General features: G+C 44.1%; 4 protein-coding genes, 3 long non-coding RNA genes, 1 other non-coding gene and 1 pseudogene across 15 annotated transcripts in view; 6 read left to right on the top strand and 3 right to left on the bottom strand.

Moving 5' to 3' along the window:
• The window catches only part of PAQR5 (progestin and adipoQ receptor family member 5), a 70,161-nt gene extending 14,811 nt beyond the window's left edge, over positions 1-55,350 (top strand). Inside the window, exons 2-8 of one of the 2 annotated variants that reach the window (XM_036437623.2) lie at positions 17,078-17,242; positions 35,914-36,041; positions 38,107-38,312; positions 39,494-39,620; positions 46,936-47,032; positions 48,930-49,066; positions 52,293-55,350. In XM_036437623.2, coding sequence (XP_036293516.1) covers positions 17,192-17,242; positions 35,914-36,041; positions 38,107-38,312; positions 39,494-39,620; positions 46,936-47,032; positions 48,930-49,066; positions 52,293-52,539 — 993 coding nt within the window. In that variant the 5' untranslated portion in view covers positions 17,078-17,191 and the 3' untranslated portion in view covers positions 52,540-55,350. Of the gene's footprint in view, positions 1-17,077; positions 17,243-35,913; positions 36,042-38,106; positions 38,313-39,493; positions 39,621-46,935; positions 47,033-48,929; positions 49,072-52,292 lie in introns of both variants that reach the window. The other variant, XM_036437609.2, reaches the window with a different exon arrangement.
• A 6,075-nt stretch (positions 55,351-61,425) lies between these two features.
• KIF23 (kinesin family member 23) lies at positions 61,426-101,124 on the top strand. Of its 5 annotated transcripts, XM_036437569.2 has the most exons (24): positions 61,426-61,580; positions 66,841-66,910; positions 67,784-67,912; positions 71,749-71,854; positions 72,268-72,404; positions 74,197-74,306; positions 74,735-74,902; positions 76,688-76,729; positions 77,467-77,579; positions 77,921-78,042; positions 80,673-80,775; positions 88,158-88,237; positions 88,325-88,444; positions 88,690-88,816; positions 89,136-89,294; positions 90,365-90,522; positions 92,123-92,296; positions 92,570-92,749; positions 93,009-93,320; positions 97,139-97,369; positions 98,218-98,300; positions 98,491-98,569; positions 99,400-99,470; positions 100,616-101,124. In XM_036437569.2, exons 1-24 carry the CDS (start codon positions 61,570-61,572, stop codon positions 100,629-100,631), a joined length of 2,901 nt encoding a protein of 966 aa, XP_036293462.1. In that variant the 5' UTR covers positions 61,426-61,569; the 3' UTR covers positions 100,632-101,124. The 5 variants fall into 5 exon arrangements, with proteins under 5 accessions (XP_036293462.1, XP_036293469.1, XP_036293482.1 ...); XM_036437576.2 differs by lacking the exon at positions 76,688-76,729; XM_036437589.2 differs by lacking the exon at positions 93,009-93,320.
• LOC118730452 lies at positions 69,443-71,638 on the bottom strand (annotated as a pseudogene).
• Positions 89,491-90,060, top strand: LOC123652267. The gene is made up of 2 exons (XR_006741498.1): positions 89,491-89,717; positions 89,978-90,060. It is a non-coding gene; the product is annotated as an uncharacterized LOC123652267 (long non-coding RNA).
• LOC118718745 lies at positions 91,984-99,667 on the bottom strand. 2 transcript variants are annotated; one of them, XR_004987913.1, is made up of 3 exons: positions 99,580-99,667; positions 97,085-97,178; positions 91,984-93,273 (listed from the first exon to the last, which is right to left on the bottom strand). It is a non-coding gene; the product is annotated as an uncharacterized LOC118718745 (long non-coding RNA). The 2 variants fall into 2 exon arrangements; XR_004987914.1 differs by lacking the exon at positions 97,085-97,178.
• A 3,681-nt stretch (positions 101,125-104,805) lies between the features above and the next one.
• On the top strand, positions 104,806-114,983 carry LOC123652269. The gene is made up of 3 exons (XR_006741500.1): positions 104,806-105,236; positions 111,879-111,883; positions 114,973-114,983. It is a non-coding gene; the product is annotated as an uncharacterized LOC123652269 (long non-coding RNA).
• A 1,059-nt stretch (positions 114,984-116,042) lies between these two features.
• On the bottom strand, positions 116,043-116,149 carry LOC118709819. The gene has a single exon (XR_004985147.1). It is a non-coding gene; the product is annotated as a U6 spliceosomal RNA (small nuclear RNA).
• A 960-nt stretch (positions 116,150-117,109) lies between these two features.
• RPLP1 (ribosomal protein lateral stalk subunit P1) lies at positions 117,110-119,549 on the top strand. Its single transcript, XM_036437591.2, has 4 exons — positions 117,110-117,329; positions 117,984-118,058; positions 119,139-119,256; positions 119,427-119,549. The coding sequence occupies exons 1-4, from the start codon at positions 117,258-117,260 to the stop codon at positions 119,504-119,506; spliced, it is 345 nt and encodes a 114-aa protein (XP_036293484.1). The 5' UTR covers positions 117,110-117,257; the 3' UTR covers positions 119,507-119,549.
• Positions 119,550-127,874: 8,325 nt separating this feature from the next.
• ARF6 (ADP ribosylation factor 6) lies at positions 127,875-130,000 on the top strand. 2 transcript variants are annotated; one of them, XM_045581019.1, is made up of 2 exons: positions 127,875-128,132; positions 128,524-129,028. In XM_045581019.1, the coding sequence occupies exons 1-2, from the start codon at positions 127,890-127,892 to the stop codon at positions 128,764-128,766; spliced, it is 486 nt and encodes a 161-aa protein (XP_045436975.1). In that variant the 5' UTR covers positions 127,875-127,889; the 3' UTR covers positions 128,767-129,028. The 2 variants fall into 2 exon arrangements, with proteins under 2 accessions (XP_045436975.1, XP_036293483.1); XM_036437590.2 differs by lacking the exon at positions 127,875-128,132 and adding an exon at positions 128,267-128,430 and having other exon boundaries at positions 128,524-130,000.
• The last annotated feature ends 12,854 nt before the right edge of the window (positions 130,001-142,854 follow it).

Here is a 142,854-nt window from a genome sequence, read left to right as displayed (position 1 = left end):
TCCTGATTGACTGGTGGGCATTGCAAAAGTACGGTCCATTTGCACCTTACTCTTTTATTAGTCTAGATATTTTTAGAACACATCCTCTCTAGAACCTGACCAAAGGTTTTTAAAAATGTAAGCAATAAAAAAAGGAAATTGTGAGAAGGAGGATGGAACATTTGGTTTAATCATGAGGCTGAGGGAGGAAGGGAAAGTGGCTGACTCCACTGCCTCCTCCCTCCCCCATCCCTTTTCCCTCCTTCGTGGTCTGGTTTGGCTTAATCCTCAACATCCTCTTAGGGACCATTCCTCCAAGTCCCACTGATGCCCAGCTAATGGAATGCTGCTTTTCAAGACTGGAGGCTTTGGGACTGACCCTGCGCCAAGCTTGCTGTGTGACCCTGAGCAAACCACCCGACGTCTCTGGGCCTGGGTTTCACACTTGGCTTCTCTTCTGGAAGCATCCGTTTTGTCTTTCAGGTGCCTTTTAGGCTCCTCCTCACAATCAAATCTTTGCTCCTCATCCTCAAGATTTCTTCAGGGCCTGGAAAGAGCAGCAGAGGAGTCTGAGGAAGTTGGCTCCAGTGCTTCAGCTCCCGCGGGCCTGGGCGAGGGAGGGATACAGCCTCTGGCCACCGCCCAGCCGACCTGGGTGTGCGGTGAACACCCTCCTTGACTGAAAGCCTCAGATTTGACTGTCAAAGGGAAGCGTCTCTCCCGATAAAGTGGGTCTCGTTCCATTAAAGTCAGCTTTGTTCGGGCTCCCACTTTTAGTGCCAGTGTCCACCTGGAGTGAGGAGGTATCTGGGGTGTTAAATGATTCCTGCTCCGGGTGCCCGGCCATGCCTTCAGCATTGTTTATTGAGAGCCTGTGGGTGCTGGGAAGGTATTGCCATCTCCATTGTCTCATACTAGTATAGGGAAACAAGCATGGGCAGGTCAGCTTACGCCCTCGCTTGGACTGCCCAGTCAGACCTGAACCAGGTCTTGGGGCGCCTGCCCAGTGTTCTCCTCCCACAAACTGTGGCCAACACAGCTGGGCTCTGCCCCTCGGTCCACGCCTCCTACTCTGATTTACTCCCGACAGACCACCAACGGCCGCCAAGTCTTGTGGAAATTAATCCACTTGCTCAGGTAGGAAGATCTGGGCCTCTGTGTGAAAAATGAGAGAAATTTCCTCTGATCATTTCAGCAAATCACCATGGCACCTGCCTTCTCCCCAAAGTGCCAGTAGGCTCCCAAGGCCCTTCTTTAAGGCCCAAAGAAGTGAATGGGAAATGGTGACATTTCCAGCCTCAGGCTGAGGGAGAGGCCCTTGGTTCATACTGCTGAGGCGACCACTTTTCCACCTCCATGTACAGATGCCAAGCCCTGTATGACATTTCTGGGCCAAGAAATACAGAGACCCACCCAGCGGTGTGGCTCAGTGGATTGAACGTCACCCTGTGCTGGCTCAGCGTCGCCAAGAGGTCGCTGGTTCGATTCTGGTCAGGGCACACGCCCGGGTTGCGGGCTGATCCTCGCAGGAGGCAGCAGACCTAGCTCTTGTCAATATTTCTAGCTCTCTCCCTCTCCCTTCCTCTCTCTAAAGTCCGTAAAGACTTTAAAAAAGAGAGAAAGAAAGAAATGCAGAGATCCATCTTCGTGCTTCCTACTTCACGGCGCTCTGTGGCCCACTGCAGGGACACGTGTTCGGGAGGCGTTTGAAGCATGAAAGTGGATTTTCCTTTCATTCTCACTTCTCATAGAGAGGCCTGGCTTTCCCTCCGCGGGCAAAGTGAATTATTTTCCACAATAACCAGGGGCTGTTGGAACTTTGGGGGCCACGAAGGGAGGACCAGGACAGCCTAGGCCAGAATCCCCACCCCCACCCCCACCCCCACCCAAGCTGCTGCCTCTAGGGCCAGCCCTCCGGGGCCTGGGTGAGCTCCAGGCAGGGGCACAAGGCCGGCCTGGAGCCTGGTGTGGGGGGGCGGGTAGCAGTGGGGGCACATGGGAGGCAGGCAGGGGTTACCGTGGCCACCTTCCCGAGTGCTGGCTGCATGTTCTTGGAGGCTGATGCGGAAGGACCCATTATTCCATTCTTCATGGCTTTTGAATAATGCATCTGCCTCAGCCCTTTTAAAGAGCCTGTGCTTAATAATGCTGGAGTAATGACCTTGTGTCACATTGCAGCCACTGGGGCTCTTAATCCACCGCCGCATTCAAATGTGAAATGTGGTTCTTGTGCCATTAGGTGAGCAGGGAAAACACCAGCCTCGCCAGGAGGAAGGAGAGCCGGTTTCGGTCTGCCCTGTAGCCTGCGGCGGGTTTGAGGGGGGCCCTCGCCTCAACAACAGCGTGAGGGCACAGCCCTTTGGAACACAGACCGTGCCCCCAGCCCTGACCCATGGGCTCTTGTTAATGCCAGACACAGACCCAAGAGGTCGTCACTCTGGGGATTATAAACACGCTCTCCCAGAGGCACATTGTGAAAACCCAGTGGGGTGTAAAATGCCCGTCCAGGGCTTGGCACAGACTGAGGCTCCACAGGAGATTTCAGATCAGCGCCATCAGCCCCATGTTACAGGGAGGGAAGCGAGGCCTGGGCAGACCTCAGGACTCCAACCCGGGTCGCCCTGACTCCAGGGCCACCCCCACGCCTCACCCACGGGAAGCATTGTCTGGGAGCGAGGCTCCCGCCCGTCTGAGCTCCTTATTGGCTGAGGGGCCATTTCCCACCCACACCTGTTCCCACCTGGGCCCTGTGTCCTTCTGTGACCCCCAGTGTCCTCTCAGCTAAAGGTCCGGGCACATGCGGGTCCCCTGCCTGGTCCACGTGACCTGCTCCCTCTGCTGGTTTGAACCACCCTGGCTGCCCTGACCGTTTCCCCCTTCCCTGCCGGGTGTGCTTTTGGATAATAATTGTGTGAAATGGCTCACTCAACAGTTTGATCAGTTAACAACACGCACACAGACACACACACACACACACACACACACCTGTCCTGCTGGCCGGGTCCTGCCTGTGCAGCTCAAGGTTAATGATTGCCAAGGAGAGCTGGTCAGAAGGGCGGCTGCTCTGAGCACCCTGGCCTAAGGGAGAGACGCCCCTCCCCTGCTGGCCTCCCACCTCTCTCCCTCTCACCCTCTGCTAGCTGCTTCCCTTCTCTGGGCCCCGAGTGCTGCCTCCTCCAGAAGCCTTCCCTGACTGCCCCAACATCCTGGCTCTCCGTCCCTTCTCTGAACTCCTCCACGCCACTGGGCACTCCCCAGCATGACGGGCACTGTGCTCGGTCCCTGGACCCGCCCTGAGCAGGGTGCCAGCCTGTAGCCCAGGAGGGACAGGCGTGCTCCAGGGCACCTGGGCAGCCTGAGGCGAGGCAGGGGTGCAGAGGAGCTCCCCGTGGCCTGGAGGCTGATGGGAGTGAGGCGCACTGGAGCCTGATGAGCGGTCTTGGGGGGACCCTGAAGGGTGAGTGGGATTTTCCAGGCAGACAAGGAATGAGGGTCCGAGCATCTCGAAGCAGAGGGGGCAGCGTGTGCGAGGGCAGGATTCGGGGTCACACGAGCACCCAGCTGTGGTGTGTGGGGTGTGAGGCACCTGAGAAACACCCAGGTTTGGCTGTCCCAAAGGCGGGCGGGCAGGCGGGCAGGCGGCCTCTCCAAGAAGTCTGTCTCCTTCCTCTCCGCCGATCGCTCACAGTTTTATTACCGAGTCTGTCTCCTCAGCGGGAAGGCATTCCTTTTGAGGACAGCCATGGTCTCTTACACGCTCACGAGGGACCTGGGCATGGAGCCGGGAGGGTGTGGGACTGCATCTAAAACTCTCCTCCTTCAGCGCCCCTTCTACACGCCCTGCTGCCCACCCTGCACCTGCACCCGCACCCGCTGGCTCAGGCCCCAGCTCCGTACTGCTGTGACTGCGGGCCCCGAGTGCTTCCTCCTGAGAGAATTCTAGGCCACATGAAGGTGCACAGTCACAGATGCTCATGCATGGGAATCGCCATTAGAGCTCACTAACCAGGCTGCCCGCTGGGGATTCTGACTCTGAGAGCTGGGGATGGGCTCTCTGGCGAGCTCTCTGCGCTGTTGGGTTTGGGACTTACTGCTAGAGAGCTTTTCCAGGCCCCTGTCCCTCCCCCTAACTTCTTCCCCCTCCCAAGGGTAGGAACCCGGACTCCACTGGGCGTTTTCTGGGTGGGGATCTCAGTGCCGACGGGAGACAGGGCCTCTGTGGCTTGAGCTGAAGCCTACCTCCCCCAAACTCCCATCTGGGGGTCCTGGCTCTGCCCTCAGAGACTGCCTGGCCTCCTCCAGGTGTCCACTCCTGCGTCCCCAGGATGTGGGAAGGTGTCTGTGCCCCATCCTCACTGGGTCTCCCTCTCTTTCCTCCCCCTGTGGTCTGGGCTCTCCCAGGCTGACAGCTTTATCTCAGGTGTTAAGTCTTGATCAGGTTAGAAGCTTGGGAGGGGGTGGAGATAAGATTGCGCCTACCCTCAGCAGCCTGACATCTCCCTGTTGGGGGAGGGGAACCCCAGCATTCACCTTCCATCAACCTGTTCCAGCCTGGGGGGAGGGACCTGCTTACTGTACCCGCCCTGGAGGCCACGGGTCACAGCATAGGCTCTGGGTGGGTCCTCACTGTTCAGGGCTCGGTGGCTGATCCGCTCTGGGTAGGTCTGCTCTCACCGTGGCCGAGACTCCCGGGGTCTCAACACTGGCTGCGACCTGGGAGAACGTAACTGGCCTGGGCTGCAGTGGGCCTGGGGAAGCAGCATGTGTTAAAGTTCCGGGTGTCACGTCAGAGTTGAGGACGCTGGGCTAGTTGCTCAGTGCCCTCCTGTCCAGCTCTGACAATGGGTAAGAATAGTTATACTGGAGTAAATGAACCTGTATACCACAAAGCACTAGAGTAAATCCTTGTAATTTATAGAAAGGCGTTTGATTCAACATTTGAGCTAGTAAAACCAAATATTTCATAATTTTTTAAATACAAAAATGTATAGCAGTTTAGAATATCAAATAAAAATGAATTTATAAAAAGAAACATTGTCATTCTGATCTATATTAGCAGGTAAACAAAAAAGGAAGCATTCAAAACATTAAAATCTGCATACTTCAGAAACGCAAATTTAGTCATGAAAAATGGAAGATGAAATATTTTTTGATCCTTTTTAAAGCAGAATCTTAAATCCAAAGGACATTGGCAGTATCATATGTCACAAGTATGTTTTCTCCTATAAATTTCCTAGAAATTTTCCTGTCTCTCCCCTAGCTGGGGAATGGTGAGAAGATATATTTGTCAGATATCTTTGAATATTTTCCGCTGACAAGGCCTTTTTGGCTTTTTTTTTTTTCCTCCTGATACTGCTGTCTTTTATCAGGAGCCATAGTTTTTGTTTCTCAAGCATTTCCCATTTGTCCTTAAGTTCCTTATCTTGTTTTATCTTGTTCAGACGGGGGTTCTTATGTCAGTTTCAAAACTGTGATGTTGATATTTCATATGTTAGGAAAGTGGGGATACAGTGATAATTGTTCCTACAAGATGCTTTTACTTTATCTTCGGTTATGCAGTGTCTGAGAAGAAGGCAAGACATAGTTCACATTCCAGGGGTATTTTTTGACACCAATTGTCTCCTTTTAACAACATATAAAAAAAACTGAGAGGTTGGTATAGTGAACGTCCATGCCTGGCCTCCACACTCATCAGCTCATGGCCAGACTCTCTCACATCCACCCTTACCCATCACCCCTGCTCCCAAGCAGACTCTGTGGAAGCAGGTCCAAGACCTCATATCATTTCGTTTGTAACTAACTACGTCAGTACATCTCTCAGTGAAAGGGCCCTTTAAAAACATAACCATAGTCCTAGAGAAGGCACAATCTTATCTCCACCGGCTCCTAAGCTTCTAACCCGATCAAGACTAAGAACTGACCATTTCTCATGGTCATGAAATATCCAATGGTCAGGTTTCCCCAATTGCCTCTTCCTTCCTTCCTTCCTTCCTTCCTTCCTTCCTTCCTTCCTTCCTTCCTTCCTTCCTTCCTTTTTTATTTATTTTAAGTATTCTTATTGATTTCAGGGAGAGGGAGAGAGAAAAACATCAATGTGAGAGAGAAACATTGATCGGTTGCCTCCCATATTCACCCCCACCATGGATCAAACCCACAGTCCAGGCATATGCCCTGACCAGGAATTGAACCAGCACTCTATTGGTACAAGGGACAACTCTCAACCAACTGAGCCACACCGGCCAGGGCTCTCACACATTTTTTTAATGGTTTGAGATTTCAGATCTTAAAAATTCTGAAATAATGTTTGAACCAAGCATACTCCACTTGGGCCCTGAAGTACAGGATTCATGACTAAAGCATAACAACTACTGGGTAGAAGGTTCTAGAGAAATTGCCAGACCTGCCACTAGGGTTCAGACTGTGGTAGGCGGCGGAAGTCCTTCAGCTGCTCCGCAAACGGGCATTCATTCAGCAGCAACACGCTGCCCCGTCCTGGGCTGAGCACCTCGCACCCAGCAGGCAACCAGAAAGACTCGGCCAGTATTTTTAATATATTTTATTGATTTTTTTTTTTACAGAGAGGAAGGGAGAGGGATAGAGAGCTAGAAACATCAATGAGAAAGAAACATCGATCAGCTGCCTCCTGCACACCCCCTACTGGGTATATGCTCTTGACCTGAATCAAACCTGGGACCCTTCAGTCCTCAGGCCAACGCTCTGTCCACTGAACCAAACCGGTCAGGGCAGACTTGGCCAGTCTTTTTTTTTTTTTTTTTTTTTTTTTTAATATATTTTATTGATTTTTTTACAGAGAGGAAGAGAGAGGGATAGAGAGTTAGAAACGTCAATGAGGGAGAATCATCGATCAGCTGCCTCTTGCACACCCGCTACTGGGGATGTGCCTGCAACCAAGGTACATGCCCTTGACCAGAATCGAACCCGGGACCTTTCAGTCCGCAGGCCGACGCTTTATCCACTGAGCCAAACCGGTTTTGGCAGACTTGGCCAGTCTTGACCTGCAGGAGCCAGGGCACTGGTATGTCACTGTGAAGTTTGCAGATGGGATGATGAGGACCCTTTCAAGTAATACTGGAATTTAGACTTGAACGGATAGAATTTTGTCAAGAAGAGAAATGGAGGAAGGGGGGGGTCTCACCGGAGTAAACGGCAAGTACGGGAAGCCTGGAGGCGTGACAGCCATCATGTTAAAGGGCAGAGACAGGGATGGTGTGTGCGGCATATGGCAAGGCTGGTGGCAGGCGGGACTGGGGCTGGGTGGGCTGTGGAAAGCTGGGGGATATGCTAAGGAGCCAGGTCTTCAGGGACCTTCTGGCGGGGACCCAATGATTTTGTTGTAGGAGCATAAAGTGTGGGCCTGAGTCAGGGGAGCAGGGCCTTGCAGGAACTCAGAGGAGTTCCGATTTCCAAGCCCTTCCTGGAGCCCCATAGCTCTGAGGCCAGGAGTCCTGGGCGCAGGCCTCTATATGCCCCATTTCCCTTTATCTCCAAGGCTGGCATACAGGAAGTGCTCAGTGTGTGACTAGTGACTGATGACCTAGGCCTCCCAATGCAGGGCTCTCCTGCCCACCCACCTCTGCCTTCACCATGGTGATGACAGAGGAGTCCCCTTCCGCCTCTGACTTGGGAAAGGTGGTTGTTTCTCCAAAGTACCTGAGCTATCTGGCTTTAGGACCTGGGACCCAGTCACTCTGATGGAGGACTGCCAGGCCATTGTTGCCCCTGGCAGGGCCCAGGCAGACAGGCTTCTCAGGTAGGTGTGTGAAGACATGCCACTGTTGGCAATGGATTTGCAAATATTTGCAGTATCATCGTGCCATGGTTTGGCTCACATAGCTAATTTCTTTAAGACCGGCTAAGGGTTAGAGGACTCATTCATGTATTTCCGCTTAGTGGTATTGTTGCTTTGCTAATCCTCCTATATAATAAAAGTGTAGTATGCAAATTGTCCCTTCAACCAGGAGTTACCTGGGAGTTCCACCAGGGGGCGGCACTGGCCAGGGAAGGGAGGGAATACCCAGCCAGCAGCCACTAGGGGACCCTACCAGTGCACAATTTTGTGCACTGGACCTCTAGTCTATATATATATATATATATATATATATATATATATATATATATACTGAACATGCAAAGTGTCCCCTTGGGAGTCCAACTGACTGGGAGTTCAGTTACTCGCTATGACATGTGCTGACCACCAGGGAGTAGCATGGAACGAAGGAAGGCCCTGGCCAGCAGCTAGCAGCTGGCAGCTGCTAGGGACCCTAAGCTGTGCATGAATTTCGTGCACTGGGCAATAATAGCACACATGCTCATTTAGACAAACTGTGTTTTAGAAAAGTGTAAAGAAGAAAGTAAAGCAACTCCCCAGAGCTGACCTCTACTGCATAGAGAGAACCACTATGCACACTTTGAGGAACATCCTTCCATACACTTTTCTGTCCATAAATACACGCTGTTAAACGTAACACAATTTTATATATAGGTGGTATTACAAGATTTATGTTGTTCCATAACCTGCTGGTTTCATTCAACAAGTTGTGACACTGTTTCCTGTCAGTAACCACAGATCTGTAACATTTTTTAATAGCCGCACAGTCCAATTTTGCATGGGTGTACCATAACTTAACCAGCCAGCTCTCTCTTGCCAGAAGTTTGGATCATTTCCAACGTTTCTCAACAATGTGCTAAAGAATATCCTGCAGGCTTTTTCAAATGTGCACAAGTCGCCTAGTGGCAAATATCTAGAATAGCTGGGATAGCTGGAACAAAGGAAAGGTTCAGGTCACTCACAGAGTCCAAAAGCCAAGCTGGAAGGTCGCCATGGCAACCCCTTCTTGCAGCACATGGAGCGCCCATTAGTCACAGCTCCTGCCTGGGAGGGGGGTCAGAGCCAGAGGGAAGCAGTCTGTTTTCGTGCAGAATTACAAACCAAGGACAGAGGGAGTATGAGGGAGCATTAATGCGGAATTCAGGTGGTTTGGGGTGCAACGGTGATAATAGCAGCCATGTATTGAGTGCTTGTTTTCCGATAGATCCCATGGTCTTTCATCCTCACAGGAGCCATTGATACGTTCATTATCCTCTTTTAATGGATAAGAATATTCAAGTTGAAGAGATTAGGTCATCTGCCAGAGGTGTGCAGTAAATGATAGAGCCAGGATTTGAAATGGACTAATATCCACTCAGAATTCTCCTTATCTGACCTAGGGTCACCATCCTCTCTCCCATCATCATCCCTGAGACACCCCACATTCCTCCCCCCCACCCAGTTCTAACTCACCAGCCCCCTCGCCACTCATTCCCACCACATTCAGATGGGGTGCACTGGTCTTCATCTGGCTCTTCTCCAGGGCCACCCTGGCTGCCTATGACTCCACACCCTCCACCACTCCGGTGCTGAACATCGGCCAGCTCCCAGAACTGTGTGCTCTTTCCACCTCCTTCCTTTGGCTCCTGCTGCACCCTCAGCTTGGAATGCCCTCTCCCCTCTGTGGCTGCTGTGCTCCTGTTTTCAAGACTCTGCCTAAACAGTCAGTTGGAGGGCGTCCTAGATTGGAGAGGGTGCAGGCTGGGTTGAGGGACAACCTCCCACCCTGTGCACACATTTTGTGCACTGAGCCTCTAGTCTCTATATAAAAACCTAAGCGACCATGAGGACCAGAAGACTGGCCAGCTCAACGCAGGAGCTGCCCCTGGTGGTCAGTGTGCTCCCACAGCCAGCCTTCTGTGGCCAACCCACCTCCCACGGTCCCTCCCACGGCTGGCCCAGATGGCCCCAATCTCCCACCAGGCCCAGGGGCAACACCTGTGCACAAATTCTTGCACCAGGCCTCTCATGTTAACTCCACTGTTTACACCAGGGTTCACTCTGTGTGCCTTTGTGCATGCTGTGCCCTCTGCACACTGACATGTTTCTGACCTCTTTGCTCACAACAAATGTTCACAATGGGTGGGATTTGACCAATGATAATGTCACGTATCCCCCATGACAGTGTGATCCTGTTATTTTTAAAAGTATGTTAGAAGCCAAAACTGGTTTGGCTCAGTGGATAGAGTGTCAGCCTGCGGACTGAAAAGTTCCAGGTTCGATTCCGGTCAAGGGCATGTTCCTTGGTTGTGGGCATATCCCCAGCTGATCAATGTTTCTCTCTCATCGATGTTTCTAACTCTCTGTCACTCTCTCTTCCTCAAAAAAACAAAAAAACAAAACAAAACAAAACAAAAAACCATGTTAGAAGCCCAAAGTCCCTGCTTTTTGCACTTTCATCCCACTCTGCCCCTCCTTTTCCTTGTCTCGCCCACACTCTGTGTTCAGCCCTTCTCACCTCTCTGTGCTCCTTGAAGTTTCCATCCCTGCACCAGGACAGTTTCTGGTCCGTCTCATCTCTCTGCCCAACGGGAGCTCCTGGAGGCGCTCAGAGAGACCTCAGAAGTCTGGAGTCTGCGTGTCCTCAGCGCCCGGGACAGGGCTGGGGTGCTTTGGAGACTCACTGTGTGCGGAGTGAATGCCCGCACAGCTGCTGGGTGCCATCGACAACAGGGAGAGAGTCTGTGGCAAGAGACAGAGATCTGGGCAAATCTCAGTCTCAGAAGCTGCTGGGAGAAGTGAGCGGGTATCCCAACAAGTACAGTTTAGAGGAGGGGGAGGGAGGGCAGACACAGCTTTGGTGGCAGGATGCTGGAATCCTCAGCAGGAGCGAGCGGAGGTCTTCAGGGCAGTGAGGAAGAGCCGCCCCATGGAATGCCCCCCTGTACCAGCTTTCCCTCCCCTCCTGCCCGCAGGCAGCCTCCTGCCAGAAGGGGGGTGAGCAGGCAGGCGTGGGAAAACATCTGAGAACGAAAATGTTCCCCCTAAAAAAGATCAAAACTATCTCCCTTGTGGGGCTGCCCCCACCCTCATGGCAACCCTGGGCTCCCTCCTGCCACCTCCTACACACACACACACACACACACACACACACACTCACACACACACACACACACACACACACACACACTCACACACACACTCACTCACTCCCAATTAGCCAGAAGAAGTCACATACTCCCACTGGCTAAAGGAGCCCACGGGTGACTTGCTGTCCTCTAGCATTGCTGTGTGCCCTCTGCAAACTGACAGATTTTTCTGATCTCAACGCTCACAACAAATGGCACCATCTCTCTAAAGCTGTAGCCCTCCCCTGCTTCTTCCCCCGAAATCTGACCCAGTCCTCACCACAGGCTTCCGTAGAATTTTGTTTTCATCGCCCACCAGCATCTGACCTGCCAGGCACTGGGCTGCATGGCTCTCTTTTTCGGCAGGAGCTCCCTAAGGCTCGGCTGTGGACACAGCACTGCGTCCCCCGCTCTCTGGCCGAGCCGGGCACATAGACTTGCTATGTGATGGGTGGATGAAGGAATGGGCAAATCAACAAATGGGCCCGCCTTTGAGTAAAACAGTCAGTAAGTTTTTATTGTCTCTTCTTTGATATAAAAGCAGATCTAGCCCCATCTTCAAGAAACCTGAATTGCAGGCACGGAAACAACCACACCTAGAAGAATCTGAAACCGTGTAACCAAGGTCATGGCAGCTGCCATCTGCTGAGGTGCTGCGGGCGGCGCTGTGCAGAGAGCCCCGTGTGCACCGTCTCACTCACTCCCGAGCTTATGAGGGAGGTGGCTCAGCAGTGTGCTCCAGGGTTGTACCTGTGCTTAGAGAAGCCTGGGCTGGAACCCCGATCTGCCTGACCCAGAGCCTGTGATTGCCACCCTCTCACGGGTCAGGGGTTGCTCAGGGGAAGGAGAAGGCAGGGAAGGCTCCTGGGCAGGCTGGGCTGGAAGGCAGCCAGAGAGTGGACAGGGAGAAGGTGCTCACAGCTGGAGGACAGGCTGGAGCCTGGCGGGAGTGGGGAGATTCCAGGAGTTTCAGGGAAGGTTGGGACGGTTCCCCACTGGCTCACTCTGGGTGGCCCATAGTGGTAAATGGTGCCGGCAGTGCCCTAACTCGGTAGCGGGCTGACAGTGCCTGACCAGACACCCTGGCGCACTTTCCCAGCTCAGCCCTGGGGAGAGCAGGGTCTGCAGTGAGAACCACTCCCCGGGCCCATGGGTGGGGCCAGGCTGGTTGCTGGGGTGTAGGCACGCCTGTGAGAGGCAAGGCCAGTGCAGCCTGCAGATTACAGTCTCTGGAGCTCACCTGCTGAGGGGAGGGTATGCCTTCCAGACTGAGGGCCAGTGTCTGGGTGCAGGAGCAGCTTTCTGCAAAGGAACACTCTGCTCATTCACCCACGGGTAGACACGACTCAGAGAGTCCTCCTGTTTCCCACCGCCGGAGCCGGCCCGGCGACTCCTTGCCTGCAGAGGGGCTAAGGGTCTTGAACTTTTCCGGCTCACTGGACAACACTGAAGCCATGGCCCTGTCCCCCATGACACAAATTTACATGTTTACTGGTATGTACTCACATGTGCCCACACATGCACACACACGATTTTACCTATAATTTTATTAACCTTGGGTTACAAACCCCCCATCCTAAGACTACGGATGGGCCCCTCTCCCTGAGTGTGTCGTGATTTATGTAATAGTAGCAGTACCACGACTAGGAGGAGAGTAACACTACTGGTACTTACTTAGAATCTGTGTAATAACTTTGTCTGTTGTTTCATTTTAACACCCCACAGCTCTGACTGGGTAAGTATCAATATCCTCATTTCACCAATGACAACAACGAGTCAGGGAGAGTCACTCAGCCCCGCCAAGGTCCTATCTAGGAGACGGCACAGGGAGACCTGACCTTGGCTCCCCTGAGTCCCCAGCCCATGAGCCCCCCTCCTGTTGCACCTCATCAGAAGGCTTCTGAGGAGCTGGGTCCCACCATGAGAGCCTTCTCCAAGCTCAGGTGGCCAGGGTGCTTGTTACAACGTTCCACGGACTATTAGGAGGGGCTTCTTGCCCAGCCCTTGCTTTGTCCAGATATCTGGAAGAATTGGTCCCCCAAACTCCACGGACATATCATGGTGTGTGTGACTCCAGAGGACATTTTTAAAAGCCATGGCTCCTTACAATGGCATTCGCACATTTTCTCAAACTTTTTTTTGAGTGTGACCTTCCGTAAGAAATACTTTTTTTCCTGTACACAAATATTGGCAAGAATAGCATAACAAACATACACTGAGTGGCCAGATTATTATGATCTCTGAACGCATAATAATCTGGTCACTCAATGTATATCCTATATAATAAAAGGCTAATACACAAATTGTCCATGTCCCCTCCCCCTGGCCAGGCTGACCAAACCCCACCCATGCACGAATTCATGCACCGGGCCTCTAATTACACACACACACACACACACACACACACACACACACACACACTGAGTGGCCAGATTATTATGCGTTCAGGGATCATAATAATCTGGCCACTTGGTGTATATTACTTAACATACATAACCAACAGGAATGTCACAGAGCAATACTTACATTTACTCTAGGCAATACACTGATATTTTGTTCTATTATTTTTCATACTATCCTATTTTTAAGTGCTAGTCATGACCCACTAAATCGATTTTATGATCTACTGGCAGGTTGTGACCTGCAGTTTGGAGAACGCTGCATTACGGACACGTTGACAATGGTTTTAATGAACAGGGAGCTGTTTGAGAGTCGTCTGTAATTTAGCTGAGGTGGGCACTTGGCCCTGGCTGAGCCAGGCTGGAGTTCAGATGCAAGTCAAGTGTCATCTAGGGCAAGCCCCCTTACCTTTTGATACCTCAGTTTTCCTGCCTGTAAAATATACAAGTAATTTTCTCTGTGGAAATTAATAATAATATCAAGCATTTGTTGGAAGCTTACTTGATAGCGGGCCCTTTACTTGGCTTCTCTCTCTTTGATCGTCTAACAGCAACCCTGTGAAGAAAGTACTGCTGCTGTGTCCATTTTACAGATGAGAACACTGATGCAGGTGGAGTTGTTCCTTGCCCAGGGTCACAAAGGAAATGGCAAACCGGTCTTTGAACCCATGTGGCTTGAATCTAGTCCTGGGTCCTCACCTGCTCTGCCAGCTTCCTGAGATGGCATAGTGAAGGTGAGCGAGAGCGAGCAGGCGGCAGGGGGACCTCATGGGCTTGGTGCAGACTGGGTGAGGGTCTCCCCCATTCTCAGGGTGACTTGTGCTAGTTGGTCGGTGCGTAGCTGTCTCATCTCTTTATCCATTTCTTGGGAACAGGGACAGCCCTATCCATCTTTTTTCCTTTGTAACAAAAAACAGAATGGTACGGAGGGTAACCACTCCCCTCTATCCTGTGTGTCACAGACTCTACCACGTTGATGTCCATTAAATTCTCACCTTTTCCTTCAAGCTGCAGCAGCGCACCGAGGGCGATCAGCTGCACCTCAGCCCTCCCGTCCTCATCAGCTGGTAAAAATGCAGTGAGCAGCGGCTAGATGGAGCAGGGGGTGAACCGTGTGCCACTCGCATGACCTCTCACGTTTTTATTATCTTATTTTATTTTCTCAGTGACAGTGGGCATTCGGCCCGTTGGTTACAGGAGCCTGTTCACACATAACCAACTTAACACACATAACCAACAGGAATGTCACAGAGCAATACTTACATTTACTCTAGGCAATACACTGATACTTTGTTCTATTGTGTCTTCAGGTGGTTCTTGGAGTGACGGGGCTGTAATGTGGATGTGGTCACGGGGGGAGGCGAGCACAGCGTGTGCCTGATCTGCCCTCTGACCAGGAGCCCTGTCACCCTCCCTTTTGATGTTCCATGTGGTCGCCCTCCCTGGGTAGTGTGCGCTGTGAGAGTAGGACCATCTCTTTTCTTTTTGCTGCCCATGACACTGGGGGGACCCGGGGAGAACCAGAGGACCAAGGTGGGCCGGTCTATAGAGACGCAGCGTGGAGTGGGCTTTCTGGTGCAGCTGAGATGCCCCCAGCACTGGGCCTCCACCTCGTGTCCTGCCCCTGGTGAGCCCGTGGTGCTGCCGACGTGGCGACCGAGCCCGGGAGAGCCAAGCCACCCAAGGTGCACAGTGTCCCACTCACATCAGCGGTGTTTGTTTGCAAAGCGTTAACTTCCGCTTTTTAACCTGGGCAAAGTGTACATGTGCTTTAAAAAATTATTCTCTTTATTATTCTGTAATTTGGAAATACTACCTAACTTGTTTAATGTGGTAAAACATGTGCAACATAACGTTTACCATTTTAACCACTTTTAAGTGTACAATTCAGTGAATATTCACATTGTTGTTGTGCAACCATTGCTACTACCCATTTCCAGAACTTTCTATCATCCCAACAGAAACTCTGTGCCCATTAAAAAACTTCCCAGTCTTCCCTCCACCCACCCTCTAGTCTACTTTTCGTCTCTGTGAATTTGCCTGTTCGAGGTACCTCACTAAGCGGAACCATACATTTGTCCTTCTGTGACTAGCTTATTTCACTTAACGTAATGTGTTCGAGTTCCACCCATGTTGTAGCATGCATCAGAACTTTTTTTTTTTAATGGAATAATTCTCCATTGTACACCCACATTTTGTTTACTTGTTAGCTTATGGATTTTATGGATAGCTTCTGCTGCTGGATTTGTGTGTTGTTTCCACCTTTTAACTTTTGTAAATAATACATCAGTGTTGTTAAGAAAGCACATTTATGACAATGAAACAAATACAACTGATTGTGCTACAGAATTCCAGGTGACACATAGACATAAAGAACTATAAAAAGTAAAAGTATAAACAAACCACACACACACACACACACACACACACACACAAAAACAACACACAAACCCACACTTTAAGTTCAGAGGAGGAACAGCATTGCTTAAATTAACAGAATTAAATACACGTTTTCTGAAGGCCCAGGATGAGCCAGGCACACAACTGAGTTTCCAAGTATCCGGAGCAAGAACTAGGCCCAGGCAGGTAGCTTTCCTTGCAGGCAGATGTGGCTCAGGCAGGGGTACAGGCAGGGTCCTAGGGCTTCAGAGACGGGGACCCAACCCTCTGGGGGGTTCTAAGAGGTGGCAGGTTTGGGCAGTGGTCGGCAAACTCATTAGTCAACAGAGCGGCAAACCGCGGCTCGCGAGCCACCTGTGCTGACCACAAGCCGCAGTTTGCCGACCACTGGGGTAGAGGAAGCGTTGACGATGGTACATTCCGAGCTCTGCTCTTCCTTTGCTAAGCCAGCTTGTATTTTCCTGCTTCTTGGGCCTGTCCCGAGGACCTGAGTTTCTCTAGTTCACATTAGTCACAGCTGCTAAGCAATCTTAATCCTGCATGTAAACAAGCTTGTTAGTCCGACCGAGTTGCTCTGTCTCCGGCAAGTGCGATGGATTGTCCCGGTCTGGTGTTGTGTGTTGGGGCTCCGGTTTTGCTAAGCCAGCTTAGCAAACACGCTCTGGTTTGCCGTCCGGAAGAGCTGCTTCTCTTCGGGTGATTGGGAGCATGGCTCTCGGTCCTCTTCCGCCCGCTGGTGGGGTCACACCATCTGTCCAGGGGCAGCACGTGGTGCAGTGGGAAGTGAGCGGTCCTGCCCTCCCCTAGCTGTGCATCCTGGGGAAGTTATCCACCCTCTGACCCGCATATGCAATGGGAGGGGCTCCGGTGCCCTCGCTGCCCTTTCCAGCTCTACAATTCAGTGGTTGCCCGTGTTCTGATTTCATACCTTCCCTCCACTGCTCTTGGAGTGACTCCGTGGCTTGATAGTTTGGCTGTTGGTTTTAAGAAAGCCTGGTTGCCGAAACCGGTTTGGCTCAATGGATAGAGCGTCGGCTTGGGGACCAAAGGGTCCCGGGTTCGATTCCGGTCAAGGGCATGTACCTTGGTTGCGGGCAGATCCCCAGTAGGGGGTGTGCAAAAGGCAGCTGATCGATGACTCTCTCTCATCGAAGTTTCTAACTCTCTATCTCTCTCCCTTCCTCTCTGTACAAAATCAATAAAATATATTTTAAAAAAAAAGAAAGCCTGGTTATGTTGCCATCGTGAGCAAGGTCTGATCCATAAACGACCTGACAGTCTTGATCCAGCTGGATCCAGTCTTGGGCTGAAACTGATGGGGTTTCTCCATGCTCCTCTTTCAGGGAAGCAGCCTGGGCACCCGCTGGCCAGGCTCCCCAGGCCATGTGAGCGCTCCGAGGGAGACCTGGTGACAAAGAGCAGCGACCACCCACTGGCCTTCCCGACCCGGCCTCAGGATGCTGAGCCTGAAGCTCCCCAGGCTGCTCAGCATAGACCAGATGCCCCAGGTAGGTGCCCTCCTTCGCATGGCTGAGCTCCACGTGGCGGCGAGGATGGGGCCCCTGCCACGGGGGAGGGCTCTGTCCTCAGTCAGCTCTGCGCGGGCCAAACCGTTCCTCCCAGACTCCTCAGGGAGGAGAGCTTCCTGTTCCTTCACTTACTGCAAACCTGAACATGGAAATGCTCCCGAAACTGTTTGTGACATACCCCTCCCCTGTGACATCTGTATTTTATCCTGAAGTGACGTCGTTGAGACTATGGATTTGAGTGGAGGAGGTGAAGCCAATATCATCTTGCAGGGCGGAGGGTTTTTTAGATCCTCCCAGGGGAGCTTGAACTCAGGCCAGGTGTGAAGGCCCCCCCAGCAAGGGCTGTGCTGTTGTCCCCATCACTGACAGGAGGCCCAGGCCGGGCAGGGGTCAAGGTGATGAGAAGGGTGTTGGTGGGCCTTCGGCCTGCCCTGGCCCATTACCGGGGAACTCTATGGCAGTCATCCCAGAACCCCGGAACTCCGGGCAGCTGCATTCCTAAGAAAGCCTTCCAGGAGGCCGGCCTTCTTGTGAGCTGTGCTCTGGCCAACCGGTGCAAGCCCTCCTTCCCTTGCACAGAAAACACCGTCTCAGGATACCCTTGTTTCGGCATCCAATTTCTTTGCTCTTTGAGTGGAGAAGTGTTAGCTCAAGGAGGGTGTCCCAGAGGGAGGGGAGAGCTCAGTGGCACATGGTTGACCACCGAGCACAGACTGCACTCCACAGCAGCATGAATGGGAGGGTGAGAGCAGGTACCCTGCCAGATGCTCTCCCTGATAGCGGGTGAAGCTAGGTCTGTGGTCAGCACACTGCAGCGCATGAGCCACATGCTGCTCTTTGGCCCCCTTGAGTGTGGCTCTTCCACAAAATACCATGGCCTGGGCCAGTCTATTTTGAAGAAGTGGCATTAGAAAAAGTTTAAGTTTAAAAAACTTGGCTCTCAAAAGAAATTTCAATCGTTGTACTGTTGATATTTGGCTCTGTTGACTAATGAGTTTGCCGACCACTGAGCTAGGTGATTCCAGCAAGATGACATTGAGGGGAAATCAAAGATGACGCAGGGCTGTTTTGGTGGGAAGACATGAGGAATGTAACAGGTAACAGGCCAATTCAGAAGAAAACTGGGTTCCCTGGCTGTCGAGCAGAGTGCCTGCCTCAGGTCCCTCAGGGCCATCAACTCGCCTTCCTGGTGCGAATGTTTAGGTGGTTGATTCTACCCACAGAGTACTAGCGGCTGTGATTAGTGGGGTCACAAGGTGACTCTTCGTCCCATTCACTTGTTAAGTTTTTATTAACTGCCTGCTATGTACAAGGCATTACTCTGGAATAATCACATACCAATCCTGCCCTGGCATGAGCACCTATGTTGCAGAGTGGGTTAGGGTGTGCCCCGAGAGGGGCAGATAGGGTCCGAAGAGTGATTGGCACTGACAGCAGGTTAGAGGAAGGGATGCGGGGCGGCCCAGGGAAGGGGCCAGCTCAGATGTGTTGTGAGGGTTGTGGGAAGAGCATTCCAGGTGGAAGGAACAGTGTGAGCAAAGACCTGGAGATGGGAAACCTCAGGGCAGGTGTGGGACTCGGGATGGTGATCACCGGACATCCCCCGGGGTGTTCTGGTCAAGGTCGGGTGCAGAGTTTGTGCAGGAGAGAAGTGGAGGATGGTCTCAATGGGTACTTTGGGTAACCCGCTAGAATTCCAAAGATGAGGGCCGGGCAACTTCAGAGAGCTAAAACGATGAACATGTCTTCTCTGTCCAGTTTCTGTAAGCGATGGAGATGACAGTGTCCTTTTCAGTAAAATGGCACTGATCAGAGGTGGAGAACCCACATCAAAACCTTCCTTGGGCTCCCACACCCTGTACTGGGGCTTCCCAGCATCCTGCCCACCATTCCTGCCCGATGAGAACACAGAGTGGCTCCGCCCACCTGAAAGATAGTGTTACAGGAGGATTTGGTGAGAGAAGGGAAAGGCAATTTTTAAAAATATATTTTTATTGATATTTCACAGAGAGGAAGGGAGAAGGATAGAGAGCCAGAAAAATCTATGAGAGAGAAACATTGATCATCTGCTTCCTGTACACTCCCCACTGGGGATGTGCCCGAAACCAGGGTACATGCTCTTGACTGGAATCAAACTTGGGACCTTTCGGTCTGCAGGCTGATGCTCTATCCACTGATCTAAACTGATCAGGGCAGGAAAGACAATTTTTTACATTAAAACAGGTGCAAGTATATTAAGGAGGGGAAAAAATGCATAATTTGCATAAAAATTGAAATAGGAGACTTCATGCAAATGTTAAGCTTACTTTTGGTGGATACTGTGGGTCCCAAGACAGTCTGCAGAGTGACCTTGGACAAAATACTTATCTGCCTACCTCAATTACCCCTTCTGTAAAACTGGGGAATAATAGTATCTGCTTCCTAGGATTACCGTGAGGGTTATATGAGATAACTCATGTGAAATGCCTGGCATACGGTGAACTAACACTGGCTGTCATCATTATGATTGACTTTCCTAAGTCCTCCAGGTGACTTGGATCGGTAGAGCGCGTGGGTGGGAGACTTTGAACAGCCCCTCACGCAGACTCGAACCCAGGCTCCCAGGCCTGACTCCTACCCACCTCCTGCTCAGTTTCCCATCCATGCACCGCTTTCTCTAGCGCCAGTGGTCTCTTTAGTCTCCCCGCCAGCTTGGGCATTCTCCTGATCCCTGTTTGAAGAAGGCTTTCTTTTTTTTTTTTAATATATATTTTATTGATTTTGTACAGAGAGGAAGGGAGAGAGATAGAGAGTCAGAAACATCGATGAGAGAGAGTCATCGATCAGTTGCCTCTTGCACACCCCCCACTGGGGATATGCCCGCAACCAAGGTACATGCCCTTGACCGGAATCGAACCCGGGTCTCGTAAGTCCCCAAGCCGACGCTCTATCCATTGAGCTAAACCGGTCATGGCTGAAGAAGGCTTTCTTAACCCACTACGCTCTGTTCCCCTTTCTGGCTTCCTTCTTCATCCAGCTGCACATGTCCTCCCCCTTCCCCGAGGCCCTCCAGCTGCTGTTGGTTAGGACCTCTGCCCTGAATGTTAACCAGCTGTGTGGCCTGAGGCACTTCCCCACCCTTTCTGAGCCTCACCCATGGGGCCCTGGACAGCAGGACACCCACCACCTCTCAGCATTGTCGGAGTTACAATTCTCGCACTTTCCTGGCTGAGAGATTACGCACAGGAAAGGGCAGTTTCTCCCTTTCCTCACAAGGTGGGACTTGGGTACATGCCTCCTCATTTCTAGTCTCCTTTGTAGCTAAAAACAGGTCTGGGTATGTTCTCCAGTTATTAGAGATTTGAACAAATACCTAAGGGATGAAAGAAGTATCTAGGCATTGATTCCCACTCAGACCCAATTTAGAGACAACAGAGATGTCTAGATAGGACGTTCATATAGATATAGAGTGACACTTTGACATGAAACAAGGGCATTTTGTGTCAAACTGAGGATCTTTTATTAACGACAGCCTCGGCCTGCAGGTTACAGGTAGGCACATGACCGTCCCAGATGCCTCGGTTAAGGGGCACAAGGCAGGAGGATGCCCTGAGGTGCTTTGCAAAGAGGATTTCCCGCCTTGCACTGCGGCTCTGCCCCTGACCGTGGGAATTCTAACAAGACTGGAAACTCTAAGCCTCGGTTTTCTTATCTGTAAAATGGAGGTAGTACCTGGTAGGCCAGTCTCACAGGGCTATTGTGAAGATCCGAGAAAAATTAAATAGAAAAGCCTGGAAGGTGTGGCTCGCTCAGCTGGCTGAGCACTGTAGCAGACGCCAGGAGGTTGCTGGTTTGATTCTCCTTAGTGCACATGCCTGGGTTTCAGGCTCGATCCTCAGTAGGAGGTGTGCAGGAGGCAGCTGGTTGATGTTTCTCTCTCATCGGTGTTTCTATGTCTCCCTCTTCCTTCCTCTGTCTCTAAAATTAAAAAAATAATAATAATTAAAAAAAAAAAATATATATATATATATATATATATTTTTTTTTTAAGTTAAATAAAGCAGTGGGATTATTATGAAAGAAAGGAAGCATAGGCCAGCAAATGGCTGGGAGTGGTGTTGGGTAAGTGGCCTTGGGCACCCAGGAGCAAGGAGCCATCTCAACAGGCAAATGGTTTCCCTGGCGCAGGGTTTCTGAAAGTGGGAGTGTGGCTCACCACCATCAGAATCCCCTGGGAGCTTATTAAAATGCAGTAGCTGTCTTGATTGCAGGCACTTCGGTATCCTCTTTATTGTCAGCAAAAAAAATGCTTTCAACATTTCATCATTTAAGAAAATGTTAGGGGTGTGAGTGTGTGTGTGTTTGTGTGTGTGAATAATCTTTATTGGGTTAAGGATAGTCTTCTTTATTCCTACTTTCCTAGGAACTTTTTTCTCTAATTAGGAATGAATTCTACAGGACCTTTTCCCTCCCTCTCTATATATCTTTTGAGGTGGTCGTATAGGACTTGTTAAGTTGTTAGTGTGGTGAATTACATTGATTGATTACTAATGTTAAACTAACCTTGCATTTAAATACAATTTGGTCATGGTGTGATATTCTATTAATCTATTGCTAGAATCCATAAACTAATATTTTGTTTAGGATCCTTAAATCTATTGAATGAGCTGGCCTATAATGTTTCCTTCTTATACTACCCGTGCCTGGATTTGGAATTGAGATTATGCCAACCACAAACAAGTTGGGGAATGTTGCCTATTTATCCTATGGAAAAATTTATAGGATTAGAATTACACATTTCTGAGTGTGTGGTAGGATTTATCTGTAAAATGTCTGAGCAGGGCCACTGTGTAGCCTACTCCGAGGGAGCACCACTCACCTTCTTGTCTACATGAATGGCAGCCTGCAAAATTGTTCAGGGAACAACTCAATTCTATAGCTGAATTTTATTTGTGGAGAAAATTTTTATGTAATAGCTTTGTTGAAACATGTCACATACCATAAAATTCACCCTTTAAAATTATACAGTTCAGCCCTGGCTGGCTTGGCTCAGTGGATAGAGTGTCGGCCTGGGGACTGAAGGGTCCCAGTTCGATTCCAGTCAAAGGCATGTACCTTGGTTGCGGGCACATCCCCAGTAGGAGGTGTGCAGGTGTGCAGGAGGCAGCAGATTGATGTTTCTCTCTCATCAGTGTTTCTAACTCTCTACCCCTCTCCCTTCCTCTCTGTAAAAAAATCAATAAAATATATATATTTTTTTAAATAAAAAATAAAATTACACAGTTCAGTGGTATTTAGTATGTTTACATATACAAAGTATGTTGCACATAACCATCACCACAGTAAATTTTAGAACATTTTCATCACCTTTGAAAGAAACTATCAATTAGCGAAATTCTTCCCCCGCTTCCCCCCGCCCCCCGGCCTATGGCAGCCATTAATTTACCTTTTCTCTCTGTGGATTTGCCTATTTGGGATATTTTCCTATAAATGGGCTCATACCATAGGTGGCCTTTGGTAGATGCCTCTTAGCAAAATGTTTTCAAGATTCAGCTGTGCTGTCGCATGTGTTAGCACTTCGTTTATTTTCTATGGCTGAATAATATTCCATTGTATAGATGCACCGTAGTTTTTTATTCACTCATCAGTTGATGGACACATGAGTTAATTCACCTTATTGGCTATTATGAGTAATGTTGCTGTGAATATTTGTGTACTAGTTGCTATATAGACATAGTCTCAGTTCTGTCAGGTGCACGCCTACAAGTGGAATTATTGGGTCATGTGGTAACTCTGTGCTTAAGTTTTTTATTGTAGTGAAATATACTTAGCATAAAATTTACCACCTTAGAATTTTTAAGTGCATAGTTCAGTGGTATTAAATATATTCACGTTATTGTCCAACTGCCCCCACCATTCATCTACATAATTTTTTTTTTTTTTATCTTGGAACACTGAAACTCTATATCCATTAAACAATAACTCCCCATTTTCCCTCCCCACCGCCTCAGACAACTACCGTTATACTTTCTGTCTTTATGAGTTTGGCTACTGTAGTTCCTCATATAAGTGAAATCAGACAGTATTTGTCCTTTCATAGCTGGTTTATTCATTTCACTTAACATAATGCCCTCAAGGTTCATTCATGTTGTAACATATGTCCGAATTTACTTCTCTTTTAGGGCTGAATAATATTCCATTGTTTGCATATACCACATTTTATCTATTCCTTCATCTATCCATGAACACTGGCTTGCCTCTATGTTTTAGCTGTGGTGAATACTTTGAGACCCTCCTTTCAATTATTTTGGGTATATACCCAGAAGTGGAATTGCTGGGTCATTTGGTAATTGTTACATTTTTTAGGAACCACCATTCTGTTTTCCACAGTGGCTGTGCCTTTTTACATTCCCATTGACAAGCACAAGAGTCCCAATTTGTCCACATCCTCACTGACACTGTTTATTTCTGTTTTGTTTTGTTTTTAATATATAGTAACCATCCTAAGGAGCATGAGATGGTATCTCATAGTTTAAAAAATATATATATATAGATAGATAGATAGATATAGATATATTTTAATTCAGAGAGGAAAGGAGAGGGGGAGAGAGATACAAACATCAGTGATAGAGAGAATCCTTGATTGGCTGTCTCCTGGATGCTCCACACTGGAGATGGAGCCTGCAGTCCAGGCATGTGCCCTGAGCAGGAATTGAAACGTGACCTCCTGGTTTATAGGTAGAAGCCCAACTACTGAGCCACATTGTCCAGGCTCTCATTGTAGTTTTGATTTGCTTTTCCCTTATTATTAGTGACATTGAACACCTTTTCATGTGTTTATTGGCTATTGTATATCTTTGGAGAAATGTCTACTCAAGTCATTTGCCCTTTTTTAAATTGGGCCAATTTGTGTTTTTATTGTTGAGTTGTAAAAGATATTTATATTTTCTGGATAAAAGTCCTTTATCAGCTTACGATTTGCAAGCATTTTCTCCCATTCTATGTGTTATTCCCCCCCTCCCCCCCACTTTATTGATGGTATCCTCTGAAGCACAAAAGTTTTAAATTTTGACATTATCTCTTTTATTGGTGTTGTTCCTTGTGTTTTTGGTGTCATATCTAAGAAACCTTTGGCTAATCCAAAGTCATGAAGATTTTTTGTTTGTTTGTTTTTAATTGTCTGAAGTATTACAACTAGTATTACATATGTTTCCTTTTTCCCCCATTGACCTCCCCCCCACTCATCCCCACTTCTCTTCCTGCCACCCCAGCACATGCCCTCACCCCTCTAGTGTCTGTGTCCATTGGTTATACTTATATGCATGTATACAAGTCCTTTGGTTGATCTCTAACCACCCCCCACATTCCCACTGAAGTTGGACAGTCTGTTCAGTGCTTCTCTGTCTATATCTATTTTTGTTCATCAGTTTATGTTGTTCATTATATTTTCCAAATAAGTGAGATCATGTGATATTTATCTTTCTCTGACTGGCTTATTTCACTTAGCATACTACTCTCCAGTTCTATCCATGCTGTTGTGAATGGTCAGAGTTCTATCTTTTTTACAGCAGCATAGTATTCTATTGTGTAGATGTACCACAGCTTTTTAATCCACTCATCTGCTGATGGGCACTTAGGCTGTTTCCAAATCATAGCTATTGTAAATTGTGCTGCTATGAACATAGGGATGCATATGACCTTTCTGGTTGGTGTTTCTGGTTTCTAGAAGTGGGATTACTGGGTCAAAAGGGAGTTCCATTTTTAATTTTTTGAGGCAACTCCATACTGTTTCCCATAGTGGCTGCACCAGTCTGTATTCCCACCAGCAGTGCGCAAAGGTTCCTCGCCAGCACTTGTCATTTGTTGACGATAGCAAGGTCATGAGGATTTACGCATATTTTCTTCTAAGAGTTTTATCTCTTTTGTGATCCATTTTTTAGTTAATTATTCTTTTCTTTTATGTATGAGTATCAAGTGGTTCCAGGACCATATGTTAGAAGGACTCTTCTTCATTAAATTGCCTTGGTACCTTTATTGAAAATCAATTGACTGTAAATACAAGGACTCTTTCTGTAATCTAAGTTCTATTCCATTGATCTATTTGTCTATTCTTGCCAATATCACATTGTCTTGATTATGTGGCTTTGCAATAAGTTTTGGGAAATGTGAGAATTTCAACTTTGTTCTTCTTTTTCAAGATTGTTTTGGCTGTTCAGGGTTCCTTGCATTTTCCATATGAATTTAAGGATCAGCTTGTCAGTTTACACACACACACACACACACACAAAGACAGCTAGAATTCTGATAGGGATTACATTGAATTTGTTGATCGATTTGGGAAGCATTATCATTCTAATAATATTAACTCTTTTAATCCATGAACACAGGTTGTCTTTGCATTTCTTTAGGTCTTCTTTAATTCTTTTAGCGATGCTTTGTAGTTCTAAGTGTGCAGGTCTTATACCATTAACATAATTTGCTAAAATTTATTTCTAAATATTTTATTGTTTCTGATGCTGTTATAAATGAAATTGTTCCCTTAAGTTGATTTTCAGATTGTTCGCTGCTTGTAAATAGAAATAAAACTGAGTTTTGAAGATTAGTCTTATATCCTGCAACCTTGCTGAACTCATTTGTTAGTTCCGACCATTTTTTAGTGAATCCTTTAAAATTTCCTATATGTAAGATCATGTCTTCTGCAAATACTTCTGCTTCCTCCTTCCCAGTTTAGATGCTTTTTATTTCTTTTCCTTGTCAAGTTGACCTAGCTAGACCCTCCACTATGATATTGAATAGAAGTGGTGAGAGCAGACATCCTTGATTTGTTCCTAATCTTAAGGAGAAAGCTTTTCATTTTCTATCAGGAAGTATGTATGTTAGCAGGTGGTCGGGGGTCTGGGTGAAAAAGTGAAGGGGGTTAAGTAGAAAAACCCCTTCATAGACACTCACACAAAAGAAGTATATTACCTGCAGGCTTTTCATAGATGGGCTTTATTGGGTTGAGCAAGTTCTATTTCTATTTTCCTGAGTACTTTCTTATTATGAAAGGGTATTGGATCTTTTTTAAAAAATATATATTTTATCGATTTTTTTACAGAGAGGAAGGGAGTCGATGAGAGAGAAACATCGACCGGCTGCCTCTTGCACAACCCCCACCGGGGATGTGCCCGCAACCAACATACATGCCCTTGACCGGAATCGAACCCGGGACCTTTCAGTCCTCAGGCCGACGCTCTACCACTGAGCCAAACCGGTTTTGGCAGGGTATTGGATCTTATTAAATGCTTTCTCTGCATCTACTGGCATAATCATGTATTTTTTGTTTTTCTCTCTTCTGAATTAATCTTGTCAGTTTGTTATCTTTTTAATATTTGGAAAAAGGCAAATTTGGACTCAGTGGAGCTTCTATTATGTATTTTATATCTCCAATTCCATTGGGTTTTTATTTTGTTTTGTTTGGGTTAATCTCATCTGAGGATATTTTTTCCCCCTTGATTTTTAGAGAAAGTGGAAGGGAGGGGGAGAGATAGAGAGAGAGAAAGAGAAAGAGAAAGAGAGAAAGAGAGAGAGAGAGAGGTGAAACAAACACGTTGATTGGTTGCCTCCCACATGCACCCTTACTGGGGCCTGGAATCAATCCTGCAACCGAAGTACATGCCCTTGACTGGAATTGAATTCGGGACCCTTCAGTCCGTGGGCTTATGCTCCAACCACTGAGCCAAACTGGCTAGGGTTCTATTGTGATGGTTAATTTCTTTCTACTTTGGGTTTATTTTATTTGCTGTTCCTCCTCTTAACTTCTTAAGTTAATCACTGCCTTATATCTATTTCTGTATTGCTTTAACTTCAGCCTATATGTGCTATTCTAATTAATTTCTAGTGTCCATTTTGATTTCTTATGTGACTTATGATTGCTTAGACATGTTTATTTTTTAATTCCCAAGTGTCAAATGGAGTCTTAATGTTATCAATTTAACTTAATTGATTGTTGTCTGAGAATGCCCTCTGTACTACGCCAGGCCTTGAAATTTCTTCAGATCAGCTATATGATCTAACACATGATCAATTCTCATAAGTCTTCTAAGTGTACCTGAAAACACTGCATAATCTCCAACAGCTGGGGGCAGCATTCCATGTATGTCCCATAAGGTCAAATAATTTTATATTATTACTAATTTTGTTCAGCTTGATCTACCATAATTGAGATGTATTAAAATGTTCCACTATGATAGCAGATTTGTGAATTATTCCTTGTGGATAAGTAAGTTTTTACCTTATGTGTTTTGAACCTGCATTTTTTTAGGTATATCCAAGTTTATAATTGTTATATCTTCCTGGGGAAGTAAATTCCTTATTTTTTCATAGGATTCTCTTTGAGTCTAGTAATGCTTTTTGTCTTAGAATCTGACAGTCATACAGACACTCCAGCTTTGTGTTTCTTGTTATTTGTCTGGCTTCTTTCTTTCCTTCCTTGGACTTTCAATCCCTCACTGTCCTTATATTCTAACTGTGTCTCATGCAAATGACACATAGTTGGATTTTATCTAGTTTGACAGAATTTGGTGTTAACTGGACAGTTTGGTCTGATTATATCTATAATAACTATTGACATATTTGCATTTATTTCGGTCACCTTAAGTGCTTTCCATTTGTCCTGTTTTCTCTGCTTAGTTATCCTTTCCTTTTTTGCCTTCTTTGAATTGAGTTTTATATTCTTGTTCTCTATTTTCCTTTTAACATTCTATTTTCCCCTTTACTTCTTTTATAACTCTATTTAGAAATATGCTCCATATTTATTAGTTTTGTGGCTACTCCACCTATTTTAATATGAATAACTGTACTAGGCAGAAAGGGCTAAACTATGCTGACTTTCAGAATTTCTCCAGATAAATTGATAAGTGGCCAATTGACTAATAGATACTTCTCCAAAGAGGACATACAGTTGGCCAAGAGATATATGAAAAACAAAACAAAACACCTCAATATCACTAATCATCAGAGAGATGTAAATTCAAACCACAGTGAGGTATCACCTCACACTTGCCAAAATGGCTATGATCAACAAATCAACAAACAACAAGTTCTGATAAGAATGTGGAGAAAAAGGAGCCCTCTTGCACTGCTGGTGGGAATGCAGACTGGTGCAGCCACTGTGGAAGACAGTATGGAGTTTTCTCAAAAAACTAAAAATGGAACTCCCGTTTGACTCAGGGATCCCACTTTTGGGAATATATCCTAAGAATCCCAAAACACCCATCAGAAGTAATATATGTATCCCCATGTTCACAGCAGCATTATTTATAATCTGGAAACAGTCCAAGAGCCCACCGTAGATGAGTGGAAAAGCAGTTGTGGTACGTGTACACAATGGAATACCATGCTGCTGTAAAGAAGAAGGATCTCTTACATTTTGTGACAGCCTGGATGGACCTGCAGGGTATTATATAATACTAAGTATTATATTAAGCCAGTCAGAGAAAAACAAATATCAGACGACCACACTTATCTGTGTTATCTAGTGGACAAAATACACTGATGAACAAAATAGGTCCAGAGACATGGATGCATGGAACAGACTGACAGATTTCAGAGGAAAGGCAGGAAGAGATTAACCAAGGAATTCCTCCAGACAGCTCAATGATTCGACATGGCGAAGCTTTGTTTCATAACGAAGTGTCCAGTGGGGAAGTGGGAGATGGAACATCTACGATGTTGTGGTCGCACAGTCTGGAACACGTGGCCTCCGTTGGCCACAGAAGGGGAAGAAAGGGTGGTGTTGAAGTTGGGCTGCCCAGAAACAAAGATTTGTGTGCAGGAAGTTTATCGGGGCGAGTTCTCAGAAACACCACCTGGAGGAATTGAGGGAAGCAGGATTGGGTAGAAGGAGAAGTTGCATCAGAGCCTCAGCTGATCACACGGGTGCTCTGGAGTGGGCTTCACCAGTCAGACTTGTCCCAAATGAGCAAAGGAGACCAAGGCTTTGTCTGTATTATCAGTGGATGTGTGCTGCCCCTGGGCAAGGAGTATGACATGGTTAAGGGAGCACTTTGGCCAAAAACTATTCCCGTAGAGGGATGAGTGGCTCAGTTCTGAAGGGGTGGGGGGGGGGGGGGGAATAGGGGAAGAGTCCCCTCTAAGTACACCGTGGTTTCTACTACAAAAAGGCATTAATCCCCTAGCTGGTTTGGCTCGGTGGATAGAGCTTCGGCCTGTGGACTGAAGGGTCCCAGGTTTGATCCCCAGTGTGGGGCATGCAGGAGGCAACAGATTGATGATTCTCTCTCATCATTGATGTTTCTCTCTCTCCCTCTCCCTTATTCTCTGAAATCAATATATATATATATATGGCATACTGCTTTTAACTGCCCTGAACTAGAAGTAATAGTAACCAGAAATAAACATATGGCCCCAACCAAACTGCAAGAAAGTCTGAAAAATGTGGGAAAGTGCATGGAATATTTGGTGAGCAGCAACTGTCTCTACCTAACTTAACTTCTTGGCCCTGAGGCCTGGGACTTCCCATAATTCTAGAACTTTACCAGTTATCTCTTCAAATATCACCAAGAAGGCCGTTGTATTTTCTTCCTCTGGAGAAATATCCTGCATGCCTCTTACTTGCTCTTTCATATTTTCCATCTCTTAATCTCTCTGGATTTCTGTATACTTTTGGGGGAATCTCCGTTAAGTTGATTAATTTTCTCTTCAGCTAGGTCTAGTCTGCTGTTTATTCTTCAATGACTTTTATTTTAATTATTTTAATTTCTAAAAGCTATATTAGGTTCATTTAAAATCTATTCGTTTCTTGTCCATATTTTAAAGCTTTTTCTTTAAACATGTTGGGCATAGTTATTTTATATTTCAGTATCTGGTCTTTGAGCTCTCTGTCATCTACTGTTTTTGCTGTTTCTCGTCCACGGAGTTTTGTTTCCAGGTATGTGCATGCTTGGATTAAAGTAGAAATCCTTCAGCGAGCATTCTCATTTGCTTTTGTTACTTGCCTGAGGGAGCTACAAAATGCTGACTTCTATTTGTAGCCACTTTCATTTTTCCACTCTAAATTTCTTAGACCACAGAGGTCGTATGAATCTGGATCAGAAACCTACATGAAAATGAGCTTATGGTTCTGAATTCTTGGGAGAGATTTTTTCCCCCCCCCCCGAGAGACAACTTTCCTGACTGTCTCCTTCTGCCTAGTGAGATTTATTTTGCATCCAGTTATCTTTAGAGTCCTAGCCTTCCTTCTTGGTGAGGTCTCCTATTAGAGTCTCTGCCTTTGATGGGCTTCGGGCTTCACCTCTTACTTACAAAGTCTGACAGCAGAGTCTCTGGTGGCGAGAGCAGCTTACCAGACAGCGGTCCTGGGCTTTGTGACCTCCTGGCTGTCGTGCTGTCTTGCTGAGGCATTCGTCCAGCCTCCGACGCACACTTCACCCAGCATCTGAATTGTTTTAGTCAGAAGGATCCTTTATGACATCTAATCGATTAACATTTTGCCAGAACCGGAAGTTCCCCAGCCATCCTTCTAGGTCCTTCTTTCATCACTCTGGTTCCAGTGACCTGTTCCTTCTGAAAACTTTGGGAACGCTTAGCATTTCCATGAGATGTTTGTAGCAATCCCTAGTTCCAACTGGGCTGGAGGCAGTGAGGCAAGCATAGACTTTACAACCTAACAGACTGCAGTTGCACCTTGGTTCTGCTATAATTGTGCGCTGGGACATTTTTTTCTTCTTTGAGCTGGAGGGTGGGGGTGACTGCAGCAAGCATGGCATGAGTTAAACTCTACCTGGGAATGGAACCTGGGCTGCAGTGGTGAGAGCACCAAATCCTAACCACTGCACCACCACGCCGTAATTAGGTCCTTACTCACTAAGTTTTAGTTTCCTTGTCTATAAAATGAGTTTGACAGTCCCTGCCTTGCAGGACACTTCTGAGGAAAATCAAATGAAATAGAGTCTGCCCCTAACGTGCTGGGGCTGAATCAGAAGACCATCAGTCTAAATACACAAAACTTACAAATGACGCTAGCAAAACAAATGAAGTTAGCAAATGGTTAATTGGAAATGGTTCCAGGGGATTAATAAGAGAAAAAAAAGGAGACACGTGGGTGTAATACTTTCAGTAATAAAGATTTAAATAAAAAATGAAAAATTAAATAGAAAATGGTTCCATTTCTGCCTTGACACTATCCCTTCATAATGACAAAAACAGTATGTAAAGCTCTGATTTTTTATATAGCTGAAGTCAGCAAAATATCAAAGACAATTAAATTCAGTTATTGTTGAGCATCTGGATGTTATAATGATGGATTAATGATGTTTGGAAGAGTAATAAAATAAAAACATACATAATTTGTAAATTATTACATGTTTATTCCATAATTTCTTTTTCTTGCTTTCATTTCAGCAGAATTATGAGTAGTATTGTTGTAATGAACATTATCACAAAATTTGTATTCTATTAGCAGTGATGCCAAATTACACCACTATTCTTGAGTCATTGAGTCTTAGTTTGTTTTTTTAATTAATTTCATTTGGAAGAAATTTCTGCCAAGTTTCTGCTCAGTTCTGTTACATATTCTTAAAGTCATGTTTAGAATCAGAAATGAACTATAAATTTTACATGTTAACTTTAAACATTGTAATGAAGTTGCATAATTATAATTTAGAAGAAATTAAATATTTTAATTTAATATGGATCACCAGGTTTTATATTGCTGTTTTTATTCTCTCTTTATGGCATTTATTTGGCATTCCCATTGTGTGACTAAGAATAGTTTATGGTCAGATTTGTTATGAATTTCAACAAGAAGTCCCATCTTGGAGAAGACTCAGAGAATGTCCTCCATAGTCTTTGAATTGTCCCAAAGGAAGCCATCGATTCTCCTAGTAAGAAATTGCAACCATGTGCTGCCATTTCTGGCTCTAAGATTGCTTTTGGATTTTTTTGGTCACATTCTGACATTGTATTTATTTTCTATTGTTGTCATAAGAAATTACCACAAACTTGGTGGCTTAAAAAAGAAAATTAGCTTATTATCTTACAGTTCTGTAGGATAGAAGTCTGGCATGGGTCTCAGACTAAAATCAAGACAGTAGTCCTAGTTGGTTTGGCTCAGTGGATAGAGTGTCTGCCTGTGGACTGAAGGGTCCCAGGTTCGATTCTGGCCAAGGGCACATGCCTGGGTTGCGGGCTTGATCCCCAGTGGGGACATGCAGGAGGCAGCCGATCAATGATTCTCTCTCATCTTTGATGTTTCTATCTCTCTCTCCCTCTCCCTTCCTCTCTGAAATAAGTAAAAATATTTTTAAAATAAAATGAAGGCAGTAGAGGCTCAAGGAGAGAATGTTTCCTTGCCTTTTCCAGCTCCCACAGACCACTGGTAGCATTCCTTGGCTCCTGGCCCCTTCCTCCATCTGCAAAGCCAGCAATGTTGGGTCTCCCGACTGTCCTTCCCCTGCCTCTCTTCTTCTGCCTTCCTCTTCCACTTGTGAGGACCCTTGTGGTTACCTGGGCCCACCTGAGAAGCCCAGATGAGATTCCCATTTTAATGTTATCTGATTGGCCACTTGAATTCCACCTGAGACCCTCATTCCCCTGCGCTGTGCAACCTACGGTAATATCGTCACAGGTCCTGGCGATTAGGCCGTGGACATCTTTGGGGGCCGTTTTCCTGCCTGCCTCAGACTTTCTAGTCATGTTATACCGTTACCACAGGCTTGCCCACGGCAGGTTTTTAAATCAATGCCTATAATTGAAAACCGTTTTCCCTAGTTCTTAACTCAAAGACTGCATTTTTATAACAAATGGGAAACCGATGGGACGCGCCACTGTTTCAGCTTCCTCATGTTCACCTTCTGTGGTCGCAGCCCGGCATGAGGCCAGCCATTCAACAGGACCTTGGCCGAGGGGCCCCTACTTGAACAGAGTCAGAGTTACCTTTTAAAGGCATTTTATGTCTCCTTTGTTCACTTTATTGTTCACTGAATTACGAATCCCCTTTAGATCCTCCATCCTAGATAGTAATAATTTGTTTCATTGCTTGTTATCCTTCTTAGGTGTTTGGCCAGCAGACACATAAATAAATACTGTGTTGCATGTACAACACGCATCCTTATTGGATATTGGGCAGTTATGTTTTAAAGAACATCACACCAGTGTTCTAAATTGCCGTAGCACTTACCAATAATTGCTTGATACCGACAATGGTTGTCTATTAGAGTTCAAGTAATTGCGTGTGGGTTGTGGCCAGTGATGTGAAATTGAGAACCTAAGCAGGCTCCTGCATGAGACAGTGCTTAGTGTCCCGCAGCCCCATCCCACCTCCTCCCTCCGTGCCACCCCCAGCATGCCCGGTGCCCTGGGCACAAGATCTCCTGCTGCACGGGATCTGCTGAACTCGTTCATGGCAAGGAGTGAACCATAACAGCTGCTCCTTTCCAGGGTCTTTGCATTTTAATAAATGGCCAATGTCATAATTTAAAGGAAAAAATAATTTAAGGAAAAAGAGAAAATGTAAGAGACAGAATGAATGACCCTACAAGAGGACCTTCTTAATTTTTAATCCTCACTGGAGGATATTTTTCTGTTGATTTTTTAAGAGAAAGTGAAAGAGAGAGGGAAAGATAGAGAGACATATCGAGGTGAGAGAAACACATCGATTGGTTGCCTCCTACAAGCACAGATCAGGGCCTGGGTCAAGGAGGAGCCTGCAACCGAGGTACATGCCCTTAACTGGAATTGAACCCAGGACTCTCTGGCCCACAATCCAATGCTCTATCCACTGAGCCAAACCAGCTAAGACTTCAAGAGGGCCTTCTGAGTGTGTGCCAAGCCCACACCATCCTCCTCACATGGATCAAAAGCTGAAGGCCGTCCCATTTTCCCTGCCTGCAGCCCTGTAGGGGTCGGGGGAGGGGGGGTTGGGTAGCTGTAAGCCAAGATCCCTGCTGCCCATTAGAGAGGCCTCTCCACTGCAAACCAGGATGTCAGCAGAACTGAACGGCGAATCTATAACTGGAACAAATCGCTTTAATTAGCTAAGACCCAAATCTAATCCAAACAGTATTTCTCCACTGAACCATGAACCAACCTCTCTATCCTCCCCCCCCCAGCTGACCAGTTTAACCCAGAACTGAACTAAGAAAGGAGCGTACTGGCCACCCAGCTAGCTAATGCCTCCCATTTCACAGGTGAGAACACTGAGGCCCGGGAAGGATGACCCAGCTCAAGGTCATGTGGCACCTGGCACCTCAGTGGCTCACATCTGACTCCAACGGCCCCTTCCTTCCTCCACTACTTAAAGTGACCTCTTGACTCAGAGCCTCCAGAGAGAGTACAGGTTATGTTCCATATTATGTATCTCTGAATCGGGATCCTCTCTCACACTAAGAAGTTGGTAATGCAAGTGAGAGACATATGTTCTCCCAGCCTCCCCTTCCCCCCTCAGCCCTAGAAAACCAAAGAGAAGGATTTAAAGCTTATTGTGGCCTGATTTGTGGTATGATCACTGATATTATCTTTATCATTTGCCTCAATTATCTACTCATATTAAATTGACTTCCTAATGGTTATAACAACATTCATGTAAACCAGTGGTTCTTAACTGGGGAAGATTTTACCCCCCAAGGGACAATGGCAATCCCTTGAGACATTTCTGATTGTCACAACTTGATAGGGGACATGGCGTGTGCTACTCGGCATCTTTTCGGGAGAGTCGTGGACTCTGCTACGCCATGCCTAGGACAGCCCCCACAACAAGGACTATCCGGCCCAGAACGTCAAAAGTGGCGAGATTGGGAAACTGATCTAAACCCACACAGAGGGCAAAAAATATCCCACAAACCCTGCTACCCCAACCAGCGAGACTCTACCTTTCTGCTTCCTCCCAGCCTCTGCCCCGGTGCACGGACAGGAATGTCTGTGGGTCCTACCATCACGGCGGGAATACGGCTGACGGTCTTCTTTTTCCCACTTAACTTTGCAGCCCGAGCGTTGTCCCTCTTGCCTCGTCCTCTTCCCCAGGACCCTCTCTAATGTGTGCTGTAGTCCTCAGGCGGCTGAGAGCCACGTGTCTCATGGGCACTTGGTACCTGAGAGACTTGCCCAGTGGGCTGCGGGGGGTGGGGATGCCGTGTGGGGGCCTGCAGTGGCCAGCCTTGTCCTCCTCCTCAACTGATGCCATCACAGTTGTCATCATCAAAAGGCCTTTGTGAAGCGCCTTGGTGAGTAGATGCGAGAGGGATCCCGGCAGAGACCTTCCTGCCAGCCCCAGACGCCTGGGGCATGTCGGCTCCGGCAGACAGCACATATGTCTGCCAGCTGCCAAGGCATCCGAGGACCAGGCCGTAGGCCCCAGGCAGCCGCTGCCAGGGAGAGGGTGCCAAACCGGGTTCTTAAGGAATGTTCATGACGAGTGTAAGTGTGTCTGAGAAGGGAAGACAGGCTGCAATCCTGGAGGGAGCCAGGGCCCTGCATTCTCTCCTCCAGCTGGCTGTGGGCTTCTTAGAGGACATGGGATGTTAGACTCCGGGGGCGGGCGGGGGGAGGGGCACTTTGACAAGTGTTCAAGCGCACAGCCTGGGAGAACACCAGATGCCGCCAGAGATGATCCTCCTGAGACCTGCCTGCCACCCTCTCTTCTCACCTGGGTGCCCCTCCCTCTCCCCCTACAGGTGTTCCATGAGCAGGGCATCCTCTTTGGCTACCGACATCCGCAGAGTTCTGCCACTGCCTGCATCCTCAGCCTTTTCCAAATGACCAATGAGACCCTCAACATCTGGACTCACTTGCTGCCTTTCTGGTACGGCCCAGCCCCTAGGCCAGCCGCCTCATTCCATTCGGGAACCCTGGGAGCCAGGGCTTCTTTAAACACAATGGGGGCAGGGAGGGCTGAGATGCTGCGCGGGGACATGGGGGACTCCGCCTGGTGTGTGGGTGAGGAGCTGAGAGGAGCTTCAGACCACGGATGCTGGTAGGATTTGTGGGGCTCCTGGATCGGTCTTCTCCCCTGCCCCCTGCCCCCTGTCCCCGGGCCTGGTTTGATCTGATCCCCCTTCAGGCTCGGAGGCTGTCTGGGTCTCACAGGAGCCCATTGCTAAAACATCGTGAGCTTGAGCAAGTCCTTTGACTCCCTCGGGCTCTGGCGTCTGTTTTATGGATGAACCCCAGGTGATCTGGGCTGTTGTGAAGTCTGTGCGGCTACAAAGAGTGCTGGCCTGACCATCCCTGTTTGCGGGGCCCGAGCCCCGGGTGCAGATCCTGGGGACGACTTCTTAGCGGTTTGCCACTGAGCCCGGTGGCTGGGGCGCCCCACCGCGGGCTCCCCCCATCACTGCCAGGCCCGGCTGAGCAGCACAGAGTGGCAGGAGGGCCTGGGAGAGCCGGGAGTAAGATGCCCTAAGAGAGGGGGACGAGGGAATAATCTCAAGGCGACTAAAGGATGTGTTTAGAGAAACAGCAGGTAGCTTAAGCTTTATTCCTGCTGGGACAGGCGGGAAACGGTCCCACGTACAGCCGGAGGGTTCAGCACAGCCGGAGGGTTCAGCACAGCCGGAGCGTTCAGCGATGCTCCTTGGGTCCCTGCGCGGAAGGCTCTCAGTCTCCTTCCCTGGGAGGGTGCGAGGGGGGGGGGGGGCTGCTCTTCGCAGTGCGTGGAGGTGAGCAGCTTGGAGGCAGGCCCCCCTCATGTGGGTTACAGGTCAGGCAGGTCTGACACGGAGTGTGCACTATCGCTGTCGAGATGGAGCCAGAGACCCAGGCTCGGCTGAGACCCGGCGTGGGCCTCGGCCACTCAGAAAAGTGACTGCAATGTTCGCGGAGGAACCTTGCGGGAGAGAGCACGCCCAGTTGTCTCTAGACTGGGGACGCCCTGTGGTTGGGGAGCCTCCCTGTAAGGGGGGTGGAGACGAGCCACAGGGACGGTGCCCAGGTCAAATGTGGGTCCTAAGAGGGATGGTTGAATGCACAGGGTGTTTAGGGTGACTTTAAAAGAGGTGAGGAGGGTTATGCCTTAAGCCTGTGGTCAGCAAACTTCGGCTTGCGAGCCACATGCGGCTCTTTGGCCCCTTGAGTATGGCTCTCCCACAAGACACCACATGCGGGCGCGCACGTACAGTGCGACTGAAACTTCGTGGCCCGTGCGGTTTTCGGCCTGGGCGAGTCTATTTTGAAGAAGTAGTGTTAGAACACTCAAGGGTAGGGGTGTCGAACTCAATCAGAGAAGGGGCCAGAATCTAAAATCCAGCCTAAATCGCGGGCCGAATGGTTTACTGAACAGTCATAAACTGTCATTGTGATGGAAACGCAGCGGAGTGCAGTGATGACAGCGTGGTGCGGGCCACATTGCAAGGCCTGGCGGGACGGATTTGGCCCGCGGGCCTTGTGTTTGACACATGTGCTCAAGGGGCTAAGGAGCCGCGTGTGGCTCGCGAGCCGCGGTTTGCCGACCATTGCCTTAAGCTATTGACGGGCTTGTTCTCGATGCTCCCGTTGGGGAGCACTCGGGCCGATGGAACGGAGATGGATTCCAAAGAGACAGACAGCAGCTCAGTGAGGAGCTTCCTAGCTCTCAGAGCTGCCTGGGTAGGTGGCGAGCTCTCTGTCCCTGGAAGCAGGCAAGTTGAGGCTGGAGCATCACTTGGGCAAGATGTCACCACCAGCAGGGAGAGGGGACTGGACTAGATAAAGGCTCTCTTCTTGCCTCTCCTGCTCATTTCCACCCAGAAAAGGATCCCACTCACCCTCCCTTGCTCACGGCACTTCACCAAAGCGAAAAGGGGTAGGGACTGGCCATCCCGGGAGAGCGGGAGGCAGAGGGCAGAAGGAGCTCCAGCTACAGGGATGGAGCGGGCCTTGCTGTGTTGCAGGTTCTTCGTGTGGAGGTTTGTGACGGCACTGTATGGGATAGATGTCCAGAACGACAGCTACTCCTGGCCTCTGCTCGTGTACATGAGCACCAGCTGCGTGTACCCCTTAGCCTCCAGCTGCGCACACACCTTCAGCTCCATGTCCAAGAACGCCCGGCACATCTGCTACTTCCTGGACTATGGCGCTGTCAACCTCTTCAGCCTGGGTAGGTGAGGCCTTGCTCTCGGCGTCCCTCGGCTGGCACTGAGCGACCTGCCCTCCCCTGGGAGCTGGGGCCACCCACGGCTCTGATGGGCTTGCAGATGAGTTGAGGGAATGCAGTGCCCCGTCCAGGTTCCCGATGAGTGTTTGATAAGCACTCAGGTGTGCTGGCAATACCGAACAATGGCTCCTCCGCAGCAAGGCCCTGGTCTGTGGTGTCTGCTGGTCTGTGGTATAAATATTCCACATGTGAGACCTCAGGCCATGCCATCGCTGAACACGGTGGGGAGAGATACACAGTAGCTCACCATTACACAGTAATTCCTGTGTACTAACACAGTAGGTAGATTAATTGAATAGTTATTACTTTTGTTATTGAGTCATTTAATTGTAACTTTTTAAAAAATATACTTTATTGATTTTTTACAGAGAGGAAGGGAGAGGGATAGTTAGAAACATCGATGAGAGAGAAACATCGATCAGCTGCCTCCTGCACACCTCCTACTGGGGATGTGCCTGCAACCAAGGTACATGCCCTTGACCGGAATTGAACCTGGGACCCTTCAGTCCACAAGCCAATGCTCTATCCACTGAGCCAGACCAGCCAGGGCTAACTGTAACTTTATGATATTTAATTTTTAATACTGGCTGTGTCTAAGAACTGGCTCACAAGTTCTCTGAAACGATCTGCTCTGGCAGGCCAGGATGAGCCAGCCACACATCAGTGCTGGTCTCTGTCGTGCCTGGCAGGGAAGTGGGTGGGTCATAAGCCTCATTCCTCCAGGGGCTTGGAGGAGTTAGCGAATTCTCAACCTTCTTGTGTTTTTGAGGCTTGGCTTTGCTGCTTTCTAGGTGTGTGCCCCTGGGTGGGTTCCTAAACCACTCTGTGCCTTTGTTTTGCCATTTGTAAAATGAGGATGAGTGCAGGTCTGGGTAGGCAGAGTGTGTGTGTGTGTGTGTGTGTGTGTGTGTGTGTGTGTTGGGTGGGTGTGGGGGGAGATTGGGGATGGCACAGGTGGGCGTGTAGCAGCAGGACTAGCCCGGGTCAGTGGGGCCGTCACTTTTACAAAGAGCTAAATAAATGAGAGTAGTTATCCTGCAAACAATGCCTCTAGCTCTCGTTCCCAGTGAGGGCAGACAGTGCCGAGTCGTGGCTCCTCACCCAGGCTGCTGTTCCTTCCCCAGGCTCGGCCATCGCCTACTGCGCCTATTCGTTCCCGGACACGCTGGTGTGCACCCGCTTCCAGGACTACTACATGACCCTGGCCGTGCTCAACACCATCATCAGCACCGGCCTCTCCTGCTACTCCAGGTACCCGGCCGCCCCTCTCAGGTGGGACGGGGAGGGGGCCTCGCGGGCATCTTCATGAACTGCGGGAGGGGGCATCGGGAGAGGCATTTGGGAGCCTGGGACCCAGGCAAGACCCGCTTCTCGGGCACACAGATCGAGAGAGCTCCGCCCATGGTTCAGTGCTCTGCTGCAGCCGTCCAGAAACCTTAATGATGTTTGAACAGGGAGAGCCTGCACTTGCACTTTGCACTGAGCTTTGCAAGTGATGTAGCTGGTCTTGTTGCTGGGCAGTCACTTATCTTCCTTGACCCTCGGTTTGCTCATCTGTAAAATGGGGCCAACATCTCCCTGGCGAGATGGATGTAAGGATTCCAGGGACATATATATGTGCCCAGAACACCGGTTACAGGTCTGGCCCAGAGCAGCGCCCCACCAAGGGCAGTCTGCCACTCAGGACTAAGTGGCCTGCCTCTAGATATGTGTGACGTGACAGGTGACGTTAGAGGTGGACACATCCCGGGGGAAGCCCCAGGCCACGAGTCACACTCCACTCTAATTCCCTCGATCCCCCCCACCCCCACCCCTTCCGTTTCACTCACGAAAGCTTATTGGAACGAGAGCTAGAGGCATTGTTTGGAGGATAACTACTCTCATTTATTTAGCTCTTTATAAAAGGGACGGCCCCAAAGCTCCAGTTCCCTAAATTGCACAGGAAACCTCTCAGATGGCAGCGTCGGGGCAACAGCCCTTCTAGGTGGTGTCGGGGTGCTGGCTGCTTCCTGGGCTGATGCTGATAGGTCGCACCTACCGTTAGTCCCCTCGATGGCAATTCCAGGAGCCGGTTGAGGCCCCTGTGAGACTGCAGGCCTCAGAGTCACTGGTACCTGCAGCTGGCACTCCCCTGCATGGGAGGAAACGGGTGGTGGGTGGGGGGTACGCTTCTGTAGCTCACGGTGACTTTGGCTCTAGCTTTCTTTTTTTTAAATATATTTTTATTGATTTTTTACAGAGAGGAAGGGAGAGGGATAGAGAGCTAGAAACGTCGATGAGAGAGAAGCATCAACCAGCTGCCTCCTGCACACCCCCTACTGGGGATGTGCCCACAACCAATGTGCATGCCCTTGACCGGAATCGAACCTGGGACCTTTCAGTCCACAGATCGGCGCTCTATCCACTGAGCCAAACCGGTTTCGGCTGGCTCCAGCTTTCTTTGGGTGACACTTGGGTTTTCTGGGACCCAGAGGTAGGCAAGTTGCTCAAACTTGACAAACTGGTTTTCTCTAAAAATGGCAAGGTAGACTCTTAAACAGCATCCGGAACACCTGCCCCTACTTGCCCTCCGCGGACCTGTTCTCGGACAGGTGGGCATGTGCGATGGCTTCCTGTGGGCATGAGTCTCAGCTCTGGGCTCAGATTCAACACTGGGTTTTGGGTTACTCTGTCCCATGGAAAGGCCTGGGCGTAGGAGTGGGGGTGAATTTTCTCTTCCCTCTCCCTGAAAATCACAGAGCTCTCAATGCTGTGAGGAGACAGAGACTCCCACAGCGTAAGAAATGGAATCAGATGTCAGGGGTGGTTATTTCCCTCCTTCTCCCCATTCTTCAAGGACACGGGGTTAAGAGCTCTTACTGAAGTGCAACCCAGTGCCCAGCCGGAGCTGGGGGGCTGCGGAGACGGTGGAGAGGGAGAAGGTGGGCCCTGCCGTGGGTGAGACCAGGAGTAACAGGCATAGGCAGTAACAAGGATGCTGGAAACCGCTAAGAGAGGCGAAGCACGCCCATGAGGATGTGAGGGCTCACGGCCAGCCTGGCCAGGGACCCACACACCCGGATCTGGTCCTGGGACCCGTCCCTGTCCTGTCTGGTTGGCTCCGGCAGGGCCATCAGCTCTGATGTTTGGAACTAGGACCAGAGGGCAGCAAGCTGTGGGCTGAAGGGTGGGAAGGCTGTGGGTGTGGGAGGAACAGTCCAGAGTCCATGAGCCAGGATGCCTTCCCATGAACTCCCAATGCAAATTCTTAGAACACTGCTGCTTTTTTTTTTTTTTTTTTTTTAGCTTCCCAAATTACCCGGGTAGACTGTTTCCTTCCAGCCAGGAGTCTCCCCTGATTGTTCAAATACAGTGAATGGGTCTCGTGCATGTGGCAAGCCTGGTACCATTGGACAACTTGTTTGGCAGGGCAGGTCAGCCAGGAATATCTTGAATGCCCACATGAAGGGGCTTTTCCCTTATCAATGAAATGGATTGCTTCTGTTTATTTATGGGGCACACCGGAGGTTATTCCATCCATCCATCCATCCATCCATCCATCCATCCATCCATTCAACCATCTATAGATATATTCATTTATGTATCCAATCATCCATCCATCCATCCATCCATCCATCCATCCATCTATCCACCTACCTACCCACCCATCTGTCTTTCTGTCCATCCATCCACATATCCATCCATCCAACCAACCAAACTCCCAACACGCCTAAATGCCTGCCCTGCTCTAGGCATCATGTTAAGATCTGGGACCCCAGGGGGAGTGAGGCACAGTCCTGGCCCTCAGAACGCCCAGTGCATCAGGAGAGGCAAATTGGAGCTCCCCTCAAAGTCTAGGGGACATTAGAGTGGAGCAGGACTGAATGTAACATAAACAAATAATGACAGTACAAACTGACACCTGCGTGGATGGGTACCAGGGTTCTGCGGAGTGGCGTTCAGACTGAGGACTGAGAGGTTAAACACTTCAGCTGGAGAGGAGAGAAGGACAGAGCAGACAGCCTGGACAAGGCTGGGACCGGAGAGGATGGGGCTGCCTTGGAGGCAGCAGGGAGGGTCCCTGAGCCCATGTGGCTGGCAGGGAGAGAGCACCTAGAGAGGGGCCCTAAGCTGGCTGGGGATTTGAATGCCTCGTGTATCTGACTGGGGACTGCCCTGTGCTCGGTCACATTCCCAGGGAGACAGTTCCCTGGGCTTAGCTTCCAGGCCCGGGGGGGGGGGGGGGGGGGGGGGCGGGGCGGGGGGCGCGTCCAGGTGTGTTAACACCACTAGCGGGTGGCTGTACCGGAACCGAGGGGAGAAAAGGGCAAATGCCACCCTCTCTGAGCCAGACATACAGTGGGGTGTCCGAAGTGAGGGCCCTTCCTTTTCCTCCTCACCTTGTCCTTCCTTTCCACGTCAGTGGCTTCTCTGATCTTACGAGGTCTCTCCTCTTTGTTTCCATTCCCTGTCTTCCCGGTTGTCAGTGTCTGGGGAGTGAGAAAGGTGATGTGGGCAGGAGCGACTCTGGCCGATTAACTGCAGGAGGAGCAGGAGGAGGGGAGGGCAGGGCCATCTCCCGGTCTCAGAGACTCGCCGTGTGGCCCTCACTGCCCCCTCTGGGATTCAGTGTCCACATCATAACCAAGGGTCTCTGGAAGATGGGCTTTCTGGTTCGGGCATTCCTCACTGCCACTTTCTTACTTTCTTTCTTTTTAATATATATTTTTGTTGATTTCAGAGAGAGGAAGGGAGATGGAGAGAGAGATAGAAACATCAGTGATGAGAGAGTGTCATTGACCAGCTGCCTCCTGAACGCCTTACAGTGGGGATCGAGCCCACAATCCGGGCATGTGCCCTTTGACCAGAATCGAACCCAGGACCCCTCAGTCCACAGGCTGACGCTCTATCCATTGAGCCAAACTGGTGAGGGGCCACTTTCTTTTCCAAGATTCTCTCCTGCCTCTCCCTCCTGGCCCCTCAGCCCAAGGTATGGCCAGGAGCTGAAAGACCACCTTCTCCCTCCCTGAGCACCGCAGGGGACCATGAGCCTCATTGAAAGCTCCTCGCCTGTGCACGTGCTTCCCAGAACATCACGGTCCCCATGGCATTCCCTCCGTTCCGGTGCCCGCCTGAAGGGGAAGCCCGCACATGCACACAGGGCCGTGGGCTCCCGGCTGGAGATGCGGTCCTTAGTGTCATGGAATTGAGTTCAGATGAACATGTTGCAGAAAGCTGCCGTTTTGTTCTGTACCATTGGAGAGGGGACGGGAGGGACTGCGAGGCCTCTCTGCGATTCCCCAGCGGGTGGAATGACGGAGACCCTGCTCATGGCCGCCGACCACCCACGGCCCAGGAGGCACCACTCCCTTAGGAGTGGAGTTACAGTGTTTGCTGTGCATCACAGGTCACTGTAGGGACTTTTTTGTTTCTCCATCCCAAGCCACCAGCCGTTGGTTTTTTGTTTGTTTGTTTTTGACAAATACTTGCTTTACTGTCAATGCTGTAGGGACAGAAAGGCGCTGGCTGTCACCCCCGGTGGGAAGTGAGCTGCCGCGGGTCCGCAGTGTGGACTCCTGGTAGCGGGTTTGGGGGTCAGAGCTGGAGACCAGAGGTTCCGCAGGCAGTGGCTTCTGCGTGCATTGGAGGTCAGAGGACTTGGTCAGATGACAAAGTGCTGCCAGCACACGGAAATGTCCACCTCCCTGCAATGTCACCCAGGCAACAACAAAACAGCCATAACCACACACACACTCACACACACACACACACACACTCACACACACACACACACACACACACACACACACACCCACTTGGCATTAGAATGACGGCTCCAAAGGCCTGCTAATTCAGGAATTCGCTGGCAAATCCTCCCAGCTCTATTGCAGAAAGATTGATCAGGTTTTTAAATAGATAAGTATTGCACCGACCCTCTTCCTGATGGAGGCTTCTCCTGAAATCTGGCGTTTCCTGTCAACATGGTTCTAGGCAGAGGAGGCCTGACTCCCTGTAAATGGGCCCTTCAATCCTGGAGTGCAGGGACTGCTCTACCACGGCGGGTTTTAGGTGTGGGGTGCTTCACGGGGTTGGGTGGCTCCAGCCCTTCCCTCTCAAAACCTCTGGCGGTGGCGACACCTTATGGCCTGGCCTGGAATTGCACCTTGGGAGTGGAAGGCCCCTCTCGGTCGCTGCTGGCCTTTTTTCTGCCTTTTATTCTCTGTTGCTGTCTCTCTTCTGTTCTGCTTTTTCTCCCTTTTCCCCTCTATAGACTCAGCTTTGCTGTCGGAGAGGCTGATCCGTTTGCCCCTGGGAAAGCACTTTGTCGGGCTGGGCGAAATGTTGTCTCGAGTCGCAGGAAATCCATGCTTTGGGGGATGGCCCTCGCCAGCCAGCCAGAGCCGGCTTTCTTCCTGTGTAAGTGGCCACAGAAAGAGGGCGTTTCCACAGGGAGCCTCCCTGAGCCCGGAGGTGACAGGTGGTGGCAGTGCGTGGGGGAGGAGGGAGCAGGCTTGCTGGGGTCGGCTGGCCGTGCCAGGAGGGGCCGAGGCTGTTGAGACCGGCCCTGGTTCCTGGGGCCCAGGGGCCCAGGTAAGGACAGACAAAGGCTGACTGGTGGTCTGAGGCCTTCTCAGCCTGCTGGAGGGTGGGGGTGTGCAATGGAAGCCAGACAGCCGTGGATTTAAATCCTAGTTTTGCCTCTTATTAGTCACCTGACCTTAGACCTATCACCCAGCACCTGCCGGTTCCCTCCCACTCCTATTTCCTGGTGCAACATGGCTACAGATTGGGGAGGGGGAGAGAACGGGTCCCCTCACACATTTTGTGGTAAAGCTACCACTTAGTGAGTGTTACTCTGTGAGTTAAATATTCATCAGACATTTGCAAGCCTGTGAGGGGGCAGGTTGCTGTCTCCGTGTTAACGTGAGGATTCTGAGACACACAAAGCGTACGTGACCTGCAGGCTCACACGGTCCTGAGGGGCAGAGGCAGGGTCTGAGCCAGGCTGTCCAGGTCAGACACTGCCTGCGAGATCGAGATCGTGGCACTGCGCTGCCTCCCCTGTCCCGGGGGGCGGGGGTGGTTTATGCCAAGCCTGGGGTCCTTGTTTCCGAGGTCCCATTTCCCCTCCCCTTTCTCCTGGAGCTTCTGTTTCTTCTCTGCCCCAGGCCTGCCAGGTGCGTCTCTGAGCTACGCGCAGGGTCAGAAAAGGAGAGGCGTGCTGGCGGACTTGAGTGGGGCTGGAGCTAGTCTCTGGAGGCTGCGGGGCTTCTCCGGGGCCATTGGGCTGCTTCGTACCTCAGGCTCAGCCCTGAGGGCTGTGTGTTCCGCCCAGCTTCCGAGCTGGGTGTGGGGGACCCAGCCCTGAGCAGACTCAGCTCGTCCTTGGGAAGGTTGCCCACCACACAGGAGGCAAAGGTGGGGGTCTCTGCCGTGTCCCCGCCTGAGGATATAGGGTTTCCAGACAGGTGCCTGCACTAGCTCATAGCGGGCATGACCAGGGAAAATAGGCCTGGGCTGGGGGAGCAGCAGACCGAGTTTGGGGGAGAAGTTGCAGGCTTGTGGGCTGGGATAAGGAGTCTGGGGAGCAGATGTGAGGTGTGGTGGTGGGACACAGGCCCCACAGCCTCCAGAGAGCATGATGAGGGGCAGAACCACGGGGAAGGCTGAGAGGGCCCGAGAGCCTCCACTGTCCTTCAGAGCAGCCGCCCCGTGAGCCCTGTAGCCATCGAGGGGGGACCCAGCCCCCCACAACACACTGCAGGTTGGGGCGGCTGCCTGTCCCTCACCTACCCCAGGCTCGGGAGCCTTCCTCTACCTGAGCCTCAGTTTAGGGCTGCATGTTAGTGGGCATTCTCCCGGCCCCGCCCCTGTCCTCTGCCACCTGTCCTGTCTCTGCCCCACACCCTCTGCTGCTGCCCCTCCCCTGTCACTTCATCTCGGGGGACCTGCCTGTGGTGACCATCAGCACCACTGGGGTTCATGTTGATTCCACTTGTCCTTGGACTGGAGGCGCGTGGGGATAGGAGAAGGAGTACGAGGAAGGCCACGTCCACAGTGTCCCCGTGCCAGGAGAATCCTGTGTGTGCTGGTGCATGTTCCAGAAGTCCATCAGAGCAAACACACGGGCTTCTGCTCGGTAATCACCAGGGAGGCTCTGACCAGCGAGGCAGCTCGGCCTCCACAGACCTGCTCCCCCGGGGCCTGGGCCACCGCAGACGCCCCCACCACCCCCACCCGTCTCCGTCCGGGCAGCCACTGCTCCTCCAAAAGGCCCTCTGGCGGTCAGATAACCTGGAGCTTGCAGGGCTTCTGAGCACACCCCCTGGTTCCGCCTGGATACCGTAGCTTCTCAGATGCCAGGAGATGGATTCCCCGGAGGTCTCCTCACTTCTGAGGTCCAGGGGAAAGGGGGAGGCGGGAAGGGGAGGAAGCTGGCAGAGAAGCTGCTGGAGGAAGTTATGCAACGTGCTTGTCCCCTCTACCACCACCATTGATGTCTTACCCTTGGGTATTTTGAGTGTGTGTGTGTGTGTGTGTGTGTAATTTACTGACACCCTTTAATTTCCTTTCTTCCCTCATTTAGGTTTCTGGAGCTCCACAAGCCCGGCCTCTGTAAGATGCTCCGTGTCCTCGCATTTGCTTATCCCTACACCTGGGACTCTCTCCCCATCTTCTACCGGGTAAGGGCCCCGCCCGCTGCCTCTGGCTGTTGGCACCACTAGGAAGTCAGCTGTTCCCTGAGCCCCTGGGGGTCAGAGCACACTGGCACCACAGGACACCCAGGAGTGGGGACCGGGTGCTTCCTTACTGGCACTCGCAGCACAGAGTTGGGAGCAGCATGACACAGAAAATGTGCTCACTGGGCTTAGCAGCAGTCCCCAGGGCTGGGCAGGGGAAGCAGCGTGGGGTTTAGTGGCGTGACCGGGAGAGCAGGCTCTAAGGCAGATCTCAAATATTTACTCACTGGGAGCCTTTGGACAAGTTATCTATCATCTCTGTGCCTTGATTTCTCATCTTTAAATGGGCATGGTAATAACACCTCCTTTCATCAGGCTGTGGGAGGATTACATGAAATGGTGGCAGAAGTCCAAAAAAAGCATTATTATACACTGAGTGGCCAGATTACTATGCATTCAGAGATCATAATAATCTGGCCACTCAGTGTGTATTATCATCAGTTAATGTATTATCAGGAGGTGATGGGAAAAGTATGAATGAAGGTCTGAGAGAGAGGAATTAGATGGAGAACAAGAAAGAAGAGGGTGTAAGAAGAAAGACAGGAAGGAAGTCCATGCAACTCTCAAAACAGGCGGGCCTGAGTTCAAGTCCCAGTCCCGCTGCTCACGGGCTGTGTGGCTTAGACACACCTCTCTGAGCTTCGGTTTCCTCACCTGGGCCTGGGACTAGCGTCCCCTCCTTCACAGGGGGTTAGAGGGAATAAAAATTAAAAAAAAAGACCTGCCATGCTCAGTAATGCCTGGCACATGGTCAGCGCCCAGTGAGTGGCATGCCCCGCCCAGTGCCAGCTGGGGTCTGATGCCTGCCAACGAGGTGGCAGGGCTAGGGAGCAAAGGGGAGGGGCCGAGCTGGCTCCCCCAGCCGGAGCACTGACCACGTGCTCTGTGCTTGGCCTCTGTGGGCCTGTTGGGAGACCTAGAATTAGGGGTGCAACCCATTCTCCCACTCCTTCGTTGGGGTCACAGATCACACACATGAAATTAGAGCAGAGGGACCACCCCACTTCCACATGCCACCAAATCATACGCAGCACAGGTTCTGTGTGCTTCTGGCACACTGTGGCAGTGGGCAGGGGGATGGGAGGTCTAACCTACATGGTGACATTGACGGGTGCACGGATTCTGGGATCAGCCTGCCTGGATCCAGACCACTTCTAACTAGTGGTTTGCAAGTCATCCTCCAGCCCAGCTTCCTCACCTGCAAAACAGCGAAGTAGAGTCTGCCTACGGCAGTTGTTGTGGTGCCCGTGGAATGATGCAAAAGCCTGGCCTCGAGCCCTCTGAAGGTGGTGGCTGCTGTCTTTATTCAGAACAATAACAGAAACTGCTCTTAACTCTGAAACAGTATCGTGGCCGTCATGAATACTTTTTGATGACTCAGAAGGCCTTCGAGGGGTTACTAGGCCTTTAAGTCTTAATAAGGAGCATCAGTTCAGAGGACGTGCTGTGAGAAATGAGTTCGAGTGTGGAATGATCACTTTTTACTAGGCTTACATGTTACCTCCGTCCGGGAAAAAGAGCAGAAATGTATCTAATAGGGTTTTTCTTTTCCTTTCCTAACTACCTTTTTTCTTTTTCTTTTTCTTTTTCTGAGTTAAATAACCCTCATGGCTCGCATAAACATTTGGGGGATTAAGATACAATCACCTTGGGTCTCAGCTGAGCCCTCTCAGAATAGGAATTCCGCTCACACAGCCCCTAAGCGGTCCCTTTCCCAGCCGCAGCCCGAGGAGGTGAGGGCCCTGGCCCAAGTCCCCACGTGTGCGCCCAGATGTCTGCAGGCGATGACCGGGAGAAGGGCCTCCTCTCAGAAACTGATGTTTCTTTTAAATCCCTGCAGGTATTCCTGTTCCCAGGGGAGAGTCCACAGAACGAGGTTACCTTGTACCACCAGAAGCACGTGGCCATGACTCTCCTGGCCACTTTCTTATACTCCGCGCACCTGCCGGAGCGCCTGGCCCCAGGATGCTTCGACTACATCGGTGAGTGTGCGTGCGGTGGCTCTCCTGCCCCTGCCCTCCAGCCGGGGAGGGCTCCATACCTGACTCCTGTGATGCAGCCGGAGCGGGGAGGCCAGGGCGGGGAGAGAAGCACCTCTCAGGAAGTTCTCCAGGTGCTGGCCGAGGTGTGTGAAACGGTGAGTTAACAGGAGCCAGGATGTACATACGTAGCCAGTGAATGGCCAGGGAGGATGGGAGAGCAGGTGGGTCTAAGATTCTAATGCATTCCTATGGGGTCTGGGGCCAGGGTAGTCCTAGTATCACCCAGAACACGAAATCCCACTATTAAATGGCCACTGAGGGCATCCTTGGAGAGGACGAAGGAAGACTGGGTGCACATGGCTCCGAGGGACCAGATGCTGAGCAGGGCTGAGCCCAGGAGGGGAATGTGTCTGCCTTTGTCTTGTTCAGCTGGGTGCGATGGGACCAGAGACAGGGTAGAGGGACGGCTCTTAGGTTTGGTGCCCAGACCAACGGTCTCAGCATCACCTGGGAACATGCAGATTCTCGGGCACTACACCAGAAACTTGGGGGGGGGGGGCTCAGAATTCACTCGGAGGCTGTGTGATTCTCTAGGTGAGCCTGAGCTCACTAAAGTTAGAGAAGTGTCGTGGCCAGGAGGTGTCGGAGCCACGGGTTTACACGTGCTGGTAGAAGTGGGCAGGCACTGCAGAAGGCCACCCCCACCCTGGCTCTGGGACTGGCTGGAGGCCCCTGATCACTTCTGGCGAGGCTGTTGTGTGCTGGGAGGACAGCTCCTCAGATAAGCTGTTATGGGGACCAAGGGGTCATCCTTGTCTCCCTGTGGTGAGAGGAACCCGTTTGTTGCCAAGCGCATTTTATCTATAATTTTCCATCTCTTACCATCTATGTCACATGGCCAGATTTACTTTGTTCGTTCTCATTAGAGTTTCATCTCCTTATTCTGCCCTGATAGAGCCGTGGTCGGCAAACTGTGGTTTGCAAGTCACATGCAGCTCTTTGGCCCCAGCTTAGGAGTACCCTAATTAAGCTAATAACAACATACCTACCTACCTAGTTTAAGTTTAAAAAATTTGGCTCTCAAAAGAAATTTCAATCGTTGTACTGTTGATATTTGGCTCTGTTGACTAATTAGAGTTTGCCGACCATGGTGCAAGAGGAATTACAAGCAAAAAAAAATGCTTAAAGGGCAGATTTCAAAAAAGGAGGGAGACCAAAGGGCCAGGGGGTACCTGCCTTCGGGAACCCACCAACCACATTCACTTCCCAGCCCCAGCTGGATGAAGTAGAGGGAATTGTTCATGAAGTCTGGGCGCTGCAGGAAAAATAGCCCTGGCCCTTATTTTGTCAACTCCCTGGCTTCTTTAATAATATTTAATTTTTTCATCTCTGTCCCGTTCAGAGCAGAAAGACACGCCTATGGGGGGGAAATTTGCCAGACAGCAGTTAATGACAGATCATTAAATCTCTGCTGGGTATGGTACCCCCTATCTAACCGCCCGAGTGGGAAGGGCTGGGCAGGCTTGGTTAGCGTTTGCCCACAGGAAGCTCCTTCCTGTTCCCGTCTGGTGGGATTGCTGAAACCACTCTTCCTGCTGTAGCCACATTCTACATATGTACAGGGCTCTTGCGTCTTTTTATGTCCTGTCCTCATGGAGACAGGTTTGAGCCTCTGTTGTTGAGCACATCGCCCACAGATTTTGGGAACTGTACACAGCCCATTAGTATAACGGAGTGAGGCAGGAGCGGTACCTTGAAACACACCATCTTCCGAGGGGCTGCCATCTTTCAGTCTCCTGTCATGTGGTCTTCCCTCTGTGTGTGTGCATGTCCACGTCCTATTCTCCTCGTCTCATATAAGGACACCGATTATACTGGGGCCACCCCGGTGACTTCAGCTTAACTTCATTGTCTCTAAAAGACCCCATCTCCAAATATGACCCCATTCTGAGGTACTGGGCTTAAGAATGCAACATATGAATTTGGAAGAGGAGACACATCAGCCATGACACATGTGGTCTTCTCATCTTACTTTTGGTTTCTGAAAGTTGTCCCCCAAAGCAGGACCCAGCCCTGGGCAATGGACTCCTTTTCTCACCAACCAAAAAATGTGAATGTCCTTACCCACTCTACTGAGCACCCCTGCCCTGCTCCCCACATGTGGATGCATTCTGGTGAGCTGGGGTCCTGCAGGTCATGGGGAGGAAGAACTCCTGGTCATGTCTGGGATTGACCAGCAATAGGAAGTGGACCACCTTATAAATGGCCAACAGAGACTTTGGCTGGCTTCACCTCTGGCACTGAAGTTGGAATCTGAGCTCATCAGCACTGGATCGTAAGAGATTACCTCAAGCCCAGCTGGTGTGGCTCAGTGTGACCTCATACCAGGAGGTCACAGTTCAATTCCCAGTCAGGGCACACGCCTGGGTTGTAGGCTCGATCCCCAGTAGGCGACATGCAGGAGGCAGACATGCAGGGGGGGAGAAACATCTCATCACTGATGTTTCTCTCCCCCACCCCTCTCTCTTCCTTTCTCTGAAATCAATAAAAATATATTTTAAAAAGAGAAAAAGAGATGACCTCTGGCAGAACATGATGCCTTTTCATGTGAAAACCTAGATTGGTGAATTTGGTTTACTCTGATGGCCTTTTTCTTTTTCTCACTTTACATTTTATTTCAGAGAGTAAGGGAGAGAGGATAGAAACATCAATGATGAGAATCATTTTTAGGCTGCCTCCTGAAGGCCCCTCTACTGGGGATTGAGCAATATCAGCATGTGCCCTTGCCTGGAAATGAACCCAGGACCTTTCAGTCTGCAGGTTGATGCTCTATCCACTGACCCAATCTGGCTAGGACCTTACATTACATTTTAAATATTAATTTATTGAAGTACGTTTTGCATATAGCATAATTCCCTTATTTCAAGGGTACAACTTTATGCTACTTTTAGTAAATTTACCAATTTGCACAACTATCACTATAAATGAGGTTTAGGATATTATCATCCCAGTAAGATCCCTCATGCCCATATACTATTCATCCCCACTCCCACCTCCTGCCCAGGGCAACCACTAATCTACACTTTGTTTCTATAGATTTGCCTTTTTTGGACAAGTAACATGAATGCAGTCATACAATATGTGTCCCTGTGTCTGACTTCTTTCACTCAGCATGTCATTCCTTTTTTATTGCTGATCTTGATGGCCTTTTGTATACTTGCTGTAGGTCACAGTCACCAGCTGTTCCACGTGTGTGTGATCCTGGCTACGCACATGCAGATGGAAGCCATACTTCTGGACAAGACTCTGAGGAAGGAATGGCTCGTGGCCAACGCCAGGGCCCTGTCTTTCCCTCAGATGGCAGGAGCCATACTTCTGTGCCTCATCTTCAGCCTCATCAACATAATTTATTTCTCATCTGCTCTGTATCGGATGCCTGAGCCAGAATTACATAAAAAAGAAACATGATTCAGACCCTAAGCTTTTTTGTGCCAGATGTCAACATTAAGCTACAACATCCTAACCACCATAAGCCAGTGGCATGGTTAGTGGCTTACAGTGGTCTAAGATATTCATAATGATTGGCGTCTTGGCATTTTTGAATGGGTTCATATCAACAAGATATTTAACTGGGGAAATTTCTCTAGCTGTGCACTGATTCTGTATGTGTGGTTTTAAAGGGGGACATGGGTTCAAGCAAGTCCTTATTCAGGCAAATTAATATTTAATTAAGTTAAATTTATTTAAAATGAGTTTTGTGATTCTGTTTAAGCAGTATTTACTCTTTTAAAATGGAACTTGGTGAGTTTCATGTAGCAAATGCCTCTCCAATCCCCAAGAGCCCCCACAGTGGGAGGAATATAAGCCATGAAGGTAGGGGGAGGAGGGTGCCTCAGAAAGAGGAACTTGGGTCTGTGGGAGTCCTGGGGACAGGTTTCATGAGGGCTCTTCTTTCTTTTCCCACCTAATGAAAGGAATGAATAGAAAGAGCGCCCTCTTTTTTCTTCAAGTCCATTCTGCTTCAAAATGCAAATTCCATGTCAGTGGAATTGGATGTGGGAATGTGGATTAGGATTTTCTTAAAAGTTCACAGCCTATGGCTGCATGCCATATGTCCTGTTTTGCTCTGTTTTCTTGTTGCCAGTTTGATTCTGCAAAGTATTATGCAGCACCGGTAAAACATGGCCAAGTTAATCCCTGCTGGTTGGGTTCATTGTCACATTTTAAATCAATGGCAGCACTGTATTTAGGGGTGTCATGCATTTGCTGTTGCTTCAGCATTTCAAATACTCTGCAAATTTTAGTGTTTATGTGCAGAGGATGCTTAACCTTGCCAAAGGCATGGTCATATGCGATTTTTTCAAGCTTTCCTGAGAACCTAAAACATATGGTGAGCTTGTGGCCAATGCAGATTCCCAGGGAGACCAGGAGATTCTGGTTTACCGGTGTAAAATGTAGGTTTTGGAGAGGGGATCTGCACTGGAATTCTAATGCAGAGGGGCCACGGGCCAAACTTGAAGAAATGCTGGTGTCAGGAATTCCAAAAGCCACTGGGCTTATCAGCTTTGTTTCCATTGATGTAATTTTCAGCAACTCACCACCTGAGGATGTGTTCCCAGCTTTCTACTCTGCACAGTCCTAAAACACTGAGCATTTTCTCATCTGTTGCATTACTAATTAAAGTTCAACATTTTGTGGTATTTTCAGACTTACGGAAATGCTGACACGAAGCAATTGTTAACACAGGCCTATCACCCCCTGATCTGCACTTGCTAATGACTTAAGGGGCTGTCGACAATGCAGAATTCTCTTTGCTGACTCAGGAACACCTTCTGTCTTAGAATACTGCCTTTGTGTTTTACTGGCCCAGGTAATCCTCTTGAGGACAAGTAACAATTGATATTGGATGAGAGTGGTCAGGAAATATGATTTCATTAGTTTAATTATCTGTTTGCTTCCTCTGGAGAAACAGACTGATAAAATTATATGGGCTGGTAAATTTTTGGTACATTAATTGCAAACTACATGACAAAATTTGTTTTTTAGCAACAATCTGAAATCATTAGAGACATTTTATTCTAGCAGGGCAAATGGGCTTCCATTTCATCTTACTGCAACTTCAATTTTATAGTGGAAAAAAAAGGAACATTTAAATACCCTATTTTAGTAATGCCCAAGACATGAAGGCTTTCAAATTCTGTTTATCACAGTAAAATCGTGTTCTTTAGCTTAGAAATAGTTGGAAAACACTGGATGATTAATATGAAGAGCTTTTAGATGATTTAGTCTTTGGTTATGTTACTTTTGTGATGCTTAATGATAAAAATGAAATGTTAAATCAACAAAATACGATCAAGTGTTTTGTAATGGTTTTATAACTTTGGTAAATTTAGTCCCATTGAATGTTTTTGGACAGTATTACAAATTAAAATTTTATACCAATTTGTAGTACACTGATTTGGAAGCTTCTAATGTGTAGTGAAAATGAATTCAAATATATGAATTATCAGTATTAAGTTTGATAGTTTTGCCTAAGTCATTCCAGAAAGTTAGAAAGGTTGGCAGTGAGTCAGTTGAAGACCTCACTGGGAAGATGCTTTTTAATGTAGTTCTCAAAAAAATTTAATGTCTCAGTACACTGTAGAGATGTGCCAAACTCCCATGGGTGTCAACTGTTCACCTTGACCCTGTCTCAAAAGGGATTAGGTAGGGGTGGGTACAATCCCAATGGGATGTCCCTCTTCCCCCTCCCCCTGCTAAAGATCATAACTCTAAAACATATCAGACATTATAGTTGTGATAAAACGTCAATAAGTTTGAATGAGGCCATTTAGTCAATTGTATCTCCCCTTTATTCATTATAGAGCTCTATTTTCCATTGCTCAATTTTTAGAGAGTTATGATCCATCTTTGTTCAAGAAATGAGTTTGCCATTGTTAATTTTCAAAGTGTTTTCTGTGGAATCCTGCTCATGTGAGAGGTTCTGAGGAAGGCAGTGGAGTAGAATGGTATTGCCAGGTACGATGGAGAAGCACTTCATTTGGATCTACTGTGTTCCAAATTTGTTTTAGCCATGATGCCCTTCATACATGAAACATCTATCAACCCTATAAAACATATTATGACATAACTGTTGAACGCTAGCCTCTGATTTTCTAATCAACAATCCATATGAATGAAAAGACAAAGATCCATTTCCAAGCTCAGAGATATTCTTCCAATGTATGGTTTTCTTAAATTGTGTGGAATACGTAAATAAAGTTTATTTATTATAATACAGTTGTCCTGTTTCCCACTTGGTTTGATTCTATTTCACCCACCATACTACAAACATGTTCATTTATCATGAGAAATAGATTCCTGTACATGAGTGCATTGCTAAATCATCTGATGAATATTTTAGTGCCTGGTATATATAGAACAAACATTGTCCTAGGAACTGGGGACACAGAAGAGAACAAAATCCACACTGTCCCTTATTCATGGATCTGATGTTCTGATCAGTCATCCAGACAAGATAAATTCAGGTAATGGTAAGTGTAATAAAGAAAATAAGCCCAGCCCTAGATGGGTTGGCTCAGTGGATAGAGCATCAGCCTTCGGACTGAAGGGTTCCAGGTTTGATTCCAATCAAGAGCACATGCCCAGGTAACAGGCTCAAACCCCAATAGGCAGTATGCAGAAGGCAGCCGATCAATGATTCTCTCTCATCATTGATGTTCCTCTCTCTCCCTTCTGCTCTGAAATCAATAAAAATGAATTTTTAATGAAAGAAGATAAGCTTAGTGAGGGAATAGGTGAGGGTGGATGACCACTCTGATAAGCTTATATTTGAGAAGAGACTTGATTGATGGGCAGAAAGGGGCCAGCGGTGCCAGTGTGGGAGGAGGTGTTTCAGGTCCAGGTAGTAGGAATTGCAAAGGCCAGTAGGCACTTGTCCTCGTGGAAGGATGGAAATCCGGCCAGTGATGCCTGAAATGTGTAACATCTAGAAAATGTCTGAATGACTTGATTTTTTGAAGAACTCTGCAAATTTCTTCTGAATGTTCTTCCTGGGAGATTGCGAATGGGGCTTTCCTATGCCCCCTTGGTATTTGTATGAATGCCTCAAGTCTGTAATAAATATACCTCAAAGAGAGTTGTCACACATATTCTCTTCATCTCAGCAACAGATTTTAAAGCTGGCTTATCTTTTGCATCCTCCAAGGCAAGGGATCTCAAAGACATTTTAATCCAACCTTTCAAAAATGTATTTAATGATGTAAAATGCTTCCCCACAAAGAAGAACTGAGTCCATTATTTTTTTTAACATAATTTTTTTCCTTAGAAAAATGTTGCCAAATAGAACAAAGAATCCCCAGGTACATTTTTGCCTTCCCCTTTTGGAATTCAAACAGCTCAACAGAAACTGCTCCCGTTATCCACAATACGTGTACTTCTTTGCTCAGTTCTAGAATGTACACATTGCCGTTTCAAAACTACGGACCTATCTCTGAAAAAAGCCTACTGATTAGAATTCAATATAAGTTTCAAGATCTGTTTGTCTTCAGCCTGAGGGCACATAGTGAATAGTCTTCATTACTTGGGTTAGTTATAGCCCCTTTCTGTGTATGTTATTCATATGAAATGTGCTTCAGATCATTTGTCTCTTTTTCTATTAATTTTACAGCTTCCCCCCAAGCTTGTTGACTTTATTAATTTGTTTTCTGAGTACATAAAACATTGACTTCCAATCATTCATTTTATAAATGGCCTGGGAATGTGAGATGATGACTCCAAGGCCACTGAGTGAACAGCGGGGGGAGGGGAGAGGACTCTCTCCCTTGGGTGTACCAGCTTCGACAGAGGTCCTGTCCCCATTTTATCACCTTCCCTCAAAACTCTGGGCTTCTACAGGTCTGGTCATTCGGGTCCCGAAGCTGGACTTACTTAGGTGGGAGGTTGGATTCATTATGGTATCAAATTTGTGTAGTGTCAGCTCCCCTTCAGTGATTTACGTAAGACCCTCCCAGTCCAGTTTGGCAGGTTCTTATAAAGTTACACTCACAAAACCAGTAATCCCATCCAAGAGAAATGAAAACACATGTCTACATAAAGACCTTTATACAAGTAATTATACTAGTTTCACTCATAATCACCAAAAAGGGGAAACAACCTAAATGTCCATCAAACAAATGAATGGTCATGCACTCTTACAATGGACTACTACTAAATAAAAGGGAACGCACTCCTGGTACATGCAACACATGGGGAAACCTCTAAAGCATTATGCTGAGCTAAAGAAGAAACATTCTGGAAAAGATAAAACTCAAGAAGTCGAGTGACCGACTACAAGGGAATTTTTATGTGATGGGAATCTATGATAATAAAAGCATAATATGCTAATTAGACCAGATGTCCTTCCTTCCAGATGAAGCCACCTCCGGCGGGGGCAGAGCTCCTTGCACAAATTCTATGCATCAGGCCTCTAGTTTTATATATTTGACTAAAGGCCTGCCTGGTACACAAAATTCGTGCACTGAGTGGGTGTCCCTCAGCCTAGCCTGCCCCCTTAGGGGATGTCCTACTGACGGCTAGGCCCGCTCCCCTGGGTGGGTCTGCTGGGGGCCTTGATCCTGGCCACTGGTGTGGCTCAGAGCACGCCCCCCTGAGTGGGTTCATGCATCTGCTGGGGGCCTTGCTCCCAGGGCAGGAAGGCTCCCAGGGCAGGCAGCCCAGTGTGCGTGCCTGCCTGCGAACCCCTGGCTGGAGTAGCCTCAGAACTGGGTAGCACCAGGGCCTCGGCTGCTTAGAGCCTGCTGCTCAGAGCCTGCCCGGAGCCCTGGTGTGTAGTGTGTGTGTACTGGGGCTGGGGGCGTGCTCTGAGCTGGTCGTGATGCAGCCTCCTGAGCTAGTAGTGATATCCTGGCCTAATTTGCATATTTCTCTCTTATTATATAGGATTGTGGCAGTGGTTACAGGATGGTATATGTTTGACAAATATGTAGACAGTTCAACTAAAAAGGTTGACTTTTACTGTAAATTATACCTTAATAAAAGACTTAAAAAACAAACCAACACCCAGCATCCCAAGTCTACTCTCTCTTACCCTCACCTCTGGTCTGGATCTCTAATTCTAGGGGGGGAAATGCAGCTCTTTTACTGGTTATGGGAGCCCTCTGGGAGAAAGATGAGGATGTGTTAGGTGTGAGGTGCCTGTGGGACACCCTGAGAAATGATATAATGAATTGGCATTTTAAAGAAAACGAATAAGCCATAGAGCTTACTATATGGTAGAAGTGAGGGAGGAAGATAAAAACTGGCCAGAAAAAAGCTGGGAGTGGTGCAATTTGCCTAGGTCCTTGCCTAGGGTGTTCTCTAGAAGGGTGGATTCATTCATTCTCTCAACATTTACGGAGTAGCTCAATTGCTGGGCACCGGGGTGCAACAGTGCCATCTAGTGCTAAGATGTAGGGATAAAATGGAGAAGAGACAGTAATAAACAAAGATTGTAAATTGTGAAGTGAGTGCAAAAGCAAATCAGCAGGTGCAGTGACTGGGAAGTGCAGGGGACCAGCATCCAGGGCAAGGGAGATGGCAAGAGACCTGCTGAGAACTGAGGATAAGGAGACATTTGTTAGAGGAAGGGAAGAAGGAGAGCTTGACAGCAAAGGTCAACATGGCTGGAGGTAGTGGTGCAGGGGTTAATGATAGGTGATGAGCTTGAAGAGGAAGAGCCTCTGCTAAGGGTCTGCAGCAATGGGAGCTACTGCAGTTTTACAAGCGCAGGAGTGCCATGATCAGAGCTGTGATTTATAGGGGAGCTGCCTGCAGAATGGATGGGGAGGGTGGTAGCCAGGAGACCTGTTAGGGTAATGGTGAGATCATCCAGATGACGGATGGCAGTGGCCAAGGGGGTGAAGAGAAGTGGAGAGGTTTGAAGGCTATCGGTAGAACTGTCAAGACTTGGTAATTAAATATTGGAATAGAGTGGGGAGGCAAAAGTCAAAGACAGTACTTTGGACTCTGATTTGGGTGGGTGGGTAGATGGTGATGTCATCCACTGAGGGGGAGCAAGTTCAGGGGAAGAGATTAGGATGTGTGAGGTGTGAGATGCCTGTGGGACACACAAGTGCAGATTCATAAGACAGTTGGATACATGACTCTGGAGCTCAGAAGAGCAAACGTGAATGGAAGGTGAAGCCATGGGCATGGTTGGGAGTGCCTGAAAGAGGGCACAGGAAGTAACCAGGTAAAAAACCTTAAGTAACAACATTTAAGGAAGAAAAAAGAACTCACAAATGAGGCTAAGAAAAATGGGCTAGAGAGCTAGGGGGAAAGAAAGCATAGGAAAAAATGAATGAGAAATATTTTTAGTGCTATTGAGAGGTCAAGTAAGATAAGGGTGGGGAAGGCTCAGTGAGATTTAGCATGAAGGAGGTGGTAATCTTGGTCAGAAGAGTTCCAATGGAGAAAGTGAAGCCAAAGCCAGACTGCAGAGTAACTAGGACGTAAGCCAACAATCCAGCCCAATTCCTAAATAATATAGATTCCAACCTCTCATTTGATTACAAAAAGAAATTCTAATGGTTCAAAGATTTAAAATAAAAAAAACACACAAAGTAATAAAAGCACTAGAGCCCAGCAGCTTTGGCTCAGTGGTTGAGCGTCGACCTATGAACCAGGAGATCATGGTTCGAGTCCTGTTCAGGGTATATGCCCAGGTTGTGCGCTTGATCTCCAGTGCAGGGTGTGCAGAAGGCAGCTGATCAGTGATTCTCTCTCATCATTGATATTTCTATCTCTCCCTCTCCCTTCCTCTCTGATATCAATAAAAATATATATTTTTAAAAAAACACTAGAAAATACAATACTTAAAAAAATTATCATAGCCCTGACTGGTTTGGCTCAGTGGATAGAGCGTCCGCCTGCGGACTGAAGGGCCCCAGGTTCGATTCCAGTCAAGGGCTTATACCTTGGTTTCGAGCACATCCCCAGTGGGGAGTGTGCAGGAGACAGCTGATTGATGTTTCTCTCTCACTGATGTTTCTAACTATCCTTCTCCCTTCCTCTCTGTGAAAAATCAATAAAATATATATAAATTTTTAATTATCTTTGTTGGGAAAGATTTCCTAGTATGACACAAAACATAAGACAGTTAAGTCTGATAAATTTGACTATCTTAAATATTTTTCTAAGCTGTCACAAAACATAAATGAAATAAAAACTAAATTATGAACTATTAAACTTTTTGAACTCATATTTTGGATGAGGACCAATTTCTTTAATATATTCAATAAGAAAAAATAAACAACTCAGTAGAACAAGGAGGCAAGGGAGATGAACACAGTTCATAGAGAAGGAAACACAAATGGCTCTGAATATTTAAACAGATACTGACCTCATTCATCATAAGGGGGAAAATGTAAACCATATCACGATTTTTTTTTCACCTATTAGATCAACTGTCCTACATGCCTGATGCGATTGTACATTTGGACAACCTGTAAGGAGGACAATTTGGTAATGTTTACCCATGCATACACTCTGACACAGCAATTATGCTTCTAGAAATTTATCCTCCAGATTTACTTGCATTGTGTAAAATGATGAATCCACTGTAACTATGAAACGGCAAAGATTAGAACCATTTTTGTGTAGAAAAATATGGGCTAAGGATATTAATTATGTCTATCCTTACTGGTGTCTGATCCTGTAGAAAGTGGAGGAGATGGGACTAGAGTTCCATGAGAGCACAGATAAAAAGTATCTTTGATAGTCACCGTTGAGGGACAGAGATCGGAATGAAAATCAGTTAGTTCATCCTAGAAAAGAGTGGTCTGGACGTTCCTTGAGGACCAAAATTTATTCATTTCTGTATGTCCAGGATCAAACATTGTTAAGAGTTCGATAAAACAATGCATATAAATGAAAGAGCTGGAGAGCCCAGGAAAGGTGACGAAGAAGAGAGAAAGGAAGTGTTAGGCTGGTGTGGTAATAGGAAAACCAGAGAGGAAGCAGGAGACCGCGCTGGGCGGAATAGAACCCTCCCGGGCCGGAGCGACAGCGCAGACTTCTGAATCAAACCTGGACGGGCTCTGCCACTGGACGTCTTGTGCGGTAGGAAAACAAGCCGTCAGTTTCCTCATCGGAAATGGAGGGAAACTGTATTTCATATTTAAAGTCCCGGCTCCGGCGCCGCCGCGTAGCCTCCGGGACTTCCCACACCCTTTCCGCGTCAGTCTCCCCGGAGACGGCGCCACTTCCGGCAGCGCGAGCCGGCGCGCCCTCGGAAGCCCCGCCCCTTCCCAGTGGGCGGCACTGATTGGCCCGTTTGAAATGCGCCGGGCGCAAGCTCACCTGGGCTCCCGTCGCGCCGCCCGGCTCCCCTGAGCGCAGCAGCGCCGCGGCCCCCGCGTTGGTTCCCTCTGCGCCCTTCGGCGACCCTCCTTCCTCGCCGGGCCTCCCCGCCGAGCCGGCGTCCCGCGGGCGCGTCTGGGCAGCGCGCAGCTTGCTGCCATGAAGCCAGCGTGAGTCCGGGGCAGCGGGGCTGGTCGGTCGCGGTGATGGGACGGGCGTCTCTTCCCGCCGCCGCGGACCCTACTTCCCGGTGCGGCGCGGGGCCCCGGCTGGGGAGGTCGGGCCCACGGCGGGGGAGTGGGGTTGGTGTGTGCCACCCCGCCGGTGCCCGTTAGCTGGGCGGCGGGCCCCTGGCCCCGGGCCGCCCCCCAAGCCCTTTCCAAAGTTCCCCTTTCCCCTCCTGCCGCCCGCGCTCTCAGGCTGCACTGTGCGGAGTGAGTGCGGGTGGTGTCGGGGGTGGGGCCGGGTGGGGGGTTGGGGTGGGGGCTGGGTAGGTGGTCCCAGGCCCTGGAGAGCCCTGGCAGCGGTGGGCACTGCGTGCGCTTCTCCCGCCAGCGCCGGGCCCGGGCCGAGGCCAGCCCGGGGGGAGGCGCGTTGCTTTACCCGGTTCTTCTCTGGCCGCAGACGTGCCCGCCCACATTCCTCCCTAAATCCCGGCCTGTTTCCACGCAGCGGAATTCCGTGACCGCTGCTGGGTAAATGAAGAATTGTACAAGGGGGAGGGTCGATTTTTATCATTGGTATCATCATTTGCAAAAGGCAACTGTTTTCTTAAGAGGCCAAAGTCAAAATCTTTTATTTATTTTTTTTAAACACGTGTAATATTAAGTAAACCTATCATAATATGTTGCACTTAAAACACTTACTTTGCTTCTCTTTCATTTGGGAAAATGTGGATAAAATATTTTCATAATCTGTAGCCCAAGCCAATCATTTTACGTAATTTTAGTGGTAAGTGTTCATCCAGCCTATAGATAGATTGGAGTGGGAGAGGGGGCGGGCATCCTCAGAGAAATAGTGAAATAAATCAAAATAGTTTTTTCTATTGTCCCTATTGATTAAAAAAAAATTTTTTTTCAGCTGAGGAAATTATAAAAATCTTATGGGCTTTACTCAACAGTTGGTGAATTGGAGCAGGTGGAGGGCGATTATCATTTAACAACTGGAAAGACCTGAGGAACTGTACAAAATGGGAGACTTTTATAGGCAGAAAAGGGCAGGAAGAAGCAAGGAGCAGGCACCTTCCCTTGAGGAATCTATGAAGGGGTTTACCTCATTAATGCTGACCAAGAAATTCCATACAGACTGGCTGAGATTACATTCCTGGGAGAGACAAAACTGCAATTAGGTATTAAGTCTTGGTTTGGTGATGTCAGCTTAGCACAGGTGGCTCCATTTGAGGCCCGTTGTGTGTGTTACATTACTTAAGAGCAAGAAATAACACTTTGGGGACCACATTATGTTTGGGGGACAAAGGATGTTACATTTTAAGAATTCAGTGATCTGAAAGTATAGACGTAAATCTTGATGAAAGCATGGACTCCTCCGTTTGAGTTTTGTGTGTTTTTTAAATGAATATCCTATATAATAAAACGCTAATATGCAAATTGTCCCTTTGACCAGCAGGCAGGCCAGCCAACCACCCATGTCCCCTCCCCTTGGCCAGGCTGGCTGGACCCCACCCAGGCATGAATTCATGCACCGGGCTTCTAATATGTGTGTGTATATACACTGAGTGACCAGATTATTATACATTCAGAGATCATAATAATCTGGCCACGCAATGTGTGTGTGTGTGTGTGTGTGTGTGTGTGTGTTTTATTGTTTAAAGTATTACAAATAGTAGCACATGTCTCCCTTTTTTCCCCCCATTGACTTTCTCCCGGCCTCCCCTACTCCCTAGCACATGCCCTCACCCCCACCTCCCAGTATCTTGTGTTCATTGGTTTTGCTTATATGCATGCATACAAATCCTTCATTTGATCTCTTACCTTCACCCCTTACCCAGCTTTCCTGCTGTAGTTTGACAGTCTGTTCGATGCTGCTCTGCCTCTGTATCTATCTTTTAGTTCAACAGGTTATAATGTTCTTCATTATCCATAAATGAGTGAGGTCATGTGGTATTTTTCTTTCATTGCCTGGCTAATTTCACTTAGCCTAATGCTCTCCAGTTCTATCCATGCTGCTCCAAATGGTAAGAATTCCCTTTTTATAGCAGCATAGTATTTCATTGTGTAGCTATACCATTGTTTCCTAATTCACTCATCTGCTGATGGGCATTTAGGCTGTTTCCAAATCTTAGCTATTGTATATTGTAAATGGTGCTACAATGAACATAGGGGTGCATATATACTTTCTGATTGATGTTTCTATTTTCTTAGGATATATTCCTAGAAGTGGTATTACTGCGTCAAATGGCAGTTCCATTTTTAAATTTTTGAGGGAATGCCATACTGTTTTCCACAGTGGCTGCACCAGTCTGCATAGCCATCAGCAGTGCACAAGGGTTCCTTTTTCTCCACATCCTCGCCAGTACTTGTGATTTGTTGATTTGTTGATAATAGCCATTCTGACAGGCGTGAGGTGGTACCTCATTGTTGTTTTGATTTGCATCTCTCAGATGATTAGTGACTTTGAGCATGTTTTCATATGTATCTTGGCTTTCTGAATGTCCTCTTTCAAAAAGTGTCTATTTAGGTCCTTTACCATTTTTTGATTGGATTGTTTATCTTCCTTTAAGTTGTATGAGTTCCCTATAAATGTTAGAGATTAAACCCTTATTGGAGATGACATTGGTAAATAGGTTCTCCCATGTAGTGGGCTTTCTTGTTGTTTTGTTGATGGTTCCTCTTGCTGTGCAGAAGCTTTTTATTTTGATGTAGTCCCATTTGTTTATTTCTCCTTAGTCTCTCTTGCCCTAGGATCTGTGTCTGTAAAGGTATTGCTGCAACACATGTCTGCAATTTTGCTGCCTATGGAGTCTTGTAGGATTTTTATGGTTTCCATCTTACATTCAAGTCCTTTAACCATTTTGAGTTTGTTTTTGTGTATGGTATAAATTGATGATCTAGTTTCATTTTTTGCATGTATCTGACCAATTTTCCCAGAACTATTTATTAAAGAGACTGTTTTGACTTCATTGTATCCTCTAGTCTTCTTTGTCAAATATTAATTGAACATAATGGTTTAGGTCAATTTCTGGGTTCTCTATTCTGTTCCATTGGTATATATGTCTGTTCTTATGCCAGTACCAGGCAGTTTTAAGAACCATGGCTTGGTACTATAGCTTGAAGTCTGGTATTGTGAACCCTCCAATTTTGTTCTTTCTCAGGACAGCTATGGCTATTCGGGGTCTTCTTTTATTGCAGATGAATTTTTGTAGAGTTTGTTTCTAGATCTTTGAAATATGCCATTGGTATAGATTGCTTTGAATCTATAAATTGCTTTAGGTAATATGGACATTTTAATGATGTTGATTCTACCAATCCATGAACATGGTATATTCTTCCATTTGTTTATGTCTTCCTCTATCTCTTTTTCATTGTCCTGTAGTTTTCCGAGCACAGGTCTTTTATGTCCTTAGTTAAGTTTATTCCTAGATGTCTTAATTTTTTTGGTGCAATGGTAAATGGGTTGTTGTAAAACATCAATAAAATATAAAATGAAATAAAGAAGAAAATAAAATGAAACTTATTAAAAAAAGATAAAATGAAAATGTGCACTAGTGAAAGTCACTTTCTTCCTCTACTGTTCTGTTTGGCACGCCTGTTTCCTGTCAGATAGTCAGGATAGTATTGAAGTTCCCTGCATTCCACAGCTCCTCTGTTGTAAGGCACAATCTTGTTTTCAAGCAGGCAGTATTTCTTTGTTACTAAGCCTGCCTGTGATTGTATTTACACAAAAGTCAGTTTGTGATTCAACCCCTGGGTGGCAATGTTTCTGTATTGACATCTGGGGCTATAAGATCTTTCTACCCAGAATTTGTTTTCCCTGCTGCACTTAATACTGGTTTGGGGGTTTGGACTGCCCCAAAGTTGGTTTTCTGATCTTTTCTCCTAGCTTTGATCCCCAGGTTCCACAAAAATAACTTTCCCCTGCAGTCTCTGAGAGTGTTTTTAATTGGGTGATCCTGTGTACTGGGCTTATAATCAAAAGCAAGGATTTAAAGAGAAAAAAGAGCCAGAGTAAGTGCGTGAACTTGCAACTTCTTTGTCCTGGCACTGCACGCGACTCTGCTCATATCTCTGTGCACATCTTTTTCCCCTGGCACAGCGCAGCAGTTTACTGGAAAAGCTTCGCCTACCTTTTTGTGTTCAGCCCAGCAATGAGTTGATTTCTAGACTTCCCTTGTGTCAGCAGCCCTGTGGACCCCTTTCCACATTCGTGGACTATGCTGGCCCCAACGTCTGCAGATTTTGTGGGGCGCATACTTCCTTTGAACCTTTAGATTCCCATTGCGTGTGTTTCTCCCTTCAGCCTGAATCACAGACCTCACCTTTCTCTGGGCGAAATGTAACCTTTTTCTGAGAAGGTACAGAGCTCATTCGGAGTCCTGAGTATTCGTGCTGCCTGAGACCCGGTGTTTGTGGGTTCGCTGCTGGTCCCTGGGTGTTGGGGTTATAGGGTCCCAGGAGGTATCCAGTTCTTCCCAATTGAAGGTAAGGCTAGGCTTCCCATCACAGCCTCTCTCCCCTTCAAGATGGCACAGTCTTGTGGCAGAGCCAGTTTCTCCGGGAGAGGTTTCAGCGGCAGTGGAGGCTGCCCGGTCAGGGTTGCCCAGTCCGCAGTCCCCAGCAGTCCTTGGAATATGAGTGTCCCTCACTCACAAATAGACACTTCCCATATGTCCACACACTCACCTGAAGTGAGGTGAGCTCTGTGATTCAGGCCGAAGGGAGAAACACACGCAGTGGGATCTAGAGGTTCATCTCTCACTATCTTACAGCCTGCCTTCCTTTCGGAAGCCATCTTCCTATCTCTCCTCCACCTGTTTTTTATAATTTATTGAAGTTAATCACTTGTCAGTCTACCTGGGTCAATGGTTCTTGGTGCAATTTGTGTGTGCACACAAACATAAATGTGTTTCGAGGTAAGTGTGGTCATTCATCAGTAGACTTTTCAAACTTGTGCCTTTGTAAAATTGCCACTCAAGAGAATATCCCAGCTATTTTAAATATGAAATACGTACATTTAGTACCAAAAATGTCTCCTAAAACAAATTTTAATTATATTTGGATTATGCATGTCACAAACACTACTAATGCAATTTATTCTTACCCATATTAGTTACTTAGGGTGTAGAGTTTTGGAACTGCTCAGGAATAATTTATAAACCTTGGAAGTTTTTCTTTGTATGAATTATAGGTGATGTATTTGAATGTCAATGTTGATCTGAAATGTTTTTCTTTGTTTTTTTAAATCTATGACCAGGAGGACTAAGACACCCAGGAAACCTGTAGGGAAGAAAGGATCCCAAACGAGTCTTAAAGACCCAGTTGGGGTAAGGCCTTCCTGTGAATTTGTGTGTGTTCTTTCTTCATTCCTTTCATGTCTTACTAGAAGCTTGATGCTCGACCACTGAGCCACGCTGACTGGGCTGCTCTGGAATATTTTAAATTTCCCCTTCACTGCTACTAGAATGTGTCTCTTGATCTGAGGGAACCAAATACTCTGCACATAGTAGAGCTGAACAGTTTTTCCTCAACACTTTCATTGATTAAGAAAACCACATACACTAAGTGTTAAGCTGGCAATATTGACATTTAATTCCAAAGAATTTGAACAGATTTTCAAATAATTCTCATCGTGTGGTATGTTACTGGTTTTTAAAGTTTTAAATTAGTAGTGTAACTTTATTAAATTTGTGTCAGTACAATAATGAAAAGAAGCTGTGGGTGTGATGATTTTGTTACCAAAATGTTTTAGATTTATGTACATATAAAATCTTCTCTTATAACACTCAGCCAGTGTGGCTCAATGGTTGAGTGTCAACCTGTGAACCAGGAGGTCATAGTTTGATTCCTGTTCAGTACACATTGTTTCGTCGATTCCAGTTGGGATGTGCAGGAGGCAGTGATGATTCTTTTTCATCACTGATGTTTCTATCGCTTTCTCCCTCTACCTTCCACTATGAAATCAGTAAAAATATACTTTAAAAATAAATAAAATAAAATCTGCTGTCCTATCATATCTAATATCTGTTTGCATTTAACAGTCTTGGGTAACAAGTTTTCATATTCATAGCCCTAAGTTTATTATATTGATCTCTTAATTTAAGACACCAAATATTTGTTGAATGGATGAATAGGAAGCTTAAATGAAAAGTCAGGTAAAAGTCAACTTTTGTTCTTTAAGCACTTCCTTATATTTTCAGGTATATTGTAGGGTGCGCCCACTGAGCTTTCCTGATCAAGAGTGTTGCATAGAAGTGATCAATAATACAACTGTTCAGCTTCATACTCCTGAGGGATACAGACTCAACCGAAATGGAGACTATAAGGAGGTACTTACTATTGAAACCAAGCTGTTTTTACTTGATATGTTCTTTCCAGAATGGCTTTTTTATTTTTTAATTTAACAAAATTCATGTGTTTTGGTTTTTTTTTTGAATGAATTACCTACTTCACTTTAACCACCATACCTATAGTTTTTAATTCCTGGGATATTCAGGCATACCTTTGGTATATTGGAGTTAGAAGATTGCTTCCTAGAAGATAATTTATTGTATGGGATATTTATTGCTTCTTAGAGGATATGTTAGGCATTGTTGAATATGAGATGATATATCCCAATATGATCATGCTAGGCACAGTCACAAAATTTCATATGTGGAGATTGAAATAACATTTAATAGGCATTGTACACTTGTACTTACCTCTGTTTTTAATCATGGAGATCAGTGCTTCTCAAACTCAGGTGAAGGAACAGCTTTTTGAAATGAATTGTGACTGATACATTTAAGCAGTTTTGCAACTTGAAACTAACCATGTCAGACAGCAGAGAACCTGTTTAGCTGTTTAGTGAGATAAACCCATTAATCACATCCTATTGCAGCCATGCCAAATGGCTACAAAAGTTTCTAAACATTCCCTCTCAATTTCTGCAGTTATCTCATAGACTAGAAACAAATATTTCTCAGAGAGGCACTGGTTTGCTGACCTTACTCTGAGTAGTATTGACAAGACCATGCTGAAGCCCAACTGGACTGCCTGCTTCTACTCCAAATTTTCTCTAATCCATTTTCCACAGAGCAGCCCGATTATCTTTTAAAGCATGTCAGACCTCACCATTTTTATGTTTAAAATCTTCTGAGAAAGCTTTTAAATAGGCAAAATCCTACTTAATCTGCTCCTGTCTATCTGGCCACTTTATCTCTTAGTACTCCTCCAATCCTGGATTCCTTACATAAACCAGAATTCTGCCTGGACTTTTTTCTTTGCTCTTATTGAGGATGGCTCCTCATCCTATTTCAACTTAAATATCACCTCCTCAGAGAGTTTATCCAGACTACATCAGAAGTAGCACTGCTCCCCACTTGTCACCTGACCTGCAGTCACTTTGATAGCACTTTCCACAATCTGTAGATTTATCTACTTGTTCCTTGTCTCTTTCCCCTGGTATAATGTAAGCATCAAGGGATGTTGCACCTTCTCTGTCTTGTTCTTTTCTCTCTAAAATCAATAAAAACATTTTCTTAAAAAAATATAAAAGTCATGAAATTGATATCTCAGCAGGTTTAGTTTAAGGTAAAGGTTGTAAAAAAGAAAAAAAAGGAGAGCCATTTGCCAAAGCCTGTAATCCACAATAAATTGTAATAAAGACTCATGCACTAAATAACTCAGCACTAACATTTCATGAAGCAAAAACTACAAGAAATTCAGGAAACCTGCAGAAATAATTGCAATGTCTACAATCCAATAAAACTAAAAATAATAGAACTCTAGCCCATGAACAATTAGGACATTTCAATTTATATAATTTATAGCCCAATCTCCAATTTAATTTTTTATTTATTTATTTTATGCTGAATTTACTACCAGACCATAAGTTTTTGTTTCTTCAGTTTCTTCTGGAATACCTTTTTTTTCTGTGAACCCTTCTCTTCTGGTTTGGGAATAATCTGCTCTTTTTCATTAAGGATCATCTTAATGTGGCAGGGAGAACTCATGTGGGTTAATCCGCCCATGAGCTCTGTAGGTTCTGTGGCATCTTGGGAGCTTTGTTCACGTAGATGTGCTCAATGACCACAATCTAAATATAAACCTTTAAGTTCAGCATTGCTCTCTGCATTTTTAAGATGTGCAGCAAAAACTCAGCACTCTTTGAGCCACTGACCCTGTATTCAGCCCCTCTGTTTCTCCTCGGCACACCTACCAACAGCACCATTGTAACAACAGACTGGCACACTACTTCTGTGAAGTGACATCTTTCAGATACTTGGTGGCTTTTCGAATATGGATGCCCTAGTAGCCTGGGCAGTTTTACAGGTGTTCTTAAAATGAACATGAAGATTTGAGTCTCTTGATTTGCATGATTTTGTGGGGTTTTCTGGGTCTAGTGAAAAGCAAACTATTTTCAGAGGTCACCTCAGGCCACTTTGGGGATCAAATCTAATTTTCCAAGTATATGATATTATTTTTGGCAATATGATTAGACTTTATAAGTTTTGAAAGAGATTTGATAATTGAATCAAAGATTACAATTTCAAATTTATCTACATTAATAAAAGAGAAACATGCAAATTAACCATCACTCTACTACACCCACAGCCATCAGGAGTATGCAAATTAGCCCAACCAAGATGGCGGTGGCCACAGAGCTGGAGCAAGCAAGAGGTTTGGATTGCCCCCAGCAATAGAGAAAGCCAAGCTTCCCAACCGCCCTAGCCTCCACTCAAGGCTTGGCCACCCTGCAAACAGCCATCAATCCCTCACCTAGGCTGGCCAGGCACACTAATGGGGACCCCCACCCTGAATGGGGTGTGGCTGGCCAGAAAACAGCCCTCAGTCCCTCACCGCTCAATGGGGGTCAGTTGGAGGTGATCAGGACAGTGAGGGGAGGCAGTTTGGAGTGAGCAGGGGTGCAGTTGGGGGTAAGCAGACCAGTGGGGAAGGAAGATGAGGGTGAGCAGGCCAACAGAGGAGGCAGTTGGGGGCAAGCACACTGGTACGGGGAAAGTTGGGTGTGATCAGGCTGGAGGGGGAGGGCATTTGGAGGGAAGCAGGTCAGCAGGCAGAGGGACTATCAGGCAGGCAGGTGGTGGTTAGAAGCCAGCAGTCCCGGATTGCAAGAGGAATGTCTGACTGCCAGCTTAGGCCCGATCCCTGTAAAACAGCAGTAGGACATCCTTCAAAGGGTCCCAGATTGAAGAGGGTGCAGGCCAGGTTGAGGGACACCCCTTTCTACCTCCGCCAGGCCTCTAATTTTATATAAAAACTCAAGTGAGTTTATATTTACAGTTCACTGCTGTTTTTTAAAAGCAAACAAACAAAAAACAGTAAAGCCCTAACTGGTTTGGCTCAGTGGATAGAGCATCAGCCTGCAGACTGAAGTGTCCCAGGTTCTATTCCAGTCAAGGACACATATGGGGTTGTGGACTCAATCCCCAATGAGGGCTTGCAGGAGGCAGCCAATCAATGATTCTCTTTCATCATTGATGTTTCTCTCTTTCCCTCTTTCTTCCTTTCTAAAATCAATAAAAAATATTTTTAAAAAAAAAAGTACATTGAAATACTTAGCTTTATGCTGCTATGCCATTTAAAATGGCATCTTTATGAGAAAAAATAGAAAGTGGTAAAGTGAGGTAATGTGTGAGGATTTTCATATAGTCATTGAGTCATTATAATACCTTTTGATCTACTTGGTCATTTAAGTAAAACAAAGTCAACCTTAGTCTGTAAAGCATTAGTGGGTTTAAGTTTTTCTGCATTCTCTTCAGTAGTTATAAATGTAAAGATTTAATATTTATAATTGGTATAATTAGGTAGCTCATGACTTTAAAAAATTTTTGTTGTTGATTTTTAGAGAAAGAGGAAGGGAGAGAAACATTGATTGGCTGCCTCCTACCAGGGATTGAGACCAAAACTGCGAGCATGTGCCCTGACCGGGAATTGAACTGGTAATCTTTCAATGCATGGGATGACGCCCAGTCAACAGTCTCACCAGCCAGGGCAGGACTTTTTTTCAGAGTTCCAGGTTTAAAAACCATCTGTACTTTTTCTTTGTGCATCTAGATCTTAAATGTTCATAAAGAAACATCTGAATAGGTTTAAACATGTATAACTAACATAAATATAGTAGAATTCATTTTTGCACTTTTATTTTTTTCCTTATCCACAGACTCAGTATTCATTTAAACAAGTATTTGGCATTCATACCACCCAGAAGGAGCTCTTTGATGTTGTGGCAAACCCCTTGGTAGATGACCTCATTCATGGCAAAAATGGTATGATTCTTGGAGTTTTGTTGGATTTTCCTTTTTCTCCCCCTCTGATAAAACTTTTTTGATATTTGTATATTTGATTTATGTTTGGCCTTGAATTCAGATTTAGTAGGTGGCGTGAAGCCTACTTTTTTGAGCTGGTTATTTTTATTTTTATTAGAGAGAAAGAAAGGGTAGGGATAGAAAGATATAAACATCACTGATTGGCTGTCTCATGCGCATCCCCTACTGAGGATTGGGCATGTGCCTTGATCAGATAACCAGTGACCTCTTGGTTCGTGGGTTGACACTCAAGCACTGAGCCTCACTGGTCAGGTGCTGAGCTGGTTAATTTTAAGTGTTTTTTAATACAATGAGTAAATACTACAAGTGGGGGACTTTAGAGATATAACCCAGTGTGACTTGCTCTGTTGCAGGTCTTCTTTTCACATATGGTGTGACGGGGAGTGGGAAGACTCACACCATGACTGGTTCCCCAGGAGAAGGAGGGCTGCTTCCTCGTTGTCTGGATATGATCTTTAACAGTATAGGGTCATTTCAGGCTAAAAGATATGTAAGTATAATTCTTTTATGTTGTAACAATTTCACTTGACACAGGGACTAAGATACCTGTGTATATAGTAGCAGTATGGGAGAACTATTGGATACATTTTGAAATCTTAAATATTTATCCTATTTAATAAAATAGTAATATGCAAATTAACCACCCACTACACCCACAAGCCATGGCCACCAGCCAATCAGGAGTGAGTATGCAAATTAGCCCAACCAAGATGGCTGCGGCAATGGAGTGAGCAGGAGGCTTGGATTTCTCTGGCAATGGAGGAAGCCAAGCTTTCTTCACATCCTGGTGGGCCCAGACATCCAGTCAAGGCTATAAAGTTTCAATTATAGAAGATGAATAAATCCCAACAAAAATGGCAGCAGCCACAGAGCTGGAGAGAACAGGAGGCTTGAGTTGCCCCTGGTGATGAAGGAAGCCAAGTTTCTCCAACCCTGGCTTGCCTTGGTCTCCACTAAGGCTACAAAGTTTCAGTTATAGAAGATAAATGAATCCCAACAAAAATGGCTGTAGCCACAGGAGCAAGCAGGAGGCTTGGCTCCACTCAAGGCTACAAAGTTTCAGTTATAGAAGATAAATCCCAGATACCAGGGTCTTCACTTGGGTCATGTGGGACGGGGCGCCGTAGATTACCTGCAAACCACCACAGGCCACCCCACACCTCAAGGGAATCTCCAACCTGATCTGGGACACCCTTTAGGACACATGTGTCAAACACAAGGCCCGCGGGCCAAATCCGTCCCGCCAGGCCTTGCAATGTGGCCCGCACCGTGCTGTCTTCACTGCACTCCGCTGCGTTTCCATCACAATGACAGTTTATGACTGTTCAGTAAACCATTCGGCCCGCGATTTAGGCTGGATTTTAGATTTTGGCCCCTTCTCTGATTGAGTTCGACACCCCTACTTTAGGACAAACCAGCTGACCCCCACCTGTGTACCAGGCTTCTATCCTATCTAATAAAAGAGTAATATGCAAATTGACCATCATTCCAACAAACAAGATGGCTACCCCTATGTGGTCAAAGATTCTGCCCCGATGTGGGCACAAGATGGCCATCAGGAAAGGGCAGTTGGGAGGGACCAGGTCTGCAAGGGAGGGCAGTTGTGGGCGATCAGGCCAGCAGGGGAGGGCAGTTGGGAGGGACCAGGCGTTCAAGGGAGGGCAGTTGGGGGTGATCAAGCCTGCAGTCGAAGGCATTTAGGGATGACCAGACAAGCAAAGAAGGGAAGTTGGGGATGACCTGGCCTGCAGAGAAGGGCAGTTGGGGGGGGACCGGGCCTGCAGGGAAGGGCAATTAGGGGTGACCAGACCTGTCCATCACCCTGATTGTCCCGCAGCCCCTCCTCCGGCCAGCCCCGCCCTAGATCGTCCCTCCCCCCCTCTCCCACTCCGACTGGGGACAGGGCCAGCTGGCCAATCACCCATGGCCTCTCCCCCAGGCTGCTGGCCTCCCATCAGCCCCCTCCACCATGTTTGGAGGCGCCCACAGCCTCTCCCCATGGTCGACCCCACCCCTAATTGGCCTGTACACCAATTGGAAGGTGGGGCCCGCCAGTCAATTGCCATCAGCCCAGCGCTGATCAGACCTCGATCAGGGCTGGCCAGCCAGCCAACCTTACGTCATCTCCTTCTCTGCACAGGCCCAGCCTTGATCCGTCAATTGGGGACAAAATCGTGCACTGGGCCTCTGGTGTTTAAATAAACTTCTCAATTCTCAAATATGTTTCTTACAATTTAAGTCAAATTCTCAAAATCATAGTTTGACTTTTGTCCCCACTTTAGGTTTTTAAATCTAATGATAGGAATAGCATGGATATACAGTGTGAAGTTGATGCCTTATTAGAACGACAGAAAAGAGAGGCCATACCCAACCCAAAGACCCCTTCTAGCAAGTAAGTAATTGCATTTGTCTGCAATGCTGGCCTGAAGGGAATGCTGTCTGATGGTTTCCTCAGGCATAGGGAATGATGCATGAAATAGAGATGGCCTGACAAGTTGACATTAGTGAGATCAAAGATGAGGAATGTTCTTAAGTAACTTTATTTGCTCGGATGTTCTCTCTCTCTGTGAACACACTGCCTTTGAATCACTGCTTAGAGAAGGTGCCACTGTGGGTGGGAGAGGGAGTAAAAGCCTGTGCTATTTATCTGGGAAGACATGGGAGTATTGTTGGCTGATTGTGAGTGAATAAAGTTCTTTGCATTTCTGCTTGTAAGGCAGGACATTTGTGCTAAATCTTTTAGCTTCCTCTTGGGATCAATTTACTTTTGATATTCACAATGTAGAAAATCAGACTTTCTGGCTTTTTTTCCTTTTTCAGACGACAAATAGATCCAGAGTTTGCAGATATGATAAATGTACAAGAATTTTGCAAAGCAGAAGTTGATGAGGATAGTGTCTATGGCGTATTTGTGTCTTATATTGAAATATATAATAATTACATATATGATCTACTGGAAGAGGTGCCGTTTGATCCCATAAAACCTAAGTAAGTAATGAAGATAGTCCCTGTTTAGCTGCATAATCTTCGGGCAGTCACTCACCTCAGTGAGCCTTAAATAGGGATAATGCTTATTTTTGTTTTCAAAATGAAATATAACTGTGTAGCATGCAACTGGTGCTTAATGATTCATTTTATTTTGTACGTATATAGATGTTCTGGGACCTTGTGGATTAAAGCATCTAAGGAGGAGTCCTAACATTATTTTTGAAAACTCTTGTCCCTGAGCTATATTTTAAGAAGGACCTTAATTGGATAAGGAAGTTTCACTATCAGTGTGCCCTGAGGCTACCTTTCAAAAACTTGACACTGAGTGTTGGGAGTTTGTAACCTTTTTAACCATTTGTTTTGGTGATCTCTACAAAATGGAGTCTAAAGCTGTTGTTTATACAACTAATATTCACAGACCTTCCCTCATTGATTAATGTGAAATGACATCTCTATTGTCATTCTGCCAGAGTTAAAAGACCACTCCCTGTCCTTAAGTCTTGCCCTGTTGAGAATGAAGACCAGTTACAACCTGACATCACAAATAATGAATCTGCATTTATGCCAGAGCTAACTCTGGAATCCCATGTCTAATATTAATACCTTGTTTTTGAGTTGATGGTTTTATTCCTAAGCTAAATGCTTAATTCAGCTAGAGGCCTGGTGCATGAAATTCATGCATGGGAAGGGTCCCTAGGCCTGGTCTGTGATCAGGGCCAGTTGGGGTCTTCCGGCTGCCTGCTGGGGCCTCCCTTCCCTTGTTGTTGGCCGGATCCTTCCTTGATTCTGTGCCACCCCCTAGTGGTCATTGCACATCATAGCAAGCAATCAAACTCCCGGTCGAATGCTTACATATTAGACTTTTATAGATAGATAGATAGATAGATAGATAGATAGATAGATAGATAGATGGATGCCCTCTTTAGGGCCTTTCAGAACAATAATATGAAGACCTTTGTCATATATTTAACTTTTGTGTATAAGTCTAATCCAACATTATTGGAAAAAGAGTTGGATTTAGAAAGCCATTAGACACAGAACACTTGTCAGTAGGTCCACTTTTACTAACATTAAACAGTGTATAGACTAATTACTTTCCCATTTGTTTCAAAGTGTCAGTTCTGGCCCTACTCAGTTTGGCTCAGGAGATAGAGTGTTGGACTGAACAGTCTCAGGTTTGATACTGGCAAGTGCACATACCCAGGTTGCAGGTTCAATCCCCAGTAGGGGGTGTGCAGGAGACAGCCAATCAGTGATTTTCTCTCATCATTGATGTTTCTATCTCTCTCTCTTTCCTCTCTAAAATCAATAAAAATATATTAATTTAAAAAGCAACAACCAAGTGTCAGTTCTGCATACCTATTTTCCTAAACTTTTGTGATGTTATTCACTGCTAATAGTCAGTTTCATGTTTGCACATGTGCCAAGTGTTTGTTTGTCCTAAATGAGATTATTTTCATAGGCGCCTATTATCCTGATTTTATTTTGTTACACAAAAGGACTGACAAATATGACTTGTGTGCCTTCCTTGTAATAACTTTTTGAATAAACTCTCAAAGTGCTTATTTGGCACTGAGTTCAGTTTTAATTTGTTAAAGTGTTATATTACCTGCTTTTTTGAACTGACTAATGTTTAGTATGAGTGTGTTTTTAATACAATGAAGAAATACTGCATTGGAGGATTTTTAAGATACAACTCATTGTGACTGTCACATACTATGGGCTGAACATGTTACTGTGATGGCTGCTGTAAAAACAGTAACTTATACCTTATTCCTTTGGTAGGTGGAACGTTTACAACACCCCCATGAGGAACACAGACTTTCTGTATGTGATTGTGTTGACTTTTTTTTTTTTTTTTTTCTTTAATAAGGAGAAGGGTGCAGATATATACTAGTGTTTGGCATCTGTGGACTATTTGTATGTAGTGGTTTTTCATTGGCACTGGTATTTGCTACCAATGAGCCCCTCCTTGCTTCCTGAAAAAAAGTAAGCCATTTAGTGGGTGATGGTAGCTGATAAATGTTTTTATCTCCACCACTCACAAGACTGAGACCAAATAAGTGGTGCCCTTTCCCATTTTATCTTATCATACAGATTAAAACTTGACCAGCCACTTTGGATTGCCACTCCTGGTATATACCAAACTCTTATTTTTCTTTGCTTTTGTTTTTTGTTTTTTGCTGACCCTGAGGTCAGAATCAGTTCTATCCATTGATCTTTTAAATTTAGGAAAATACTAAATTTTGATGCTTAACTTGTGCATGTAATATTGTCATAATACTACTATGATCTTTAATTGTTTAGTAAGTGTTACATTATGTACTTTGTTAGAACAAATTAGAGCAAACCTTTTAAAACAAAATAGGTTTTTATAAGTAATCTTGACTATATATATATATATCTTTAAAATTAACTGTTTAATATTTTTTTCTGGGTTCTTGCTTAGGTGTATTTCCGTTATAACAATTGATATCATGTTGCTTGGCATTTTAGATAGCTCAATTTATTAATTACTCAATAACTCATAACTTAGCAAACTTGTATATTTTTCTTTCCCTTAGGCCTCTGCAATCTAAATTGCTTCGTGAAGACAAGAATCATAATATGTATGTCGCAGGATGTACAGAAGTAGAAGTAAAATCTACTGAAGAGGCTTTTGAAGTTTTCTGGAAAGGTTAGACTTAAAATTAGAAAATATAAAACGATAAATATATTTGACAGTAGTACTTTTTGGTTTAGTAGAAAGCATGTAATGCCCTAGTCAGTGTGGCTCAGTTGGTTTAGCATCATTCCCTGTGCACCAAAAGGTTGCCAGTTCAATTCCTGGTCAGGGCACATGATTGTGGGCTCTATCCCCAGTAGGGACATGCAGGAGGCAGCTGATCACTGTTTTTTCTCCCTCTCCTTTGCTCTCTGTGAAAATCAGTTTTAAAAGAAAGAAGAAAGAAACCGTATATAATGAAATGGCTGAGTTCAGATTTGAGCAATGATTTTTCCCCCCTCCTATTGTTATAGGCCAGAAAAAGAGACGTATTGCTAACACACATTTGAATCGTGAGTCCAGCCGTTCCCATAGTGTATTCAATATTAAATTAGTTCAAGCCCCACTGGATGCAGATGGAGACAATGTCTTACAGGTAAGTTGTAGTGTATAAGATTTTTTAACTGAATCCTTAATTTTTAGTATTAAAATTAAATCAGGGAGGTTTTGTTGCAATGAAGATTGCTCTAGAACAAAGATTTTCTACAGAAATCTTTTTTTAGCATATTAAAATATAACTTAAAAGTTATTTTTACCAATACATATATTAATTTTTTAAATTTTACCAGCTACTAAAGCATTTGCAGAAACCACACATCCTGATTCAGTTTTATTGCACAATGTCTGTAAGAACATACTATTTTTTAACTAGAAAATATAAAAATGCTTTCAGTACAGAAGGAACTATCTGATTTTTAAGGAGACCATCTGAGTTTTTATATATGTCTGCCCAGAAAGTAACAAACTTGCACAGGATACCAAGCTGGATAGATGCTTCGGCAGATCCGATACAAAGCACTGTGTAATCCAGCCCTAGCTACTTTATCCAAACTATCCTTCCTCATTACAAATCTAGATGCTACTCAGGGTGGTTTCTTATTCTTAAAAAAGTTGAGCCCTTGCCAGGTAGCCCAGTTGGTTAGAGCATCGACCCTATATATCAGAGGTGGGGAACCTTTTTTTTGCTAAGGGCCCTTTGGATGTTTATAACATTCTCAGCCACACAAAATTATCAACTTAAAAATTAGCCTGCTATATTTGATCAAACACATAATTAACTCATCCCTAATGCCTTGGCAGGGCCAGACCAAATGATTTAACACATTTATATGGCCCATGGGGCAGCTGCCCCATAGTTGTGGGTTCGATCCTGGTCAGGGCACATGCAAGAATCAACCAATGAATGCATAATGGATGGAACAGCAAAATGATGTTTATCTCTCTTGTTTCTTTTCTCCCCTCCTCCCCTCCCATTCTTCTGTTTCTCTCTGAAAATCAATAAAATGTTTTTAAAAAGTTGTATTTTTCATTGTGAGCATTCTGAATATCTCTTACATATTAAAAATAATGTTCCCAACTTATTTGCCATTTGTACGGTATACTTTTTTTGGCAGGTAGGCAAAAAATATATTTTGTGGTTTTCCACAGAATTTTAGTAAGTTTATGTGTGCCATAGAATGAAAAAGGTTGAAAATCGATCCTCTAGGGTTGATAATATATGTTAGGTGTTGGTTTTAATTCTGTTAGATGTGTAGTTGGTTTTAATTATTCTGTTAGATGTGTAGAAACTGGCTACTCTCAAAACCTGAATTTTTACCATGAAAAAGGTTTACAAATATTTATAAATAAGAATTTGTGATCCATTGTTTTACCTTTGAAGATTCATTTTGTGTGTGGAAATTCAATTAATGGTTTTTAACTGTCAGCAATTAACTTCCCAGGGTAGGATTAGTTCAGGAGATATCTGATTCTAAAAGGTTCTTCTCTTGGCTGATCTGTTGATCACTGTTTATTGCAAGGACTGTCGTGCTACAAGGCTTATATCAATTAGTAACCACACTTGAGCCCAAATATAAATTATTTAATAATTTAAGCTATTAGGGTGTATTCTATTCAAAATGCATTATGAAAGCGTGGTATCACAAAAGTTTCCAGATGTCAGGAGGAAATGTGACAATGGTATTACAGACCACTAGGATTCGAATTTTTGTTTTCTTCTAATGTCCTGGCTATTTGGCCTTATAGTAATAAACTCATATTGTTGAGGGGATTAAAGGAGGTAGTACAATATAAAGTTCTTAACCCCGTATTTGACTTGTAGTCAACACTAGATAAATGTTAGCTAGAAAATGGTTATAAATCAAGCTTCCATAGAAACTTGATTTTCTTTGAATTGCATCTAACATTACAATGTCAGTTATGTGCCTCGACTTTCATTTCTTATAAAAATTATTAGCATATTATGAAGTTATTAGATCACAAAGTTATTAAATATGATTATGAAAAAATTTAGGCTAGCCCTGTTTTAGACTCACTATTTAGCATATATTGAGCTCCTGCTGAGAGCTAGGCACTGTGTAAGATTCTGGAGATAAAATCATTTCAAGGCAGAGTCCCTTCATTCATGGAGCTTACATCATAATGTAGAAGTCCAAACGATGGGCAAGTAATCATTAATGTCATGAGTATACTTATCATATGCTTTTAAAAAACTTTTACCCAAAAACTTGTACATTTTATATTGTGCCCCTACCAGTACATTTTATATTGTGCAAATATTATCCTATATAATAAAACCCTAATATGCAAATTGACCTAACTGCAGAATGACCAGTTGATATGATGTGCATTGACCACCAGGAGGCAGACACTCAATGCAGGAGCTGCCCCCTGGTGGGCATTGTGCTCCCACAGGTGTAGTGCCACTCAGCCAGAAGCCAGGCTCACTGCTGGCAAGTGAAGAGGTGGTGGGGGAGCCTCTCCCACTTCTGTGGCAGTGCTCAGGACCTCTCAGGGGATGTCCAACTACTGATTTAGGCCCGCAGACATCCCCCGAGGGGTACCAGAGATCGCAGGCCAGGCTGAGGGACAATCCCCCTTCCAGTGCACAAATGTGCACGAGGCCTCTAGTATTCATAATTATTTGTTATTTTAAACATGTTTAAAGAACATTGTAAACTACTTATAGCTCATGTTATATAATTGGCATTATGATGATCTCTTCAGGAAAAAGAACAAATCACTATAAGCCAGTTGTCCTTGGTGGATCTTGCTGGAAGTGAAAGAACTAACCGGACAAAAGCAGAAGGGAATAGATTACGTGAAGCTGGTGAGTAAAAACAATATCTATTGCTACACCTTTTAAAAACTTGCAATGCCAATTTATCATCTGCTTATTGATGGGAATTTAGACATAATTGTCTTCAATTTCATAACTTAGAGGCTAAATTTAATGGTTAATGCTGTTGCTTTAGTTATACTGATTTAGTATCATTCTGTTACATTACACTGATTTGTTTAAAAAGCATGGAAAAGTGACTAAAGTAAATACAAGTTATACTCTGTTAAATCTATTGCTGGTATCGCCAGTACCTGGGTCTTTAAGGCAAAGTAATTTAACAGTTACTCGAGCATTCATATTTGTAAAATTGGCTTCTGGACGGGGAAAAATCTTTGGACACTAGCCAAAACTGGTTTGGCTCAGTGGATAGAGCATTGGCCTGTGGACTGGAAGGTCCCAGGTTCGATTCCAGTCAAGGGCATGTACCTTGGTTGTGGGCACATCCCCAGTAGAGGGTATGCTGGAGGCGGTTGATCGATGTGTCTCTCTCAATGTTTCTAGTTAGAAACATTTCCTCTCTGTAAAAAAATCAATAAAATATATATATTTTTTTAAATCTTCGAACACTAGCTGGGACCAGTTTGGCTCAATGGATAGTGCATCGGCTTGGGGACTGAAGGGTCCCGGGTTCGATTCTGGTCAAGGGCATGTACCTTGGTTGCGGGCATATCCCCAGTGGGTGGTGTGCAAGAGGCAGCTGATCGATGATTCTCTCGTCGATGTTTCTAACTCTGTATCTCTCTCCCTTCCTCTCTGTACAAAATCAATAAAATATATATTTTTTTAAATCTTCGAACACTAAAGCCAATTAAAAGGAATTCTGTGGGTGTTTTGTTTTTATTTTAGTCTTTTTGTGTAGCCGTTCAAGTTATGTTTTATGTTACTATCATTTATGCAGTACCTACTATGTGCCAGGAGTTAATATGGGATTGAGCTCTGCCCTAGAGAGCCCAGCCTAGTACAAGAGATAGGCAGATAAGGAGACCATTTCAGTAAACGTAATGGTGTGGGAACCTCTGTTCGTGTGGGAACCCCTGTTCACGTCCTGCATGGTTCAGGGTTCGGGTTCTGGAGAAGGCTGCACACGAATGAAAGAGACTAGAAAAGTATTCATTTGGGAATATTGGGGGCCAATTTGGAGCTCACCTCTAGGGGGAGGACTACACCCTACTCTGGCTTTGCTGTCCCTTTTATTAAGGTTATGGGATACACCCATATCCTTTAGGCAGGAAATTCCAATAATAGCCAATCATAAAGAATTTACATAAGACTAACAGTTGGAGACTGTTTTAGCTACCAGTGTCTCAACTAAACAATGAGTGATCAGCCTCCAACCTTTCAGAGCATTTAAGGTTGACCAGCCTTCCGGATTCCCTGTCCACATCTCTATTAGTGGGTCGATGATCAGTTTCCGGCATAATGAAAGTGAGCACAGTTACTGTGGGAGTAGAGAACAGAGCTTCCTCAGCCAATCTGAGGTGGGAGGGGGGGTTGGAGGAAGAACTCATGGAGTTCACACATAAGGAGTGAGCTCTGAAGGAGGACAGGATTAAAGGTGTCATCCTGGACAGAGGAGGCAGCCACTGTAAACAGACCAGTCCTGAGAGAATTTGCAGGGGGTCAAGGCAGCGGAAGGGAAGAGTGTGGGTGGTAAACTGACAGAGGTCTTTAATATTATGAACACCTTGTCTGTCATATTAAAAAATCTGGATTTTGTCCTGAGGGAATGATGGTGGCTACCAGTTATGAAGGGACTGTTGTGTTTTATAGTATCTACTATGCAAGGGCTTTATTTATTGACTCTTGACTTTTCAGAATTGTGTCAGCCATTTTTCATTTGAGGGGGTTAGAGAAGTAATTTTCACAAGGTTAGAACCTGGGTTCAAACACAGGTTGGTTGTACTCTCAAAATTTGTGTCTTTCTACCATTATAAATCCTCCCCATAAAGCCAATGAATGATTCGTTTTTTGAAAGCTCATTTTCCCAGTGAAGAGAATTAATTTACCAAGGGCAAACCTAGAGATGAAAAGCAGTTAGGAGCCTTTTACTGTAATTCAGATGAGCAATCATATGACCTGGAGGCAAAAGTCAAAACCCGAGAGCTAGTTAAAAATAGGTCCACCTGCATGTGGAGACTGAGGAAGAGGAGGAGAGGAACTTGGTTTAGGAGCAGTTTGAGATGCAGGTATGGGCAGTTCATGAATTTTGTGCAGGGTATGTTTAAATTTTCCAAGTGTAAGTGCCTAGTAATTGGATACAGAGGCACATGGATTTGGAAGGAGAGAGATTTGACTTGAAACTTTTAGGTTTAGGTTTTGCCAACAGAGAAATGATAGAAGCAGTGGGGGAGATAAGGTTATTCCTGGGAAACAGATAGGAACAAGCTGAGGGCAGAGCCTTGAATAAGCCCTTGATTTATTTGAAGAGCCTATGGAGCCTAGCCACCATGGCTCAGTGGTTGAGTATCAATTAAGGGGTCACAGCTCAATTCCAGGTCAGCGCACATGTCCAGGTTGAGAGCTCAGTTCTCAGTGGGGGGCATTCAGGAGGCAGCCAATCGGTGATTTTCTTGTCACTGCTGTCTCTCCCTCTCCTTTTCCTCTCTGAAATCAATAAAAATATATTAAGTAATAATAAATAAGGAGCCTATGAAGGACAAAGAAGGTGATTTAAGAAATTATAAAATAACTAAAATAATACACGTTATATATGTGTATACAGTAGTCCTCATATCGGTGGGACTGATTTCAGTTATCCCAAAGTCAACTGCAGTCTGAAATATTAAATGGAAAATTCTAGAACTAGTTCATAACTTATACTTTTGCACTGAGTAGCGTTATGAAATCTTGCACTGTCCTACCTGGGACCTGTCCATGTTGTATATGCTATCCACCTGTTAGTCACTTAGAAGCCATCTCAGTGATAGACTGTCCTGGTATCACAGTGCTTATATTCAAGAAACCCTTACTTTATTTAGTAATGTCACATTTATATAACTTGTATTATAGTACATTTTTATTATTTACTGTTGCTAATACCCTACTGTGCCTATTAAAAATTTTTTAAATAAATCTTTATTGCTCATATTATTACAGTTGTTCCTCATCCCCCCCCCGTAGTTCCCCTCTTCCTGGTTCCCCCCACCCCCCACTCTTATTCCCCCCCACTGTCCTCATCCATAAGTGTACAATTTTTGTCCAGTCTCTTCCCGCACCCCCCACACCCCTTTCCCCTGAGAATTGTCAGTCCACTCTCTTTCTGTGCCCATGATTCTATTATATTCACCAGTTTAATCTGTATAGATTTTTATTCACTTGATTTTTAGATTCATTTGTTAATACATATGTATTTGTTCATAATTTTTCTCTTTACTTTTTTCTTCTCCTTGCTCTTCTTAAAGAATACTTTTCAGCATTTCATATAATACTGGTTTGGTGGTGATGAACTCCTTTAGCTTTTTCTTATCTGTGAAGCTCTTTATCTGACCTTCCATTCTGAATGATAGCTTTGCTAGGTAGAATAATCTTGGTTGTGGCTTCTTACTATTCATCACTTTGAATGTTTCTTGCCACTCCCTTCTGGCCTGCATAGTTTCTGTTGAGAAATCAGCTGACAATCGTATGGGTATTCCCTTGTAGGTAGCTAACTGTTTTTCTCTTGCTGCTTTTAATATTCTCTGTCTTTTGCTCTTGGCATTTTAATAATGATGTGTCTTGGTGTGGTCCTCTTTGGATTCCTTTTGTTTGGGTATCTCTGTGCTTCCTGGACTTGTAAGTCTATTTCTTTCACCAGGTGGGGGAAATTTTCTGTCATTATTTCTTCAAATAGGTTTTCAATATCTTGCTCTCTTCTTCTGGCACTCCCATAATTCGGATGTTGGTACGCTTGAAGTTGTCCCAGAGGCTCCTTACACTACCTTCATATTTTTGGGTTCTTTTGCTTTTTGCTTTTCTAGTTGGTTGTTTTGTGTGTGTGTGTGTGTGTGTGTGTGTGTGTGTGTGTGTGTGTGTTTTGTTTTTTTGTGGGTTTTTTTTTTTTTCTTCTTGGTATTTCAGATCTTTGACTTGATTCTTTTTTTAAAAAATAAATCTTTATTGTTCATATTATTACAAATGTTCCTCATTTATTTCCCCCTCCATTGCTCCCCTCCACCAGGTTCCCACCCCACCCTCTGCCCTTTCCCCACTCCCCATTGTCCTCATCCATAGGTGCACAGTTTATGTTCAGTCTCTTCCCACACCCCCCTCCTTTTCCCGTTTGACTTGATTCTTGCAATCCTCTAGTCTGTTGTTAGATCTCTGTATATTATTCTTTATTTCAGTCAGTGTATGCTTAATTTCTAGTTGGTCCTTTTTCATATCCTCGAGAGTCTCACTAAATTTTATTGGGAGATTCTAGAAAATTCTTGAAAAACCTTATACCCATGGTTTTGAACTCTATACCAGTAGTTTGCTTTCCTCCATTTCTGTCATTTGTGATCTGTTTCTTTGTCTCCACATTTTGGCCACTTCCCTGTGTTGTTAGAGTGGCTTTGTGTGCTAGGTGTCCTGTATGGCCCAATGGCTCAGCCTCCCCAGTACCTGAGGTGGTCATGCTTGGTGCACCCCTTTGTAGGCTGTGTGCACAGTCTTGTTGTAATTAAGCCTTGATTGTTGTTGGTATCCCTGGGATGAATTGATCTCCAGGCCAAGTGCCTATGAGGATCAGCTGTGTCTACGCTGGGAGAACTTCTGTGCTGGAGACACCCTCACCAGGCAAGACTTCCTTCAGTGGGGCTTTGGTGCTCACCGAATCTGCCCCCTGAGTAGGTTCCTTATGGATCTGAGGAGTTTTAATCTGGATGGTCCCATTCTGACCACTGGGTACAGTGGCTCTTGAATCTCTAAAGAGGTGCTAATTTAGCCTCTGCCTGAGGCCATCCAGCAGGAGATACAGAGAGATCTGCAGATTTCTCTTCTTTGTCTGGGTTTTGGAGGTACTCAGATGAGGCTCAGCTGTGTAGCAATGCAAGCTGCTGTGGGGCCTTGGCCCTTCTTTTGGGTGTTTTGGGTCTCTCTGACCCAGCTGCAGTATGTTAGTTAATTTTAGATTGCAAAGGGCCAGGCCATTCATATGCAAAAGCCTCTGTACACAGCTTGGGTGGAGCGGGGTCTCAGAGAATTAACAGAGTGGAGCAAACAGCTATGCTGTCTTAAGAGGCCCCTGGATCTCAGTGCCCCTCGGTAATCACTGCAAGCACAGCTGAGAGAAAGCTGCCCTTGAGTTCTGCCCTTGAGTTCCGCCCAATGTCAGACAGTCCAGTTTCTCCCCATATGAGTCTGGGTCCCCAGTGTCTCACCTGGAACTGGAGTTCAGAGCAGCTGGCAGCTTATGTCTCCCTCCTGATTGAAAAAGACAACCACGTCCTCAGTTGCCAGCCCTCTTTGTGCACATGCCTCCGTACCTCTGCAATTTACATCTGCACCTCCTCTGAGTCTGTGTGCTTTTCTCTTTCCTTCTAGTTGTAGAATTTCCACTCAGCCAGTCTTTCTGTGGTTCTGGATGATGTCCATTTTGTCTTTTAGTTGTAGTTTTGAAGTGGTTGTGCGAGGCAGCAATTTCAGATGTTTACCTATGCTGCCATTTTGGTTTCTCCTGATTTATAAATTAAACTTTATTATAAATAAAGATGTGTAGAGAAAAACATAGTATATATAGGGGTTGATACTATCTATGGAATCAGGCATCCACTGGGGGTTTTGGTATGTATCCCTTGTGGATATGGGAGGACTACTGTATAAGAAGATCAGGAATCTGGAATTCAGATCATAAGAAGGATAAACCTGATGTGGAAAGAGGTGTAGTTGGATTGGGAACAACTGGAAACCTGAGGGGTTTATTTGTTTATGGGTGTTGTTGTTGTTGTTTGTTTTAAACCTGACGGTTCAGATGCTTAGGGGGAAGAAACAGGAAGGACTATCATTGTTAATATGGATGAGAAACACAAGTTTAGGGAGTGAGAGCTATAAGAAAAGAAGATTGTGGTTGGGGCATGCACACTGAAATGACCCAGGAGCTGGCTACATGTAGGAGGGATATTACAAGGCAATAGCAAGGAAATAGGAAAACGTTGCTGGCCTCCCTCTGTTCACCATCCTTATAAATGTGGGGCTTCAGAAAACAAGCAGCTTTTACTCAAAAAGTGCTGCAGGGGGAAAGCACTACCCTTACAGGAAAATAAAGGTAAGGTTTCAGGGCTTTGTGCCATGGGTACAGGGTAAAGCCTGTGGACATTTTCCAGAATATTTTTTAATATCTGACATAAAATACATAGGTTTGTAAAGGAAACCAATTAGGTTGAAATACTTTTTTTTAAAGTATGCTTAAAACATAGTAATTTATGTACTGCTTTAAATAAAAACCCAGCAGCAGGTCTAGTAACTATAATACATACTTTCAAAGTAGTAATGAATATAAATATCTTGAGATTAGCAATAACTATAAGTGCTATAAAAACAAATAATTTGTGACTTTCCCATAGACTCCCTGAAATATATGCATGGACAGTATGGACACCTGACCATGAGGGAAAGAAATGAGTGGATCATTCTATGAGAACTTTGAGGATTTAGGAACATTTGTTAACAAATGTTCCTGAGAGCACAGTGGTAGAAGAAAGAACATTAGGAATTGAGGGTAAAGGAAAATAAATCATGAATCATGGAATATTATGAGGGTACAGATGAGCCATGTGTTTTGAGAGGGTAGCCAAGGATGAAAACATGATTGAGTTAATCAACCTTAATCAGAGTTCCAAAATAAACAAATTCTTACGCACTTTTGGGGTTTATGCAGGTGAGATCTCCTGTGCTATTGGAGGCTTGATTAATCTGTCAGACTTGTCTTAGTTCAGAAATCCAAACAAGAGTGGTCTAAAGTAACAAGTAAGCCACCTAAGAAATGCTTGTAAGTTTAGTGGAAGGGACAAGTATTAGCTGGCATTTGACTTAGAAACAGGAGCCCCTCTGGGTGTAGGAGAAATTTCAGTGTTGATAGAGCCAGCTGTAGCCTGAAATGGCTATGCTTTAGAGATCATATTTTATATGAGGACATTAAACATCTACATCTAATATACTATTTCACGGAATTTAAGATTTGGAAGAAAATGGGTCATGAAGTATAATGTTGCATTCATTGAATCCCTGAAAGCTAGTATTCAACCTCTCCTGAAAATGCTATTAAAATACTGCCAGACCATGCATGGACAGCTCTTTAAATTGAGCCACTAAAATCTGTTAATTCCGTCTAATAGTTGTATGTAATAGGGGTTTTATAGCCAAACAGACTACACGTTTTTTTCAGATGCCTTCTGTGTATATTTTTCTGTTAGGTAACATTAACCAATCACTAATGACGCTAAGAACATGTATGGAAGTCCTGAGAGAGAACCAAATGTATGGAACTAACAAGGTAAGTAACAGCCTTTCATGTATATAGTTTTATTTGTATGCTTTTTTTTTGCCTTACATGTTTATTTGGAGTTTAATGTATTTATAGATGGTTCCATATCGAGATTCAAAGTTAACCCATCTGTTCAAGAACTACTTTGATGGGGAAGGAAAAGTACGCATGATCGTGTGTGTGAATCCAAAGGCTGAAGATTATGAAGAAAGCATGGTAATTTTAATGTATTTATCCTATACAGTTTCAGGTTTCTACAGAGAAAACACTATCAACTGTCTGTGAAGAATGACATTTTGAACATTTAAAAAACTGTTGCAGAACCATCAGTTACAGAAATGAGCTATTGGCCAATTTAATATTGTGTCATAGTAATTTCCAAGTCAGGACTTGAGATAGGTTTATTTGTAAAAACAAGAAGAACAAACAATCAAAAATCTCCCATTTGTTTTGTGTCTTAGCAAGTCATGAGATTTGCAGAAGTGACCCAGGAAGTTGAAGTTGCAAGACCAGTAGATAAGGCAATATGCGGTTTAACACCTGGACGGCGATACCGGAACCACGGTCGGGCAGGTCCAGTTGGAGATGGTATGTTTTGGAATCAGATTATTTGCTCACTGATTAGTCTGTCTGTCTTTACAATCTATGTCACATGAGAAAACTGTTCATTTCCCTTACCCTCAAGCACCAAGTGCAAAAAGAAATCTGAATCAGTATATAAATGAGACTTCTTTTGTTACATATAACTCATTTTTTTCCTGGTTTTCTCTTTACAGCTAAATGTATAATTATGACAACGTAAGAAAACACAGTTAATTGGACTGTAGCTCTAATCAGTGTTAAACTTGTTTAAATAAGTTCTTTCTCTCCTGTGGAACCCTTTATAATTTTCTATAATTCAATACAGAACTGTTGGTCACAGACGTGGTCTTACAGAGTTTTCCACCATTGCCGCCCTGCGAGATTTTGGATATCAATGATGAGCAGACTCTCCCCAGGCTTATTGAAGCATTAGAGAAACGCCATCAGCTACGACAAATGATGATTGATGAGTTTACCAAACAATGTAAGGCCAAAACCTTTTATAATCATTTTAACTCTAGAAATTTGCAATGAATCTGAGTTTTGAAGTGGGGTGGATCTCTAAGAAAGGATTATTTTGTCTCTCTTTGCACTTGTATAATAGTGCTTAAGGCATTGTTTAATTAGAATAACAAGAAACTTTTCCCATGGATTTTTTCCCCCCCAAGAAAGTAAAGCAAATGAAAAAAGTTGGTGTGTATTCTTTCCCATTTTAAAACTAACAGTGATGTACACAAAGGAATAATAGCTACTTGTAGTTGTTACTAGGTACTTATTTCCAAGGCACTTTATAACTATACCTTTGGGCAAATTATTTAATCCTCTCTTTCTTAGTCCCCTGTCTGCAAATGGGGATTGTAATTATTCCTACTTCAGAGGGTGTTGTGAGATAATTTATGAAAATCATGTGGAAGCTGAAACCAGTTTGGCTCAGTGGATAGAGCGTCGGTCTGCGGACTGAAAGGTCCCAGGTTCAATTCCGGTCAGGGGCATGTACATTGGTTGCAGGCACATCCTCAGTAGGGGCTGTGCAAGAGGCAGCTGGTTGATGTTTCTCTCTCATCGATGTTTCTCTCTCATCGATGTTTCTAACTCTCTATCCCTCTCCCTTCCTCTCTGTAAAAAATCAATAAAATATATTTTAAAAAAAGAAAGAAAGAAAATCAGGTGGAAGAGTGAACAGCCTGGTACATAGTGCTCAGTAATGTATCTATTTTTAGCACCATCACCAATTTATTTTCATCTTCACCCAAAAACAGGTATGAGATACGTGGTATTTAAATTCCCATTTTGAAACGAGGAAATGTGCTCAGAAAAATAACTTGCCCGAGTTACATAACTAGTAAATGGTGACTAGGGATTCCATTTGGCTCTGTTCCTAGGATAAATATGTTATTTCTGGTTTTGTATTTGTTGTTTTAAAGCCAGTTATTTACCCATAAGGATTGGGATGTCATAGTGCAAAAGGAAAGACTTTATAGTATCGGCTAAAAGAGATGAATGTGTTTGTATTTTGGAATTGGAATAAACAAAACCTGCGTGCTTTTGTTTCAGCTTTTACTTTTAAAGGTATGTTGCAAGAATTTGACAAAGGTGTTTCAAATAAAGAATACTCCATTCAAGGAAAACTGAATGAAAAAGAAAAGGTGATATCAGGACAAAAATTGGAAATAGAACGACTGGAGAAAAAAACCAAAACTTTAGAATATAAGGTTGGTTTTGACTATTAGAATGGCTATTTGCTCCTGTTCTCTGACTTAATCCTTATGCTCTCCAGGTCTGTAAATACTGCTAAGAGTTATCACTTAGTTATTTACTAATCTTCAACCTACCACCCCCCAAAAAGAGGAAATGTGAGTGAAAAGCATAAAAGAGATGTTATACTCTTTAATTTTATGAGTTAGATGTTAACAGTTGAAGAAAATGTTCTCTGGCCCAAACAAGTAAGCTTTATAAAGGGTTTTCTAGAATTTAGCTTTGATTATAGCTTGGTTTTTTAACTTATTACTGGAACAATATATGTTTGTTCACTCATTTATAGAGGATCATTTAGGGGGGAACATTCATTTTAGAGATAAGTTAATCTCAACCAAAACAACCTTAAAAATAAAATTTTAGGTTCTGGCTGATTGATTCATTTGTTTGGAGTGTTGTCCCATACACCAAAAGGTGGCACTGTCAATGCTGGTCATGGGAGTATATCGAGGCAACCAAGCAATCTTCCTCCCTCCCTCCCTTCAACCCTCTTTTCTTCCCTTCGTCTCTTTTTTAAATTCAATGGAAACATATCCTCGTTTGAGAATTTTAAAAAATAATAATGAAATAAATTTAAAAATAAAAATTTAGGCTTGGCACTCTGCCTGTGGAGGACCACCGCTCCTTTCCCATCCCCCGCCCCACCCCCACATGTGACCTTTAGCTTTGTCTTTCCTAAGCTCCAAAGGCCCCTTTTGCATCTCTAACTTATTTTCTTCACTGCTCACTTCTACCTCTGTGACTTTCTAAATAACTGTCTTATTGTTTGAGTGTTGGCTCTGAATTCTTTCTTAGCCAGAACTCTACTGAGGTTGATGAACCAAGGTCTGTTCTGACTCCATCTTCGTACAACACACCTCTCAATATAATCCGTGGTGCCCTTCTCACTGCCAGAACAATAGTCATCTGTCCAGAGACCTGGGCCTGAGGCATGATAGATATAGGAAAAGCAACATCTTTCTCCAACATTGACCAACCTCCACTAGCACAGGCCCAGTGACTAAAGACTTAGGCCCAAGCAAGCAGCAGTCCAGTGTTTGGGAACTCAGACTGTTAGGATGACCTGGCTGACAAGAAGAAGAAAAAATAGCCCTAACTGGTTTGGCTCAGTGGATAGAATGTCAGCCTTCGGACTGAAAGGTCCCAGGTTCGATTCCAGTCAAAGGCATGTACCTTGGTTGCGGGCACATTCCTGGTGGAAGGTGTGCAGGAGGCAGCTGATTGATGTTTCTTACTCTATCCCTCTCCTTCCTTTCTGTAAAAAAATCAATAAAAATGTATTTGAAGAAGAAGGAGGAGGAGGCCTGAATTTTAGGGGGAAATAATTTTTACATTAAATCGTTTATAACTTCATTTTTCAGTGAAGAACATGTTTAAAAAGTTCTCATTTCTAGGAATTAAGGTAGTAAATTCAGATGAAATTTTAGAGGAAAATGCTTTATCTATGATTTTTTCTTTCCACAATTCTGCTTGCCATAAACTAATTATAAAAGATTGTTTTAAAGCTACATGAAATATTTACATGCTAATTATTGAACATAATGGTCTGCCTTCCAGATTGAAATTTTAGAGAAAACAACTACTATCTATGAAGAAGATAAGCGCAATCTGCAACAGGAACTTGAAGCCCAGAATCAAAAACTTCAACAACAGTTTTCTGACAAACGCAGACTAGAAGCCAGATTGCAAGGCATGGTGACGGAAACAACAATGAAGTGGGAGAAAGAATGCGTGAGTGTCATCCCTCTGCCTATCGCAGAGATGGGTGATTTATTTCAAATTGTAGTGTTTTGAATGACTTCCTGGGTTAGGGTTTTGGTGGTGGCGGCAATAGTTGCCTATTCAGTTCATTCCTTTCTCTGCCCTTGAAATTCGTTAACATTATGGAGTATAGTTACTCAGGAAGAATTGGAGAACTATAGTTTTTATGACAGTGTTTAGTAATGTGGTGTACTTGTATAGTGTAATTGAATTAGAACGTCTATTGCTATTGATAATCCATAGGAGCGGCGAGTGGCAGCTAAACAATTGGAGATGCAAAATAAACTCTGGGTGAAAGATGAAAAACTGAAACAACTGAAGGCTATTGTTACTGAACCCAAATCTGAAAAGCCAGAGAGACCCTCTCGGGAGCGGGATCGAGAAAAAGCTACTCCAAGATCTGTTTCTCCATCGCCAGTACCTGTACGTTATTTGTAGTTGTGTAGTAATTTAGGGTTAGATTAGGTGACTGTTTTTATGAGAATCAACTTTTTGTTTTATATTACTTATATTTCTCAGACTTCAATTTAATTGTTTTAATCTAGTATAAACACAAATTTAGTATAAAAATGTAATTTAGTACAAATAATTACAATATCTTTGTGTTAAATTATAGAAAAGTAATGAATTCTTTCTCTCAGTTTTTCAGTCTTGCTCATTAATTTCTTTTCAATTTTTTTAGCTTTCTGATAACTATATTGCTCAGATTTCCAACGGCCAGCAACTCATGAGCCAACCACAACTACATAGGCGCTCTAACTCTTGCAGCAGCATCTCAGTAGCTTCCTGTATTTCGGAATGGGAGCAGAAAATTCCTTCGTACAACACACCTCCCAATGTCACATCCATTGCAAGGCGTAGGCAGCAGGAGCCAGGACAAAGTAAAACTTGTATCGTGTCAGACAGAAGGCGAGGGATGTACTGGACTGAAGGCAGGGAGTTGGTTCCTACATTCAGGAATGAGATAGAAGTAGAAGAGGATCAATGCTACAGGGTTAGTGCCAGTGTTTTTTAAAGCATTATAGCAATAGAATTTAATCTTGTGTTTTTATAACTTGGTTCAGAAAATTCAACAGGCTGAAACCGGTTTGGCTCAGTGGATAGAGCGTTGGCCTGCAGACTGAAAGGTCCCAGGTCCGATTCTGGTCAAGGGCATGTACATTGGCTGCGGGCACATCCCCAGTGCAGGAGGTAGCTGGTCGATGTTTCTCTCTCATCGATGTTTCTAGCTCTCTATCCCTCTCCCTTTCTGTAAAAAAATCAATTAAAAAAAATTTTTAAAGAAAATTCGACAGAAAGGTGGGTGAGATCCATTATAAACAAGGTCTAATTTTTATATTCATTTGAAAGATCAAATCATCCCAAAATTGAGGCCTAGCTCTTGAGCTGAAGAAGCTGGCCCAGTGGCTCAATTGGTTGAGCATCATCCCATGCAGCAGTAGGTGATGGTTTCTTTCCTGGTCAGAGCACACACCCAGGTTTCATGTAGGGGGCATGCTGGAGACAGCTAGTCAATGTTTTTCTCTCTTCCCCTCTCCCTCTATGAAATCAATAAAAACAAAGTAAAAAAGATTTTAAAATAATAACAAAAAATACTAAAAACTTTTTTTTTAATGCCTGTGTTCAGTGAACACAGGGTCAGGTCAGTAGGGCACAGGCCAGAGTACTCTGCCTTTTAGTTGCATAAGCTAATGAGCTTGTGAACATGAGTGTTGTAGCACATTTTCTGATTCTTTTAAAAAATACATTTTTTTGTTGATTTCAGAGAGGGAGAGAGCGAGAAACACCATGATAAAAGCAAATCATTGATTGGCTGCCTCCTGCCTGCCCCCTTACTTGGGATTAAGCCCCCAACCTGGGCATGTATCCTGACGGGGAATACAACCATGACCTGGTTCATGGGTTGATGCTCAACCACTGACCCACACCGGTCAGGCTCCACATTTTTTTTTCTTATGGTTTCTTCCCCAGTTAGTTTTTTTTTTTGCTGCTGCTTTTGAACTTTTATTTTTTTGACTTTTACTTTTTAAAACTATCTTTTCAACTTCTATTTTGAAAAATTTCAAACCAAAAGAAAAGTTGAAAGAACGGTACTGTATATTTTTCCCCCTTACCTAGATGTAGCAGTTATTACTTTATATAGATACGTAAACATTTTTTCCCTTGAGCCTTTGAATGTAGTCAGACTTCATGATACTTTATCCCTAAGAATAAGGACATAATTCTATATAACCATAATCTTTACCACACTAAAGAAAGGTAATATTAACTATGAATAAATGTCCTCTGATATATAGTTCATGTTTACATTTTCCCAGTTGTCCCAGTAACAGTTTTTTTGTTTTCCATTCATGATTCTATCAAGGTGAATGCTTTGCATGTGGTTGTTATGTCTCTAACCTCTTTTAGTATAATATAGTCCTCTGCTCTTTTTAAAATATATATATTTTATTGATTTTTTTACAGAGGGGAAGGGAGAGTGATAGAGAGTTAAAAACATCAATGAGGGAGAAACATCAATCAGCTGCCTCTTGCACACCCCCTATTGGGGATGTGCCCACAACCAAGGTACATGCCCTTGACCAGAATTGAACCTGGGACCCCTCAGTCCACAGGCTGACGCTCTATCCACTGAGCCAAACGGGTTAGGGCCTCGGCTCTTTTTTGATTTTCCTGACATTGACTATTTTGAAGAGTTCAGGCCAGTTATTTTATAACTACTAAAGGTCTGCATGCCCAATAAATTGCTTTTAATTTCAAGGCCTTTATTTCAATTTACAAGGGCTCTGCCTCAATCAAGGGTGTTTAAATAAATTCACATTTACATTTTCTTCTTAAGGATGAAGGTAAAGTTTCCCCCTAAATCTGAATAAATGAACCAAGTTACTAGTGTGAACTTACATTTAGTAAAATCTTAATATATAGCTCTTTTAAATTTTTTTCTTCTAAACATATTAATCTTATTGTAATTATTTGCCTTTGATTTTTTTTTAAAGTCTCTTAAGTTCTGTACTCTGCAGATTCTGCTTTAAACCTTTTTAGGGAGCAAATTATGGTGACTGGTCTTTCTGATCAACTCTAGTAAATCCTCTTTATTTCATGAAAGCTTACAGATAAAACTACTCATGGTATGCTTATGCCTGGTCAACATTAATTTAACACCTAATTTAGCTAGGAGATATTTAAGAGGATTTACTAGAGATACTTGAACTTCTCATTTGAAATCAAAATCTCTTAAGAAGTGCAGCAGAAAAGTTTAGTCTAGTATCTATGCATTTAGGTTTGTTGGTCAAAAATTATGTCCTGAAGGTTGAAATTATACTTCAGTAAGGATGAAATTTTAAATACCATTTATTTCATAAATTGTAGTAGATTGTAAGGTCTTTCTGAAGCTTGTTTCAGAATATATTTATTGCTAAATGTGCTTAAGAAAACTGTCACTTTTGCTAAATGGTAGATCGTGAGAGCCAGACTGTCTTGGAATGGAAAGTTTCCTGCTTGCTGTGAAGCTTGGGCATCTTTTGGGACAAACTGTACTGCCTGTGTTCGATGCTGTCATGATGTATCATTAGTGTTTCATGTGTTTCTTCTAATTATATAGGGGAAATGCGTTAGGGCTCTAAATAAGCATTTTGATATTGGGGTCTTCATGCTTAACTAGCTTGGAAGGATTTGGCCTTTGGTACACTGTGTCATTTGCTTTCAGTTTTACAAACAAACATATTGGCAAATTACCAAAGATAACTCATTGCTTCCAACTATTAACTATGTCTTAAGTGAAATATGTTTTCTCAAATTGAATATACTAAATTTAATTTTTCCAAATTACATGACATTTGACTTGGACTCAGTTTTTCATTGTATGATAGAGATTGGTTTGACATTATATTCTTCGTTTTTTAATATATTTTGTTGAGTTTAATATATTTTATTGAGTTTTAAATCATTTCAAATTTTCTTCCTGCAAGCCCCTCCTGGGGATCAAGCCCACAACCCAGGCATGTGCCCTTGGCCGGAATCGAACCTGGGACCCTTCAGTCCATAGGCCAGGGCTCTCTATTCACTGATCCAAACTGGCTAGGGCTGACATTATATTCTTTATCTGGTTCTTGGAACCATTTATGAAATGTTTGGGGGGTGGGGATATGTTATAGCCATTGTTATATTTGACTTTTTAATGAACTTCTGTTTAGAGATTTTAAAATTTCAGAAAATACTCAGAACTACTTTATTTATACTTGTTTAATTATTTTATACACGGGGTTCTTAATTTTACCTTACATTCTTTAGCATTTTATATTATACAGCCCAATCAGCTTTTATTTTTTATTTTTTGTCTTTGTATAAGGCATATTTTCTCTTTTATTTAGAGATCTATGAAATGTTTAGGCTTCTATTGATGTTATTGAAGCTTTTAACATAGTTGTGGGCCTAATAGATTACCTCACAATAGCAAACACAAATATTGGGTTTTGATCAAGAATATGAAATGATTTTATCTTAAATACTACCTACACAGGAAAGACTAACAGCATTACCAGAATTTTTCCTTCCATTCTTTGTTGAAAGGGAAGTTCCTGGTAGAATATATAATATACACGCTGGTGTTAAAAGATGCTTGTTGGTTTTGTTTTTAAATTCAAAGAGGACATTTATAGCATTTGAATAATATACTTAGCTTTTGAAAAAAGTTCATACATTTGTTTTTGCTATTGTCAGCAACTAATGTAGCCAAACCTGCTGCACTTCTAATAATACCCTTAAATTAATTCTGGGTTATGCTTGTTTCTTGATTCCTTTCAACTTGATCAGAACGCACCACCACTGCGTCTCCGCCACAGACGATCACGCTCTGCAGGAGACAGATGGGTAGATCATAAGCCTGCCTCTAACGTGCAAACTGCAACAGTCATGCAGCCACATGTCCCTCATGCCATCACAGTGTCTGTTGCCAATGAAAAGACACTAGCTAAGTGTGAGAAGTACATGCTGACCCACCAAGAACTAGCCTCCGATGGGGAGATTGAAACTAAACTAATTAAGGTAAAAACAAATTTGTATAGGTGAAAAAATGTTCAAAAAGCCAACAAAAATCCATTTGCCCTTCCATTCCTTTGATGACACACAGGCAATGTCCACTGGGACATAAATGGGTATATGATATCTCAAAACTAAAGTAACTGCTTAGGATGTGAATCTGTAAACCAAGACTAAGACTAAATTTGCTTTCTATTTAATGAAGCTTAGAGTCTCAGGTTTGTTAGAGGAATACCAGATTTATTATGTACTTTTAATTAATGTGTATTTCATTTTAACCCCTACTTAAAAAGTAAACCTAAACAAAGAACTACCTTTGCTTCTTGTCAGTTCAAGATAAAAAGCCCACATTAAAATTTGACCTATCAAAATTACTTAGGATTGAGCTACCCAAAGCCCTTCCTTTTCTGTCTATTGAAGAATTTCCCCCTGAACATAGTCAATGAGTAATCAGGGAAGTAAAAGATAAGACTAGAAAAAAGTTTTAAATTTTAAATTCAATTTAGAAGACGGTTATTTGAATATAAAGGGAATGGCACACGAGAAAGTATAATGCCTTAGAACATTTAGAAATTTCTGTCAAATTTCTTGATCTTAAGCATAATTTTTATATGATAAGTTGAATGAAAAGGAATACTATTTTCTGCAATTAAGAATGGTACTAATTATATCACATTAGACCTCTTGTTTAGTGAGAAAGATGTATTCAAATTTCTAAAGTATTTTAATAGAACAAGCCCAGCAGTCCCAAGCACCATCTGGTTTTGTGATTGCAGAATCAATTTATAGTATATCTGTATGTTTACTATTTGGATGTATGAAAGTGTAATGGTGACCTTTTCTCTTGGCTCTAGGGTGATGTGTACAAAACACGGGGTGGCGGACAAGCTGTTCAGTTTACTGATATTGAGACTTTGAAACAAGAATCACCGACTGGGTGAGTGATCATCAAACGTTTTTCTTTAGAGGGCTGTCGCTTTCTTAGCTGCTCATTCTCCAGGAATAGACTAGCCTGTAAAAATATTGTTTTTGTTCTCTGAAAAACTGGAGTGGTATTTCCCCTATTTCTAATGTTGTCTGTTGTTAGATACAAAAATAATTGTTGCATCGTTTTCCCCTTTTTCCAGTCGAAAACGAAGATCTTCCACAGTAGCACCTGCCCAACCAGATGGTGCAGAGTCTGAATGGACCGATGTAGAAACCAGGGTAGGGGTAAAAATTAAATACTTGTTTGCTTAATAAAAATTAAGGGTGTCATATTTTAAGCCCCACAGCCTTAGCTTTTCATGCTCTTTGAAGTAGCTGACATCTGATCTCACATTGCCAGTGCAGCCCTGTCTTACACCATAAATATATAGGTAATATAATGTTGAAGTTGCATCTTATTGGTCATGTCACATAATAAGTTTATGTTTGTTTGGTTAATTTTTGGTACCAGAAATCCTTACATACATGTGTAGGCACCTGATTTTTTTTTAAAAAAATCGCATTGGAGCAAAAAGGGTGGATAATTACTATTATTTTTTTATTTATTTTTTGTAAATGAATCAAAAGTATATAATTTTTTTTTGTCAGATAAAGTATTTTTAGTATTGCTGCAGAATCTTAGTAATTAGCTTGTGTGCCATGAGATGAGAAAAGGTTGAAAATTGCTGCCCTAGGATAACAAGAATTCACTTCAGATTAAGGGGAATCTCTCAGAAGCAGAACTTTGCTATGGAACTGTTATTCCTAAGAAGAGGCTCATATGTGAAGGTGGCAGCCAGGGCAAGCTGTGGCCACTAATTTCTCAAGAACTCCTCTTTATCTAAAATGAGGAAATTTACTTGGATGATCTCTAAAGACCATTCCAGATCACAGTCTTTGTGGCCTATGTCAAATAAGCTGCAGAACCTGACTGGTATTTTAACAGGTTCCTGTGCTGAACTAGAAAAGTAAGGTGGAGTTCACCTTGATGGAACCTATCTAAACAGAACTGTGTTTTATAGACTTCTGAGAGGAACTGATCTTTGCCTCCTCTGTCATTTTCCTATCAGTGCTCTGTGGCTGTAGAGATGAGAGCAGGGTCTCAGCTGGGACCTGGATATCAGCATCATGCACAACCCAAGTGAGTACTGGGTAATTGGGGCCTATATGTTTCCCCTCTAGTACTTCCAACACCACCCTCCTCCCTGCCATCCACTTCTTTTCAGAGGTCATAAGTGGTTTTTGCTTACCCCTTGGAATACCTGGGCCTACTGGCAGACTGCAGTGGGCAGCAACAGGGCCAAGGACCTTGGGAGGCTTGATAAGAGCAAGTGGAGCCGAAACCGGTTTGGCTCAATTGTAGAGCGTCGGTCTGTGACTGAAAGGTCCCGGGTTCGATTCCGGTCAAGGGCATGTACCTTGGTTGTGGGCACATCCTCGGTGGGGGGTGTGCAAGAGGCAGCTGGTTGATGTTTCTCTCTCATCGACGTTTCTAGCTCTCTATCTCTCTCCCTTCCTCTCTGTAAAAAATCAATAACATATATTTTAAAAAAAAAAAAAAAAGAGCAAGTGGAGCTGCAAGAACAGGAGATGGAAGATTGGCTCACTCTTGTTCACATTCTGCCAATGGTCAAAGCTTTCAGAGGCTGAACTGAGATCACTTATAAGGAGGGGAGCTTAAAGGCTTTTGTCAGAGATGATAGCTCATTTAATACAATTAAGTATTCACTAGAGTAAAACAATGGTGAAATTTATACTTTCCCTCTTCTATTAAACACATATCCAGGAGTCTTGGATGATCTCTAAAGACCATTCCAGATCACAGTCTTTTTTCATATTAGTAAATATTTGAGAAGGAGTTTTACTAAGTCCATGTGTTCATATTTAACACATGTATTCCTTAGGCAATATATAAAATCGCTGAAGCAGGATAAAGATGGGAAGAAGTCCTGTTTTTAAGTTTAATACTAGATAAGCATACTTGGTAACAGTTATTTGCTTTCTCAGAAGACTTGAATATTTCCCACGATAAAATCAGTAATTATCTTTTTTTAAATTCTTTATTGTTAAAAGGATTACATAAGTCTCCTTTCCCCCCATTGACTTCTCCCCATCCCCCAAAACATGCCCTCCTCCCCTACTCCCCATTCTGTCCATTGGTTATGCTCATATACATGCGTGCAGGTCCTTTGGTTGAATTATCTTAAAGCTCTCCTAAAGATTAAATTACCCTGAATGTGAAATTGATAGCAAAATTCAACACTAAATGCTGTTTTTGCATTTTAGGCGCAAGAAGCCATGAACTGACAGTCTCGGTAATGAGAGAACATTTTCATTGTGTTGGTGATTTCTCCAAAACCATGCCAGGAGAAGTCCAGCTTTGTTGACTCTCACAGACCTCAGATACATTATGCACTGGCCTAGATCAAAGATTTCCCAAAGACATCTAGGATTCAACGAACTTTTAATATTATACCCCTTGCCATATTTAATATTAACAGCAAAGAAAGACCCTCTTTTCATTGCCGTCTGGACTTTTTTAATAATGATATGGTGGGTTTTTTTGTATATTTCTTGTATACTCATAAACTAATTCATGCAAAGTGTTTATCTTGAGTGATTAAGGAAGAAGATATATAAATCATACTTTCTTTTATATTGTGACTTTTCCAGCTCTTGGCTGAATATTTCTTAAGGTTTTATAAACAAAAATGCTGCTATTGATTAGCTGCAAGAATGCACTTTACACATATTGGACAATTCAAACTTTCAAAATAAAGGAATCAGTGACTGGCTCTGGCCAGAGTGGCTCAATTGAAGCGTCATCCCATATATCAAAAGGTGTGGTGGGTTAAAAAAAGCAGGCAAAGGTTTATTGAAATATCTGGCCAGGACAGCCGCAAGAGCACCACACACAGGCGGACTCCACACGACTGCGCTGCTTCAGGGGCAGGTAGTTCTTTTTAAAGGTTCTGAGAAGGAAAACCCCTATTTTGCAACAAACTGTTGTTTGGAATTTTCTGCTGTTCTTCCTAGACAAAATGTTGCTGTCTGACCTTGTAGGCCAGAGACCAGATATGCCCACAATCTCAATACCATGCCTGGTGCACTTTTTCAATTGGATAGAACTGTATTGTTTTTAAGGCCAGCATTGAGATAACCACTAAGTGCACATAGGGCTGGCTCTTTAATAAAAAAAAGAAAGGAAGTTCTGCCTGTAACCTTGCTGAGAATTTGAATTCATCCTCCCTAAGCCCATTGCGCAATGAACAAAGCAAGTCTCTCCAAACTCTCCCCCTGCACCGGCTGACTGCTAGGGAACTCTGCAACAATTCAAACCACAGGAATTTTCCTTTGTTCTAAATTCTAAATCCTAAAGACTATATTCTAAAAACGGGTCAGCCCGCAGGGTCGTTCCCAGTCACATCCTACTGGACATTGGAATGTGGCCCTATCTTGCAGAAGCAGAATTCAGTGGTTAATCTCCAAAGGTTATGGTCCCAGGCACAGGAAAATTGCCCCAGCAATTTTCAATTCAAACAGCAGTTTTTACCAAAGTATGGTTGCCACTATATTTCAATTCCCAGTCAGGGTACATACCCAGGTTGCAGATTCAGTCCTTGGTTAGGGAGTATGTGGGAGGCAACCCAACAATGTTTCTCTTCCCCTCTTTAGAGTCATATTTTTTTTTTTTTTTTTAGTTTTCTAAACAATCTTGAAGAAAAATGCCTTTTTTAAAAAATGGCCAATACTAAAACCATTTTAGGAACTTATTTTGTATGTACATACTTTCTGCTATTTAGATATGCCAAAAGAATTGAAAAAGAAGCACTAAGAAATGCAAAGTGGTGTGCTCTGCCCAAGCCAGTGTGACTGAGTTGATTGAGCATCATCCCATGCACCAAAAGGTTACTGGTTCAATTCCCCTCAGGGCACATGCCCAGATTTGGGAGCTCAATCCCTGATTGAGGGGGATGGGGGAGTTATGTAGGAGGTGTCAACTGATGTTTCTCCCTCTCTCCTCTTTCTAAAATCAATCATTTAAAACAAAAATACTGAGTTGTGTGATAGTCATAATACATATTTCCAGGATCTAGGGTTGTGCCTTGCATTTAGTGGGTTTGGCTCAGTGGCTAGATTATTGGCCTGCAGATAGAAGGGTTCCAGATTCTATTCCAGTCAAGGGCACAGATCTTGGTCGCAGGCTCCTCCCCAGCCCAGGCCCTGGTCAGGCAAATTCAAGAGGCAACCAATCTGGGTGTTTCTCATTGATATTTCTATCTTTCCCCTCTCTCCCATCTAAAATCCATGGAAAATTGTCCTGCCTCAGCTGGTTAGGCTCATTGGATAGCATCAGCCTGCAGACTGAAGTGTCCCAGGTTCTATTCCAGCCAAGGGCAACATGCCCAGTTGTGGACTCGTTTCCCAGAGGAAGCAGCCAGCCAGTGATTCTCTCTCATTGTTGATGTTTATCTCCCTCTCCCTCTCTGAAATCAATAAAAAATATTTTTTTAAAATGAAAAATGTCAGGTGAGGATTACCAAAAAATAAAAAGTGGGGGAGGGGAGCCCTACAGAGCACCTGTGCCAGAAGCCAATTCCAGCATGTCATAATTACAAGAGTTTCATTGAAAGGCATGAACTTGGGGACTCAACAAGGGCTGAGTCACATATGTTACTGCCTGCTGGGATGGCTGAAAGGCATTTCCCCAAACCTGAAAAGGATACATAAATTGATTGCTTGCTACCAGACAGCTCAGGCCATTTCAATCTACATGTTATTGCCTTCCGTTAGCCAAACACCTGAACAACCAAAGGCAATTCCCCAATATGACAATGGATTCTGTGTCTATCTTCACCTTGCCTTAGGACAAATTGTGTTAATAAAAAGCAAGGGGTCCTGAGATGAGAAGAACTTGGTTTCTTTATCCAGGCTCCTCTGCCTCTTCGCCCCTCCCCCAAATGCCTTTCAAAATTTGTTTAGTCTCTGCACTCGTTTAATTTACGCACAGCCCCTTCTCCAGGTTTTGTGAACCCTTCTAGATATTAGATCAAGACCTCGAAGTTAAATGGCGCCCAACTTCCGGCACACTTGAAAATATACCTCTCCCAAGAAGACATACAAACAGCCAATAGATATAAGAAAAGATGTTCAACCTCACAGGCAATTAGGGAAATGCAAATTAAAACTACAATGGGGTACCACCTTACACTTGTTAGAATGGCCATTATCAACAAGGTAAGTGGTGGAGAGGTTGTGGAGAAAAGGAAACCTTCATTCACTGCTGGTAGGAATGTTGACTGGTACAGCCACTATGGAAAGCAGTCTGGTGATTCCTCAAGAAATTAAGAATTGAACTACCAAATGACCCAGCAATCTGACTCCTAGTTATATACCTGAAAAACTTGAAATCACTTATTTGCAAAGATATATACATCCCTATGTTCATTGTAGCATTGTTCGTGGTAGCCAATACATGGAAACAACCATAGTGTTATGCGATGGAAGACTAGGTAAAGATGTGGTACATACACACAATGGAATATTGAAAGGCACCATTTGCAACAGCATGGATGGACCTTGAGTACATTTTGCTAAATGAAATGTCAGAAAAAGCTTAAGAACCATATATGGGTCATAAAACTGAAACATGAACACAAACATCAGTGTGGTGGTTGCCAGAGGGAAGGGGTAGGGGAATAAGGGAGTCCTAATAGGTGACAGGAGATTTTGGGTAGTGGGCACATGGTGCAATATAGATTTTGTAACAAATCCACACGTGAAGCCTGTATGTTCATGTTGACCAATGTCACCCCAACCAATTTAATTAATAGACAAATAAATGGCCCTAGTTGGGTTTGCTGACTAGTTAGTGTCAGCCCACAGACTAAATGGTTATAGGTTCAGTTCTAGACAAGGGCACATACCTCGGTTTGCAGCCTCAATCCCCAGCCCCAGTTGGGGCACATGTGGGAGGCAACAAATTGATGTGTCTATTTCACATCAATGCTTGTTTCTTCCCCTCCTTCCACTCTAAAAATCAATGGAGAAAAAAATACCCTTGGGTGAGGATTAACAAAAAAAAAGTGGAATGAATTAAAACACTAGAGTTTTCTCTCACATAGGGACTACTTGTTTTAGCACACAAAGAAATGGCTTTGAAAGGGGGTATTTCTCCTGCCAAGAACCAGAAATTCACCCCAAATCAACATTCATAACCCGCTATGCCATGCCCATAGGCAATCCTGTCCGAGAAAGGAGGGGCATTTATCTGAGGCATCCCTTGAGGTAAACTTTAACCTTGCAAGTGTTCGGACATTCATAGTTGCCAGCAAAAAGACTACTCTATGCAGGTAGGACCGTGTCAGGCAATTTCATTAGTATAATTATTACTGCCGAGGAATTATGCCACAAATAGTTACCATGGCAATTCACATACAATTTATTCTCCTTTTATCACTGCAGTGGGTACAGCTTAAAGGGAGCTCCCAGAGTGTGGCTGCTTCCTCTGGGGGCAGCACTGACGCCTTCGCTGGCTGGCTGGTCAGGTCAGGAACTAAGTTTCAATTTCAGGGTGGCATTGCCTTCAGAGATTCCTGTGCACAATGCAGATCAATCATCTGTCTTCTGGCACAGAGTGGAGCTGAGCAGAGTAGGTTGGGGGACTGCACCTAAACTGAAAGCCATCAGAGAAGGAAACTTCCAGCGATCAGAGCCACCAGTGCAGTGCAGGGATCAAAGCAATCAACGACCATCAGGGGTCCAGTAATCAAGCAACGATCAACTCAAATGGTGTTCGGGGACCCTTTAAATAGCTGTAGTACCCATGGCAGTCCAGGGGGGAGTAGAGAGATTCTGGTAAACAAAATGCATAACAAGAGCTCAAGTTTAACATTAGTTCCAATGGGTACTTGTAAGCACTCGGTTTCACTCTGGGGAGGGAGAGGAGTATATGTCATCAGACATATGGTTATCAGGGCAAGTCACTCTAAGTCAACAGTCTAAGTTCAAATCCTTATCAATGGAATACACAAGCTTCAGGGTACTGGGGAGTGTGTCCTCAATATCACACTTTAAGTTTCAGGAAAGTTAACTCAAACCTTTTAAAACCTTTTTAGCCCTAACCGATTTGGCTCAGTGGATAGAGAATCTGCCTGCGGACTCAAGGGTCTCGGGTTCTATTCCAGTCAAGGGCATGTACCTCCAGTGGGAGGTGTGCAGGAGGGAGCTGATCCGAGTTTCTCTCTCATCGATGTTTCTATCACTCTCCCTTCGTCTCTGTAAAAAAATCAATATATATTAAAAAAAAAGTTTTAACATTTTTTTGGCATTTTAAAACCTTTCTATATTTTACTACAACAAATCCTTAAATACACAGTGTTTGACCTGGAATCCCCCCCTCCTCTTTTTAAATTAATATAGGTGACTTACTGAAGCTTCCAGGTATGAAATATTTTAATTCTTGATATTATATGTAACTTAAACCCATATGTAATAAACTAGAGGTACAGTGCATGAAAATTCATGCACTGGAGGGGGTGTCCCTCAGCCCAGCTGCTCCCTCTCACAGTCCAGGAGCCCTCAGGAATGGGAAGCGACCCGGTGATCAGGGGAAGGTGATGCCCAATCACACCTCTGCTGCTGCCACTGCGGCCAGCGCAAGCCTCAGCTGGCCCTGGTTACCTGAGCCTCCAGCAGCCCTGTGTCCGGGCAGCCATCAATGAGGCTTGCCTGTGCCTTGGGCCAGCCCTGGGAGGCTGGGGGGCAGAGGGGAGTGGACATCACCATCTTTGAGGGCATGGCAGTCAATTAGTGTATTTCCTCCTTATTGGCTATGGGTGCTGCCATCTTTGAGGGTGGGGTAGTCAATTAGCTTATTCCCTCCTTCTTGGCTGTGGGCGCTGCCATCTTTGCAATGGCGTGAGGTCAATTAGGATATTCGATATTCCCTCTTTATTAGATAGGATAGACACATCAGTATCATGGCAGCATGAGTCCAGTTTTTTCTTCCCTTTTACTTACAACTAATTGGTTGTTCATAATTGTACAAAAATGTCTTTGCTCATTACACCAGAACACCCAAGAGATTTCTACCTCCTCATGCTTCAGAAAGTAGGTGGGGCCGAAACCAGTTTGGCTCAGTGGATAGAGTGTTGGCCTGCGGACTGAAAGGTCCCAGGTTCGATTCCGGTCAAGGGCATGTACCTTGGTTGTGGGCACATCCCCAGTAGGGGGTGTGCAAGAGGCAACTGATAGATGATTCTCTCTTATCGATGTTTCTAACTCTCTATCCCTCTCTCTTCCTCTCAGTAAAAAAATCAATAAAATATTTTTTTTTAAAAAGAAAAAGAAAAAAAAGAAAGTAGGTGGGTAGGACCTCAGAGGGGGGCTTTGGATCCAAGGGCGCCAGTAAGCCTGCTCCACCCCCACTTGCAGTGAAGCGGGGTTAGGAGGGGAGCTAAACTGGAGAGTGCAAAACAGGTGAACACACAAGGGAGGTAGAGAATTTGTGGAAATCCAGCCAGCCTCATGGGAGAACCAGGCATGTCATCAAATGGAATAGAGATCAGTTTGGAGGCAGAGAAGTAACTCAAGAAGTCAGTCCTCCTCCCCAGGTGACAGGGTAACAAGCTAGGCTTTCACCAGCAGTGACAACAGCTACCTTTCTCACAAAGGAAGTGGAAGGAGAAAGTATTGAGTAACTGATCACGGGGCTGGGACTGGGAATATCCATTTCTCTTCAGTAGCAGGAGTAACTGAGGAGGGATCTATCTCATGACTGTGTGGAAGGAGAGGAAAGGGAAGGCCATAAACAAGGAGAAAGTGTATTGAAAAAAACCTTTCGGTTTCAGTAGGGATCTGCACAAACTTCTCAAAGTACATCCATTGGGGGACCCCTTCCTGAGCTGTGGGCAACACAGAACCCCAGATGCTAACCCTGTACTTCTCTCTTTTTTTCTTTTAAATATGTTTTTATTGATTTCAGAAATGAAGGGAAAGGGAGAGAGAGATAGAAACATCACTGATGAGAAAGAATCATTTATTGGCTGCCTTCTACATGCCCCCCAATGGGGATCGAGCCCACAACCCAGGCATGTGTCCTTGACTGGAACTGAACCTGGAACCTTTCAGTCCGCAGATCCATGCTTTATCCACTGAGCCAAACCAGCTAAGGCCCTTACTTCTCTTAACTCTACTCCAGATTTTCCTACACCAGCGTTTTTATACTCCTCCCCCAGTGCAGCCAGCCTCAGAGCCAACTCAGGAAAAGAGAAACCAAAAACTTAAGCTATTGCGCCACCTTCTGGAAAAGAAAAGGTTCCTAATTGCCTGTTTTGTATTGTATAACAAGGTGAACAACTAAGAAAGATGTGTGCTATTTCAAATGCAACAGATGAGACACATCTTGTCAAACATCAGGAAAAAATCATGGTAATATGGTATCGCAAAATGAAAATGATAATTCTCCAGCACCTGAACCCAAGGTAGCAGAATATTGTGATCTAACTCAGTGTTTTTCAACCTTTTTTGGGCAAAGGCACACTTGTTTCATGAAAAAAATCACGAGGCACACCACCATTAGAAAATGTTAAAAAATTTAACTCTGTGCCTATATTGACTATATATAAAGTAATTCTCTTGAATAGGAATCAAATAAACACAAAGAAAGTATTTTATAATTACTTTATTATGAAATATTAAGTAAACAAAATAGTGAAAAATTATTGTATAAAATTCTTGTCTTGTCTGCACCTACGGCACACCAGGCAACATCTCGCGGCACACTAGTGTGCCGCGGAACAGCGGTTGAAAAACGCTGATCTAACTGACCTATCTAAAAATAGCTGAAGAGATTCAATGAGCTACTAGAAAAGTCAGAAGGGCATCCCAATGAATTTAGGAATAAAATTATTGAACAAAAGGCCTTCTGTGCCTAAGATTGAAATTTTTAAAAAGAAGCAGACAGGGTGGTGAACACACAATACAGTTTTCAGATGATATGTTTTAAAATTGTGCAATTGAGGCCTGTAGAATTTTCTTAACCAGTGTCACCCCAATAAATTCAATAAAAGGAGGGAAGCAAACAAATTCTGGAGCTAAAGTGAATGAATGAAATGAAGAATGCATTAGAGAGCTTAGGAAATGGGCAGATCAGATCACAAAAAGCATTCTGACTTGGAGGATGGGAATTTAGAAATGACTCAGGAAAGGAGAGCAAACTAAGATTTTTAGAAAATGAACTTTATAAGAGCTCTATGATAACAATGAGAAAAACAAATAAGGATCACTGGTCTACCAGGAGGAGAAGGGAGCAGAGTGTATTTAGAAAAATAATAGCTGAGAACTTCCCAACTGTGGGGAATAAATTGAACAGACAAGTCCAAAAAGCTAATAGAACCCCTTACTTTCTCAATGCAAAAAAGCCCAGCTGGCATGGCTCAGTGGTTAAGCATCAACCTATGAACCAGGAGGTCACAGTTCAATTCCTGGTCAGGGCATATGCCTGGGGGATGTGCAGGAGGCAGCTGATCAATGATTCTCTCTCATCATTGATGGTTCTATCTCTCCCTCTCTCTCTCTGATATCAATAAAAAAATATTTTAAAAATACCATCTCCAAGAGACATTATAATGAAAGTTGAAAATCAATGGTAAAGAAAAATATCTTAAAGACAGTCAAGGAAAATGAGAAAGTAGCCTATAAAGGAGCCTCCATTAGGCTGTCAGCAGGTTTCTCAGCAGAAAGTCTATAGGCAGGAGAGTGGAATGACATATTCAAAGCATGAAGCAAAATTGCCAGCCAAGGATACTTCATCTGGCAAAGTTATCCTTCAGATATGAAAGAGAAATAAAGGCTTTTCCAGACAAACAAAAACTAAAGGGAATTCACCACCATTAGGCCTGCCTTGCAAGAAATGCTAAAAGTTATTCAAGCTGAAGTGAAAAGACACTAATTAAGCTCGGCAGTGAATAAATCATCCAGACAGAAAATCAAGGAAATGAAATTGAAGCATACATAGGGGTGTCGAACTCAATCAGAGAAGGGGCCAAAATCTAAAATCCAGCCTAAATCGCGGGCCGAATGGTTTACTGAACAGTCATAAACTGTCATTGTGATGGAAACGCAGCGGAGTGCAGTGATGACAGCGCGGTGCGGGCCACATTGCACGGCCTGGCGGGACGGATTTGGCCCGCGGGCCTTGTGTTTGACACATGTGCTCTAGAACAAATGGACTTAACAGACAAAAATAGAACATTCCATACAACAGGAGCAGAATACACATTCTCCAGTGCACACAGAATATTTTCCAGGATAAATCATATAATAGGGCACAAAACAAACTGTAGCAAATTTAAGAAGACTGATAATTCTCAAAAAGAGAACTAGACAAACAATCCCATTTACTATTATAACAGAAAAATTAAGATACTTAGGAACAAACTTAACCAAGGAGGCAAAAGACCTGTACTCAGAAAGATGTTGAAAAATGAGATAGAAGAAGATATAAACAAGTGGAAGAAAATACTGTGTTCATGGATTGGTAGAATCAACATAATTAAAATGTCCATACTACCCAAGGCAATCTACAAATTCAAAGCAATCCCTATTAAAATACCAACAGCGGAAATAAAAGGAGGAAAATCCAAGATGGCTGCACAGGTAAATACCTCCCAGGGGTCTGCAACCTTTAAGACATAAAGAGCCACTTGGACCCGTTTCTGAAGGAAAAAAAAAAACCTGGGAGCTGTAAAACCATTGCGACATTTAAAACAAATATAACACTGCATATATTGTTTCTTACCTTAATGCTATATACCGGATCGTGCAGTTAGCTGTCAATCTGAAGAAAAAAAGGACTTTTTCACTTAACAATGTAAAATAGATTTTTGCAAATTAATAGCTAATTAAAATATTTAATTTACCTGGTTAAAGGGATTTTTGCTCCTGAACCTCAGTGTACAGTGTCAGCACATCAGGGCTGTAAGACGTTACCTTCATTTTCACACAGGCTTGCAAGTTGTCATCTGTGAGGCGTGACCGGTTTGTTTTTAATATAGTTCATGTTGGAGAAGACCTGCTCACATACATATGTGGAGCCGAAGATCGACAGGACTCCAAATGCATACTTTTTCATGTTTATATAAGTGTTGGGGACGGCATTCCATGTTTCGAATACAGGTTTGTCCTGTTTGGGAAGGTTTTCAATATCACTCCATTTATGATTCTGAGCCAGAGTGGCCTTCTGACAGGCAACATCCTCAAGAGTAGCGGTCAAGCATTTGAATTTAGACACCCATATATCTTTATTGGCTATATCGGCCAGTTCCATCTCAAGATCAGGTTGACTTACACCTGCAAATGCAGTCATATTCAATAGGGATGGATCGATCGCCAGGGGAGTGACAGGGAAGGATAATGTGGTTTTTTCCTCTCTGAACTCATAGAATCGTTTCCCAAACGAACTTTGCATTGTGGTGATTGCAGACTTCAAATATTCCAAATTTATCGTATCATGACTTTGAACTCTCTCAAAGAGGGAAAGTGAGACAGTGTACCTCTCTGTAAATCTTTGACAAACACTGTCAACTTGCGCTCGAATGCTAAAACCTCCTCCAGCATGTGCAGGGCTGTGCCTCCTTTCCCCTGAAGGGTTGTATTTAGTGTGTTTAGATGTGCTGTCATGTCTACCATAAAATGTAATTTTTCCAGCCACTCTGGTTGTTCCAGCTCAGCAAAGGTGAGCTCTTTGCTGGCCAGGAAAGTTTTTACTTCTTCCAAACATGTGACAAAGAATTTTAGCACCTCGCCTCTGGATAGCCACCGGACCTTGTTGTGGAGCAGGAGGTCAGAATATATGCTTTCCACCTCATCCAATAGCAAACGGAACTGGCAGTGGTTTAAACCCTCTGCCACTATCTTATTAACAATCTGAATGACCACATCCATCACTTTTGTGCATTCTGGGGGAAATGTTTGAGCACACAATGCCTCTTGGTGCAGGATGCAATGAAATGACAGCAGCGTTCTACCCAGAGCCTTCTGCAGTAGAGCCACAAAGCCCTTCTGTGCTCCTCTCATGCTCGGTGCCCCATCAGTAGCCACTGAGACCAGGTGGTTGGTGTTTATTTTTTCAGCACTTAAATAGTCCAGGACAGCCTTACAGATATCCTCACCCCTTGTTCGGTCTTTTAGTGGTATCAGCTCAATCAGTTCTTCCTGTGGCCCAAGAGTTCACATATCGGCAGAACAGCGCTATTTGTACAATATCACCTTTATCTTTGGACTCATCACAGGCGATGGAGTACGCCACAGCTGAACTGATGTCTTGAATTTGCTGTTTGCTAATGTTTTCTGCCATTTTTAGGGTTCTGTCTTTGACAGTCTTCACAGAGAGAGGCATGTCTTTTAATTTTCTGCACAATTTCATTCTTGTTTTTGAAGTCCTTGTATAGATGTTCTGAAACCTTAATGAATGCTTCTTTTATATACTCTCCATCTGTGAACGGATTCCCATGCTTGACTATTTCCTGAGCAGCCACAAAACTAGCATATGTTGTGGAATTTGCAGACTTCACCCACTTCTTGAAATTATTTTTGCTCCTATCAACCTTCCTCATAACTTCTGCAACGGCTTTTCGTCTCTCATCTCCATCTAGATATTTTTCAGTAAAGGCTGTGTGTTTATTCTGGAAATGTCTTGCAACATTCAACATTTTGTTGTTTGCAAATTTCTCACCACATATTAAGCATACTGGTAAACCAGTCTCGTCAGTAGAGAATGCAAATGATTCAGCCCATGTATCATTAAACACTCTGTTTTCTTCAGAAATTTTTCTCTTCTTGCCTTTATCCATGGCTGGCCTACCGGGGGGTCGAAAACAGGGACGTAATAAGAAATCACAAAATTAATCACGGCCCCAGTGTACCATAAATCATAATCAGTGCCTGATGTAAATAATAATTAATAATGAGGGCCCAATGTCATCCTCGTCATTATAAAAATAACTTTTTTTGTCACTTTTTGGTAATAATTTCTTTTCCTGACCCCCTCAAGAAGCCCTCCTCATCATAAAAATATTTTTTTCACTTTTTTATTATTATTTCTTTTCCAAACCCCTCAGAATTACTCTTCCTCATCATAAAAATAATTTTTGCCACTTTTTTTTTTATTATTTCTTTGTTTGACCCCCTCAGAATTACTCCTCCTCATAGAAATAAACATTAAATTAACAAGTCACCTTTTAAAAAAAAAACACAATTCATTAGGCCCCCAATATTTTGAATGAAATTGTGCAGAAAATTAAAGACATGCCTCTCTCTGTGAAGACTCTCTCTTTCCCCTCGCAGCAGTCTCCTCCTCCCCAGCGCAGAGGTGCATGCTCAGTGACATCACACGCTGTGATGTGAGGGAGGACGCTGGGCCAGGACAGGGACACTGTGGTTGCCTAGCGACGCTAAGTCGCCGGCAACCTGCCACACAGAGCGCTGGGAGCGCCGGAGGCAGCGGAGGTAAGTGATACAGCTCCCTGCTCCCCCTGCTATCGGCCCTGCTGTCGGAGCCACGGCAAAGCTTCAAAAGAGCTGCATGCTGCTCTAGAGCCATAGGTTGCCGACACCTGACCTATACGACTGTCAGCTGATTTCTCAACAGAAACCATGCAGGCCAGACGGGAATGGCAAGAAATATTCAAGGTGATGAATAGTAAGAACCTACAGCCAAAGATAATCTACCCAGCAAGCTATCACTCAGAATCGAAGGCCAGATAAAGAGCTTCACTAATAAAAAAAAGCTAAAGGAGTTCATCACCACCAAACCAGAATTATATGAATTGCTGAAGGGGGTTCTTTCGGAAGAGAAAGTAAATAAAGATAAAAATTATGAACAACAAATACGTAACTATCAACAAGTGAATCTAAAAACCAAGGAAATTAAAAAAAAATCTGATGAACAATATTAACTGGTGAATATAATAGAATCAGGGGTATGGAAGGGGAGAGAACTGACGATTCTTGGGGAAAAGGAGAGAGTGGGATGTGGGAAGAGACTGAACATAAACTGTGCACCTATGGATGAGGACAATGGGGGTGGGGAAAGGGCAGAGGGTGGGATGGGAACCTGGTGGAGAAGAGCAATGTGGAGGGGGGGGAAGGAACATTTGTAATAATATGAACAATAAAAATTTATTTTAAGCCGAAACCGGTTTGGCTCAGTGGTAGAGCGTCAGTCTGGGGACTGAAGGGTCCCAGGTTCGATTCTGGTCAAGGGCATGTACCTTGGTTGTGGGCATATCCCCGGTAGGGGGTGTGCAAGAGGCAGCTGGTCGATGTTTCTCTCTCATCGACGTTTCTAGCTCTCTATCTCTCTCTCTTCCTCTCTGTAAAAAATCAATAAAATATATTTTTAAAAATTTTATTTAAAAAAATAAAGAAATAAAATACCAACAGCATATTGCACATATCTAGAACAAATATTTCAAAAATTTATATGAAATCAAAAAAGATTCTGAATAGCAGCAGCAATCTTGAGAAACAAGAACAAAGTTGGAGGAATCACAATACCAGATTTCAAGTTATACTACAAAGCCACCATAATCAAAACAGCCTGATACCGGCACAAGAACAGATAAATAGATCAATGGAACAGAACAGAGACCCCAGAAATTGACCCAAGCTATTGTGTTCAATTAATATTTGACAAAGGAGGCAAGAGCATACAATGGACTCAAGACAGTCTCTTCAATAAATAATATTAGGAAAATTGGACAGATACCTTCAAAAAACTGAAACTAGACCACCAACTTCCAGCAAACACAATAATGAATTCAAAATGGATAAAAGACTTAAATGTAAGTCGTGAAACCATAAAAATCCTAGAAGAAACACGCAGCAACATCTCAACAAGCGTGAGGTGATACCTTATTGCTACCTCCTGAAGCAATATGTTTATGGATACATCTCTTAGGACAAAGTAAACTAAAGAGAAAATAAACAAATGGGACAACATAAAAATAAAAAGCTTCTGCACAGCAAAATAAACCATCAATGAGATGAAAAGGGAGCCCACTGTATGGGAGAACACACTTGGCAATGATACTGATAAAAGGTTACTATCCAAAATATATAAAGAACTCATACAACTTAACAAAAGGAAGACAATCCAATTTAAAAATGGGCAAAGAACCTAAATAGACACTTCTCCAAAGTGGACATACAGATGGTCTAAAAATATATGAAAAAATGCTCAAAGTCATTGATAACCAGAGAGATGCAAATTAAAACGACAATGAGGTATCACCTCACACCTGTCAGAATGGCTACCAACAACAAATCAACAAATGACAAGTACTGGCAAGGATGTGGAGAAAAGGAAACCCTAGTACACTGCTAGTGGGAATGCAGATTGGTACAGCCATTATGGAAACAATATGGAGTTCCCTCAAAAAATTAAAGATGGAACTGCCATTTGACCCAGTGGAATATATCCTAAGAAATCCGAAACAGCTATCAGAAAGAATGTATGCACTCCTATGTTCAGAACAGCACAATTTACAATAGCTAAGATCTGGAAACAGCCCAAGGGCCCATCAGGAGATGAGTGGATAAAAAGTTTTGGCACATTTATACTATGGAGTATTATGCAGCAGTAAAAAAAGAATAATCTTACCCTTTGAGACAACATGTTGGCACCTGGAGAGTATTATATTAAGTGAAATAAGTCAGTAAGAGAAAGATGAGTATCATGTGATATCACTCATATGTGGAATCTAATTAACAAAATAAAATAATGAGCAAAGTGGATCCAGAGACTTGGAAGCATCAAACAGAGAGCAAAGTCTTGGAGAGAAGGTGGGGGAGGGTGGGTGGGTGTTAGGTAATCGACCAAAGACCTTGTATGCATATATGCATAACCCATGGACACAGAAATAGGGTGAAGACCCTGGGTAGGGAGCAGGCTGGAGGGGGCCAAAAGGGGTAAAAGAGACATATTTAATACTTTCAACAATAAAGATTTATTTTAAAAAATTTAATAAATTTATTTTTTTTAAAAGAGAGAAGAAGACAAGAAATAAGTGGTGGGCAGGTTGTGGAGAAAAAGAAAACAGAAAGACAAGAAAGAAAGAAAGACAAGACAGAAAAAAAGACAAGAACGACAAGAACGACAAGAACGACAGAAAGACAGAAAGACAGACAGACAAGACAGAAAAAAAGACAAGAACGACAAGAACGACAAGAACGACAGAAAGACAGAAAGACAGACAGAAAGAAAGAAAAAGAAAGAAAGAAAGAAAGAAAGAAAGAAAGAAAGAAAGAAAGAAAGAAAGAAAGAAAGAAAGAAAGAAAGAAAGAAAGAAAGAAAGAAAGAAAGAAAGAAAAAGAAAAGAAAAGAAAAATGTGATGCACTGTTGCAGGCACTATGGAAAACAGTATGGAGGTTCCCAGAAAATTAAAAGTAGAACTACTGCCATCTGGCGTGGCTCGGTGGTTGAGTGTAGACCTGTGAACTAGGAGGTCACAGTTCGAATTCCCCGTCAGGACAAACGCCTAGGGCTCGATCCCCTGTGTGGGGCATGTGGAAGCAGCTGATCAATGATTCTCTCATCATTGATGTTTCTATCTTCTGTCTCTCTTTCCTTCTTCCTTCCTCTCTGATAGGTAGACCTTCCTTCCTCTGATAGGTGTAAATAAAAGACCTCTGTATTGGTGGTTTTTTAAAAATATGGAACGCTTCACGAATTTGCATGTCATCCTTGCACTGGGGCCATGCTAATCTTCTCTGTATCATTCCAGTTTTAGTATACGTGCTGCCAAAGCGAGCACTGTGTTGATTCTTTAAAAAGAAAAATAATAATGTGTGGTGATGACGTTAACGGAATTTATTGTGATCATTTCACAATATATACAAATGTTAGATCACTATGTTGTACGCATTAAACGAATGTAATGTTTTATGTCAATTGTACCACCATAAGAAATGTTTTAATACCCTCAATATAAACCCAAAGGAGGCTTTATTAGCTTCAAAGGACAAATAGTGCAATACAGCACCGCACCAAGCAAGCAGCCGTTTCAAGGCATTTCCACCCAATCACCGGGCGCCTTAGTTATAAAAACTGAAGGAAGACAACATTTACTCATAATCCCCAAACCCATCCATCCCTCTCCGCACTCCCAAAAAGGCGCTTAAATTAAGATTCCAAATTCCAAATCCAGGCCCCACCGCATGCTGTCATCTTAGACTGGTGACGGGGTCTACTGCACCTTAGTTAAGTTAATGGAGATAAATGAAACCTTGTAGCATGTGGCTCAGTGTTTGGGACATAGCAGGCGTCCAAACGCCATTAGCTATCGTAAAACTGCAAGCTTCTTGTTTCCTCCTACGACCGTTCACTTATTTCACCTGAGCCGCTGCGCTAAGAACCTGGGACTACAGGCGGGAACGTGGCTCTGCCTCCGGTGATGGTGCTGCGAGGTGGGTGGGACGGGGGGTGGCTGGGACGTCACTAAATGGTGGTCTAAACAGTGTCACAGGAGCAACAGGGCCTAGGGTAACGTCCGCTTACCTAGGTAACTTTTTCCTAAAAATATTACTACTGTGCACGAGTCCTAACCAACGGAGTTCCTCAGCGCGTGCACAGGTTACTCCCGGTAGCAACTTCTTGAACTCGAGTCACGCCTTCTGCGCAGGCGCCTCCAGTGGGTCCTTTCCGGGCGGCTCCAGCCCCGCCTCTTCCGCCAGACGCGGGCGCGGATTGGTCGGCAGGGCCCTTATAAGTGCCCGCGCGCAGGCGCGCGGCCCCCTTTCCCTAGCTGCCGCTAAGGTGCTCGGTTCTTCCGAGGAAGCTAAGGCCGCGTTGGGGTGAGGCCCTCACTTCATCCGGCGACTAGCACCGTTCCCGGCAGCGCTCGCCCAGCACCCACCCTCGCCATGGCCTCCGTGTCGGAGCTCGCCTGCATCTACTCGGCCCTCATCCTGCACGACGATGAAGTGACGGTGACGGTGAGTGCGGGCCCGGGCTCACGGTGGGGACGGCCGGCGGGCGGCAGGTTTCCCCGCCTTCCCAGGCCTCCTGTCAGGCCCTTCCGGCCGCGGTCCGGGCCTTCGACACCCGCAGGGCGGCTTGGGGCCCGCGCCCATCGGGTGCCCCCACGTGGGAGTTGGCCGGGGCCTGGGCCACGTGCCGGATCCGGGAGGGGCGGGATTACATGGGCGATGGCGGGCTCTGGCTTTGAGAACTTTCCTTTGGAGAAACTTGTGCGGCGCGTGGGCATCCTAATCCGCAGCCAGTTAACATTCCAGACTATCATTTTGAATTATTTTGGTTCTCTTAGTGGGCCCGGGGGGTCCAGACTGTATGGTGTGGAGGAGAGCACATGAGCTTGACCCGTAACTTAAAATAGCCTGACTTGGGTAAATTCCCAGTCCGTGAAATGGCAGCGATGAACTCGCCACACAGGAGCAGATGGCATTTCTGTGTTCTCTCACAGTGTGTAAGAAATGGTCTTCTTAAAACATAAGATGGCAGATGAAATACCGAAACTGTATAATAAACATGGTTTGGTACACATGCTCTGAATTATTTTAACTTTTTGGAGACATTTCAGAAAGCTACCGTTTGGTCTCTGATGATTATCATTTTTTTATCTGTTTTAGGAGGATAAGATCAATGCCCTCATCAAAGCAGCTGGTGTAAATGTTGAGCCTTTCTGGCCAGGCTTGTTTGCAAAGGTAAAGTGATGTTGGCAACTTGATTTGGAGATGTACATTTGGGTAGACTTACTGATTACTAAGTAAGGTGTTCATAACAATATAAAACACACAATTCTTAAGTGACGTTTCCTTGCGTTTGTATTGTGTCTTTCTTGGTCTCAGATGGGCTTCTCTTCTGTTTAGCAACCCTGGTAAAAGAATTAACCAGGTGATTCCTTTAAAGCGGCCACCCAGAAGATAACTAACTCCCATGCCATTACAAGCAAATCCTTGTAGTGTGATAGCATGCTTTATTGGAAATTGGGTTTGGCCTTTTATTTTTTGTTGTTGTTTGTTTGTTGGGTTTTTTTGTTTGTTATTTTTTGGCCTTTTATTGACCACTTACTATGTGTTGGGAGATAAAAGACAAGATCCCTACCCAAGGAATTGGGCACTGGCTGCCTTCCATTCTACAGGTTACTGAATCTCCAGCAAGTGAAGCTCCTGGATGCTAGCTATTCACCTGTGTCCTGCAAAGAGCTTTGAAAGATTGAAAACATTGTTCCTCTATCATCTTTAATAAATTGCCTAGGATTACTTAGCAGTCTGAAAAATTGAAGAGACATGGAGCTGAGGGGGGGGGGAGAAACCTGGCTTAAGGGAGCTTTGAGTGTTAACAACTTAAACCAGCATTTTGGGGCCAATTTTCTCATCTATAAAAGAATTCAGCTAGCTATACCTTACTGCTTAAACATAGCAATGCAAGTATGAGATTTACAGCTTGAAATTTTTTTGTGATTGCTTATTTTTAGTATAGCTGTGTGGGTTAAGTTTTAGGAAATCTGAATGGCACACAAGCTGTCACTGGCAGACTCTAGCAAAGGAGAAGGAAGAGAAATTTATATATGTTTACACTAGGAGGCCAACTCCAGCAGCCCCCTCTTCCCTTAAACAGCCCCACTGGTCTAATTAGCATATTATGCTTTTATTATTATAAATAGTGGTGGGGGTAGGTCACTAAGTCCAAAGGGTGGTACTTTTTTTTTTTTTTTTTTTTTCCCCCTGGGTATTGTAACAGGGACATACCTGAGCACTTACCTCTATGCATTTGTGTTGCAGGCTCTGGCCAATGTCAACATTGGGAGTCTCATCTGCAATGTAGGGGCTGGTGGACCTGCCCCTGCAGCTAGTGCTGCACCAGCAGGAGGTCCTGCTGCCTCCACCGCTGCTGCCCCAGGTAGGTAACTGATTATAGGCAAAATTGCCCTTAATTTACTAAGTAGGTGATGTCTAGAAATCCTAAAACCAGAAACAGTTTGATGAGGGAAGTTGGGGGTATTTTGAGCATGTAAGTTTGGAGTGCAAAATACAAGTGTGTAATTTACTTTTTTCCCCCCTCCTTTTAAGCTGAGGAGAAGAAAGTGGAAGCAAAGAAAGAAGAATCTGAGGAGTCTGATGATGACATGGGCTTTGGTCTTTTTGACTAAACTGGCTCTTTTGTAACACAGTCAATAAAAGCTGACCTCTGTTGCTGTTGTGCTTGCTGATTGAGGATGTGCCTGTATAAAGGTGATCTCATTTCTATAATGCTGGCTTTCAACCTTTTCTGCTATGACACAAGCTAGACACTACAAAGAATGCGTCTAACATTACAGCAAGAACTACATGTGGGGGAGTGAGGATTATGATTTACAGGGTTTGTTCCCTGGACATGAATGAGTCCAAGGAGACGGGTCCAGACAGCAGATTTAGAAAGTTTCTTTGCTAATTCCCAAGCACAACCCTGGCAGTTACCAGATGAAGTAGTTTGTTGGGGTGAGGGGTGTGACTGAACAATCATGTAATGTAAAGTGGGAATAGGTTGGCTGCTTTTTTTTTTTAGGGAGAGACATAATTGGCTGCCTCCCACATGTGCCCTGATGGGGTGTGGGATGACCGAACCACACAGGCCAGGTCTAGGTTCACTTTGAAAAATGTGAGGGCACCATAGGACTGGGATTTGTAAGACATAGTCTGTTCAGAGCATCTATAATGTGTGAGGCATTTGGAACATTGTGTTCTTACCCTCTGTCTTCATTAGTGATATTCAGAAGTTGAAAAGCAGGACATGCTAGTCCTCCAAAATAAGATGCATGTTCAGTAAACAATTTAGGAGCTTGAGAAAGGAAGGGAAGGCACAATGAAGAAAAGTGAATTAAAATTTGCAGTTTCTACATAGGAAAAAGGCCATTGTGAAGCAGTGAGGAATGCTTCTCAAAGCTGACTAATCCACACCCACATGCTAAGTGCCTACTTACTAGTAACTTTCACCAGCTAAGGGTCAGGACTGCTAATACAAATAGTATTCTACACAGCAATCCCATTGGGAGGGGGTGCTCCATGTCAGGTTGGTAAGAAGAAAGTCGTCATAGAAGTGGGAGAGTTACAAGGGGGTTCTGCCTCCAAAGTTTGTTTTATCTCCATTCTACATAAAACCTCACGAAGTTATAGAGAGGCTGGAGATTAAAGGAAGCCCTCAAATGTCGAGGTGGGAATACTGACATCACTTAGCTGAGCAAATGCTTGGGATTTCATATTGAATAAAACTGTCCAGTACTGCCAAAAAACCGGTTTGGCTCAGCAGTAGAGCATCTGTCTGTGGACTGAAAGGTCCCAGGTTCGATTCTGGTCAAGGGCATGTACATTGGTTGTGGGCACATCCCCAGTAGGGGGTGTGCAAGAGGCAGATAGTCGGTTTCTCATCGACGTTTCTAACTATCCCTCTCTGTAAAAAATAAATAAAGATATATTAAAAAAAAAAAAAACCTGTCCAGTTCTACCCATCTTTTAGTTATCTGAACAATGATGTAAAGCTCTGCAAACTAAGGTTTTTTCTCTAGCTATTGTTGAAACTGAAGAGTCCTGGGTTCAATTCTGGTCAAAGGCCAGTATCTTTGTTGCTGGCTTGATCCCTGGCCCCAGTCCCAATCATTTGGAGGCAACCAGTGGATGTATCTTACATCAGTGTTGCTGTCTCCCCTTCCCTTCCACTCTAAAAATCCACGGGAGAAATGTGAGGATTAACAAAATACTTCATATTGGGGTATGAACAGAATAAGTGAACATGTCCAATGCTGGCATGTGATATTTCCTTTCTGCATAAGTTACCAGGGACCCCAGGTCTAGCAGGCCTGTAAGTCTTGTGTTCCTCAAAATCAACCCTGCCAATTAGGCAGCAGCTTTGGTTTCGTGACTGGTTTCCTACTCTGACGACTCCCTACTTACTAGTAATTTTATTACTGTCCAAAGCAGTGGTCAGCAAATTCATGAGTCAACATAGCCAAATATCAACAGTACAATGAAATTTGAGAGCTGAAAACTGATTTCTGCGCATGGGCCATGAAGCTTCAATTGCACTGTACGTGTGAACCTACCTGCACATGGTATTTTGTGGAAGAGCCACACTCAAGAGGCCAAAGAGTTGCATGTGCTTCAAGAGTGCAGTTTGCCGACCACTGGTCTAAAGAGTTCCACAGTTAAAATTATCCTAAAAACATAATGTCCATGGTTGGCTAGCTAGCTAACTCCTTTAATAATCCTTTATCAGCAGGAAGCCAGGATTGGGTGCAAAGGCTTTCATTTCCCATGTTCTGGAGAACTTTAAGGAAAAGACTACAGAATGCTCTCTGACAAGCCATCTACAACTTTTAAAAAATCCTGTCACTGAAGATGTTGCATAGTGGGATAAGTAAAAAAAAAATCTGAAGTTCCTGTAAACTTTGACTACTTTTTTCTGCTTCTCAGTTAAAAATGATAGGGAAAGAACCATTTGTAAAATTTCATTTCAATGGTAAGATATGTACACAGATAATTTAATTAAAAAAATTTTTCAAGATGAAACCGGTTTGGCTCAGTGGATAGAGCATCGGCCTGCGGACTGAAAGGTCCCAGGTTCGATTCCGGTCAAGGGCATGTACCTTGGTTGTGGGCACATCCTCGGTAGGGGGTGTGCAGGAGGCAGCTGGTGGATATTTCTCATTGATGTGTCCTCTCTGTAAAAAGTCGATAAAATATATATATTTTTAATTTTATTTCAAATTATAAGAAAATATTTAGAAAGTTCCAGAGGTATAAGTGAGCCAGCTGGGCTGAAAAAACGAAGGAAACAAGTTGCAGGGGCAGAAGAAGAGCCCTCTGTGTTCAGGGGAGAGAAAGGCAAAGGAAATGTGCCTGGGGGAAGAAGAAGGGGAAGGACAAGACACAGAAGTGCTTCCAAGAAGCAGAATGCACCCACATGTGAAATTTTAAAACCACCTTTTGAAAAAAAAAAACTAATTAAAATAAAAGAATTCAAAATAATTATACAACAAAGCAACTTGGCATACTGCTACAAATTCAAATAAAATTCGTCAAATCCTCTCCTTTATAATTTGAAGGAGCATATAGAGTAAAATTCTGAAGGAACTGTGAGGCAGGTGATTATTGATTTGGCTGGGTGACACTTTATAGTTTAGAAATAACTTTCACATGTTTTCCCATTCTTTACCATGTCAGTAACACATAATTAGTGCTGTTTATAAACAGGTATGTCTCAGTGGTATTGTATATTCAGTCCGTCTACCACAATAAAGTGATTCAAAATCTTTTTGCTGGTGGTGTCTTGCCTTCAATTTTTGTTCTTTTGCTTTCAATTTGTAAATACAACTCAGATGTGCAATAAAGTGCAATAAAAATCAGTATGCCTATATCAAGAAACTTGCTCAGACTGAGTGCCAGGTTCACACAGCTAATGTAGGGCAATGCAGGGTCTGCTTGCTATCTCACTTCTACCATGTCATGGTGTCCCCTCTACACAAGTACTTTTGTAAGGTACAGTGACCATTCCTTGATTTCTTCCTCTGGCACTTTACAAGCCACTTCTCCATCTTTTTTTTTTTTTTTTTTTTTTTTTTTTTTTAATATATTTTATTGACTTTACAGAGAGGAAGGGAGAGAGAGGGATAGAGAGTTAGAAACATAGATCAGCTGCCTCCTGCACACCCCCTACTGGGGATGTGCCCACAACCAAGGTACATGCCCTTGACCAGAATCGAACCCGGGACCTCTCAGTCCCCAGGCAGACGCTCTATCCACTGAGGCAAACCGATTTCGGCTCTTCATCTCTTTATCTTTGCAAACAAGCTTGGATAATGAGGTAGACATGGATTGCTTCAAGAGAGCACTAATATTGTATTTTTAGCTCTTCTGAGACAGCCAGGAGACATCCATCAAAGTCAGATTACAGTTACCACCCAACATGCATCTTGGAACTTGGAATGTTCACATCACATTCAACAATCATTTGGAACACTCATGTCAGAACACTGGGTCAGGGGCCACCACATATGTTCATAGAACTGAAATAGTTACGGACTTCCAAAGATCCCCCCAAGTTCAATTCAATTCACTGAAGCTTCCAACCTTATATATTTTGAGGGTTATTATGATATCCGATTAAAATAAATGTTTATCGTTCACTTTCCAGATCTTTGCACTGCTGTCCTCCCTCTCTGTGGGCCATTGACTACCTATCCCAGTTAAATTCTACTTTGAGCCTTCAGAAGCCCACACTGGGCTCTAATAAATGTCTGTGTAAGTTTCCTGTGTCACTTCTTAAGAGTAGATGTGCAGCCCTGGCCCGTGTGGCTCAGTTGGTCGGAAGGTCATCTCTTACACAGAAAGGCCACCGGTTGGATTCAGGCCAGTGCACATACCCAGGATGCGATCCCCGATTGGGGCATGTATGGGAGGCAACCAATAATGTGTGTGTCTGTCTCTCTCCCTTCTCCTCTCTCTGAAAATCAATGAACATGTCCTCGGATAAGAATCTCTTAAAAAGTAGATGTGTAATTATGTGTTTGTGATAGTGCTTTAATTATCTTTCCCCCTCTCCACACAGTAAGTTTGAGGATCAGGGTTGTCCGTTTTGCTCACCTGTATCTCCAGTAATTACCACAATGCCTTGCTCATTGTTGGCATTCAACATATCCTTTATCCGAGTCCAACCTCTCCTTTAATCTGGAGTAAATAGGGCCCAGACAGGCAGAGGAACTTGCTTAACAGCAATGATCAGCACAGCCAGGTCTGCAACCCAGTCCCTGGCCCAGCAAATGCCCTCCCCACTGTAGTATGCTGCACAAACCTACCTTGCCCTTCCCACCTCCACAAGCCTCTGTCTTCCCTGTAATTCACAGTTAGTATGCATCTTTCAAGTTGCCAGGTTCAGGTATAGGAGTTCAGGTCTTGAGATGGGAACCCAGGGACCCAGCTGAGTACAGAAGGCCGAGGTCTGGTACCAGGTCTGGTTTTTACACCTTCTTTAACCCTGAACCAAGAGGACCCGGCTCTGCAACATAACGCTATGGCGTCAGGGAACTTCCCCAGGTGATGCTAGGCCTCATTAATGGAGGGGGTTCTCTCAGCAGGTGGGGCAGTCAAACCAAAGCGTGGCATCCCTGAGCATATCAACTTCCTTCTGGACACGGTGACCTGTCCTTTCCCGGGTCACGTCATCGCCTAGGATGAGGCTGGAAAGCTCGGTGACTCGGGCCCGGTGGCCGTAGGAAGTGCTTCCAGCTCTCCTCCGCCTTTCGTTCACGAAGAACCAAGCTTCCTAACTGACGCAAGTGCAGGAGAGCTTAGCGCTCAAGTTCAAATTCTTCTAGCCCGCCGCCTGCCAATCAATGTCCGCGCTGGGAGGAAGAGGCGGGGCTAGAAGCTGAATGTGGTTGAACTTCTCAATTGCACTGAGGCCTATTGACCACTGGGGACGCTCCAAGCGCCTTGGGGCCTTTTGCGCATGCCCATTAGCATCAGTCCCGCTAGTAATACTAGCTTTTCAAGGCTGGTTTAGAGGAGGCACTGGAGTAGGTTAGTTGCCTGTTTCTTCCTATGCTTGGTGGGGATGATGACGAGACCTCAGAGTTCTTGTAATGTTAAATAAAATGGTAGGTGTTGTAAAACAGCACAATTTGCGTTCACAAAAAGTTAGCATTTCTTTGATCTCTCATGGGATGGATAGACTTTTAAAAAAAAATCTGATTAAAAAAAGAATGAGAAAATTCCTACTATTGGAGCCACTGTTTCCATTTTTACACCTTTACATTATGAAAACAGCAGCTCAATATTGGATTTTCAAGATTTATATAATTAGATTGGTAGAATTGCATACAAGCTGAACAACTTTGCTTACAAAGGGAATTTTTGAAAGTTTGCTTTTCAGTTACTGGCTCAGTGCTGCCCTACAGTGGCTAATGGTAGGAATGGCTAAATTGGCCTTTTCATACCAGAGTGCCCCTAGGCCAGGGTGTAGGAGTCAGGCAGGCAAAGACATCAGCTGTTGGCCCCAGGGTGAAAGAGTCAGTCCATACCTCAAAAAGGAAAGGCATGTTTGTATATTCACCTGTGACCCAGCTAAGAGGAAGCCAAGTGCACTTTATTATGGTCTTGCCGCCTGTGTAATTTACTTAGCATGTTTGACTTTTCCTTTTAATATACTCAAGTTCACTTCTTGCCTAAAAACTAAATACCGTTGCTGAGCTGCAATGCTATCTGGTGAACCCTTGGCTTCCCTCCAAGATTTTTGGAAGAAATGGCCACATAAAACACTTCTGCTTTTGCCATAAAACTTGTGGAGGCTGCTGTGTTCTTACTATCCCTCAAATAGGGTCACGTGTGAAGAATTCTTTTAAAATTCAGGTCCAGGAGAAAGTTTGTATCCTCTGGGGATTGGTAACTATGCCTCCTTTATAGAAAGTGCTCTGTGGCTTGTGGTGCTTGCTTCTCTGCCTCAACTGCTGAGCAACAGTGCCAGGCTTGATGCCTGATCTTAGTAATTAAATTGATAAATAACGCATTTGCTTTTTCCTCCTTTTCTGGTCTCTCCAGTGCTGGGTCTTCCTTGTCCCTGAGGGCAGCCTGCATGGCACAATTAATGTCCATTTCCATTGAGCTTAGTCTGGTTTGTCCTATTGGCGGTCCTTGAAGGCAGGCAGGCAGCCTAGAGCCTCTAGGACAGTGGTCGGCAAACTCATTAGTCGACAGATATCAACAGTACAATGATTGAAATTTCTTTTGAGAGCCAAATTTTTTAAACTTAAACTTCTTCTAACTCTACTTCTTCAAAATAGACTCGCCCAGGCCGTGGGTATTTTGTGGAAGAGCCACACTCAAGGGGCCAAAGAGCCACATGTGGCTTGTGAGCCACAGTTTGTTGACCACGGCTCTAGGACAAACATAGCATGTTAGATTCACAAGGAACTCAAGAGTGCACTTGACCCTCTCACATATATATTGAAAAAAAAAAAAAAATATATATATATATATATATAATTAGAGGCCCGGTGTGCGATTTTGCCCTCTAGCAATCTGGGATCCCCTGGGGGATGGTGGATGCCAGTTTCGGCCTAATCCCCACATGCCAGGCTGAGGGACCCCTGGCACGCCAACCCACGCACCGAGCCTCTAGTATGCATATAAGATCTTTGGTTAATCCCTTCCCGCCTTCCCCCTTCCTCACTTCCTCCTGAGATTCATCAGTCTGTTCCATGTTTCCATGCCTGAGCGTTGAGCATCTGCTTTCTGGTGTCTGGTGTGGTGGGGGACTATGAGCATGTGAAATTCTCCTTTTGGGCAGGAGGGGGCGACAGAGACATGGGTAATCTGTTCTTCCCCAAGAAAAGCCAGCTCACTCTTCAAGCAGCCTCCATTTGACCCTTCTAAATGTTGGGACACAGGAGAAAGGCTGGCTTTCTGTTTCCTGTTTTGCCTCAGGAGGAAGGACGGCGAGGAAGGACGGCTAGGAGGGCTGCCCACGTACAGCTGGCAGAAAAGTGAGGCTCCTGGCCATGGCATTTTCCCCAAGGAGGTCTAGTTCTGTGGCTTGGGCACAAGGCTCTGAATCAGGCTGTATTTGAATCCTGGCTCCTCCTTTTAGTTGCTGTGAGGCCTTGAGATCTCTCGGAAAGTGCAGTTTCTTTAGGTGTAAAGGGCCCATATTATTGCTAGCTATCCCACAGGGCTCTTTGGGTTAAGTGCATATTAAGGTAGATGGAAAGTAAGTCAGATTATTGTCCAAATGTTAATAACTTCAGTTACTTTCATCTCATGCGTGAAGCTTATGGTTATCATTTAACCTATCTACCATCATTACATTTTCTTAAATATCAAGTGCAAAGTATGTGTACCGTACACTGTTCACTATCTTCCTTTAAAAAAAAAAAAAATTCCTGTTGCTCTTTCCCTTGGTTCATTTATTCCAAGTTTCACATCATTTTACCTTAAAGCCTAACTTTATTTGGCACACAAAAGTTCCCTAACGTTTCCCCTAATATGAGGTCCCCTAATAGTATTTAAGCCTCAAATGGCATGCAGAGAGCAAGGCCAATATTCCACTGTTACAACATGAGATGAACTTAGAAATGTTAAACGCCTAGATGCAGGCCACAGAAGTCGTTAGTTTCTCTGATTCTCAATCCTATGCTAAGATGATATCCTCTAGGCCTCTTCAAGTCAATAACGGGTGGTAGGTGAGAAGCTACTACTACTAACAACCCTACACGGATACACTTCAATATGAACAGTTACCACATTCTAAAAAGTGGAACGTGCCGCATGGCACAGAACTCTTGATAATCCTTTAACTTTTAGGAAACGGACGAAATGGATAAAGACATTTAAAAAAAGATGGGCTTCAGCGCACAGCCACGCTACTAAAAACACGGCACTCACTGGCCGATTCCACAGGAAACAGTTGTCTCCCACGTGTCTCTCAGGAAGCGCCCGGAGCACGGGGAAGAAGGTGGCCGGGGAAGGGCAGGGAGAAGGTAAAAGCACCAGGCAGGGCTTTCCCCGATGCACCGAGGAAGCACGGAGGCAGGGGCGGCGTGGCGGGACCACGGGGAGCATCTGGCGGGCAACGAGGTCGGAGACAAGACCTGGAAGCCGCACGGAGAGGCACTGGTCCCGGGAGCGGGCAACCGCGGGCCCCACCCTGTGCAGCCTCCCCGCACCCCTCAGCCATGGCTTTGCTCCTCTAGTTCGGGTGGGGATGTTGGGAAACAGCAGAGATTGGAGGACACGCTAGCGCGGCGACAGGTGGGCACGGCGGCCGGAGCGGGTGGCGCGCGGGTCCCGGAAGCGGCCGCACCTGTGGGCCCTCCGGGCCGCCGTAGCCCCGCCCCCCAGCGCGTGGCGCCGCTGACGCCGGGCGCGCGGGCGCCTTTCTGACAGAGGTCGCTCTGGCCCGAACGATCGGCTCCGTGCTGCGCGTGCGTGGTCGGGAGGGGAAGTGAGGCGGTTTCTTCGGCGCCTTTTCCGGCGGCGGTGGCGGCAGAGCTGGGAGGCGGCGGCGGCGGCGGCCGAAGGGAGCCCGCGCTCGGGGCGGCGGCTGGAGGTAATCTCCCGGGCCGCGCTGGAAAGGCGGCCCCCCTGCTCCCCGTGGGACCCCCCCGGCAGTAACTCCCTCTCGCTTTCTGTGTCTCTGCAGGCGGCGCACCGAGTTCCCGCGAGGATCCATGAGCCTGACGAGCCGCCGGAGCCTCGCTGCCTCTCGGTGGCCTGGGTCGGTGGGGAGCCGGTGCTCGCGGGCCGGAGGGTCGTAGTCTCCCGCGGCGTCGGGAGGCGGCGGCGGCGGAGCGGGAACCGGCGGCGCTCGCGCGGCGCCCGCGGGGGGAAGGGCAGTTCCGGGCCGGGCCGCGCCTCAGCAGGGCGGCGGCTCTCCCGTCGCTGAGTCGGCCCCGGCGGCTGCGGCGGCGGCGAGTGGAGGAATCAAAGTTGTGCGGCCGGTGATGCCCGAGTGAGCGGCGAGCCTGGCCTCTGCCCCGAAGAGGCAAATCCCACGTTAGGCCCCACGGGCGCCCTCGCGGCGGGAGGCTCCGTTTGGGTTTCGCGGCGGCGGCGGCGTTGTTGGCTGAGGGGACCCGGGACACCTGAATGCCCCCGGCCCCGGCTCCTCCGACGCGATGGGGAAGGTGCTATCCAAGATCTTCGGGAACAAGGAGATGCGGATCCTCATGCTGGGCCTGGACGCGGCCGGCAAGACCACGATCCTGTACAAGTTGAAGCTGGGCCAGTCGGTGACCACCATCCCCACCGTGGGTTTCAACGTGGAGACGGTGACTTACAAAAACGTCAAGTTCAACGTGTGGGATGTGGGCGGCCAGGACAAGATCCGGCCGCTCTGGCGGCATTACTACACCGGGACTCAGGGCCTGATTTTCGTGGTGGACTGTGCCGACCGCGACCGCATCGACGAGGCCCGCCAGGAGCTGCACCGCATTATCAATGACCGGGAGATGAGGGACGCCATAATCCTCATCTTCGCCAACAAGCAGGACCTGCCCGATGCCATGAAACCCCACGAGATCCAGGAGAAACTGGGCCTGACCCGGATTCGGGACAGGAACTGGTATGTGCAGCCCTCCTGTGCCACCACGGGGGACGGACTCTATGAGGGGCTCACATGGTTAACCTCTAACTACAAATCCTAATGAGCGTTCTCCACCCATCCCCCCGGAAGGAGAGAAATCAAACACCCATTCATAGGATTATCGCCACCATCACCTCTTTCAATTGCCACTTTCTCTTGAATTTGAACTCTGGAGTTACTGTTCTATGGTTTGGGGGTGGGGGGGCCGGTTAGGGAGTTTCCTTTTTGTTTCTTTTTTTTTTTTTGCTTTGCGTTAGGATGCTCTGATCTGACATTTGACATGAACACAAAGTGCTAGATGCTCTTGTTAACTTCCAGCAAATGGGACGGGGGAAAATATAGCAGTTCTTGGTAAAAGTCCTTTATAATAATGGTATGATTTTTTTATTTTGAGAGATTTTTTTCCCCATTGTATGCTTTTCCCCCCCCCTTTTTGCCCAGTTTCCTTACCATTTGCTGTAGATGGCTTATTTTGCATTAATGCAGACTATGTTGCAAGTCTGTTTCATCTAGTAAACTGAAAATTATTGCTTAATCAAACTGCCGTTTGTCTTTTATATTTAAAGCCTTTTCCCTTTCCCTTATGATTTCTAACTTAGTAATTTCAAATGTGACCTTTTATACCTAAGACCAGTATAGTAAACTTAGCCCACAGTGGCAATTAATGAGTAATATCGGAAAATATTCCAGTTGCACATCAGTATGTTAAACAGGTAATATAAGTTCTTTGAAATGCCAGCTTTTAAGTTTGAAACATCGTGCATGAGTAGGGATAAAACTCAAAGTCCCCATTACATAGCTAACTTACACTGCATAAAAATATGAAATTGTAATCCATTGAGAACAGATTTTTTTTCACTGCAAAGTTAACATCTTTTGCTGTGTTTTCCCTTTTTTAACTTTAAAAACTTTTTCCAGAAAATGGAGCAATAATGGTGTATCTACACATAGTTGAAATATTTGTAGCTATTTTAAGGGACTTTTGGGCAAAACTGGAATATATACTTTTACCATTTTTCAAATATCTTAAGACCAATAGTTTTTAAATTACTAGAATGTTTACTTTGTTCATTAATAAAGCATTTAACAATTCAAATTGTATGCACCTTTTACCTGGTTGGAAAAATATACATTCCTTTTTTCACATCACATTACAGCAACTGATTAAAGATAAAAGCATTTTTATAGATGAGTGATCCACACCTCAATAAGAACACTGGAAAAGATGTTTTATAAAAAAGGTATTTAATTCTGTCTGATTATAGGATTAACTCATGCAAATAGTCAGATATTCTGTTGGTTCGGTAATACAGTATCTCTTTTAGGGAAGGAAACGTGATGAATGAATGAAGTGTAAACTTGAGGGATGGCAATTAAAGGGGAAGTAGGATAAAGAGAAAGAACCTACAGATGACAATGAATGTAAGCTTATTTTTCTTCAAGGGTAAGCAGTGTGCTCACTTGGTGATATCCAGATCCTAACCAGATTACTTGCTTAGTTGGTTAGGACCAGTAAGTAGATTATTGAGATCAGTATGAAAATATTTTGAACCAAATGTCAATGCCTGATAAAGAATTGTGAAGCAGCATCTGGTTCTTATATAGCCTTAAGGATTAATTTTAGAGATCCTCAAGGAATTAAACTTAGGGAATGTCAGAGATGTATACTGCCAAGGCAGTATACAGGAAAAGATGTGGGTTTTATGAGGGTATATGAAAACTAAAATTGAGCGGGATATCATGGTATATAGTTGGACAGTATTGGTCCTTCATGCTTTGGCCATATTGTATAATGGAGCTCTTACCAAAGATGTATGAGAAGCATAAAGCTATAAAAAATTATTCAAAGTAAAATTCTTAAACATTTTACTTAAAGCAGATGAGCAAAGGTGCTATGCTTGCAGGCTCCTGATGGTGCAGAGGGTTTTTTTAACTAAAAATACAACAAAAGTATAAAATTCTCAATTTCACTTTAGTAGGCGTACCTCTAGAAATGAAGCTGGGAGCCACATCTAAGAACATTTTAGTTGCTTTTAAGATTCCCAAGCTCCACCATAAATCTTAGTGTTTTAAATTATTACATTAAGGTACATACATGGGTAATACAAATATCAATGCTATAATAACATCGTGAAACAAGACAAGCACAAAGGTATAAATGCCTAAACTGGAGGAAACTTGAAACCCTCGTGTTAATTCTTAAATGTAGTATTTCTAACTTATGAGTTAGATTGATAAGCAGCCATTTTTTTGTGTCTTAAAATAACGGGGCGTAGTTAAAATTTTATATAATCAAGTGATTGCTGTTGAATGTTGCAGGTGAGATGTTATTTTTAGTTTACTTGAAATGTCAAATAACTGAAGGGGGTGGTAAGGGGGGAAGCAAATATTTGAAATTTGGAAAGTCCTAAACCTTTTGGTAAATTGTAATTTTCACTTACATTTTTTTTTAAGGATATAAAAGGTTGATACTTGTAGTTAAATTGACCATTACAATGTTGATCATGGGGCAAGTAATTAATAGCCTGCCACAACAGTTAACCTAAGAATTTTAAAAATGAGATCCTGAAGTTTTTGTTTAATTGCATCAATTTCTGTATTTATGTGAATTTATAAACTACAGTAAGTTTTGAATGAGGTTAATCTTGTCTAATATAAGTAAATGAGTCTGTAGACTGATTGCCCCAAACTAAAAAGTAAAGTACCTGAAATTGTGTTCTTAATGGTTGTAGTGTTGGTAAAGCACTAATATGCAGAAAATAAAAGAATTACACAGTGCAGTTTCTCACGTTATGTTACTCCTTTGAACTAGATTAAGTGGGACGTGGTGTGTTGGGCCATGTTATTCTCCAGGGACATATGGTATAAAGTGCCTTAATTTGGGAGTCAACTAGCTTTTTTAAGAACAAAAAAGAGAATCAATTTGGTTCTTGATTACAAGCTAGCTCTATAAGGAGGTTTTGCCCTGATTTAGTTCCACTGAAATTAATTTGATTTTATGATAATTTAGAACACAAAAACAGTTGAAAGTAAGTTTTAGAAAATTCTGTAGCAGTTTTTACTATGCTAGTTTTTTTCAAAATTACATTCTTAGTATTTTTAGGAGTACAGAATTGTGTCTATAAAGAATTGGCTGGAAGAGTCATCTTAACCCTTAACAACTGACTTGGATTTTATAATTGGACTTTGTTGCTTGTTTGATAAGAATGGCAGAATTGTAGTCATTTAGAAAATAGTATTATAGATGAAGAGTAACTTGTTGGATAAAAGGGTTTTTAAAACAAATTTCCTTTGCTATAAGCATTCCCTCTTTTATCACCAGTTGCAGTTTGATTTTAGAATATCTTATTGTGATCTCTAGTGTGACTTAACTCCCACATTGATATTAATATATTCAATTATCATTTACTAATAGTTATCAAGTATCAATTTATTAGTGATAGCAGTAGAAGAAACTATTCTTTAGTGGGTTTAAATGTTTTAATATAAGTTTAGAAATATAGTAGCCATAATCTGAATGGTGGTGGCAATTACTAAATTCCCAAAGTTATTTTCTCAGCAACTTGCCAAGAATATATTAGGGTGATGGTAAAGCAAATCTTGTCCTTTTTTTTTTTTTTTTTTTATAGGTAAAAATTGTAAAACCATATATAATAAATGTAACTTTTAAGTCTCATTAATCACTGAGAATAATGTATTTTGATAATAGCATTCAATAGAATCAGCTTTTTGCTTTATATTGAATAGTAAAGACAAAGTAGGAAAGATTACAATATTAGGAAGTTTAATAAAAGGGTATATTGAGAAATGGAGCCATAGATGAGGCAAAGTAACTTCCCTGCTTTGCTGAACTTTAAAGTTGCCAGACTGGATCAGTGAGTTGAATGGGCAGGGAATACTTACCATGAGATCAAAGAGGCAGAACAGGTCTGTGGAGGGGTTTAGGAATGACAATTGAAATATATTATTAAATAAGCTAAAGTCATTGTAAACTTACAGGGAGTTATTGTACAAGAGATAACCTCATTATGAGACAGTAAGAAAATGCTCTAATTTTTAACCTTTTTTCCCTTTAAAATGTTTTATAACTAGAAACAATTTTCAAGTGAAAGTATCTGTCAATCTTGTCCTCAAGTATTTTTTCACCTATGAAATTATTATATTAGGATACTATGTATTTCCTCCATAGTATTTACTTCCCAAGTGTGAGGGTAGCTTTATTTATTAAGCATCTGTTGATATGCCTGACACTGTTCCAAGGGCAGAAGATGCATTAGTGAGAAAAAACTATCTGCCTTCATAGAATGTATTTTGATGGTGGGCAGGCACGGAGGTGAGGAGACACAGATCAGATGAAAAAAATGTTAGTTGACATACTATGTATTATATATGATGTTATATATATGTGGTGACAGGTAGGAATGTGTTCTGAGAAGGTGACATTTGAACAAATATTTGAAGGAAGAAAAATATCAGTGGAATTGACATTGTAACAAAAAGATAATATATATAGTGTAAAGCAGGAGTGGGGAAACTGGCCAAGGGCAAATCTGGCTGTAGCCTGTTTTATAGGGATTGAGCTGACAATTTTTACGTTAAGGGATTCTTAAAGACTACAAAAAAACAAATGTGGATATGCTAAAGAGACAGTATTTAGCCTAAAAAGCCTAAAATATTTACTGTCCGGCCCTCAATGAAAAATGTTTGTTGACCCCAAATCTAAAGCCCGATTTTTAAAATTTACCAAAATATAAGGGAAATCCAACAACTTAAAGTAAAAGTCCATTGTTAAATGAATGAGGCTAATAAAAACTTAAGGATACAGTGTACACACAATTTACTACATTTGGATATTTAGGGATCCTTGAGACTTGTTATTTATTATTGAGTAGCCTAAGTGGGATTTTCTTTTTCCCCAAGTTTCAATGTGTGAAATCAGTAATTTTTCAGTTTCCATTTTAACATTCTCTAAAATTTTATGAATCATTTTATTAAAAATATTTTCCTTATTTTTATGAAAGTTTTACTGGTCTTGGGTATAAGTTAAATGTGCTTCTCTTACAGTGCCTCCAGATAACCTACATTAGTTTGGAATAGGGTTCAGATAACATCATTGAATTGTGGCTGCTACTCAGTTGGTATTACTGTAATCAAGTCCTGAGTCCAGTATTTTATATTATGAAACTTTGTAAGAGGAAGTATTTTATTGACTTGGGAACTAATACGTTGCATGATATTTGGTTTCTTCTAATATTGTTCCTGTAACCAATATAAAATAGGAAAAATAATTTACTTCAAACATCAATTATTTCTTGCCTTTAGTTGTATACTACTCTTAAAAGAAACAAAGTAATTTAGCAGAAGTTATAGAAGTACTTTATTGAAGACATTTACAATTAGGCTTTAAAAAATAAACACTTGTAGTTCACAGAAAGACTTACTTGAATCTGGTTATTCATGACCATAAAAGCTGTTTCCCAAAACAACAACAAAATTATTTCCCATTACAGCTGAATGGACTGGCCTAAGAAGGTCATAGCATGAGAGGGGAGGAAATGAAATTTGTTATGGGAGTTTTAAAAGCAGGCTTTGGATCTTTTAAGTTATTTATTTTAAATATATTTTTATTTCAGAGAGGAAGGAAGAGGGAGAGAGAGAGAAACATCAATGATGAGAATCATTGATCACTGCCTCCAGCAAGCCCCCTCTGGGGATCGAGCCCACAACCTGGACATGTGCCTTGACCAGAATCGAACCTGGGACCTTTCAGTTCGCAGGTTGATGCTTTATCCACTGAACCAAATCAGCTATGGCTGAAGTTTATTTAATGTGGCAAATCAAAGTGCTTTCTCTTTTTATTTTTAAAAGTTAGTATTTGTGACCACGTCCTAGGTTGGGTCAAAGCCTAAAGAGATCAAATTGGGAAACAGAATAACAAGAGCATTTTTTGTTTGTTTGTTTATTTGCCATATACTAGTCACTTCTAAGCATTTTTATGCATATTAATTCTCTCAATCCTCAACAATCGGGAAAAGAGCTCCCATTTCATAGTTGAGAAAACTGATCTTCAGAGAGGTGTATGTTACTAAGCAGCAGAGCCAGACTGTGAACTTGGGTAGTCTGTACTATAAGTGTGATTGAGGTGAACCAGCGGTTAATAATGTACTTAATTTATGTGTGTATTTTGCTTACAAACCACTTATTTTGAGTAACATTCTGTAATTTTCTTATTTGATCATTAATAGATTTTTAAAATAAATTTTATTGATTTTTTTTTTTTTTTTTTTTTTTAGAGAGAGAGGAAAGGAGAGAAACACTGACGAGAAACATCCATCAGCTGCCTCTTGTCTTGCACACACCCCCACCTGGGATCTAGCCCGCCCAACTCAAGCATGTGCTCTGCCTGGGAATTGAACCAGTGTACAGGGTGACGCCCAACCAACTGAGCCACGCCGGCCAGGGCTAGAATTTCCCCCATTAGCAATAATCCTGCCTCAGATGGATCTCATTGGCTGTGCGATGCTAGCAACAGACTTTGAGTCATCTGTATAATGGAGAACATGGCATTAGATTATTTTTTTCTGTAAAAATCATGTGAGTACTTGGTGTAGACTGTGAATTTTACAGGTCTTTGTAGTAGTATAGTATGAATACTATACTATAGTATTGCATGCTCATTGTGTGTTATTGTATGCTTATTGTGTGCTATGCACTGTTCTAAATGCATTATATACATTATTTCATTAAAACGTATGAGCAAAGGCAAAAGGGTAGTGATTTATATATAATACACTGAATGGCCAGATTATTATGATCTCTGAAGCATAATAATCTGGCCACTCAGTGTATGTCCTATATAATAAAAGATTAATAAGAAAATTATCCCCTCGACCAGGAGTTTGACCAGCAGGCAGGCTGACCAACCACCCATGTCCCCTCCCCCTGGCCAGGCTGGCTGGACCCCACCCATGCATAAATTCATGCACCGGGCCTCTAATATATCAATGTGTGTGTGTATATATATATATACACACACACACACACACACACACACACATACACACTGAGTGGCCAGATTATTATGCGTTCAGAAATCATAATAATCTGGCCACTCAGTATATTTGGAAGATAGAGAATAGTGAAAAACAGAAGAAGTTTTCACTGATCTATTTGCATACACACACACACTAGAGGCCTGGTGCACGAAATTTGTGCATGAAATTCATGCACGGGTAGGGTTCTTAGCAGCCCTGGCCAGTGATCAGGGCCTTTCAGGGCCTTCTGGCTGCTAGTCAGGGCCTTCCTTCTCTGGCTGTCAGCTGGGGCCTTCCTTTGTTCCATGCCATCTCCTGGTGGTCATAGTGAGTGATCGAGCTCCTGGTTGAACTCCCAAGGGGACACTTTGCATAATAGCCTTTTATACACACACACACACACACACGCACACGCACACACACACACACACTAGTAGGCCACCCGCAGCTTCTTCGGGAGCTGGTAGGAACTGCAGCATGAGGAGCCGGGAGGTGCCCATGCCAATTCCACGGGAGGGAGCTACGCTGCTTCTGTGGAAGGCAGGTCCGCCATCTCCTCTCTGGGTCTGCACTTGGCCATGGAGGCTGCAGGTTGGCCCTCCTGTCCCCCAGAGGCCCTCTGCAGCCAGGGCAGGATGCTTGCATGGAGACACATGCCCCTAACTGCCTCTGCCCGCCTGCCTGATTGCCCCTACCTGCCCTCCCCTGCTGGCCACCTTTGGTTCTGATTGGTCAGTTTCTATGCCAATCAGTGTCAAAAGCTCCGTAGTTATTGGCTCCTTACAGTTGACTCATATTTGGTTCTGATTGGTTGGTTTCTATGCCAGTCACGGTCTCTGGGCCTTTCAACAGGGCCTGATCAGAAAGGCGGAGCTGATCAGCAGCCCTGGTAAAGGCCTGGAGAGAAATGGAGGCGCATCTGCTGGCCAGACTCCGAAAGAGAGAGGCAAGTACTGATCAAAAGCTGCCACAGAGGCAACGGATCAGTTCCTGCTTCACTCTTAAGGCCTCTCTCTGGCGATTGATAGCAGGGCTCCTGCACTGTGAGAGGCACAGGCCAGGCTGGGGGACATAGCCCCCGCTGAGGGCATGAATTTCGTGCTCCAGGCCTCTTGTTAATAAATAATAATAAAAGAATACTCTGTTTCACGTACTCACAACTGTAGATCTATGTTTGCCCACCCCTGTATTGAAGGTTCTTTAGAAGTCCTGCTTGAACCCAGCGTTTCCCGAACTAATTTGATCACAGAACCACTACCCTCACCCCCTTTTCTTAAACAAGAACCCATCTCTATCCTATCGTTCCAAGGACTATAGTTTGGGAAGCCCTGCTTTATAGGTGGAATCAAGAAAATTTGGACAACAAAATGAAAGGAAACAAAGGAAAATGTCTGAATAAGTGACTGCCAACCAGGTTACATTTATAAAGATATAAATTAGAGAGAAAAGAGCAAGTTTAAGGAGAGGAGGGAGATTACATGCCTCGTTTTACAGCAGATGTTAGGCCCCTATGGCATGGACATCTACATGGAGCTATGCCATAGGTAGGTCAGGAGACACTGAGAAGACAGATAGAGGTTTAGAAGTTAACTTGTAAATGGATTTTAAAACCATAGATGCTAGCGAGCTTTCCCGGGAGTGAGAAGAAGAAAGGGCAGAGGATGGAATCCTTGGGGGGCACCAATGTTTAAGGGATGGGTAGAAGGAGAGGTTGTTAACAGAAAACTGAGAAGGAATGGGAGATAAGGACGTTCAAAACGAATTCTGTAGAATTTACATCGGAAAGTCATGGGGGCCTTAGGAAAGTTTGAGTGACGTGGTCAGAAATTAGTTTGCAATGAAAGAGAGAGGAGGCAGTAGGGAAGCGGCTAATAGAAGTGTTGCAAAAACCTGGAGATGAAGGAATGTTAACAGATACTAAGGGTGTGATAAACACAATAATATGAGGTTCGTTTAATTTTCAAAACATTAGCTATTGTATTGATTGTTGAGGGTAGAGTGGAGAGTGAGGAGCATATATTCCATACCACCAGTTTCCTGTAGGTAAAGGGAAATTGAAAAAAGAATCCATTTGAAAAATGTTAATTCCTTTAAGCTGCTTTTTTTTGGGGGGGGTGGGGGGCGGTGTAGGGGCACAGTTAGGGCTCTTCTCTTGGAAATGACTACAATGACCATGCCCAAGTAAATTCTAGGCCCATTATTATTATAAATATAGATGGTGGCATCCATATCACCCAAATGCAGATAGTAAGCCATGGTGGCTATGACATGCCTAGCAAGTCACAACAGTTAGTGATACTGCTGAGACTAGACTTAAATTTTTTTTGTGCTTATTCATATAACTATGGAGTGAAATTTAAAAGAATTTCTGATATGCAGGCACCATGCTGATTAACTTAATGCCTCTGAAAATTCTCTTAGAATTTGCAAACTGAGGTTTTAATACTTTCAGCATCAGTTCTGAATTTTAGGATACAGTTGACCCTTAAACAACTTAATAGTTAGGGGCACTGATAACACCCTGCCCCCCTCCAACCACAGTTGAAAATCCATGTATAACTTTTGACTTCCCAAAAACTGTTCTAATAACCTGTTGACCAGAAGCCTTACTGATAACATAAACAGTTTATTAACACATATTTTACATGTATTATATACTGTATTCTTACAATAAAGTAAGTTAGAGAAAGCATTAAGAAAATCATAAGGAAAATACTTTATAGTACTGTACATGTTTATTATATTGTAAGTTTCAAAAAAGCTCTATTAGTGGGCCCACACATTTCAAACCCTTATTGTTTAACTATATTTTCTTTTAAAAAATATTTTTATTAATTTCAGAGAGGAAGGGAGAGAGAGAGAGCTAGAAACATCAATAATGAGAGAGAATCATTGATTGGCTGCCTCCTGCATGCCCCACACTGGAGGATCAAGTCCGAAGCTGGGAATGTGCCCTGACTAGGAATCGAACCATAACCTCCTGGTTCATAGGTCAATGCTCAACCACTGAGCCACCCCAAACAGGTTAACTGTATTTTCTTTACAGTGATTTAGGAGTTAGAGGGGGAAAAATCTGCAGAATGACAAATGGAATATAGAATTAAATAATAGTACAGACGACTGAATAATTATTGTGTATCTGCCAATGTGCAATGGACTTTAAATATAATCCTCAAAACAGACTAGCAAAATAGGTGGTGGTATCTCCCATTTCACAGATAAGAAACTGAATGCAGTAAAATGTAAGTATTTTGTCCATGATACCACAATTATTAAATGGGAGAGCCTATATTCATTTTGTTTACTCCAAAGCCTTTAGGAAGGGGGGAAGGTCTAAGAAACTACCAATATATTTTTTAATTTTTAAAAAAATGATGTCTGAGAAGAAGTAAGAGGGAGACAGAGAGAAACATCAATGGTGAGAGATAATCATCAATCTGCTGCCGCCTCTATACACCCCCACCAGGACCAAGTATGTGCCCCTACTAGGAATCAAAATGTGACTTCCTGCTTCACAGGTTGATACTCAACCACTTTAGACACACGGGCAGGGCCAAATATATGTTTTTAAACATGGAATCAGTAAGGCATGGTGACTGTGATTCAGCAGATCTGTCTGTCATCAATCCATTTCATCAGTTGCTTGTGGGAACTCCTGAGAACAAAGCATTTTTGAGGAGCAGGGACTTATTTGAAATGTACGAGGAAGACACTTGCCGCCAATGAATGAAAGAGCTGGCCATTTTAAAGAACTCTCAAACGTTCTCCTCCCCCACATCCCCTCCACCTAAAGGAAAGACTTTGAGGAAGCGGGTGGGTAATCGGTGGCAGTGGCGAGGAGGAAGAGGCATTCCTTTCGGTTTACAAGTTGCTCTTTTTCGAAAGTGCACGTAATTCCCGAGCCCTTTCTGGCTGACTAGATCTTGTCTTGCCAGGACTTGGAGAGGAGGAGCCAGATGCATTCTGTTTCTGTTTTGCGCTTGGCCAGGAGATCTGGGCATGTGTAGACGTGCCTGTGTTGTGTTCCTGTTGAGTTCTCTTCATTTGTTTCTGTGGGTCTGGATCTGGTGTTGAGTAAACTCATGAACGTATCCATCAGACCTCAACATTGGCGGCATCTAAACAGTTAAAGAATTCATGGGCAAACGATGAAGCACAGCCTTATTTTCAAATGTTTGTGCAGGGTGGCAGAAAGAGACAATGAAATCACCTTTGTCTATTTGAGTATTCATTTATAAGAGGTGGATAAAAACATCCCTGAACTTCTCCAATAACTTTGAGAAAAATCCAGGTAGCATGTTTGAGTTTGATCCCCTGTTAACTGAGTTATATAATAGGACCTTAGTACATAAGCTTGTAGAAAGACTTGGTTTGTTTAAATGATTAGACGAGGCAGTGCAGGAAAGCTAGCTCTGCAGTATCAGTGGTTTATTTCCCCCTGCACGGAACTGAAGTCGGAAGGGGGAGGGGAAGGCAAGGCAGTGTAAAGCCAGGGGGTTGAATCATAAGGAAATGAGTCAGTGGCTATGAACCAGAACTTTCCTTTTTCTGAGGCTTTGACTTTGAGAGCTTAACACTGAATTATTTAAAAATTGTCCTTGCTTGCTATCGGTAAATTAAACGTAGAGTTATTTTTTTTTTAAAAGAAATCTTTTAATATTAGTATTTGGTATTCATTCATTCTTTCAATAAACAATGTGTAGTGGTATCTTGAAAAAATATTATAAATAAATGCTCACAGGTACTCTTATTTGTTGGATATCTCATTGAATAGCATATAGAATTTAGACTAGCATGGCAAATTTTCTAAATTATATCCTGGGTAACTAATCTTCTGATTAATATGGCCAGCAGGGCTATCGTTTCCATACATTTAGACATGTTAATTCTTCTCCTGTCACACCTATGGAGATTGCTAGGCCTTTTCTTTTTCTTGCTGCATGTTCCATCCTAATAAAACCTAAAGTATGTTGCCTACTGGTACACTTCAGAGTCTACATTGCTTTGCTGAGCATCAGAATAGTGACTTAGAGAACTGTGGGACTTTTGGATTCTGGATTACAGTGTTCGAGATAATAGAGGAATCAGGATCTGGAAACATCCTGTGCCTGATGTTGTGAATGTCATTCATAGCATGGAGAGAAACCTGAAGATGGAAGAGATTCCCCTTTCCTATGTCCTGCCTTTTCCCAGGCATTTTAGTTCCCTGCCTGCCATCACTGATATGGGAAAAGAGCATGGGTTTTTGAGTCAGACAGACTTAGGTTTGAATCTCAGCCCTGCTACCTCAATAGCAACGGTAAGTGATATTGGAAAGTTGGTCTCTTTGTCTGTTTCCTTCTCCAAAAATGAGAATTGTAATGTTCACCCAGCAGTAACTCTGGAGAAAGTCTCTAGCATAATATGTGGCATGGTAAGCACTCAATAGAAGTTAGTTCTATTTCCCCTCTTCCCTCTAGGTTAATAATTTAAAATAAAAGCCAAAATAAAATTCAAGATTTATGGTTAGTATCATTAAAATATTTAAAGATGAGATTATATGACTAGGTTTGTATTAAAATAATCTGGGAATGGAGGAATGGGATTATAGATGAAACAATATTGGCCATGAGTTGATAATTGTTAAAGTTTAGTGAATGGGGTCTATGGGTAGGTGTTTATCTGTATGTTTGAAGTGATCCATAATAAAAAGTTTTAAAAAGTATGCCATGTATTTAAAAAATTCAGCAAACAAAGACTTTCTCAAGGGAATGAGGAACCAACTATTTGTTGTACTATACCTTTTTAAAGACAAGGATTGGGAACAATCATTTTTGGTTTATGAATGGAGGTAGTTTTTTTCCTTCACCTACACAAAATGTGTGGTCACCATTTAAAAAAAAATTTTTTTTTTTTTACTAAGAGGAAGGAATGTGAGGAGGGAAGCCTGAGGAAATCCTGGAGAGGTTTAAATGCTTTTGTCTAATTATCTGAGTCACTCCTCAGGGTGGAGGTTCTGTGCCATGGCTCCCAGCCAACATAATTTTCAGCTGAAAAAAAGAGAGCAGTTGGATCAAGTAACACACTAACCAAAATGACTACTATGACACCGGAGCCAGCTTTAAACACGGGATAATAATGGAGATGTACCAGTGTTTCCTCTTCTGGACCACATTAATTTTCAACACTGAAAATATTGAAGAAGAAAAAAAAAAAAGATCCAGGGAGCCACCAAATGCGAATCACTTGCTCACAAGGATGTGGCTATTCTACCAGCACTGAGTTGCACATAATAATCTGGCCACTCAGTGTAAATTAGTAAAAGCTTAGAAATTACCGAGAACAGTGCTGGGGCATATAATGGTCAATAAAATGT

Source organism: Pipistrellus kuhlii, unplaced genomic scaffold (genome assembly GCF_014108245.1).
Source record: "Pipistrellus kuhlii isolate mPipKuh1 unplaced genomic scaffold, mPipKuh1.p scaffold_m20_p_1, whole genome shotgun sequence".
Lineage (NCBI taxonomy): Eukaryota > Metazoa > Chordata > Mammalia > Chiroptera > Vespertilionidae > Pipistrellus > Pipistrellus kuhlii.
The sequence above is the reverse complement of the archived record's forward strand: the minus strand, read 5'-3'. Positions and strand labels throughout refer to the sequence as shown.

Excerpts from the sequence above, each read along its gene's own strand:
- ARF6 (XM_036437590.2), top strand. The coding sequence starts at position 128,999 with ATGGGGAAGGTGCTATCCAAGATCTTCGGGAACAAGGAGATGCGGATC.
- RPLP1 (XM_036437591.2), top strand. The coding sequence starts at position 117,258 with ATGGCCTCCGTGTCGGAGCTCGCCTGCATCTACTCGGCCCTCATCCTG. Across the intron at positions 118,059-119,138 it reads GGCCAGGCTTGTTTGCAAAG|GCTCTGGCCAATGTCAACAT; the intron begins GTAAAGTGATGT and ends TTTGTGTTGCAG. Across the intron at positions 119,257-119,426 it reads CTCCACCGCTGCTGCCCCAG|CTGAGGAGAAGAAAGTGGAA; the intron begins GTAGGTAACTGA and ends CCTCCTTTTAAG.
- KIF23 (XM_036437569.2), top strand. Across the intron at positions 76,730-77,466 it reads ATGAGGAACACAGACTTTCT|GCCTCTGCAATCTAAATTGC; the intron begins GTATGTGATTGT and ends TCTTTCCCTTAG. Across the intron at positions 78,043-80,672 it reads ATGGAGACAATGTCTTACAG|GAAAAAGAACAAATCACTAT; the intron begins GTAAGTTGTAGT and ends TGATCTCTTCAG.